The following is a 121,896-nucleotide window of genomic DNA, read 5'->3' as shown; positions in this document are numbered from 1 at the left end:
TTTTTAAATATTCAATTACAACAAAAATCCATAAATATATGATGTTATTGACTATAATCTAAGGCTGAGTGGAAAGTCTCAAAAAAGTTCGAATAACTTAGTCTTTCACCTCAAGAGACAAACAATAGAAGCGAAAACTAGTAGCTTCCATTTTCGGGTTGTAAGAAGTTGCCATCGCCAATAGCGAGCGGAATGAATCTATTCATAGCACTAAAATGAATTGAATTGAATCAACGCACTCCAAGAACAGGCAAAAAACCAGATTTTATAAGCTGTCATTTGGCGTCTTATTTTGTTTGGAACGTCCGTTATACGAACATAAAAACTTTATTTTATATGAGAATTTATTTTATATGAGAATTTAGGACTACTGCTTCGTGTAGGCCTCTTATTTAACTTTTGGTCTTTTGCCTGTTCGTTGAATAGTTAATGATATCACTACAAATTTAACAAGATTTATTACGTCTTATTGCGTTCTTATGTTTTTATCACACAAAGCTACTTTGGTAAGGTTTTTTAAGCGTTTTAGTAAAAACTTAGTCAAATCACCAAAAATATTAAATTTTTGTGAGTCTATTCAATTCTAAATAGTTTGCGCCACAAAAATGTATTAAAACAGAGACATCTATCACTTCACAGTATAATTGTATTTTTTTGACAACTGCCTGACAACACCAGTGACATTTAACAACTTAACCTCATAAAGCACATTTGAAAATTTTTGTTGTACAATCTGAAGAGAATTAATCATTTAATCTGTGAAATTTGCAAAAATGGTGAAATCAAAGAAAGGCAAAAAAGATGCTGTCGATAATGGGTAAGTTTGCTGCGTCGGTATAGCGGAATTAGTAAATAATCGCCTTGGGAACATTGCGACAATATACGTGTCAACAAATAATCCGAAAAACCTCTTCCACTGAAAATAAACTTTTGTTTTTGTTACCATTTCCAGGGATAGTGACATTGATGTTCCTGTGACCCAAGAATCGGACGATGAATCTCGGCAAAAGGAAAAACCGAAGAAAAAGGATAAAAAGAAAGCAACCAAATCCAGTGTCACTGACGAAGAAATGGATCTGGTTGAAAGCGGAGTTCAGGAGTTGCAATTGGGAAAGAAGGATAAGAAGAATAAGAAGACCGCAGACGAAGACGCCGATACGCCTAAAGTCACTAAAAGTAGCAAGAAAAAAGAAAAGAAAGGTGGCTTCGACTTGCTGATGGCTGATCTCAGTGATGATGATGATGACGATGCTGCGGTACAGCAACCAGTGACAGACGATGATGATGCAATTGATGTCAAACCGGTGAAAAAAGATACGCAACAAAAAGGTGGAAAGAAAAGTAAGAAAGAGAAGAAGAAGAGGAACGACAGCGACGAGGATATTGATAAAGTGTTGGCAGAATTGGAAAGAGAATATGCCGGTGAGAAATCTGTAGAACAGAAAGCTGCTGCAGTCGATGTGAAGCGGAAAGATTCTAAAGCCTCCGATGGGGCTGACGGTGAAGCGGAATCGCACGATCAGGACGATCAAAATGCTGGCACGGTAAAATCTGCAGCACAAAAGAAAAAGGAGAAAAAAGAACGTCAAAAACGGGAAGCTGCTTTGTTGAAGCAGCAACAAGACAATAAGGTAGATGATGACATCAGTGGAACTGAAGTTGCAGCTAAAAAGGAGTCGAAGCCGAAAAAGGTGAAAGAAGAAAAACCCGTAGAACAGGCAGATGATGACAATAATCAGGAGAATGAAGGGGAAGGCGACAAAAAGGATGATAAGAAAAAGAAGAAAAAAGGAAAATTAGACAAAAAGGAAGAAGACAAAGAAAAGGATAAAACAAAGAAGAAAGGCGTTAGCTCTGCCATGGTGGCAGCCATGCAAGAAAGATTGGCGAAAGTACGAGAAGAGGAAGAGCGTCTGAAGGTAAATTACTCGGTTGAAATTGACCCACTTCTGTGAAGATAATTATTTTTTTTTATTCCAGCGAGAAGAAGAGGAACGAATTCGTCGCGAAGAAGAACTGGAAACTTTACGTCTGGAAAATATCCGCCTTGAAGCTGAACGAAAAGAGAAAAAGAAACAACGGGAACAGGAGCGAAAAGCTCGGCTCAAAGCCGAGGGTAAACTACTTACAGCCAAGCAAAAATTAGACAAAGCTCGTGCCCAAGCTATGTTAGAAAATCTGCGCGCACAGGGTGTCGATGTCCCGGAAGTAGGAGAAAAACGTCCGCGACCAGGTACAAGAATTAGACCCAACAAGAAGAAGGATACATTGCAGCATAGCGAATCACAAGAAGAGCAAGTGAAGAGTGAAGTGGAGACTACTGCCGCTGATGATACCGTTGAAATCGCTGAAAAGAAGGAAGAAGTTCCAGAGGTTGAAAAGATTAAGGATTCATGGGATGCGTCGAGCTCATCTGAAGACGAATCTGAAGAAACGAAAAAGGAACAAGAAACTGCGGCTAAAGCTGAATCCGAAGAGGAAAGCGTCGATGACGAATCGGAGGAAGAGAGCGACGAAGAAGATGAAGATGAATCTGATAGTGATGAGAAATCAGATGGTGAGGGTGACTCTAAAACCGATGCTGAAGCTAAACGCGAAAAAGCTTGGGAACGAATTCTGGTAAGTTTTTGCGCCTCATATCCCTTCATTTCATTCTTTGCTCAAAATTGAAATTATTTTGTTTAGAAACGGCGACATGCTGCCGAGCAAAAGCGAACTGTAGATAATCTACGAGCAGCTGTGGTGTGTGTCTTGGGACATGTAGATACTGGAAAGACAAAAATTCTGGATAAACTTCGTCGGACGAATGTTCAAGACGGTGAAGCGGGTGGCATTACACAACAAATTGGTGCCACAAATGTTCCCATTGATGCGATCAAAGAACAAACTAGAATTGTTAAAGGGGTAATGTTACGTCACACTTGTCACACGTACTTGTCTTGCTTAATATCGTATTATTGATTGTTCAGTTCACCGACATGGTATTCCGGCTACCCGGTCTTCTGATCATCGACACACCTGGTCACGAGTCGTTCAGTAATCTTAGAAGTCGGGGTTCATCCCTGTGTGACATTGCCATTCTCGTTGTCGACATTATGCATGGTCTTGAGCCGCAAACAATCGAATCGTTGAATTTACTTAAATCGAAAAAGACTCCGTTCGTTGTGGCATTAAATAAAATCGATCGATTATACGACTGGAATACGCACATTCGCAAGGACATTCGTGACGTTCTAAACAATCAAGCACCGAATACTCAACTTGAATTTCAGAAACGAACGAAAGAAACAATTGTCCAGTTCGCCGAACAGGGACTCAACGCAGCTTTGTTCTATGAAAATCCAGATCCATCGGATTATATCAGTCTCGTGCCAACCAGTGCCATTACTGGGGAGGGAATGGGCAACTTATTGTATTTGATTGTGGAAATGTGTCAAACAGTGCTGGCGAAACGACTGATGTACAGCGAAGAGTTACTGGCCACCGTATTGGAAGTGAAAGCTATTCCTGGACTTGGAACGACAATCGATGCTATTTTAATTAATGGCAAACTGAGGGAAGGTGATACAGTGTGCGTTGCTGGCACAGATGGACCAATTGTCACCCAAATAAGATCGCTGCTCATGCCACAGCCGATGAAAGAGCTACGTGTTAAAAATGCTTACATTGAGTACAAAGAAATTATTGCAGCGCAAGGTGTCAAAATTGCTGCTAAAGAATTGGAAAAAGCCATAGCCGGTTTGAATTTGTATGTTGCTCAAAAACCGGATGAGGTGGAGTTGTGCAGGTAAATTTTCTTTTTAATTTCTTTGATTGAACCGGACAGTTTTGACTGACTGATTGATCGTTTGTAGAGATGAGGTGGCCAAAGAGTTGAGATCGGCCCTTAGTCACATAAAGTTGAGTCAGGAAGGTGTATATGTTCAAGCATCCACATTAGGTTCTTTGGAAGCTTTGCTGGAGTTCTTACGAACGTCAAAAATTCCGGTGAGTACATTTTTGATAAACAGTGAAATCCATTTATTGGATGGGTTTTTGATTTGACCTTTTAGGAATTGCATGTATTAATTTAATCTTTTACATCTGCTGATCAAATTAATAGAAAATCTCGTACTTCAGTTGTTTCAACATTCATTTTCCTATGGAAGAGCTCACTCACTTACAGAAATGAGTTGAAAATCTCAATGGACTTGGGTTACTTTGTCTCCAAGTGACAATGACCGCCACAGCTATATCAGTGTAGCGTCCCAAACGAAAAACATAGCCAGTTTTTGTAGATTACCTGGAGACAAAGTCCCAAAACTGGTGAGACTTTCAACTATTTTTTGCCAATGTTCCTGTAGATAACAGAGATGATTAATCGTTTCTGGGAGATCGATTATAAAAGATCGCGTGATACGTTAGGACCTATCTCCATCTCCAAACTGTTTTCTTATTGAAATTGTTTATTACCAGTGACTCATGCCCTAGATGTACGAATATCCATGAGAATAGCAACTTTGCGAAAAAGTTAAACAATTGGAATCTATAGTAATCCGGTCTATGGTCTGGTCATGACCTGGCAGTTTACATGAACATTTTGTGTGAAAATTTGAGTTGAAACCTGAAACCTCTCATGGCAGGTTTAAACTCAACCAGATTCTCAGTTTCGGATCGGGTTAGATTCTCTTTCCTAAAGTTTGCTTAACATCCAAGAGTAATTTTTAACCACAGTTGAACTTGGTAAACCTATTCCGATCCCATTTGCATAAAATTCTTTGTCTAAGACGAAAGGGATCAAATGCGTCCACCTTTTAAAAAAACAGTTTCGAAAAACTTCGACCGAGTAGGTCAGTGTCAATTTAGCCGTATCCGATACAACGGGTAATAGGTTAAGTAAGGTAGTGGCATTTAAAACAAATAAGAATTTTCTCGAATCAATTGGGATTTTGTGTGTAGTGAGGTTGTGTCGTACGACTGTTGTCAATGCTCTTTAATTAGTTTGATGTTTAACGTATAAAGAAATTGATTTATTGTGTTCAAAACTCTGTTGTGTCTAAATGTTCGCGACACATTTTTTGAGTGTAAATTGAGATGAGATATTTGAGGCGTCCATAATAACATAAAAACTCTGTGGCTCGACGATTAAATAAGAGATATTAAATATAGATAGATCAAGATCACTTCCCTTGCTTTACCACCACTATAATACATTATGTGTTTCCCTTCATGGTAAGAAAACCTTGTCAGTCCTCAATATGGTTGACTTGGTGGGTAATTAGACTACTGAATTTGCGATGATTCAAGACGTTAGAAAACTTCGTTTATTAGATAGGATTCAATAAATGAACTGAGTTTTTAAAAAAAAGTGTTTGATCACTGCTTACGGAATTCATATGTGGATTCCACGTATACATTTTTGATAATTCCGATTTTCGACAGAAATTTACTGCTGTACCATGTAACACAATTATTTTACAAAAAAAATAATCTATTTTTCTCCTCATCATTACTAAATTTCTCCTAAATCTCGCACATCTTCGCATGGAAATTGTAAATTAGCATTAGCAACGAAAAACTTTGGTTCATGTACCATATGTAATTGAAACGAAATGTAAGACGATTCAAAAATAAAAGTGGGATTGACTAATTGCACATACTTTATGTCGAATGAAAACCGCTTGTGATTAATGGACAATTTCTTGTAATTTTTTCAAATTTATCATTCCGTTGCATCAATGAATGGTTGTTGTAGTCTTTTTTTTCGTACTTATTTCATTTTGGGATGTCATTTTTAAATTAAGTACTTCCGAGTAAGTATAACAAGCGGCGGCGTTGTTGTTTTTCTTTCTTTTTTTTATTTTTAAAATTCCGAAATTTCTTTTGATTTTGATGTATAGTTTACGAGCTCGACGACACATTAAACTTATAAGACAGGAAATGTTTATCGGAAGTTTTCTGTTTGTTTTTATTTTTCTTTTCCACTTGTGCTATACGAACATAGCGTATAGGAGTGCGAGTGTATATTTTTACGGTTCTGTCTGCTTTTGATTGGCATATTATGCGTGGTCTCCAATTTACGAATGCATTTGTCATTTTCATCATAGACAGTTTACAACACAAAATGTTTAGAAACACACTCGCAATACCTGGACGATTTCTGAAAATTTTATCGGCCGGGTGTTTAAACCTTTTACAAACGGGATAAGACAGGCAACAAAGAACTTGTTTCTTCGTCTGAACTATAAAGTATTTTCACAAGTTTAACTGTTTTTAGAGGTAATAGTAGACTATGCACTTCTTTCTAAAATGTTTATTTTGACTAATTAAAAGTTATGTAACCGAGCCGTAGGCGTCCAAATCGTTAATATAATCATTTTGGACAGAGGTGCATTCACTATTTTATCTGCCGAGAACAGATATATCGAGATACACAACACAGTTATGGACTAGAGGGATAAATGCGAGATAGGCAGATACTAACCGGTGTATAAAAGTACTACGAACGGTCATGAACAATTCTGAGGATGACCGTAATTGCAGTCGAAATGAAAGTTCTCACATTCGTTCGTACATGTTTGTACCCTCACCTCATTGTTCGATTTATTGTCGCTAGGAAATGGGATATTGAATGAATTGAATTGTTCGTTTGCATCAGTCGACTCATTCTGTGATTGGTTAAAATGACACAAAAATTAGTTTAATTAGTAGTAGTGAATGTTCTTTGTCAATGGTCTTTGGTCATGTCTGTACTCAAATGTATAATTAAACATCGAATCGGTGGCAATAATACTGTACAACGTTGAATCCTTTTCATCCAATCCGTGACAACGTACTAAGCACTGTTGGCGGTAGTGAAGTAAAAGTAGATTTGCTTTAAACAACCTAGCGACGCAAGTTCACATAACATAATGTTAAACATATGCCTCTGGTCATTTTAAAGCCAATATTCATCTAAAGGATTACATCTATTTTCAATGAATGAACATTTATCTCTTTCGGAGCATGACCGAGACTCTTGTTTTTCCCTTATTTTGTTTTGTTTTGTATATATTTTCAACTGAGACTAATCTAATTGTTTTGTTTTCTTTTTCACTTTTTTTTGACAAAAAAGAAAGAACCGAATCGGCATAACATTCATTACTCAGAAGAGACGGAAAAAACGGTTTTTATTTGCATGCGTCTCTTAAAAACAGATTGTTAAAGTGTACTTTTTAATGGCCTTTTCCGCTTTCATCTCTCCGAAAATGATTTTGTAAAAAAAATCATTTTTAAATATCAGACTGAGGCGCAAGGCACACATGTTATGGATTTGGTTTATTTTTTTCCATAATATATTTTCGTTTCGTATGCCTTGATGTCTTGCTGTAAGCGGCTATGTTCCATTAAACATTTTATCTCGGTTAATGGATAATGGCTGCGGTAACCTAATCGAACGGGCGAATCATGAAATTGATAATTAACAGTAAAATTGGAAATTGAATTGCAACCATTTGTCATTAGTTGAAATTTTTCAATATTTTATTGCTTGAAGTGTATCTATTGGTTTGAGCAAAAGCTGCGTTCTTAGACTCTTACTCGATTCAAATATTTTTAAAGTTTATTCCGCAGTGGAATTTTTCGAAACTACAAGAGTGAGTAAGAAGAGTGCTAGTGACTGTTTTTGCTGAATGTTTTGACTCTTGTCTGCCACTCTTCGGGTTTTTTTCGGAGTGGCATTACTCTCATGTCCAAACTTTCCATCAGATGATGGCATTTGTCTATGTAAATTTTCAAATATTTATTCAAGCGGAAATTTACTGCTGTCTTGTGAAAGAAGCTAGCGGAAACAACTGAAGATAGTCCATCCACTCTGACTTTTGGACCGCCGCTTGTTCTCGAGGTCGAAACATCCTTCTTCTTCTCAATTCATTCACTAAACGTGAGCACTGGGAAAGGGAAAAGCGTTGGCTTTGTTTGTGAACTTATCTTTTGTTTTAGTCTAATAGCCTTGCGCTGTGGGTGAGTTCTAGTGTTGCATTTAGTCCGTTGCCAAATCGCAACGTTAAAAAACTTGGCAATAAATGCCCTTTCAAATAATCAATCTATTACTTCATTCGTTTAAACAAAGTTTTTACTATATAAGACTGCATTCTCCGCATGTTATTGCTTATTTTCGTCATTGCTGTCGATAACAGATGACACAAATATGTTTTTCAGGATAACGTGAGTTAGCCTTCCTTCCTGTAGAAATTCTATGATTTGAATTAGGTATTTACATATAAACAGACTAACCAAATTTGCTTGACAACTATCTCTCTGAGGTAATAGCTCTATTTGATCATAAAAAATTCACGGGTCATCGTTATTTTCAATCGACTTGTCATTCCATTCATTATGCGCAACATCTGCGTATGCTATTATTTGTAAATGGTTTTTTTTTCTTATCCATCTAAAGTCTTGATTAATTTATATAAATTATAAAAAAAAAAACCGGCACACACACATTCCACGACTCCGACATCAAGCACATTATTATGTGAAGACGTAACAGCTCGAATTCAATGACAGGAAGTAATATTCTCATTGAATTAAATCTGAATTCCGAACAGTGCGTAAAATTCCCATGTACAATATTCATTCATAATTTGTGTAAATTCGCTAGACTGCGTCCAAACGTCTTTCATAAGCGAAATAATTCTTTTTTTTTACTTAACATCAAATTGAAACAGATTTTTGAATAAAAATGTAAGAAAAATTACGTCGAGCATAACGTTGAACACTTTTTTTTTCTAAATGGCGATTATTCTTCCTGAGCTACATGGTTCCACTTTATGCATCGGTAATTATTTATGAATGGATGTATTTTTCTTGAGTTTATACTTCGTTGGCTGGGATTGTTAATGAAAGACCAGTGTCGTTTGAAATCGTAAGATTTTAATTTTTCATGCATTTTTTCCGCCATCGTCATTGGGTCAAGTTAAAAAAACAACGAAAAAATGTAAGTTTTCTATTTTCAGAGAAAATCTCGTTACTTTCCTCTTGAATAAAAAGTTCGCATTTTACAGATGGTTAGCTGCGTAATTCTAATCAATTTTAAGTTTTCACAATCGAGACAAGTGTTGTATACATTAAGCCAAATCTTCTTATTCGACAGTACAACAAAAACACTTGAGATATTCTATGTGGTCCACCAAAAAACAGTCGGTCAGGTTCAAGTTCAAGTGTGTTTCAATATACCAAAAATTCTTTTTCTAGCTTAGTCATTTCAATTTGTTAAAAAACATTCAACACCATCAACAAAATACATTCGTAGCTCGATTAGTATTGATAAATATAGTCGATTTTAATGAATGAAACCAAATAAGTCACGGCCTTCGCGTATTTCACACAAACGTTCATTTATAGTTCCAATCACAAACGTAACAGAAATATTTTTTTTTTATTTTCATCCAATTTACGAGAGATAAAAAAACCCGCATAGCTTACAATTTCATTTTGGCAAAACACTTTCAATGTCAACAGTAAAGGCGTTTCGTTTTGAAATATCGTATTGAATTGAAATGTATGTGACTTGTAACATTTTTCTTTCAAAAAGTTCCTTCAATTGACCGTCTTGTGACATTCTTTACTAAAGAATCTTTAGTCGTTAAAGTCGGACTTGTTACAGCTTTTGTATAAGTAGTGTTATAAAGAAAATCTAGTACTTCAATTGTTTTAACATTCAGTCAAACCGAATAAACCGAATGATATCACTTAATTCTGGCATCGTTGTCAATAACAGATGACTATTTCTAACTGTGAAGATCGATAATAGTCATAATATCGACAATGTTTGCGATCGTTGATTTGTCGTGTCTCAATGTTGATGGCTTTTTGTGGTTAAACAACAACCCTCAGCAAAACACTTTCTTTACCAGTGTCCAGCGCACGTAAAAGCTCAGTAGAATTGTCTCAGAGTTTTTCCGACTCAACTACATCTCAATCTGGAGTGTTCACCCTTAACATATACTTAAGTATACTTATTCTTAATTGTTGTGAAAGTTGTTTCGCGACGTAGCCTATAAAATTTATCTAGATTTTACCGTAGTTTTATTCCAATTACTTCTTACTGCCTCTTTATCAGAAAAATTGTTTTTTTTTAGATTTATTTTTATGACTTGTGGACTCGTTTTATTAAAAAGGTGTACATACGAAATAGGTCGAAAAGTTGTACAACTACAGAATGAATTGCACACCTTCACATTCTTCTTACCACCATTCGTTAATGAAATTTGAACAGTACTACGTTCATTGAATAAAAGACTAAACACAAAGCGTTCATGAATGAAATCACTCACAAATGAATGTTCACAAAAATAACAAAAATAATAATTTTTCCATATTTAGCTATCGTCTGTGGTACGTTTAATTTCCTTCACATTCCCACAGTCATCATCATTCATATAATATCCTCTCCACACTTGAGAGACTATTATGCAGTACCATAAAAAAAGTTTGTAGTAATTCGTCGTTCGTTGAAAAAAAAAACAACACAGAACCATGTGAATTCGAATTTTAACAAAACAATACCATGACTAAATCCCATTATTGTTTTAAAGTCGACGAAACAATTTTTTTTTTATGAATAAACCTTTGCAATAAAAATGTGTAAGAAATCGTTGCTCATTTTGTCTGAAAAGAAATGCCCACAGAGAAAATTCATTTTTATCGTTTCAATGGTACGGTTCATGTTTACGTACGAAAAGTGTGGAAGGAATTTGCTTTGTTGAATTCACTATTCTATGAAGAAGGAATAGAGGATTAAGTCATGAATAGAGAATTTAATGAAATTTTGCGTAGAGAAAGAGAATTTCATGCATTTTTATAGCCAGCTTGGAGGTATAGAATATAGAATCAATTAATTTGACTCATGCGATGCGAAGTATTAGTATTAGTCTCTTAGGTTTGCAGACTATAAGAGTAACATGAGAAAAAGAACGATTAACGACCTCAACGTTTGTATGAAAAGAAAGTATGATCAAAGTCAATTTATACCTGTATTAAAGTCTTTTTTTAGTGGAGAAACGCATCGTACGTATTTTTTCTGAAACCAATTATTGTTGACTCGAAAAGTATTTCAAATTTTACTTGTACAGTGCTTTAAAACCGAACCGATCTATCGACCTTCTCTTCATTGTCAAAGTTTCAAGAGCTTTGAAAGCTCTAATTTTTTGGTGACACTTTTAAAATAGAAAATCAAGTTTTTGAACCGACTGAAACAGGGCTTACTTTAGAGAATTTTAATTCTGAAAATTCCGAAAATTCTGAATTCAGAATTAAAATTCTCTAAAGTAAGCCCTGGACTGAAATAGCAATAGAAAATCGCCGTCAATTGACGCCGGTCACATGATCGATTTGGGTCGCCGTATTTTAATTTACGGCTGCTTCTATCAGTAGCAAAAAAAAAAAAAAACTGAAAACTTATGGATCACGATTTACCACATGTGTCTTCATTACAAAATTTAATTCCAAAATAGAATTGATGTAACCCATTCCCCTCAAACTTAATTTATAAAAACAGCAATCTATCATCAGTCAGCCATTATGACTGTATATATTCGTTGTTATTTTAGTGATGAGATGGTTTGTTAAAACACATTTTTTTTGATATCTCCACCATCATCAACTAAAAATTAATTGTCCTTATTTTCCCAAATAAATGCGAAAATAAGTATCGGTGACTGCACCGACTATGAAATTGAAAGATAACTTAATGTTTTGAGCAAGACAGTTTTGCTCACTGACGTATGACCTGACATATGTCTAACCAATGAAATGGAGATATTATTTCAACCTGTTAAACTCCTTGCTGTCTGTGCAAAGTTAACACAGAAAAGTATCGGCGACATTCTCAACTTCATAACCATATCAAAATGGAAATGTTTCCAATTATAGTCCATGACAAATGCTCTAAATGCTCTGTCATTTATTGCCACGTTTTACGAAACTGAAAATTGTAATTGCCATTTACCCCTATTGTTATAAACACTGCGGGTACGAATATAAAATTAGTATACTAATAGTTGAAAGAGATGTGAACTTCCGGTACGTAGTGTAAAACAAGCTACGTACTCTTCAATGTGATTACATATTACCATTGCGGCGTAACATCTTTTTTTTTAATTTGTGTGATGTGTCATTTGGTAAAATGTGTTTTTGTTGTTGGACTATTTTGTTGACATGATCGGGTGATTAATCATTTTTTTTAACTAACCTAACGCCTTGCGTGTAATGAACACATTTAGTTTTTGATGTTTTTCACCAAATGCTCTCTCGTAATTAATTTCATCAAAAAAAATGTTGATAATTTTTGATTGGTTATGATGCAAAGTTCAATGTCCTATGATTGACTCATATCTTTTTGGTAAACAGAATGTCGCGATGTCATCATCAACTCTGGTACTTCATTTGTTTATAGAATCGCCTAGTGTTTGATAAAAAATCTGTTTCTATTACTTCATTGTTTTCGCGTATTTCTCTCGATAACAGATGATTACCAGATAACCAGATTATCAGATAAGGATAAGGATTATGAGGATGACTTCCTCGTTTTCTTTGGTAGGAAATTCTCAAAATTTTGAAGTAAAAAGTCTTCTAGCTGACTAATGGATCGAGTATCTACAGCCCACGCAGTTATCAGTCCCTCATAAAGCTACTTGTCTATCGTTTGCATTTATGAGCGGGATAACTACAGCCCGGAATTGAGAATATCCTGATCAGCATAAAATTAATTTAAATTTACAACGAATGACATAAAAAATATTGTCGTCGGGATTGTTGTTTTTTTATTATTCTTCTTCCATGAATAATATGTGGGTGGACGTATTTTCCGTGCGGTATTGTATATGGATATGCGAGGTCAATTTAATGATATTCTTGATTAACAATAACAATTCGTCCGTCTCTTCGTTTTTATTTATTTTCTTGTAAAAAAAGAATGTCTCTTATCGAGTTGATTTGTACGCATGGGGATAGTCGGTACGATGTTATGATTATATGTATTGAAAAAATGACCACAATTTATGAAAAGAAATAACATTTTTTTATTGAACTGTGAGTGGGCTAAAATAGTTCGAACGGAAGATTATTTAGGTAAATCTACATTGCATTTGCAAAGTATTTGTGACGAAAATCATAATTACAATTTCGATTTTGTGTCTCTGTACATTTTTCTCAATTCTTTCCTCAATATTTTACCACTTGGGTTCTTCGGAATTTCATCGATAAATTTTACGCCACCTCGTAACCATTTCGCACTGCTAGTATTTTCTTTAACAAATTCGATGACCTCATTCTCTTCAAACTCAACGTTTTCTTGCTTCACAACGAAGGCAAGTGGAAGCTCACCGCAAATTTCGTCGGGTATGCCAATGACACCACAATCTTTACACTTTGGATGGGTTAGTAATAGTCCTTCCAGTTCTGCTGGTGCCACTTGAAAGCCTTTATATTTTATCAGCTCCTTCAACCGATCTACTATGAAAAATTGAAAATCTTCATTATAATATCCCAAATCGCCAGTGTGTAGCCATTCATCGGCATCAATAGTTTCAGATGTTGCTTTCGGATCATTCAAATATCCTTTCATTATCCTGTTCCCTTTAGCACAAATTTCGCCGACTTTATTCGGACCGAGCGCAACTCCTTTTTCGTCAATAACTTTTACACAGATCCCTTCCTCGACCATTCCTGTGCTACCTGGAGTTTCTTTCCCAAAAACACTTCGAATTATACCGGCCGTTGTCTCTGTCAATCCATAGCCCTGGAATATAGTCAAGCCGCCCTTGAACCGTTTTTTAATGAGTTCTTCAACTTGATGTTTCAATGGGGCTCCACCTGACGAAATCATCTTCAGACTCGTTAAATCGAATTCGTCTATCATGGGACTTTTTGAGAGAAAAGTCATCACTGGTGGTGGTACGCTGGTTGCGTTTACCTTATACATTTCGATAGCTTTCAAAAAATGTCTTTGTTCGAATTTTGGTAAAAAGACACAAACGAACGATTCTGACAGTAGGTTGGAAAAAATATGGACATGCCCCATAACATGAAACCATGGCGAAATGTTCAAGTTTACGACTTGGCTTGTGAACTGCTTTAAAAATCCTAACAATTTCTCTAAAGGATAAATGGTCACTGCCATGTTGTATTGACTGATTTCGCAACCTTTTGCGATTCCAGTTGTTCCGCTGGACAAGAATATTATAGACGTGCGTTGACGCATGTCAACGGAATTAGAAACATGGCTTTCAATGTTGAAAGTTTTACACTCATGAGCTGCAATAAATTTGTTTAACGAAATCGTTTTACCATTGGAAATTTCCGGCTGGTCATCAAGAAGTATGATCTGTCGAATAAATGGCATTTCGGTGATGAGTTCAAGTAACGAATTTGCAGCATGTGCCGAAGTGAAAACAATTTTTGGTTTTGTCAAACTCAAAGAATGTCTCAGTTCATCTGAAAAAATATTAGAAATTCAGATGTCAAGTCAACCAAAATGTTTGATAGATAACTTTTCGAATAATGGAAATTTACGGGTGCCAAATGGGCATTCAAAAGCATAGTCCCAAACGCAACTCCAATGAATTCAAAACGATTGTCTGATAGAATCGAAACAACGTCATTTTCTTTGATGCCTTCATGATGAAGTGATTTGCTAATTTTTATGCTGTAATCCAGGATGTCACTGCCTAGCCATTGAATCCCTGTGACCCCATTGATCTGAGGAAAGAAGTGGGTGTAAAAGGGAAAATGTATTTTGAAAAGAAGATTCTTATCACCAAAACGACTTCATTTTGTCTTCGCTTCAAATTTTTTACAATAAGATCGCCCAGTGAAGAACATTGAGGCTTCGAATATGTGCCTGTGCAAATGATATTATTTTCGAAAATCATCTGCTCACTTCAAATAAAATCTTTCAACTGAAAGAAAATAATCTGCTATCTCACGACCACTAGTTTTTATCGTGCTGTGCAAGTAAAAACAGTTTAAAAGTAATAAACAATCGCTTATCTGTATTTAACAACTTGATAATTCAGTTACTTCTTTACAATTTCGCTCTCGTGCTCTTATATAATTCTCTTAAGTTTCTACGCAAAATCTTGCCGCTTGGATTCTTCGGTATTTCATCGATGAATTTCACTCCGCCTCGAATCCATTTCGATTTGGAAATACGTTCAGCAACAAAATCTTTCACTTCTTTTTCGGTAATCTCACAATTCGGTTGCTTCACTACATATGCCATTGGGAGCTCACCAGCAATCTCATCATCGATTCCGATCACTCCAGCGTCTTTAATTTTTGGATTCGAAAGTAATAGACCCTCTAATTCGGCCGGTGCCACTTGAAATCCTTTGTACTTAATCAATTCTTTTAGCCGGTCAACGATGAAGAAATTATGCTCTTCGTCGTAATAGCCCAAATCACCAGTGTGGAACCATCCGTCTCGATCAATACTTTCAGAAGTTGCTTTTGGATTATTGAAATAACCTTTCATCACTAGAAGACCCTTGTGACAAATTTCGCCTACCACTTTTGGGCCAAGAGCGTTACCGTTACCATCAATAACTTTCCCGTAACATCCTTTAAGTAGTTGGCCAACAGAAGCCGGCGGTGGATTTTGAACTGTTATCGTGTAAAGTGTAATAATCGCCTCCGAGAGTCCGTAACCGCGAAGAATTTTTATTTGACTTTTGAAGCGTTTCACAATCTGTTCTTCAACATCATAGGATAGGGGAGCGGCGCCGGTGAAAATATATTTTACAGTAGAAATATCATACTCGTCCACCAATGGACTTTTGGCAAGTAAAATGACGATTGGCGGTGGAATCGGAATTGAGGCTATTTTGTAGGATTGGATTGCCTTCAGGAACAGATGAGGTTCAAATTTCGGTAGAAACACACAACAAAATCTGTCTGAGAACATTACGATAAATAAATTGGTGAAACCCATAACATGAAACCATGGACCCAGAACGAGTGTGTTTATGTCGTAGCCAAAGTCACTTAAGTTCATTATATTGCGTGCGTACTGTTCGAAGCATACAAACAAGTTTTCGCAACTTTTTTCAACTCCTTTTGAGTAACCTGTAGTTCCACTTGATAGAAATATCATCGATGTTTGCTCTCGTATGTTGATTGGTTGCTGAATGTATTTTTCAAAATCAAACGTTTGGTCTTCATATCTGGTCATAAGTTCGTCTAGGTTAATCAAATTCCTATCCGTAGATGATGTTTTGTCGAAGGAAATAACCGTTTCAACGTAAGGAAGTTCATTGATGATTTCTTGGATATTATCCAGCACAGATGCTGATACAAAAACTAGCCTCGGCTTTGACAGGTCCAATGAATGTTTCAACTCTCTTTTCGTGTATGTAAAATTGATTGGAGCAGTAATCGCATTTAAACACAGTGACGCAAACATTATTGCCGCTACTTCGTGTCGATTTTCTGACACAATCCCAATTATACTGTTTCGGCGAACTCCAGCGCCGTACAGTACTTTACTGTACTTTTTCACTTGATCCAGAAATTCTCGAGATGTCCAGGTAAGGCCGGTAGCCGCATTGATCTGTTTGTTTACAATAGGTATTTACTGATAGACACATTTCTATTACTTTGTTCTACTAACCAAAACTTTGCGGTCGCCATTCCTTTGCAGAGAGTTCATGATAAAATCTCCCATCGATTTGTATACGAATTTCCGGTCATAATCACCGCCGTACAAAATATTTTTGCTACTCATATTTTTAATAGAAAATAAATCACCTTCACTGTTCGACAGTCGACTAAGCGATGCTAAAATTTATTTTTATTTACCGAGATAAACACTTTGAATGTATTGAAGAATGAGGTCCGAGATAAAGATGTTGTCGATGATTAGGGCTACCGAATAGCATGACTTACCCGCATAAACTCTCTAACTTTCAGATGAGGTTTAGTTGTGTTTATAAGAGGTGCTTTGCGAACGCTACTTGGTAACCCTATACTTTAATACAAATGATAAGGAATTTATCAGCTCCAGTTTGACTTTGATTTTTAAGTGGATCTTCAATTCTGCTCTATTGCTCATTACATGATGAATTGAATTGAAATATTTTTCGATACAGTTGATCGAGTAGATTTTGTTTTAGAAAAAGTAATACGCGGCATCCCGCAGGTAGAAATGCTTGCAGTTCTCAATGATTTAGAAACTCAGAGAAAAATCATCAACATTGAAGACTTATGACTAGATTTTTAAAAAACATTGGCTCAGAAATGCATCTTACCTCGTAAATCGACTTATGTGCTTTAAAAGACGATTACACAACTTTTCATTTGAAAGCTATAACTGTTAATTATATCGGGCGTGATATATATTAAAACTAATGAAGTAAAAGATTTTGTACCAAAAATTAGGTAATAATGTTAGTGTTTAGTGTTTAAGATACTCACGCTCTTTAATAGGTCGAAAAAGGAGCAAAATTCTTCATTTCGAAACAACTCTAACACATACGCGGAGCGAAAAAACGCTACAGTGGGTTTTTTTAGTTCGGAAGATATTTGAGATTTTTTAGAGTTTCGAAAGTCATCGACGTTTCCAATCAATAAAGTATTTTCAGGTTATGATATTTTGGCGCAAAATTTGAAAATCCCTTAGCGAATTTAAATTTTATGCCAAAATATCATATACTGGGAATCATTATACTAACAAATTCCTCTGACTATTCCATTCAATGTTTTGAAGATTTAACTGATTTTTTTGCGACAGAGAAGAGGAGGTGTACGAACATCTATTTTTTGGTGACATTTCTTATTACGTGCTTCTGGTCGGCAAATGAAATTTTTTGAGTACATTTTTCACATTTACCGACCATAATCACGTAAAGCACTGTACGTACGAGGTTCCAAATGTATATTTTGACGAAATTTTGTAAGAATACAGCACTCCCCTTCAGGTCGTCTAAATAAACATAGCTAACGCCGACCCGTACGAAACACCTATTCGTATCAAAAGCCTTTAATGTGAAACTCTTCATTTCTCTTACTTCATTTTCTTCTCTGCTGAAAAACTATTCTTCCTTTTAAATCACTTACATTATCCACTCTTTGCCTTGTTATCATATACAATTAAATTGCCGGAGGCAATATAGACAGCCCCGTACGAAGTCAAATTTCATAAATTCCTATTTAAACAGCTATGTACCGCTATATTTACCTATATTTCACTGTAAATAAACATTTCACAGAGGAATATGCTATTATATAGCTCTATATGCCTGTATATAGCTCAATATAGCTGTATATAGGTATATATAGATGTCCATATATGGAATCCCTGAAACCCCTCACCCTTAACACATTATTTCCATGTTAACAGAAACTCTCTAAGCATCATTTTTCCCACTTTATATCGTTTTACTAAAATCCAATATGGCCGCCAGCAGCCATTTTGTTAGGAGACCGGAAATAGTACCGACGCTTTACATTCGTTAATACCTTTCAAACAAAAAAAAAATCATGAAATTCGGTCAAAATTTACTCGAGATATTGACAAAATACACCACGTTCATTGTACTTCCGAGTAGCCAGATAAGAGATCACTCCAAGAGACCTAGCTCACGCTCCGGAGAACATAATTTCATAAAAATTTTTTCCCTGATTGGTACCTATCTAATAAAGCTAAAACAGACGAAATATGTTCAAATGTGGCCGACCTACAAGCAAAAACTGCTTGCCGCCCTGTGCCTGTTCCACACCAAGGGGTCTAACTCACGAGTCGGTCATCCGATTTCCATAAACTTTTTTTTTGTCGATCGGTATTGTAAATACCTTTTATTTGACGTATCAGTTACAAGTGTAACGTTTGAATGTCCGGAGATATCGTCGAAAAACCGTAAAGCACTTATTGGGCCACAGCTCGGGAGGGGTCGATCCAAAATCACTCATCTTCGAACTTAGCCTGTCTTTTGACATTACCAAACGGGAAAAAAAAGAATTTTCAAAATCGGATGCGTTTTACTCAAGTTATCGTGCAGACGGACAGACGGACAGACGGACAGACGGACATTTATTTTTTCGCGGATTTGGCATCTCTAGACAACCACAATAGGTTTCCCCTTACTCAGGGAGTCCAATTCGACGTGTTACAAACGTATGCGTAAACCTATAAGACCCCAGTACTTCGTACGGGTCTAAAAATCTGGAATCTCGGACGTAATGTACTACTTACCACTCCAAACCTCGACTATAAGTATATAAATTGGAGGCAAAAAATTAGATTTTCTCTTAAAGAACGGCGCTTCTAATTGTCTTGGAGCGTTACTATAAAAAAAGTTACAGATACGCGATACGTTTGTCGTTCATTAAAACTTTTAACAAATTTATGGAAAAAGCGAAATGAATTTTGGTAATTGACAAAATGTTGATCACTATTAGCGACGAAATTTAAATTTAATTATGTAATACAATGCCGGGTGTTTGTAAATTTCCTTCATCTTACTGAAAAACTTTTAGTTAATTGGATGAAAATTGTAAATCCCAAAAATTCGTATCGAATATCCACTAATTTCTGATATTGGCTCCATTAAAAATAATTTTTTTATTTAATCTAAGAAATAATAATTTCATTTCGCTGTTGTGTGCTATCAGTTTCTTGAATATAATATTTATGTAACTCAATTTATGTTTTTTCCAATTGTATTTGCATGCACCAATCGAACCATACACACACTCGATATTCACAAACTGACGAAGCGATACATGAAAAAAAGCGACTACGTAATTATGCTAGACGCTAAATAAAATTGATTAAATTTAATTGTGATATTCAATTACAATAATTCCTCGGCATAGTAATTCATTCAAATCGTTTTATATATTGAAATTCATTCATTGAAATAAAAAACGAACCAAAATTTCACATTCAAGATTTTCATTCATAACATTTTTTGTCGACACGTACTCTCCTTTCTTTGATTGAAATTAATTAATTGAAATGAAAGACAATTGTTTATTCAATTGATGAATTGAAATGGGTAGCATGTAGTCCAGTTTTACTTCGGTTAGACAATCGGTTTTATTGTGACATAGTTTCGAGCGTATAATATGACGTTTGAATATGGTGTGATTTTTAAGTAATTCTATGCGTAGAAACTAGTCACCATAAACGCTTGTAATTCAAAAGATAGTAAAAAAATTTTTTTTGGTGGCAGAAATGGTAACGGTAGTAGACGATGCGTTAAAAATATTCTACATCCGCCAGTTCCTGCATTGAACAAAAGTGTTTTATACAAATTTCTCAACCTTTCCAATTCAGATCTGACTAGCCCACTGCTGCATATGAAAATTTTTTAAATTAAAAAAACATTTCTTCAATTTATCTTCATGGACTGTATTGATGGAGACCATGCTTACATTTTATTGAACATTTGTGACCATCATTTACGATGACGAGGGTTCTGTTTTAATGTACATCGTATTTGTTGATGTTGATATCACTTAAGGAAAGGATCAATTGAATTACTATAACAACAACATTAATATTATGCTGGTGTCACTGACATATTCTTATAACGAGCAAGCCATTCCATACTTGTCACACAAGCCAGAAGACGCCCACTATCTTCCCTCACACTCTACAATCTAAACTGATCCACATCACAATTCGACTGTGTGTACAGGTATTTTAACTGGTTGCAAAGTATTAACTTTTTTCTGTGGTTTACGATGGGCGTATATGTGCTCAATGAAAATAATAATAAAATAAAGAAAAGAAGAAGAATTTAGAATAATTTTGATATAAACACTCAAATAAATACTGGTAATCCCAAGATTTACAAACGATTCGGGAACGAAAATGTTTCTTTCTGAATAAATAAGTCTTTTGCGCACAAAATAAAACAAATTTCTGGTCTGTTCGTGTAAAAAATCAAAATTTATTTGTGCTAAATTTATTTTTTATTCGTTTGTGTATTTTTTCATTCAAAGCGATGAGTTAACACAATTTTTTTTTCATTCATAATTTTTTTTGGAGCTCGTCGATGCGTAGGCATTTAGAATAATTTTGCCTTTTTATTTTCTTCACTATTTACATACAATGCGAATTATTTTTTTGAAATTATTTCAATTCTGAATGGAGAGTTAACGCGGAATTGATTTCGATTCGAGTGAGAAACGTAATCAACGTAATTCATTTTGCATTGAAACATGCCTTTCAAATGTTTTAGAATCTCTTCTACAAACTGTAAACATAGAAGAGATACCTGAAAATTGTCACTTCAATAAGTGTGACCTGACTAGTGGTCACTGACCACTCTGGGGAAAAAGAAAACTGCGTCATATTTCCTGATTCGGAAGTTGCTGTGAAAACACTTGGAAGTAAATCTAAATTTCACTGACGTTCATTTGGCCTACATTGGACAAAATATGAAAATGTCAACAAGAGAAACAAATATTTTTTCCATTAAATTGTCAATTCTCTGAGTTGATGGAATATGTTATTTCCCAATTCTTTTTAGTTTGTAAAAAAAGAATTTTCTGTAAACCCCAGAAAATCGTTCATCTTCGGCTGCAAGCGTCTTAAAAATAAAAATCGCCAAACTATTCCCAGTTTTCCCTGAGGTCAACAGAACGTTTTTCACAACAAAGTCTCTCAAAGTTTCTTCTGAGGTTATTTTCTCGCCAGCGTTGTGAAATAGTTATTTGTTAACCAAGGGGACAAAATAGGAAATTTCCACAAGAGCGAAAGTTTGCGGCCAGAGCGAAGCGGTGCCCAATTAGCTTAAGGTGGAATTTCCTATTATGCCCCAGGGAACACAACGTTTTTGATGCTTGCGTTTTGCGAAAATCCGCATATTTTTCCACTTTAAGGAAAATAAAATAAATAGCGTGTTTTGTTATTCGGCCGTTCTAGGTGAGAAAATGATCATTTTCTCACCCAATATGACTAACCCGTCATTTTAGGGAAGAAAATTATTATTTTCTCACCTAAAATGGCGCCTCTCAGAATAACAACAAATCTTCGACTTTTTGTCATCATTGTCAATAACAGATCACTTGATGTTTCTAAAAGTTAATGATTTTGCACAAAGCTTTGTCTTACAAACATGAGAGGGAGGGCACACCACCAAAATTGTGTGAAGCGGCAAAGAAGGAAGGTCGATTTATCTACAAAGTGACAAACTAATGTCGCTGCTACTTTCTATTCGTGTTATAATAAAAATCGCCAAACTATTCCCAGTTTTCCCTGAGGTCAACAGAACGTTTTTCACAACAATGTCTCTCAAAGTTTCTTCTGAGGTTATTTTCTCGCCAGCGTTGTGAAATAGTTATTTGTTAACCAAGGGGACAAAATAGGAAATTTCCACAAGAGCGAAAGTTTGCGGCCAGAGCGAAGCGGTGCCCAATTAGCTTAAGGTGGAATTTCCTATTATGCCCCAGGGAACACAACGTTTTCGATGCTTGCGTTTTGCGAAAATCCGCATATTTTTCCACTTTAAGGAAAATAAAATAAATAGCGTGTTTTGTTATTCGGCCGTTCTAGGTGAGAAAATGATCATTTTCTCACCCAATATGACTAACCCGTCATTTTAGGGAAGAAAATTATTATTTTCTCACCTAAAATGGCGCCTCTCAGAATAACAACAAATCTTCGACTTTTTGTCATCATTGTCAATAACAGATCACTTGATGTTTCTAAAAGTTAATGATTTTGCACAAAGCTTTGTCTTACAAACATGAGAGGGAGGGCACACCACCAAAATTGTGTGAAGCGGCAAAGAAGGAAGGTCGATTTATCTACAAAATGACAAACTAATGTCGCTGCTACTTTCTATTCGTGTTAATTTACATCTTGTTCATCAAATGTATGAGGAAACATATTGAAGAAGAAACCTTTTCCGTAAGAAATGTTTCTAAAATTGATATTAAATTACAACAAATAAGTGAAACTGTCTACATCCTACACTATTTCCTAATTATCCCTGTTTTATAAATAGAAAATTAACAATAGAAAGCAAAAACAATGTCGGTATCACTTTTAAGGCAAGAGTCACTTTACTCATTATTAAATTTATCAAACAAGACTGGCGTGTAATATATATATATATATATAAAAACACCATAAATATTCCATTATTTTGTAGCGTGGGCGAACTACTTCTTTTTCGGTTCTACTTGTTTTTAGCTATTAATAGCTCCTTTGAGTTTCTTATTTATATTACAATGAACGAACGCTTAGCTGTCGTCCATAACTTAATAACAAAAATATATTTATATCGCTGAAGGGCAATAATACTCGTCTATCGGGCTTAAGAGTTTAACAGCTAATAAATTCGATGAATGTCGTCAACCGGGAAAAGCAAAAGAAAATACTCGACCTATACGACCAGAACATATAAAGTATTTCATTCATTAAATTTTCGTGCAAATATCTAATTGCATTTTAGCGTAATTATCTCTCGTTTCTTCCATACAATCGTATCAAAACCAACTTACTCGTATGGTTGGTTATGAGAATCTAACGCCATTGGCATAATGATTTTCAGAACATTTTCTACGAATTTATTGCGTTGTTAATTTCTTTAATTGTTGTGGATTATAATTAGTAGGTTTTTCTGGGATCATAAAATGCAACGTTTGTGGAACAGTATACATTTCTTTCGTTACATAGGTATATCGGTTTCTTATTTTGTTCGAATATGTAACAAGGACAGTCATATGCATTATTCAATCGTAATACAATGTAACGCTACTATTTATTAACAGACGTAAAACCACATAAAAAATGTTATTTATGGTACGATTGTACTTTTAATTACATTCGCATTTGGTGTACATTTCTTGAATGCAATTATCAAGTGGTAAATCATATTTTATAAAAGCTAATAGAATTGATGCATCGGCAGATCTAAATTATAAGCTCGGAAAATTTATTGAAGCGAATATTTGCTGTTTTACAACTTCAGAACCATTATTGTTTGTAAATTGTTGAGTCGGAAAATTTGACTTAACAATAAAAGAATGTAAAGAAAAACACTGGAAGATTTGGACGATTAGGAAAAATTTATTCAAAATAAATCGGTAAATGAGCGGAATATTGAAGAAATTTCCTGATTAATTTGTCTTATCGCTTCTCCAGGTCGATCCGAGATCTGTTGGATGAATCCTGAAACTGAGTTTTGAATACCACCAACCAAGTTGCCTGGTCGCCAGTTTCCTTGGACCTAAATTTTTAAAAATTATTCACATTTCACACACACATATTTTGCGAACTTACGACGTCCTGTATAGTATCTGGAACGTTTATTTCTATAACCGGTTTCACCGTATCATCAATTGAATCTCCCAACGTACCAGCGCTTTGCGGCCGCTGACCACCACTGTTAGAAAAATCAAATAAACCGCCTTGACCGAAAAATCCCAGAGGTCCACCACTTGCATGTCCATTTCCACTGTTGTAGTTGTTACTGCTACCACTTGTTGTTCCATGAAATAGGCCACCAAATAAATTATTACTTCCCTGACTACTTTGACTAGGTGCACTACTTTCATGATCATAATCGTCAGTTTGAATTAAGCTTCCATGATCATTATGATTAACATAATCATAATCACTGTCAGTGCCAGTGTCAGTGTCAGTGTGACTTCCATAGTTCGATCCACCATAAGTAGTACTACCATGTTGCGAGCTGGTATGATGATTGCTTCCGTGTCCGCCATAGCTTCCATGGCTTCCATGACTTCCGTGGCTTCCATGACTTCCGTGGTTTCCATGACTTCCATGACCTTCACCGTAACCGCCACTTAACCCAAAGAGTGGTTTGCACCCGTATCCTCCAACTGTGTCATATTCGTTAATATTAATATCAGCAAATATCACATTTAGGTCATACAATGTTCTGAGACTATCTTTGCCGTGACCGTAGCCAACGGGCAGGCAGATTTTCTTTTTCTTTTTCTTTAACTTCTTCTTAAACAAAAATTTCGTTCTACTTTCCACATCGTCGAAACCAAATTTATTTGTGCCATCAGTCTGTTGACCTCCACCTTGCACGGCAAAGTTGTTCGTTAATCGTTGGGGTTTGTCGACGTAATCAATAGAGTCCTGTGAATTTCCATTTTGAAGATTATGTCCGATTCGATTATATACTAAACGATTAAAATCAGAATTCGGTCTTTCATTTATCTCTTCTATGCGCCGATTTACACGATACTGAGGATAAAATGGTTGTCGATTCGAATTAATACTTCCACCAGCACTGTCTGGCCATACCACAGGTACTGAGATAGGTTTAGTGTAAATCGTTCGAGTGTGTGCCAAAATTGAGATGACTATCTGCAAAGAAATAGTATCGTTGTTCGAATTTTCGTTGTATTTGTGACTGATAGTCTTATTCAGAGTTAGAAACTTTGATCATTTACGAAAGTTGTAATAGACTCAGTCTGTTAAAATTGGATGAATGGATACGTTTAAAAGTATTACAAACCACATATTTTTGCCAATGCCGATCCAGCGTCATTTTTTTTGTTATTCTACTGTTAACACACAAAACATTATTTTGTCCAACTATAAACTTAACACTAACTTTTTCACTGATCTTCTCAGCTGAAATATTCGCTATGAACTGATGTCACTCTCCCGTCCGTCCATAGATCAAAGAAATAATTTCTCAACCATATGCAAAAGAAAGTGAAACCGAGTCATTTTGCCTACCTGGAGCTTATTCAAGAAGTTACGCAATTTCATCTTAAAAACCACAATTTTTTGCCAACTAAATAAACGTCCGTCGCGAAATTTATGGTGATACGTAATTAAATGCGCCCACACATTGCCGATTAACCTATCCTAATCAAGCAATGAGATAATAATTGTGGTGTCGGTAAATGTAAACAAATTTTATTATGATCTTATTTGCGGTAAATTTTGCGAAATATTTAATCGCCACTTCCATATAAGTGAAGTTGACCAGACTGTTTTTGAATTGAGGTTATGATCGAATTTTTTTTTGTTATTATGAAATATTATGATTTTGATCTTTGAATGATTGGACTTGGTCTACTTATGATATGGTCAACGAATTGGGCACCTAAAAGGAGGGGATATAAATAGAATTTGATTACAAATTAGTGGGGCGAATAATTTATTCAGACACAAAGACAAGTGGTGCCATCTAAATCTTGAAATCCTAGTGGAACAGTCTAATTCAAATCTAAAATTTTGCATTTTTTTCGTTGCACTTGTCAGAGTCAGACCCATACGAAGTATCGGAGCTCGTGCTTTTCTAACATTATTTTCAACATGTTTCGTGTGAAGCTATTTTTCACGGACTTTTCCGATTTGCTAGTGTTAGCGCCCTCAGAAAGGATACCAGCTGTTTTTCAGCTGATCCACACATACAATCAAACTGTTTACACTTGTTGATACGGTTACCGCTGCTAGACGTACGCGCGTGGTGGTGGTAAAACCGTACAAATATGTTTAAACAGTTTTGATTGTTTGTGTGAATCAGCTGAAAAAGAGCTGAAGCAAATTCATATTGAAATTTCACGGCATCTAACTGTAGGTTTTATACTTCTTTCAATCTGAAATAATTTTTTAAATCGTTGATGGTGAATCTTTTACTTCATTTATTTTAACATAATACATTTTGCTAAAGAAAACCACATTGACAAGAGACAATCACTTCTTTCTTGCTGGTAATATCCATAGCAGATGATATATAGCCTGCCGCATTGACTGCTTATGTATTTTTTTTCATCGTAAAAACGCTGCCTAGATCCTCCTAGGGTACACGTTTTGAAGATTTTTAAAATATTTCTCGTCTCCGGTGGACTCTGCGAGTATACTACGTAATAGTTTGAAGACTCCTCAACATAACAATCTCCAAACCAGTACGCAATCAACTATTTCCGCGGATGCATAATATACACATATTAGCTTCTTAACCTATGACTTAAAATAATTTATAAAATCGGTACCGTATGTGATCAACGTGCGGGTCGCCTGCCGAGCCGCCTGCGAAGCATATGTTTTTATTTCATTTGAATAGTTGGATTTTTATTTGAATGGAAATTTACATGCAACACCTATATGTAAAAGTGTCTCTCGAAAATTGTTTCTATTACCATCAGACCGGTACGCTTAAATACAAAACTAACACACACTCACACACGTACAAAGATAATCACTTAGTCGATTCGCAGTGAACGAGCACTAAAAATCGTATATTCCATCATCATTCGTAATTATTCATTTTAATTGTACATCTATGTTGTAATTCATACTTTTTGAATGAACAAAGGCTAATTTAAAATTCAAATAAAATACCTTTACATTACTTATTCAACAGAAATATCCATTATACGAAATTCTACAATGAATAAAAACTATAGCAAAAATTTAATTCATTCTGTGTAAGTTTAAGCCGAAGTTTTTTTTTATTAAAAAAAAACATCTCTTCGCTTGTCGATCGATAGAGTAAGGTATAGGATATTATAGTGGTTGTGGAAAGACAGCAACACCAAACAAATAAATTAGCATGCTATTAATTTCATTCATAAATAATTCCACGAATTGAAGCTCGGTACAATACAACGTGTGCATGGGTTTATACATACATGTATATCAATGAAGAACTTTAACTGAATGAATTGAAATATTTGTACACGTTCGCTGTTGTATATAATACCGCATGAATATATTTACTTTAATTGAACGTAATTGAATTTGTATTTTGTATTGTTCGGTTTTAGTATATCCGTAGTTTACTCGGTAAATACTAAAATAGATAAGAGCTCAACGATGTTATGTAAAACTCGTTGAAAAGTCATAGGGGTGTGTGTTTACAATGAAAATAAACATTTTGATAGAACGTCTGTATAATGGGCGCATTTGCTATCAGTACACATTTACTCTGTACACGTGTAACGCAACGCATATACCTTTCATTGAGGTTAATCAAAATTTTCTTACAAATTCTATCGATGTCATACAATGAACTGAGCTGATTTTAATTTCGATTGAATGAATGATGTACATGTGACTCAATAATTTGAAATCGTAGCTGCTGAGATTATAATAGAGGCTGCTGTCACGATGTTCTATACAGTTGGAGAAATATAGATTTTGGGATCGTTTTCATCGTTTTTCTGTATCCTCTCATTTTGCATGTTATTTCAAATGGCAATTGAGAGAAATTAGAGAAACGATGATATTTTTAAAAATCCCGAAATATATATTTCTCCGACCGTACAAACTTTCGTCTTTCTGATCTTTAATTGGATATCTGGCATCAGTCAACATAGTTTGTTTCGCAAAAGTGGAACCTATAAACGTATGACAATCTTTAAGTGGAAGGTTCAGATAAAGGGACACAGCTGTTAATGCAAAAGAGAAAAAGAATTACACTCATTCGACCGCACCATTTCCAAATACATTTCTTTTTGTGTAAGCATTTTGAGATGGTTGGTACAAAATCGTCTACTTCATTAGTTTAAACATTCAGTAGCCCATCTATATAAGAACTCATCAGCCAGAGCCTACCACTAATTTTTGTCATCGCTGTCCAGACATAATAAAAACCCATAAAATATATCTGATCTATCTGAAGTCGAGTGAGGTATGTAAGGCACTTCTTAGCGTTAAGCGAGTTATTTTTATATTTACTTAGTTATGGATACACTTTAAACAACCTCACATAGTAAGTTACAATCACAATGCACACAGAACTCCTAAAATCCCCAAATCAATATTCCAACAAATTAATTCAAATTCAACTCGGAGAAAAAGCGGATTGTACCGACAAATTTCTATTTATTTTTATTAAAATATTTTCTGTAAATGAAATGCCGCTACTAAGCATTATATATATGTAAAAAAAATTATATAAATAAACTAATGAACACAGTCACATCAAATTCATCATTTTGGTCTTACACACGCACTGGTGGAATATTTTAACACCATTCAAAGTTTGAATAAAATCAAACAAATTATACATACGTTCAGGATGGGAAGCCCATCCGGGAAATCGTCGTACGACGTCCGTCCTTGTTTATGAATAATTCTAATAAAAAAAATATTTTTTTTCTACCTTTCATCTGAACACGAAGAATGACTGAAAAGTTAAACTTTTATTTATTTTCGTTGTTGCTGTTGTTATATTTATTTTAACATAATTTTTCTCATCTCTTTTATTTACAAAAAAAAAAAATTACACGTTCTTGGTAATTGAAGTAGCTGAGAGGATATTGTGTTACAGGTTAATGTTAATTTCAATTTATCGATGAACCGATACATGACACTTCATTATAAATTATAACGAAAAAAATGTATAAAGAAAAATAAAAGCGAAACAAGTCTAAATGGATAATAAAAACGCATGTTATACGTATATGCGGCCGTAATTTCTCGTTATTCATTTTATATTTGAAATTCATGACGAATTTAAATAAATTGTTGTGTGTACTAAAAGGTAAACTTAATTAATGTAAAATCATTCGTCACCAATGGGTAAGCATTTCATAAACTAATAAAATTTAATTAATTCCATGGTGGCGATAATATGCCTAATTATTAATCATCACGAGCTTATCGTCACGTCACTTTTAATTCATAAAATTGCGGTTTAATGAATTAGTTTTTTTTTTATTATTATTTTTGAATGAAATTAAGTAAAATACTACACTGGGTTGATTCTCTGATGATTGCGTAATATACAGTAAAAGATGCTTGATAAATTTGTTGATTGTGAGTTTGTGCAATAAGGGAATTAGAATTTCGAAAACAAAACAGCGAGAAAACATTTATTGAATTCTCATAGTTTGCACAGTATTAGCGTCGATTATGGAAAAACAACGAAAATATTCATAGCGTTTCATTATGATTGCTCTAACAGAAATTTTACAATAAATTTACTGAAGAGTGGCTCTTTTTTTTCGTATGATAAATTCAACATTTCCTTTATGTTTTCATATCCGCCTAACTACTATTAGTAACTTCCGTTCATTTGAATATTTCAGTTCGTATAGCAAAGCACAACCGCAATACATATCGCAATAAACATTCAAACGCATATTTAGTCCGCTCAGATATTATACCTTTTAGTGTAGAGCATTTTGACGTCGTTTTTTTCAGTGCGATACGACTGACTGTGATGCATTGTATGACATTCTAAATAATTGTGTCGAGATTTTTGTCGGGAAAGTGCAATGCCGCACAGTAGAGCTTTTGCATTTCTAATGAGGCTATAAATCGTTCGGATTTTTATCTTTACTAACTTTACTGGAATATATTATTCTATGTTGTTAGGGTGGTAGAGATCTATGTTGAAAGGAAATTGTCAGCTGCACTAGAATTTCGGGATATCGCTGTTCTATAGAATGCAGCGAAAAAGGATACTAAGAATTAACTACATTAAATTCCGAACTTCATATGGATTATACTGTAGTTGTTACAGACACATTTGATTGAAGTTAATTTAGATTTTTTAAAGAGACATGTATACAACACTCGCCTTCTTCTTCTTATACATTGCTGGGCTTAGGTCCTCTTTGATTTTCATTCCTTGCATTTCGAACGGTCCAATATAAATTATTGCCAATTCATCTCTACTGGTCTCCTGATTCATTTTTCCCTCTGAATGATCTACAGTTCTTGGTGGTGTCCTTGCAATGTGCCCTACATAGTTACACTTTGGACTACTTGTAAAAGCTTAGTATATATTCACACGTACGATCGTCGTGTTGGTAAAACCGTATAAGCAGTGTGATTGTATGAGTGGACCAGCTAGTTAAACAGCTGATGAAAATTTAGGCATAAATTCGTTTGACATTTACTGTAATTATATTCAAGCTCAGGACCTTCGCAAAGAAACTGTAGCCCTCAATTGAGATAGAAGATGCGATCTTATTGCAGTAACCAGAATGTATAAAGGACGAAAATAAATTTGGCGTTCTAATGTATAGACATTGAAATTAATACTTAAAACCGTCGGTCGAGTAGTTTTTATTTTGTTTCTGACACACAAATTAATTATCCATTTAAAAACCAACGCAATGACGATAAAACGCACTATCAGTGGCATACATTACGAAATCTATATACACGAGAAACCTAGACAATTTTTCATTTGCGTAGTATTCGCCCAAAATTAAACTCGAGACAGATTTCTTTAATTACCGACACGTGAACCATTAACAAAAAAAAATACGAAAAAACGTTGCATAATAACCACGCACATCAAAAATTAAAATAGAAAAATCCCAAAAACTAAAAGACACGATCCAGACGTGATATATTTCAATAAATTAATTATTTAATATTTTCTTTTTAGATATTATGTTATTTTCTCGTGGCTTTGATGTTTTTTATGCGTTTCATTTCATTCAAAATTAAATAAAAGAAGGAAAAAAATAATAATGTTGACGAAAACACAGCTGTAACGTGCGAAGGATATTTCTATTAATTGAATTATTTTCTATTATCCATTTAACAAATTATTTTTATTAATTTTATTGCACCACTGGGAGCCTTTAACCAAATTAATTTTGTTATTCTCTATTTTGTTATTTTCAGTATTCCAACATACGAATCGGGCCTGTTGTGAAGCGTGATGTTATGAAGGCCTCAACAATGTTAGTCCATGAATCGCAGTAAGTAACCATATTTAATTATTAATGTTTTCATTTGACCCATTAAAAGTGGACAATAAATTATTGAAATTCCAAATGTGTACTACTCGAGACACTCTCAATAATATAACAATAAAATTTTCATTTCGGTCTTGATTATTAGTCATTGACGCGCCAAAAAAAATTAAAGAAATGTTTATTTTAGCCTGTCGACTGTGCCAGTCATAAAACATTTGTATTTGGTATTGTCTATAAAAATGTTGTGTGGAAGATTGAAGGCAACTAAAAGACGGCAGACCACATTCGGCTGACCCGAACGGAATGTCTTCATTTCATTTTGTTTTGTTAAAAAAAATTACTGAAATTTGAAACATTATTTAGGAAATCTTTCTCTAATTATTATTGAATTGTCTCAATTAACTCCATCATGGAAATGAGAGAAAATGTGTTTGGGCGATTCTAAAGATATTTGGGTCTGTTTTGACCCTTTTTGCGAGACAGTTTCAAAAATACATCTTTCTCTGGAAATTAGACTAACCTCTGCTCTGCAGTTGAGAACGTGAAATGTGAGTCAATACTAGTGTACATTGTAACAAGTGAGGATCTATTAATGAGGAACTATTACAATAAATTTAAATTGTAAATGAAAAATGTCCCGCGTATGGATTGTAAAAAAACAACAATAAACGACCGCCTAAATGACTCGACTCCATTTAAGTTTGATCATCGTTAATATTATGCGCCTGCAATAAATTTTCGCATTTTAAAACAAAGCAACGAGACTTGCACAAATGGAAAATATTATAATTGTTGCATCAAAATTGTTGACACTTGAAATTCAACTTCCTTTCCGTGTGATATTACATTCTTTCAACATCCGTTCTCGATTTTATTTGGAATTGATTTCGCATTGCAAATGATTCATCGTGCATTTTATTATTATAATATTGTGAATTTGTATTGGCACTTTTTCGAAAATGAAACAAATAAATTATATTGCTGTGCAATGTGTTGTTGCCTTTTCGATTATTAAAATGTTTTATATCAACAGTTCATTTCGAATGTATGAATGAACTTCTGTGTGTATGGGTTTTTGTGTGTGGTGAGATATTGTCGATTTTATTGATTTTCTGTTTAAGTGCATTCTTTCGGTATTATTGTCCATAAAAAAGAATGTTATCACGAAATATTATTTCGTTTCATTTTTTCTTTTTTACTTAACGCAATCATCGGCATAGTATTATTTTTATGACCTTTGCTTCCGTTAAATACCACATTATGTATTCGTACTAATAATGAGAAGAGGCAACCCATTGCACTTAAATGTTTAGTATTTTAATAGAATTTATACTTCTTAAAACTCATTCTTTATTACTTTTATGATCAATTAAAAGTTTCCTCTTTCGGTTTTTTTTTTCATGTTCATTTTTTCCAGTGTTCTTGCATGTATACGCCAATATATTCCAAGTTCTCTTCTATTTACTGTGTCGTAATACTATGGGTCTTTCTGAACTGAAATTAGAATATCTGGTAATACTCATGTTTAGGTTTCAGTTTTTTATATGCAATTCAAAGTGACATTTTTTGTAAACATTTTGACATTATTGTCATGTAAAGATATGTTCTCGACCTTTAAAACAAGTGAGTTAACACAACTTTTTAGTTGCACACGCTGTTGATGCGAATTTTGAATGTTTAGATTCGGTTTTTGTAAAATCTTTAGTTTTGTTAACCATTCGTTACCAAACGTTCCATCTTGAAATAAGGTTTTCTACACAATACAACATTAAACGATGGCCAACGCTCGTTTCTGTCATTGCATTTGATAGTTCCTAATTTCAAGTTCCGTAGTATTTTGTAAAGGGGTCGAAGCAACGATTTGTCGAACGACTTTACTATGACACTTTGCTTTGTTTTAGTGTTACTTCAGAGCAGAGGTCTGCAAGGTTAACTGTTTCACTGCTTTTTTCAGATTTGAAAATGGTTTTAAATTGTACTGCATGGATGCATAGTTCAATATATTACCAAATTTTGAAAATTAAAATTTAGTGATTGACATAACTAAAACTATTTTGCTTTAAGATAGTACTAACTACATTTTTAGTGTAATCGTCAACCACATTTTTATGGTAACCTTTATGGTAACCCTACATCTTTTGTCGTGAAAGTTAAAACCAAAAAAAGATAGGTTTTATTCTTAACCAAATTTCATTCAATTTGACTCAAATTTTCAAAAAAACAACGAAAAATTCCAGATATTTCATTAAATTCATTATTATCAACATAAAAAATAGTTAAATTGTAGTCCATTAAAAAATGGTAATAAGGAGAACCACGCTATTTACAGTTATTTTAAATACCAAAAAAAACTTAGTTTTATTTATGACTACAAAAATATGGTATTAAAATTCACCAAAAAATATGCTAGTTTTCGTAAAAACTAAAAATCTATGGTTCTGAGTTAAGTCAAATTAATATGGTCTTAGAGAAAACTACGAAAAATGCAGTGAAACAGTTAACCTTGCAGACCTCTGCTTCAGAGCTTTACATTTCAAACTTTTTACAGTTGGTAAGTAGTAATAACCAGTATAAACATCAAATCTATTACTTCTTTTGCTGGATCTTTTATGAACTATTGATAAAAAATCTTTTACTTCAATTGTTTTTACGTACATTTTGTTATAAAAGAAATCCCATATTAACTAAAACCTAGCGGTCGTTGCTGTCGTTAACAGATGGCTAGATTCTAGTCAGTCATTTTCTTATTTCGGAAAAATAGATCTGTTGACCAAATTATACACTCCTATCTTTAGAATTTTTCAATAAACAATCTATTCAAACAAGTCGCAAGAGAAAACAGAAGAGAACAATGTCAAAACCTTATTTAACCCCCTAATCTTACAACCTAGCTTCACCGCTATGATTAATTGTTCACCTCTTTTTCTAGGTATGCCACAATTTTAGCATTTGATGTCAAAATCGAACGAGACGCACAAGATTTAGCTGATTCATTAGGTGTAAAGATCTTCCAAGCTGACATCATTTATCATTTATTCGATCAATTTACGGCATATAGAGAAGAATTAAAGCGAAAAAAACGCGAAGAATTTAAAAGTATTGCTGTGTTTCCTTGCAAGCTTAAGGTGAGTTTTATTGGTACCTACCTAAATTACGGTTAAAAAGAGAATTTATCTAAAGTGAATAAGTAATGATAAGTGTTATTTTTATTAAATGGTCTTTTAACAATCTGCAATAAAAACAAAAAATAAAAAATTACCTCCAAGATATGCATTTTACCATCCTCTGTATAACCGTCTGTTTCCGTTTAAGCTTATCGTTGATCAATATAAATTAAACAAGAATTTATATGGTCGACCGTCGTCGTCGTACATCTACACGATATTGTTTTTTTTCGTTCTCTTTAAATATAGTTTTTGTGGTAATAACATTTATAAGTATCGACTGATAAATGCCGTAAATTTAATGATTTTAAGAATCATAGTACCTCTTATAACATAACAATTATTTTTCAAGGTGATCGAGTGAGTTTCCTTTAGTCCATTCAGTTTGTTTTCTTGATTCTTTACAATTAAAATTCTTGTCAAATTTATCTTTTATTGCATTTTTTACTGTACAAACAAATGGACTTAATTATTGAAATTATTGTTGCAATCAGCGAGCTGCGTGGTGAGAATAGATTTTCTCGTCGCCTATTCAATTCTATAATTATAAACACATAATCGTAAAGTAAATGACCAAGCCTCTCCAATTGATTAGAAGAACATAAGAATGGTGTATATCTGACACGTGTGTTCACGTACCTGTACATAAATGTCACTAAAGAGGAGAGCGCTGGGAGTTAATAGGGGACTTTTGCATTGTAGAAAGGGATTCCATACCCTTCATTGACGTCAACGAATCCATACTTTCCATCAATTCATTTTGTATAAAATTGAGAGTCGGACTGCAAAATCAAATCAGAATTGAGGGAATGTCCCTTTAAAATGAGTGTCTAATGTTGTAAATCTTTGTCACCCTTCATAACGAGGGAAAATACGTCCAAAAGTGTAGCAAAGAAAGCACAGGCTGTGCAGGTGGGAAAGAATGCATGTCAGGAAAAGAGTTCCAAATGAATTGCGAAAGACTAGAACACTCCTCCTCCGAGAAGTATGTGACAGATATGCATCATTTTTGTTGGAGACCACAATAATCTCTTCATAAAATTATTTCGCAACGATGTATTTCCACGAGGCTTTACTAATGTTAAAAAATTTTCAAAAAATATTCCAGATCCTACCGAAGTTCATCTTCAATTCACGTGATCCGATTGTTATGGGAGTGATGGTCGAAGCTGGAATTGTGAAGGAAGGAACGCCAATTTGTGTGCCAAGCAAAGAAGTGAGTTTTTTAAATTTTTTAGTTATTATTGACGTCTACTAAATTGTCGACTGTAGCGAAAATTTCAGTTTCCTTTGCAATACAAATTTTATGCGGGAACCCTTCATTAAATTTAAAATTATTTGACTCTTAAACGACGTACAAGTGTTCCATCCCACTAAAACTGTCGTCGTTGTCGGCGTCGAAATCACGTCTCACCATTCTTTTTTTACAAGCTTGAACAATGGGGATGGGCCTATTGTGTTTATTAACACAACATTTTACGCATAAGACTGTAAACTATCTCCAAAGTGACCGTGAATAAAATTATAGAAAAAAATTATTTTAATTTTAGTCGCGTTAAAGACCACCTGCAAACAATCAGTTATGCAAATGCGGTGTTTTCTTCACGCTTTATTCCAAAAAGAAATAAAAATCATTTTCGTTCATAACGAAATTAAATGACCTGAGTATTAAAAAATTCATGTCACACCTTAAAATTCATACGATCAAATCTAAATGTGGTTTTCCACATCCATTTCTTTTCTACTGAAATAAGAATTCGACTGTTTGCCTCGCATATAATAGGATACGCCAGTGTACATTTCGTTTGGTATCGGTATGAAATTTGAAACTGTTTAATCTGTTAGAGAATAGTTGTGTATTGTAACCGGGCAACATAATTCATCATTATTTTAAGCGTATAGAGCATAACAGCGCGACATCCGAATGATGTGCTTGTGCTTGGTCTGCTCACATGAATATGTTATTTATTATACTTCAGTATTCCATTATCGTACAGTCGTTGTAGCTAAGAAGATGGCACAATAAAAATTTACAAGAGAATACAAAAAACTGCGTTACATAATCGCTTTAATGATTTCGCATATCCGTTCATACCGGTATTCCAATTACAAAATTACGATGTAGTCTTTAAACGATAAAAAATGATAATCTGGACATAATACTTGATCACATTGGACTTGGCTTTTCTTGACAGAGCATTTAGTAAGACTTTTGTGCTGGTTTTTCATTACCTACGTAGACATTAAATCTGAAAAACTGAAAAATGAGACTGACTTTGAACTAATTTTCAAACAGTCAAGTCAGATGGGTTTTGACATTAAATGAACAATGGCAGAGTACAGTGTTCAATCAAATCCATTCTGATATGTTATCGATCAATTGGTCTGATATCATGGTGTTGTTGAACAAAGTCTATTTAAAAGTGTAATGCAAAGTAATTATTCTTTGCATTACACTTTTATTTAGCCTTTGTTCAACCACACCGTGATATCCTCTGTCCATAAAACAATTTTTATTTACGTTTGGGTTTTGATTTCATCACAATATCTAATGATTTTGTAGATCTGCTCAATGTACCTCTAAAGAATCATGGCCTTTCGAACTCTTTGTGTCTAAAATGTGTTAATGTTGTAATAAAATAGTTGTAAAACCGACACTTTGAACATGACTGAAAGTTTTGCGTAGACGTAGCATGTTATGAGCTGATCATCAGTGATGAATAAAGCGCGATGCGCTTCACGTTTTTAAAAGGTGAAGCTCCTGATACGACTTTGCACGATTCATGCAGTAAAAGTGCTATTTCAAATGAAGCACGTACAGGTTACCTACTGATGGCCGCCGTCAAAGTACAAGTTTCGATACAAGAAGTCAAGTCTCAGTGTTCAGCCTAAATAACTCATTTCCGACACAAAAGTCTAAAGATCACGTTAAAGATGTACACGTCTTACGTCCATATATTTATTTATTTTGTGCGTACACAAATTATTTTTGAAAACCATTTTTTCCCTCTCTTTGCTTAAAATTATCAGTTCTGTTTTGCTGTTCATTTTTTTTTGCGTCGCTGCAATATGTATGAAAACACAGGAACCAGGTGCAACTTTTCTGATGTTTTAACCATTTTTTTTTATGTTCTTCCTCGACGATTCAGTTTTTTTTTTCTTTTGCCTTTAATTTGAACGAGAATGTGATTTTTTAGGTGAGTAGGTAGCACAGATTTACATGTACATATATCTGAATGTGAGTATGCATGCACAGAGAGTTCGAATTTTGTTGTAGGTAGATTGGGTCTCGTTTCAAGCAAACGGTCCGAGTATAGTATACTAGCCGCCTATTACAACAACAGTAATAATTGAGTCTGAATTTACATTTCTGAAAATTTATACAACTCAGACGGTTCATCTTATTCTCTTTTGTGTAGTCAAAGTGCTTATTAAGGTTCGCGCTTTTAAATTATTATCATGGGTACAGGATTAAGATAATCTATATGCATTACATTTATATACATTTAATCTCTGACAAAAAGAAAAAAAGGAAAGAAAAACGACAACATCACAACACAACTTACACACCTGATGGAAATGAGGTTCACTAAAAAAAATATTTAATATCTTGTGAAGCTGACTTAATATTACAAGAAATAATTGCATTGCCATAAGACTGGCTTAGACCCGCCTCCGACTTCCGTTCCACGCAGTGTATTTTGTGATGCTGTTCACCGTTTTTATTTATCTTTTTTTTTCTTCATTATACATATTTTTCGATGAATAAAAAAAATATAATTTTGGCTTTGGAATGTCTAAGTGTTGGTTGCAATTTGATTTATTGAGAAGTTGAATGTTTTGAATGAGTTTTTAAATGATTTAATTAAAAATAATTGTATTGATGATTGGATTTATGGTGACTGGCAGTTTAGAATGGTCAGATAAATTATATTTTTTCGGTGAATAATCATACCGGTTGATTGTTGTTATTTGTTTTCATTTTGTTTTTAGCTGGCGAAGAAGAAGTAAAAAAAAAATCCTCGACTTTGCCAATTTATTTTTAATCGATTTTTATGATATTCGTCAGGCTATTACGTTCCTCATTTCCTTTTGCATTAAGCGAATCAAATTTTAAATTGCCATAAACTTATACTTTGAATTGCAGTTTTTAAAAACTGCGATCGTGCCCATGCATCGGAACAAAATGTTGTGTACCTGCAACATCATTAATCATTGACCATTCTGTGTTGTTGGATGATTGATTTTAGCAGAGAGTTGTTAATGGAATTCTTAAAAATTCTGCACTCACACAATGTGTTGAGGAGTGACCATGTTTTTACTATTCTCTGGAAATTCATTGACTAAATTTTTCATTGTTGTTTTCTGACACTGACTTAAAAAAATAGAATAAATAATAGATCGCTGTGTCTGCGAGAAGCCGATCGAATTTCTTAAATCTGGTCGTAGGTGAAGCCATGATGTGTTAAATTTGCATAATAACTACTTTCCAGTACTAAAGTACAGATTGAATTAGACCCAACAATTTAGAAGGCTTTAAAAAGGACAAAGCCACTATTAATATTCTAACCGAATGTCTGTTCAAGCAAGATATTCCTGAAGTGTGGAACCTGTTAATTATGGTTGATATGCTGTAATGACTCGTTCTGTTCAACATTTTATCAACAGTATTTATACATAATATGACGATTTGACTATTAAATCTGTTAATCCTTTGTTGAAAGCACCTCCCATTGACCGATAGAAAGTCCTTTACTTCTTTCATTGTGACATTCATTTCTCTTATCGCTTCTGCATGTCGTTTATATCGATAACAGATGATCAGCTTACCGGATACTGTTAGAATAACTATTTTTTTTCCGTTTTCATGCTGCTTAACGATGATAGTTTGACTGAAGGCGTGTCTATATTAGTAGTCACTACTTTATCGTGTACTTCTCTTAGACTCAGTGCGATGTTCTCAGATCCAGTGAGATGAAATGCGTTCATTCAGAAATTGTTGCATAAAATAACTATTTTCATTAAAACAGAAATGATGGAAATGAGCACAGTTTTGGGAATTTATTTCATTCTTTTCGGTGTTGCGATAAGGTTTAGACTATTTGGCCTGTTTAGCCTGTTTAGACTATTTGGCCTGTTTAGCCTGTTTAGACTATTGAGCCAATGAAGAACAAATTCAAAGGTACATTTTGTCTGTAAATTTTTTTGCGTGAGCACCGTAACACCAGAAAAACACTCAATTCAATTTTTAATTGACCGACACATGTATACACAACATACGTACGCAACATGTCTGTAATTACCTAATACAATGTGCTGTGTAGACATGATATATACTTTATGCCAATGCTATAAAGTATTTAAATTCGTTCAGTTTTTGGACATCTGCTTTTATTATCTCTCATGGTGTTGATTGTGTTATTATTACAAATTGTGTTATTTTGATGAATGAAACGAAATATATATTTCTATCAATGAAAATTGAATGGCCATCATCATCACATGCAAACCAATACACACGCAAAACGGAATCCTTGAAAAATGCTGAATAGAATGAACCATCTGCCACACTAAGCTCTCTACATTTTTATTTATACTGTGAATTAATGGCATTGAATAAGACCCATTCAGTTCATTCGATTTCATTGTAGAGAGAAAAAAAATCATTTTTCTTCACTTCTGCTATACATTTAGTTGTGTGTAATTTTGTATGTAGTGTCATTCGTATGATGTAATGCATTCAAGTTAAATGCTCTTGCTCGTTGGAACACAAATTTATATTCTCATATAAAAGATAAAATAATTGCCGAAACGTCGAAGATCGTCGTATCGCACAATAATATAACAAAATAAAGAAACATCAAATTCCAAAACGACAAGAATAAATTGTATGTGTACCATATTACCCCACCTCTAGAAATAAATCTGTTTACAACCGTGTTGTCGTCTCTTGTTGTTGATTTATTGTACGTAATTTTTACAACGAACTTTTACAGAAAAATAGTCGTTTTTATGAATGAAATCGGATGGCCCCCATGAGCACACAAACACAATATTTTTAACGTAGGTCTATACTATATCGGTTTTTGAAGTAGATTTTTTTTTCTCATTTTACAAAAATAGAAAATCAAACTGCGTGGTATGGTTATGTGTTGTCACTATGTACGTTCGGTATAATGATGAATATTGAAAGTGAATGAATTAGTTGTAAATGATTGGTTTGTTTTTGTGGCTTGCAATTGACGCTTGTGAAAAATCTGTCTAGTAAAAAAAACTTCTTTTTCATGATTTACATCTAAAAGATTCGAATTTTAACTTTTCAGAAACGGTTTCAATCTGTTACTTCCTTTGATGAAGACAACGTCGAACTCGATCTACTTAATGCAAAATCTTTTACTTCATTATTTTAAACATAAATGTTGTTATATAAGAAGGCGTGTCATGTCGTTGTTGTCGGCAACAGATTTTTGTGTTGAAGTTATTTTTAAAATTTCTCTCCGACACTGTCCCTTATAAAGTTGTCGCGAAAATGTTGCAAAATGTATACAATATGTCAGCAGCGTCACATCTGTTTCGTAAACTAAAATTTCTTTTTTTCCATTGCAGACATTCCAATGGATTCTGGATAATAGCATTCAATTTAATGAACTCTTGTCATGAATTTAAATTCAAGTTTATCACACTAAATAAACTCATAAAAATCCAAGAAAACCGCTCAAACCAAACCCACACTCTTTAACTTGTATTATGAATTATGAATTGCTTGAGGTCGTACCAATTTGAAGTCAGAACTGAATATCAGATAGTCTTTTTTTCTTTCTGTAAAGCATGATATGTGGATATTAATTAGAAATCGTCGCTACAATACTGTCGTAGGTAGGTTATGATATTCGTAAAAATGTGTTTAAGCTCTGTTGTGATATTGAGTTGGAGGTAACCGCACCCAGTTTTTTTTTTATTTTATATATTTATGATAGCATACGGTTGACTTGAACAGAATATATCGTTACCTGCAATGCGAAGCAGTGTCTGTGCCCCCAGAAAGAAGTGATCTTTTCGTCTACAATAAGGTAATATTCGATTAACGCGAGGATTAACGATACAGTCGATGTCAATGAAATTTAGACATGAATTTTCTTCAGCTGTTTTTCATACGTAAACAACAGTGCTTCTGTCTTTATACTGGTGAAACAGTTACACGCCCGCTTATGGTATCGTATAAAAACGTAGGAACACTTTTGTTTGTATGAGTGGACCTGCTGAAGCAAATTTATGAATTATTTTCACTGACGTTGACTGTAAATAGCAGTTTTATGTCGCTGATTTGTGAATAGAATACTTTAGTTTTGTTTGTTGGGAAGGGGTAGCCACATTACGAGAAGGACTATCCGTCTATCCAGTTTTCCACGGTATCCATAATCCAGTTTGCAATCCTGTAGAGCCTTCTTCAACTAATGCATTACGAATACAAGACAGTCTTTGTTAAATTCTCCTTCAATTTTTAAGGGTTTACGTTAACATGTTTAGAGCAACGGCAACAAAACGCCAATAAATTTCTGCCACCCCATTTCCAAAACTGATTTTTAATTACCAATGGTACGATGATTTATTAAGCAGACTCCAATTTCCATTTCGAAATTTTTCAATTATACCTTCCAATTGTATTAAATATTCAATGCAAATAAAGTAGAAATTGCCACGTCCAGTACAGAGAACAGGAAACATGTCCTAATAGCTGAAACACCTTTACTTCCGTTTCCGTTTCTATGAAGGGTTGCTATTAAATCACATCCTTTATGGCTTATTTTACGATATGGAATTATAAATACAACAACAAAAATCAACACAACAACGCAATCTGCATTTTTAAAATAAGCATGAATGAAATTCTAAAAATACATGAATCAGCTCAATTTGAAAAAAAAACTGAAAAGAAAAAAGAACTTAACACACGGCGTGTAAACAAAAATATACATTGAGGGGTTGATTGTTGAATGAATGCATCTGCCGTGTGTACACACAAAAAAAGTGAATGAAAACGTGATGTTATGTTTCTAATATCCTTTTTCATTGATGTTTATTTCCGATTCAGAAAATGCTTGCATACGAAAAACACTTTATACAACCAACCATTTTCCCTTTTGTTTCGTGCTTGGATATAGGACTTCGCCGTTGCAATGTTGGAAATATTATGTTGTGGTGTCATTTTAAATTTATGTTTGCTTTATACCGTAAGCACATACTTCCTTCCGGTTTTTATATAGTTTTACATTATGAATGAAATGAATGTATAGATCGTTTCGTTCATGTGGCTTTTTTCTTCTTCATTTCATTCATAAATTTCGTGTACCGTTTTCATTCATAAATAAACGAATTGTGAACGGTAGAGTGGTGCATTGATGTATTAATAAATTTATTTATTTTGAGAAATCGGCATATGGTTTACGTTCGCCACATATGTCTTTTTCCATTTCCTTTTTTTTTGGCTTTCGAACATCAATTTGAAGCATTGTAAAATTGCAAAGAATATCTTTCATTGTTTATTGTATTGGTTGATTAAGCGTATGCATAAAATTTTGGTATTTCATCAGTCCACTGTTTTAACAATTTCGAATGTATAACGGTTTTTCAACATCGGATAGCAGTAAAATATCGTCTTTTGTCTAAATGATCACTTGACAAAGTGAATACCAGAATTCGAAAACAAAGAACAGTTCAATCTCTCGATTTTGTAAAAATGATAGCGAACAAACGATGCAATTCTAATAGGATTGGCTTTGACATGTTTGGATAGGCCTTCGTCTTTTAAATATCTATTGACATCACCGTGGTCGTTTAGATTACGTTAAAAAGTTGTTGGATAATGACTAGTAAAACTCTCTGTGTTTATGGAAATACATTAAACTTTGGCGTCCAGTTCTTCGAGTAAAAAAAGAACTGTTTTGTAAAGACAGGTGTTCCTCGACAGTGACCATAGATTCTTTACTAAAAAAGAACGTTTGAGACCGTTTCTGCACATCATACTCATTCGTGTGCCTACTGGTACTATTTGAATTGTCGCACACTATCTGTTGAATGGAACAATTGACAAAGTTGATGGTTATTCTTTCCAACTTTTTTATTATTGTTTAAAAAAGGAAGTTAAATTCCGGTCATTTCCATGTGCAGAGTTTGCTGAACAATCCGAAATTGTAGTTACGTGTTGATTCATAAAATTTTTTTGGTTTATTTAAGCCTAATCCAAATTGTAAATAAATTCATTGTTTGTTTGTTAACGCTAACAACATAACACATTATAACATAAACAACAATACATAGAATGAAACACTACATCTTCCGGTTTAGAATAAATATTTAAAAAAAAAATTTGTTAAAGAAACGGAACTAAAATTTAACCGACAGGAAGTATTTTTTATTGTCCTAAACAAATCCACTTCCGATCACTATAATTGTAAAAAAATGTCAATAAGATTAGAATTGGGTTAATAATTTCATGGAGACAACTCGTTTGGATTGCAAAATTAAAATAAAGTTAGCTATGCTCTACGGCAACAATGATGGACCGTCAAACATTATGAACTTTAAATTTTCGATATAAAATCTTCTACTTCATTCATATTAACATTATTTTCCAATCAAAAGTCTACACTAGGCAGGTGTCCGTTTCGCCGTTTCTGAAAGGTTAAAGAGAAAAAAAATAACACAAACCTCTCAGTACTGACGAGGCCGGCATAAAAGTAAATGAGAAAGCTGATGAGTCAGCCAGACTCTGTGTCAACGATCGACGAAACGGAACACTTTATTCCAAAACCGCATTCATCGTGCGAAAGTCGAAACAAGAACTAGATCTGTGTTTCAATCCTTACCAATATAAAAAAAACTCTAATGTTCTGCCAATGTCAGTATTCTTCTACTAATCCTCACAGATCCGAACAAAAACGATAATTTTTAAACAAAAAATTACCAACCCGTAAGCTTTTTTTTTCTTCGTGTTTATATCATGAAATATATGATTTATGTGTCTTATCGAATGAAATATTTATTCTTTTTTCTCTGTTGATACAACCAACTCAAGTGTTTTATTGACCAACCGAAACGTCTCAGATTTTAAGTATCAAAATGAATATGAAGTCATGTATCGTCATCATGTTTTTATTTCAATGTGTTTAACGAAATAAAATAATGCCTGTGGGATCTGTAATAAATAAAATGTAATACAACAACAACAATAAAATTGTGATACCCTGCCAGACAAGAAGATATATTTTGCATAAATTTTTAAACCCTCGAGACATTATCGCATTTCATTCATAAGTTATTTTTCGCATTCTTTCGAGGATGCGTTCGTCTGGTTTTGGATTTACATTTTTTTGCCAGAATCAAATGCGCTGAGTGCAGTTTTTTATATTTATCAGGATAGGACCGTGTTTTTGCGGTGGATTGCGTGAGCCTTCACATAATTCTATTGACGATTATATAATGATAACACTGTGTCATCAATTACAGTCAGAGGCAGTGAAATTTCAGCATGAATTTGCTACAGCTATTTTGTACAATCAAAACTATTTATACTTGTTTATACGGTTGAAGCCGTGATTGGTAGTGGTAAAATCGTATAAATTCGTTTAAACACGATTGTTTGTGTGGATCAGCTGAAATACAGTTGAAGGAAATGTCGAAATGTCAATGCCTCATTTACCAGAGGAATCCCTCTCTACAAACTAAACCAAAAACAAACTGAAAGGTAACAACTTCGGTAACAACATGGCTATCGTTTCATTATAAACGATCGTATTCTCGATATCCAATGAGAGCGAGTTGTAAACTGTTCCTCAAAGCGCAAAGGGACAATAGTCAAAAATTATGTATTTTCAGTGGTGTTATGTGAAAAATTCTAGTTGAAGTGTTTACTCAAATAACCATTTTTCACTGCTACATGTTTTCCAAAATTGATCTCCATTTCGATTGAATCTTCAACCTAAATTTTCAATCTTAAAACTGTGTTTAACTCTAGCCGGCTCTACTTTAACCGGGAATAAGTGAAGTTCAGCAAAATAGTCACCAAAGGTTGTTCGCCACGTATTCCACAAATTAATTTATTTATTCAGTTCAAATTTAATCGATTTGAATCGGTGTAGTCATGATAACGACACAGCAGATGATTTAAAATGCTGACATACATACACACGAATTTAACATAATGAATGCTTTACAGTTCGTTGCACACACATGTAAACGCAAAGCTGCAACACCTAAAAGTATGCTGATTTATTCAAGTGTTGTATATACAAATTCCAACTGCTCGGTTTCTATACGTTTTCATAGAGGATTATGTAATTCAAATTCGTTTGAATAATACTCTCTTTTGAAGAAAAAAAATATTTTTTTTTTTAAACTTAAATACTGTTATTATAGCCGCCATAATTTTTTGTTTCCATTCATTTGCTGGTACACTCAAAAGGTATGAATGAAATTTAATATGAATGAATAATACAAAAAAAAAAATACAACGGTTTTGTCTAGTTGATCAAAGTATACAGACTGTGTATAAAATTTTGTATTGCCATTTTGATGGTTTTGTTGCGCAAAATTGCACCGTTGAGCACAATATCATTCACAAACATGAAAAACATTTCGTACATACTTATTACTTATTACGACCTAGTTATGTGCCGTATAATTATTTAGATTTTCATTATGTTTGTAATTTTCATCCATAAATCAGTGAATCGCTTATCAATAGGGACATTACGTGAAGAATATGTAATTTTATGTTGGCAGAATAATAATTTTGTCGTATGTATAATGAAACGTGCATAGCAGAAGGTTTTTGATGATACTTGGAACAGACGACCAATTGCAGTTATATTTACTAGCTTAGTTAGTTGACTTAAATATTTTCGGTTGCGAGTAAGGTCTTACCGAAAGAATCATAAAGCTTAGTGACATATTTCTGGCCAAGACATTCTTTAAATCAATTTTTTTACCATGAAGCCATGGCTCATTTTTGGTCAAATGGAGAAAAATGTAGAACAGATCTACATTTTTCTCCATTCGGCCAAAAATGAGCCATCATGGCTTCATGGTAAAAATCGATTTAAAGAATGTCTTGGCTAGAAATATGTCACTAAGCTTTATGATTCTTTAAAAAAAAACTTATAAATGGCAAGCGTGTCGCCTTGTAACGATTCAATCTTTTACTTATTTTGTTTTAAATATCAATTTTTATAGCAAATCTTTTACTTCTTTAGACTAACTATACTTTGTTCTATATAAGAGAATATTGTACTGATTCAATTGCTTTTGTCATCGTTGTCGCTAACAGATGACCACGACTAGAAGTAAACTTTGCTTTAAAGCGTTTCTTTCGAACTGTTTTTCACTTCTTTTCTTTTTAAGTCGCGGCGTCTCGTGCCATATCATTGATAAAAGTTGTTACAACGACAGGTCTGTGTTTTCAAATAATTAGAAATTCATGAGTGTGCGGTATACCAAGACGTTTTTGGAGAAAAATATCGATAGCCGAAATCGAATGATAGTTTAATAAACTAGCAGGAAGTGTTGTAGCGGGAAGTTACATTTACGTTTTTGGTTACCAGGAAAGTTTGCCTCGGATACAAGGAAGAAAACATAATTTTGATATTCTCATGAGTGTAGGGACGATTTGAACAGCCGTCAATGGGCGAATGTTAGAAAAGACTGAGCTTCGAAAGTATCTGAGCCACAAATCGTCCTATTTTCGTCCTATTAAAACTGTTTGAGGCTTCACCAGATCAAAGCATTCTGAAAACTTGGTCATTCTTTTTAAGAGTAATATCGCGAAATCTTCGAACAACTTTGGGACTTTGGAATCTGGTCGAGTTATAGCTCGTTCGACTCGTTGGACGTTTGCGAGTTCTTCGTTTTGATAAATTAGTTTTGTGATCCACGCTGTATCGACGCCTCACTACCATAGCATGATTTGTCGCGTTTCGATCTGGGAGACAGTACAATGCAATTTCATCAATCAGCTTTAAAGAATTATTTTTGCTAACATCTCATCAGTGGCAAGGAAACAACTAACCACAAGCGGCTAGTCATACCCTGTTGCATGTACAAGTCTAGCAAATCATGAGCAAAATTAAAGAACTTTCATTCCGTTTCATCGATAGCCACGTAGTCACATGCGATACATGTGGTCAAGCTAGCACAAACAAAAAAAAAATCCTACAAAAAAACTTACGAGGTTGTGCAAAGTGCAAGAACGAAACTTCGAAGGCTCACACAAGTACATGTGAGTGTTCGGTTCTAATATAGAAACACCGAAATATTTCTATATTCTATATTTCGACACTATTTCAGTAATTGAATTTTTCATGCTAGTCGAACGAGCTGTAACAAGACCAGAACCCTGACACCTTGTCCAAAAATATCTGATTTTTGTCGATGTTTTCGCGATATCACTCTTAAATAAAATAAAATGTCACTATGATTGCAGATGTGCCAGTACTTCTCTTGTCTGAGACTGATAGATTAGTTTTACTATTTATACTACATTAACGATGAATATTACAATAGCATTTGTTCCACGCTGTCTTCCTTTTCTTTTCTCTTTATGAAATTTAATATTTTTCCATTCAATATAATCTTCAATGGGCTATGACCATCGGAAATAAAATTGTTCGATTCGAATAAGTCATTTCATATCACCATTAATCAGCAAACAGGCTAACAAATTTAATATCGCCCAACTGTCCATTAATATTATTAAATAACCAAACTATCATTCAACAAACGAAATAGCCATATTTGTCGATAAAAATCTATATAATTTCCAAGTACCATAAATAACTTAATAAAGATATATATTTTATAAAAGAAGGAACACAAAATAAAATAAAATAAAAAAAAAAGAGAATAAAACCATAAAATATGAAAATCTCCCAGAAAACTATAACATAAATCAAATAAATGTTAGTTATTTGGTTGTTGTTTTTTTTATCGTTTTCATATATTACGTCATAAAACACTACACAACGAGCATAGATATCAGACATCCGAAAATTTTGGTCGCTTAGTATCTGACATCATTGCGCTTCATTAATATTACGTTGCCTATATTCGTTCAAGTTATGCACGTGTTGGAAAGTGCGTTGTTGATAGTCTATGTTGGAGCATAGACTGCCTAGCTCAAATTACACGTAATATTTTTACAATAGCTATACGATTCAACATTCACGGTATTTATCGAGCCTCTTGTTAACTTCGTAAATTAATTTTGGGAAATAGATAACCGCAAAACTTCATCAATTTGTAAAATTTTACCCCAAGCTAGTAATTTAACATTTACAATTTTTGCTACAGTAACTAACATTCGTTCTAAGGCGTTCTAAGAACTTTTAGTATTGCGATAGTTATGAAACTTCGCATTTTAAATAATGAGTGCCATTAAAAAATTCATTTTCCATACAGCTTAGAGTCAATAACTTAGCATTGCTGTTTGGTTACGCTAAAATTGTAACTAGAAGCATAATGAGCGATTTGAGTACTGTTAATCTCGGCTTCGTCTCGGGTTAACAATTTCCACATTTTTTTAACAAAAAGAATTCCCATATCAACAACAACACCATCACAGCTGACTAAATGACATTTACAAACGAGACTTGCAATCATGTAATACAGATAGACGGTATCGGTACTAAATCCAAGACGCAAACCAAATAACCGATTCAATCAAATGTTCTATTCTACACAATCTGATGAATGGAATCACATGTTGTTGCGGTTGAATTTCGAACGCACAACTGGCCACACTGCGCTATTCAGTTGTTAAAATATTAGTTGGGAAGCACTAGTGAATTAAATTGACTTAAAGGCATTATCTGACTCAATAAAAATGATTTTTGAGTTGATAGTAGACTAGGTGTCTGGTTCAAAAATAGCATATTTGTGAATTTCGACATTGGAATGTGTAAATAAAGCACTTAAGCACCTTTATATGATTGTATAACTAATATGACGAAAAAATTGTTTTCTCATAAACTATAAAATTATGGGCAAAAGTGATTTTCCAGCTGTTCTAAACATAAAGCTCGGTCAGTACCTATGTGTGGAAAAACAAAAAACCCTGTCACTTATAACTGTTTACAGAATTATAAATGCATCCGATTAATTAATATCCTCATTTACCTACAACGCATGGCTGTATGTAATGACGTGTCAGTTAATACAAATTGATGTGTACGATATGTATACTATGTCAATATAGGTTCGTTTCGAACGTAAATATTGATTCAATAAAGGTTCACATGAAATTAAACTTGGATATGAACAAGAAAAAGAACATAAGTGTTAGCACACAATAAAATACTGTATGTTATGTACCCTACACGTTTCTCATTAGAAATATAAACTCATAAAAATGTTTAAAAAAAAACATATTTTCAATCGTCAATATTGTAACAATCCAGACAGCACGACGACATTTAATAGAAATAGTTCGATATCGTCACGTTCGATAGTAGTGTTCGATTAGAGCTTTTGATCAGTGTGGTACTATCTGTTAAATCTGTTGTTGGTGTTATGAAGCTTATCATATCATACTCCACACCTAATGAATAGACCATCAACAACTGCAATCTTTTACGAACGTCCACGTCATCTATTTTTGACATCGACGACAAATTTGTGCAATAGGCCTAGCCTATTAGGCTATGGTTAAGGCGGTCATATGTGGCTCTTCTGATAAAGTAGAAGATGTTAAGCAATGTTTTGAAGTAGAAAAAAACTGATCGAAGGAAGCAAAAGATTCAACAACCACCCATATCAGTACTTCCAATCTCTCCAAGTTTAAGATGCGAGGTACTCAAAGATAGTATATTGTTTATTTGCTAAGGTTTTTAGTAGCTTTCTTTAGCCCTAAAAAAGAATTCAACTAAATACAATGCACAATTGAGTGTCCACACATTAAAACATTCTGAAATTCAAGACTAGCGAGATAATTTGATAATATTGACTTAGCTAATGAAGGGTTAATTTAATCGCCAAATAGTGCTTTATGAAAAACCATTTTCTCGCGATTACTTATAATAAGTATCGTAGCGATAAAAAAGCGAAAAGACTCAGATGGTAAAATTTACTTGGCTTCACTCAGTGCACTAATATTCTATTATAACGATTTGCGATATTCGTAATTATAGAGTGTGGATAATATACACCATTAAATCAAACTAGTGCTGCAACGCTAAGTAAATTATTATTTCGAAATATCTAACATTGAAAAGAAATCAACAACACCAAATTTTCAACGGAATATGTATTTTCTTTTTAATTTATTAATAATTCTGAGAAAAAAACGGAAATGTCCATCAAATCATATAATATGTAAAACATAAATGATGAAAGAACTTTTTAGCATTCCTCTTGTTAAAAAACATATCGGATATTACAACTGAGTGGTTAGCTTCAAATTGTATATATTCAACGGAGCTGTATGTGTTATACATTCTTTTTTTTAACTTTTCTTGAAGCAACGTCAATAAATTTCTGTTGTAAAATATAAGTGGTGCTCGTATGATGTTTGTAATACAGTTTTCTATTAAGTCGAGCGCACACATCCATCATTATTATGCTCAAAGAATTAACAAGATGTTTGTATTTCCGATTCAAATAAATTAAAAACAAATAAATTCAGATAAACTATAAAAGAGACCATCAAACAGCAATTTAACCTTTTGTGAAACAGATTTTTATGGCTTCCTGTATTGATATGCGGTTATGCGCTTATGACTTTGATTTATTTCAATTGCGATCGATTTTGTAAAAATAATTTTGTTGGTTTGATGGAAATTGTCTAGTGATTGTGAAACGTTTGCAACAAAAGGATTTGTTCGGCATGTCGGAGGATGAAAGGATTTTTTTCCCTAATATTTAATTGATACGAATAATGACAAGTTTTATATGCCTGGGTCAAAGTAAGAACATATGATTTTCTAACAATTACCAAACTGTAAACTATAAAATCATAAAATCTATTACTTCTATTGTTAAAGAATTTACAAGTGTTTGATAAAAAATCTGTTCCTTCAGTAACGTTGGCATTCCTTCTGCTACATAAGACAACATCCGATAGATTTCTTCGCTTTATCGTTATCTACGTTATCGATAACAGATGATTACTCTTACTACACAATATGTCCACCAAAGCCGTATAGCGGAATTATTTTCCGAATCTTCTTGTCAGCCGTATCCTTTGCGTCACAAAAAATCAGCTTTCCGACCGCAGCTGAAAAATTTAAAATTTTACGGAAATGAGTGCAGGTCGGCTCATTGCAACAAAATTGACAATAACTTACCTCCGAGAGCGATTGGACAGAATGTGACCGATATGGTACAACATTCCTGAGCTTGAAATGCAATCAATACAAACGGTTCTGATGGGCTTAACTGGAAGCCGGGACCAACCGTAGTATGGTTTATTTCTTCGTCAATCTGGACTACTCATGTTAACCGAAATGTAGATGAGTCGCCACGTAGTTGTCAAAATTGTTGACTATTAATATCATTCGCACATTGTCTTGTCTATCACCCATTCCTTCTGCAATTATTGTAAATCCATTTTCTCAACCAGCAAATCGGTATTAGTTTAAAACTACAGATCGCAGCAAAATGCACATAATTTTTGATCGAATCATATTATATCCCACAAAATAAAAGAAATATCAAAAATTGTTGTGTCTTACTCGATAGTGTGCATGTTTCTTTTCAGTTTTCAATTTAAAATTTTAAAATAGCATCTATAAACCGACATGACGTCAATGCAACATTCGTCGAGATTGAGATCGTTGTTGCGAGAGCATCATTTTAATTTGACTGCAGCAACTATTTGTATAAATATAAAATGGAGTAAAATGTGTCGGCGTAAAATACTTTAATAGAACGCTGTATCATTACAATAACCGGTGTTTCATTCAGTCTTCCGAATCATCTCTGTATGTGATTTGATGAATCGTAATTGTACCGGAATCATTCTACTTTGCGTTGATGTCCAATGTAGTAGTTTGTCTTATTTTTATGTCAGCAAATTATACCTGAGTTTGCGTGCACAATAACCTAAATATTTTGTTGCAATAAACTGAAATCTTCAATTTATTTCGAAATGGTTTATCACACTTAGAATTTTGCGTTGTTTTTGTTTTCATAATTTCGTTCAATTAACGACTTTGAGTTACAGACAAGATCGTTCATTGACCGATTCAGAAATTGTCAAAGACGGTCAATGAAGCCATACTCTTTTAACGTTTACCCACACAAAAGCGTTCATATTATTTGCTTGTATTAAGATTTGGTTTCTTACTTTCTAATGTCTAAACGTAGGAGTCTAGCCATGCCGTTTTGAAGGTTTGGGAAAATAAGGGACGAAGGGGAGAGAGTGCCGCAAAAAAAAAACTCTTGACGAAGTCTTTTACAGACGGTCTTACGTCTATCAATTATACAAACCCCCAAACTATAATCTGCAAACTAAATTATTTTATTTCTTTCTTTTCAGTTTCTCGATATTGGTATAGTCACTTCCGTTGAATGCAACCATAAGCATGTTGATTCAGCAAGAAAAGGCCAGGAAGTTTGCATAAAAATAGAACCGATACCAGGTGAATCGCCGAAAATGTATGGTCGACATTTCGATGAAAACGATATGCTAACTAGTAAGGTACGTTATCAAAGGTTTTCTTTTCGGTGCGTCCATCTTTTTTACTGAAAGAATTGCACTACAAAATTCCAATCTTCTTTTATGTCTATAACCCAAAAAAGTCGTTTCTTACACGTAAAAATGTATACGATACGAAACATGCTAAAGACACTCTTTTACACTTGATGTTCTGCCACGTTGGAGCGTATAAATAAACAGATATTAGCAACAAAAAAAAAATGCCAAACTCACAGTAATTTATTCAGGAAAACCTATAAACTAACTACGAGAGGGTCCCGCGCGGTGATAAAATCTAAGTCAGTCGACGACGAATATGCATCTGTGAACTGTGCGTGCATTACTTTTTATGTCATTTTTTTTTCTCTGTTGCGGTTATTTCGTACATGTCTTTTTAATTTATTTATACCCATGATTCCAAGAGGACTAGTGAGTAACCGTATGTCGTGTGTATACATTTTACGAACGTTTACGTTCGATGAAATTAATGTTGCTACTTAAAATAGAAACTAATTTTGGGAAAAAGGTACACAAACACGTTGGTGTATACTTAGTGGAGGATGTATGCTATGTGCAACGATATTTTGCTAATTTAAAACATTTACTTTCCAATTAGATTTGCATGACGGGTGAGAAAAAAAAAAGAAAACTATGCGAAGCGAATCATCAATAAAACGATAGATCTTTATCTGCTTCGTAAACGTCGACGAGTCAATGATAAAATTGACTTACGATCATATCTTTTTAAACCAAATGTGCCCAAAAAGAAGTTGGAAGTACTTGATTCGGTATTTACATAGATACAAAACGCGTATGCGTTTAGCAATATGCACGACATTGCATTTACAGAATTCCCATTATCTCATTCATTTTATGTGGATAATATCTGCGGATAGAAGACACAGAAACGAGGATCGAATCTCCAGTATATAGTCTCAAGTAAAGTATAGAAAGATTATTTTTGACTCAAGTATATAAAAAAACATAGCTAACGCCGACCCGTACGAAACACCTATTCGTATCAAAAGCCTTTAATGTGAAACTCTTCATTTCTCTTACTTCATTTTCTTCTCTGCTGAAAAACTATTCTCCCTTTAAAATCACTTACATTATCCACTCTTTGCCTTGTTATCATATACAACTAAATTGCCGGAGGCAATATAGACAGCCCCGTACGAAGACAAATTTCATAAATTCCTATTTAAACAGCTATATACCGCTTTATTTAACTATATTTCACTACAAATAAACATTTCACAGATAAATATATGCTATTATATAGCTCTATATGCCTGTATATAGCTCAATATAGCTGTATATAGGTATATATAGATGTCCGTATATGGAATCCCTGAAACCCCACACACATAACAAATTATTTCCATGTTAACAGAAACTCTCTAAGTATAATTTTTCCCAAGATATTTCTATTTTACTAAAATCCAATATGGCCGCCGGCAGCCATTTTGTTAGGAGACCGGAAATAGTACCGACGCTTTACATTCGTTAATACCTTTCAAACAAAAAAAAAATCATGAAATTCGGTCTACATTTACTCGAGATATTGTCAAAATACACCACGTTCACTGTACTTCCGAGTAGCCAGATAAGAGCTCACTCCAAGAGACCTAGCTCACGCTCCGGAGAACATAATTTCATAAAAAAAATTTCCCTGATTGGTACGGTCAATACCTATCTAATAAAGCTAAAACAGACGAAATATGTTCAAATGTGGCCGACCTACAAGCAAAAACTGCTTGCCGCCCTGTGCCTGTTCCACACCAAGGGGTCTAACTCACGAGTCGGTCATCCGATTTCCATAAACTTTTTTTTTGTCGATCGGTATTGTAAATACCTTTTATTTGACGTATCACTTACAAGTTTAACGTTTAAATGACCGGAGATATCTTCGAAAAACCGTAAAGCACTTATTGGGCCACAGCTCGGGAGGGGTCGATCCAAAATCACTCATCTTCGAACTTAGCCTGTCTTTTGACATTACCAAACGGGAAAAAAAAGAATTTTCAAAATCGGATGCGTTTTACTCAAGTTATCGTGCAGACAGACAGACGGACATTTTTTTTCGCGGATTTGGCATCTCTAGACAACCACAATAGGTTTCCCCTTACTCAGGGAGTCCAATTCGACGTGTTACAAACGTATGCGTAAACATATAAGACCCCAGTACTTCGTACGGATCTAATAATCTACCGATGGTTGACGGATCGTGTCATAGGGTCTCGCTATATCACAATCACAATTAGCGTTTAACATCAATCCGTATATTTTCATTAAAACTCTCTTTTTATGATTATTGACCATGGCTTGACTAGTAGCTTGTAGATTTTATCAGGATGGTACGATCAGTTAATGATATCGATCCTTTGTTCCTTTCCTGGCTATCATTTTAATCGTGGTACTGTCGAGAACTCGTTGAGGATAACAGGCTTGATTTCCTTAATTACCTACGTTTCACAAGTAGACGAATTCTTTATGCTTGGCACTGCTGTCGTCGGTTTAGAATTCAGTTGTACATTCGAAGTTTTTAACAACCGAGTCTGAGTCCAATGTTTAGTCTATTCAAAATCGATTCAGTGTCACAAAGTAATGCTAAGGTGTATAGGTGTGCCGGTTTTATGAATGAAATTCGGATTACCATTACCAATATTTGGGAGTAATATCTCTGACAATCTAAAGGCACAATGACATTTAATTACTATATTGCAAAGGCTTAAGTTAATTTCGATGCTTTTTTCTCTAACCTACGTATTTCTGATGTAAAAAAAATCATCGAAAATTAAAACTCACTTAAACTCTTTCCATTTTCTCTTCTTCTTCTGCCTATTCCAATTAAACATAAATCTCTTCGTCCAAATAACAAAAAAAATAAATTCAACGACAAGAATGCATGTTATCCAAATTTGGGTAATTTATTTAATTTGAAACCCATCCAAAAAGTGTGGGAATTTATTGAGGAAGTAATTAATTTCGAATCTTTTCTTAATTTTCTAAACTACACCAGAAAATATTTTTTTTTTAATTTTGTTTAAATTGATCTTATTATGCACCTGCCTACAAAAAATCATAATAACTACACATATGGTTTGTCTACGTTTTAGTGAACCACGCATATTATAAACCAAGAATTTTACCATGTTACAGAAGATATGAAAAATTGTATTTTATGTAAAAGACATTCAAAAACCAATTCAGTATTCAGTCACCATTTTAATATTACAATTTTAACACCCAACATATCCGTTCAATTTAATGTTATTCTTTTTTATATTATTTTTATTTCGTTCGTTCATTCGTTCGTTGGTGTTATGTTCCCATTCAATATTTTTTTATGTAAATTATTAAATCTAAGTCCCTCAGTCAATATTTAGCGTTTTAAATAACAGAAATTTTCGCCTGCACTCTGAATAATTGTGAACATTCTCGTGCATATATAGTGTCAGTCAACTACCTTTTTGACGAAGCGATCGCGCAAATATGCAATATATATAAGTAATGCGTGGTACGATACCGTAGGATTTGCTGTGTAATGATCAACTTCAAAAGACTGTTTTACGAATAATATTTTTCGTGTGCAATGCATATGGGAAGATACGAACGAGACTGTGTGTTGCACTGCAGTCATTTTGATAAACAACTTGACAACTTTCATTATTAATAAATGGTAACAGAATCAACATCGTAAAAATTTAACTGAAAAAAAAATCTTAATTCGAAAGTTAGCATTCGTTTCGCTGTTTGATTGTCATATTAATTTGAAGGGTAAAATGGATATGCTTGTCGGATTTGTTGCAAAATATTTTCAATATTCACTTGGACTTAACTACCACACATTATTTCCCATTCAGTCAATCGGCAAAGCCTCACAAGAACACGGTCTGCTGGTTTTTCATTTAATCTTCAGAGATATTCTTGTCTGCATGACATTTGCCTTTTATAGTCATTGATGAGTAGGAGTGAAAAAGGAGTCTATGAGTTTGAAGTTAATGTAAAGGAAAAATGTCACTACAACTAGAACTAGAACCACTTTTTTGCGTATCTAAAAGCAATCTACACTGAGAATCTCAGTCAAATCTTTGTGTTTAATATTTGAACGTAGCACTGAATTCCGAAGTAAGTTAAAAATTGAGACAATCGCAAGATCGTGATGATCGTAAAACAAGCTGCTCGATGTAATTTTTTCAACAAAAGTCCTAAGGTATCATCAATTTTGGGTCAACTATTCAATCGTTTACGATAACTAAGCAAATGGTATTAGTTTATCAAAGGCTTGGCGAGATCTACTATTATCAGAACCTCTACTAGGGCCTGTAATCGTTTGACGTGCGACGAATTTTCATCAATTTTCGCAAAACTTTGAGAATTATCTAAAAATAATTTACGATTTTTAAGATTCAAAGAAGTCAAGAAAATTGGCGAAAAATCATGTCAATTCGCGAAAACGTTTTCACGATTATGGACCCCGATCTTTACCATTCTTACAGTGTATGACGTGCACGAACGATATGTGATAAGGAATGGGTACATGCCCATACACATCGTAGTTTTTGTACCGGCAGCAATGTGTATGAGGCCCGTAGTTCTTATACCTGCAGCAATGCGTGAGGCCATTCACAAAGTACAAACGCGAAAAATGACGAATTTCCGACCCTATTCGGGAAAACTTTTGAAATACATGAATTTAATTTGTGACCCGAACGGGCATTGTATGTGTAGCCTTTATGTTGTAAGAGATTTCCAGGGCATATTTTTGGGAAATAATTTATTTAAATTTTCCAAAATTTTCTAAAAGATAAAATTTTCCAAAGTTTGCTAACTTCAAATTTTAAGAAATGTTAGGATAGCAAATTTCTAGAAATTCACTGAATTTTTTTTCTCCCAAAAATTCTGGAGATAACCTCTTTAATCAACAACCTCACAATACTAAGATCAAATTCTTTGATTCTATGTCGGAATATATTCAGTAAAATTCCTTCATCCAGTTCAATTTTTTCCACCATATCGTGCTAGTACACCTTCTAGTTAACTATACATCCATTTGAGTTAATATTTCCTCCATCTTTATCTACGTTGAAACATTCCAACAAATTTATGGTTTATTAAATGCGTGATGCGTGTAAATTATTTTATTAATGTCTCGCACCCACGCATTTGTATGTCTAATACACATAGTAAAAAAAAAATTAAATTAAAAAAAACGTTAGAGCGAAAAAGTTGAAAAATATGCAGACAACTTATAAATAACATAATGTTATGAAACAACGATATTAAAACACATTTAATAATAATAATAATAGTAATGATAATAACAAAAAAAATATTGGTCTTACACTAGATTTCATACGTAGGTATTAATGGTTTCATTAATAAATGAGCATGGCTAAGCCAGCGAAGCATAATCAACTTTGAAGCAAAATCGTACACCTTTTTTTCAACCATATTATAATACCAACTCTGGTGTGATTTCTAAATACTTTATAGCGGTTTTAGTTTGGTTGAGTTTATATATTTTTTTTTCCTTCATTTCTTTCGTATAAATTTACATTTATACACCTCGACAGTTGAGAAAACTATTTCGCTTTACTGTATTATACAGAAAATACTATCGAACCAAAAGTAAAAAAAAAATTATATGAAATTTACATAGATGGTCAACCCACACAAATCATATAGCTCATAGATGCCTCGGACTATAACGTATGGTTCTTTTATATAAGATGTTTGTTTGTTTTCGTATGCATAGTAACACCTTCATGGTTATTAGAAAACTGAATTCTAAAGATATATGTACGTACGTACGTACGTACGTATATACACACATATCTAGGCTTTGATTAAAATAATAAACGTTTATTATGGAGATTTTTTATCAGAGATTTTATTATAACTTTGTGATTTATGGTGCTGGTAACGAAAGTGTAGTAATATTAATAATATTCTTGTTATTTAAATGAGACTGTGCAGCATACAGTTCTCCGGTTAATTTGACTTAATTTATGTGAATTTCGAATATCTTTGTAAAACTGGGATTAGATACTCGATAAAATCATCTATAGGCGGGGGTCTATCGGTTATTGTGAGCGAAGATTTTCTACATAATTCACTTGTAACTTAAAATAACAGTAAATTGCATCTTTCTTTGTAACAATGAAGCTCTAACGCATAAATTTAAAAAAATCGCAATCCAAAGTTGATACACGTTACAGCTTGGTTCTCCATTTTATCATGCTCTCATGCTCTATCATAATAAATCATTGAATTTTTTTTAATGCTAAAGAAATGAATATCTTCACCAGTGGTATTAACCTCTAATAGACCAAAAATCGTTTTTCCCTATAATCAAGAAATCCGTTACTTCGTTTGTTTAAAGTAACAACTACGAGTGTTTGTGTCTCCAACATAATACATCTTGTTAAATACGAGTACACTACCTTGAGGGCTCATTATTGTTAACGTTGTCAATAACAAATGACTTTCCACTTTAGAAACAGAGTTTATACAGAATTTACACTTTCACTTCAAACAAAGACTGATCATTGTATCAAAAACTAACGCTCGAAACAGATAAGGTGGGCCTGGGCTAGAAACCTGAAGTTCAGTTTATCTGAATCTGATCAGAAATTCACCTGAATTAAATACTTACCTGACCGGAATTTACTTGATGTCTGAGTATCGGAGGTAAATCAGGTCATATTTCAGGTATATCTGGGATTTTTCCGAATTTTGACGAATTGTCAGGCCTCAGGTAATCTCAGATCAGATTTACAAATTCTCAGATCGACCTGGAATTCAGGTTGAGATCAAGAAATACCTAACCCATTCCGGGTCTCGCACATCTTGAGTTCCCTGATGAATTTCTCCGGCTTGAGTTGTTTGGAACATTAAAGATCAGCTACAGCTAATCGAATCTTAGTTCTTGCAAAGTTTATACCTCATTGTCTCAAACAGTTCTAATTGTGATTTTGAAGAAGAACAACGAATGAGATGAAGAATCCGATAAACTGAATTATTCAATTTTTCAATTGGTTCCATTTTTGATTATAATTGCGTTCCTGCGAGTTGCGAGGATTCCCATTTTGCCGTTGCCTGTGCGAGCGGTGTCTCTTCGAATATCTGACACATAACTGACTCATAAAACAGATTAAGGAAAATTCGATAACAAGATTGTCATTTGATTAATATCTTACGGAATACAAACAAAATATTTCGTCACCCTTTTTGTTACATTTCAACTACAACCATATCTGACACTTTATATGATATTAATAACAAATGGAAGATTATGGTGTTGTGGTTTTGTGAATGAAAAAAAAAAATACTTTAACCGATTCATTCATAAGCCTTCACTGTCCCATTTGTTTAACAAATATGAAAGCCATTGAACTATGAACGTATTCATTACCCAGAACACACCCTTAATTATTTCATTCATCATGGCATGAAAATGTAGATTAAAATGTCATTTTTAGATAAAATGCCTAATCGTAACACAGTCACACAATTTTGAATACTGTGGGAAAATATTACATGACGGAGAACTCGTTATGCTTTCAGCATATGGTTTTTCCATTTAAATTCCGTCATCTTCTTTATTTTAAACAAATTCATTCTTTTCGACTATTATTGCAGATTAACTTATATGAAATTGTGATTTTCTCCCCATTTGTTGGTGTGAATGGTTACAGTTTTTACACACATTGTCAGATTCATTAATAAAAAACTCGATGGCATGAGTAAGATTGAATAAGTCTACAAAACATAATAAAAACATCGATAAAAACCATTCAGTAATGGATATTGTTTTCAAGAATGAAGCATAATATTTCTTCTGAATGAATATTGTGCTTTATCGTATACATTTTACGACCTATCCTTGGAAAATATATTTTATTCATGAATTTTCCTAGCACTGCAAAATACGCGCAGGCAAGCAGAAAATCCAGCATTTTCAGTGTATTCAAAAATTGTGGAAACGACTGTATTGATTGACCTATTTCTCGTAACCACAGCACCCTTTTCGCATCCTTATATGTTATGTTGCCATCAAACGTTATGTGCCATGGCGAAAATCCTTGATCTAGGCGGAATAGAGGGGGAAGGAAAAATGTTATATAGAATTTTAGTGAATGAATTTTGCCTGAATAGCAGAATGTATTTTTCTGAATGAAAATAGGGCATTCATAAGCGAATTGGTTTTGGGGCTTTTGCGACATGAATTACGAAATGTTTTCCAACATTGGCGACATAAATGCTGATTGTGTAAAGCCTCCGGGCGGTTTGGGTTTTTTTTATTTATTTGGCAAAATGTTTTTGTTCTTATTTATGTCGATGTTGGCAAAATGGATATTGGACTGAGATAATGCTCTTACACAGTGACGGTGTGTATTTGTCAAGAATAGAAAAGTAACCAATTATTTGATTATTAACTGGTGATTACGAGGAAATAATGGAACAAGGTCTACTGGTATTGGCTTTTAACGTTGTGTCAATAGTTAAAGTATGGAGATTGGCAGAAAAAAGGAGAGCTAATGTGATAAAAGAATAATTAAATACAGTGGTCAAGTCACACAAGGAATGTCAGTAGAGGTTCGAGGAATGTTATATTTAAAGTTCAATTTTATTCTTTTTGCTTCGACTTAGTACCGATCCTGCTGTATACCTTCCATTCCATCTTTACAGCTTCTGTTTCCATTTTAAATTTATGTCCTGCTTAAAAATTCAGAAGAGGGCAGAGTCTTTGTCGATGGCCAATATAACGTCTGTCGATTTTCCGCCAGATGTGTCTCTGTGTTTCGTGTAGAAATCGTATGTCATAAAACAGTTCTAAGCAAGATTTTATCAAATCTGCCGACCTAGAAAGATTATGATAGAAACATTTCTCCCAGTTCCAGTCACATTGACTTGGAATTTATATATAATAGCGCGCGCATTGTAAACAACATTCACCTAAATCTATTACTTCGAGGCCACTACGTGGATAATAATGTGGAAGAATCATGATGCAGAAACGAATTAGAAAATCTTTTCATTGACAGTGTTTTCGCTGCACATACGTTCCCCTCTTTATCCCACGACTCGAAATGGTTATTTTACCTAACACAATCACATACTTCCATCGAAAAAACAACAATAACTACACATTGGACTAATTAAGTTTACATCACATAATGTTTACTTGATCTCGTTACTTTCGATCATAAATTATTGCTGCTGGCATGGCACACCGAAAACTTATTTTATAAATTGCAACAGCTTAACTGAACGTCAATAAAGATGGAGTGTAAAAAGCTTTTCAACACATTTTAAGACATAAAAATAAACTAGGACATCAATGACGTCATTTCCATTTTCACAAACGACAATAAAGAAGATGAAGCATTATACACACCATAATACGGTGTCGACATACATCTCACAATATACAAAAAAAAATTGAATTAAAACTGCTGTGATAGAAGGAAAAAACGATAAAAACCACTCAAATTTCCATTAAAATAAAATTCAATTTTATGAATGAAAACAAAACAAGCGAACCAATTTAGTTTAATGGACACAATTTTGCATTTTTTTTAGCTAAAATGTTCAAATGGATTTTATATTTTCATTATATCGGCCTTATGTTTGAATGGAAAATTGAGCTGAGTGCATCGAGTTTCACAATAAACATCGCCATTATACCTTTTAGACGGTTAGAGAATCAAAAGATGAAAAATAATGAAAAAGGAACTAGTTAAACTGTGAAGGCAGCAATCTCAATGTAACAAACATTTGTACGTAATCGTAGAAGAAGCGTAACTACTAGTAACTACCATAATCCTCGGTACAAACACCTCTTGGTTTTCCTTGCCTGGCCATTGGCCAGTGGCCAAACTGTGAGTTCGGATTTTAAATTTTTGTACATTTTTTTTTAATTTTTGGACCTTTTTACAAATGAGTTCTGTGGATAACGGGGACTTTTCCGAGCAAGTCTGACACAGGCGTTTTCATAAAGTACCTTTTATAAATAGCAGGCAAAAAACGAAATAAATAATCATAAAATCTGCTACTTCTTTTGATTGAAGTATTGCTTAAACATTTCGTTCTGTAAGATAACTATATATCTCTGTCGATAACAAATGAAAATGGGGTTTGTTATAGTTTATTTCTGGAATCTAGCAATTCGTGGCGTTTATGGGACGTATGTTTCGGAATATTCTACTCATTTGGAATGAATAGAATTATTTGGATTGGAATTTCTTGGATGTCATTATCCTCCAAATGTTGTACTAAAAACTCGTCGCCAAGATATTTTTGAGACAAATTAAAATGTAAGACAAGTGGCGACAGTATGAGTTTTTATATCCGAAGTTGTGGTTCTCATCCCTTTTCTGACGATTGCGTCGATGTAACATCTAGATTCTGAATCAGGCTCGGAATCAGGTCAGGTCAACCTGAAACCTGAAGCAGGTCACCTGAACCTGAGTTGACCTGAAACCTGTTTATTCAATTTTGATCTGACCTGATTGACCTGAAAACCTGAATTGTTGATCAGGTAAAAACCTGAACCTGACCTGACCGACCTGAATCGATCTGATTAAATAGCCTCAATACAAACAACATAGACTCTACGGGTAATAGCGACAAAGTCAAAATGACCAAAATTTATTTGAAAATCTTTTGGTTCGTAATTTATAAATGAGTTACGGTATAAATAACGGAACGGTGCGCAGAACATGGCAAATTTGATAAAATTATCAAGGAAAAGTGAGTCAGTTTAAAACATATCCTTTTGAAATTTGTCAATAATTTATTTATTTTCGACCCAAATTTATAATGGCTAAATTTCAAGTTATTTGACAAAATGATGTATGGACGACTTGTTCATTATCAAAATTTAAGGACACTTCCCATACATAACTTTTCGATTTCAACACGGGAACCACCCGGAACCACCAGGAACCACTTGCAAAAATAAAGCAAAATTTTCGACTAGGCCGCTATTATCCGTAGATAATGTGTTTAAATTATAGCCTCAAAAAAATTGATCATACTTCAGACAAGAGTGCGTTTTTATTACACAGTCGCAACTACAGACTTTGTCTCTTTCCTGCCCTTATTGTTTGAGCTTAATGTTATACAACATTTTGAACATACGATAGCGTTGAGGGTTTATTAGACCTCCCAATTACATTTGTCGCCGTTATAGCTATTTTCAACGGTTTCACGTCAATGCAATGTTATGAGAACTGCTAATATATTTTTGAGTTGGCTCATTCAAATAAAGTTTAGGTGGATCAAAAAGGCAAACCAAAAATATTTTCCTGTGTTAAGCTTGATGACGAGAGATTTCCTCACAATTCGATCTGAACCCATTTCTGTGGAGCGAGATTTCTACAAAGGAGTTCCTATTGTTACCCCGACCCGTTCGTCATTACAAGAAAACACAATGTTGGTGAAATCAGGGTATCAAGATTCCGCTAATTGATATTTTCTATTCGACTTAACTCAAAATCAAATTTCTTTTTTTTTTCTTGAAATAAATTCCCATTTCATCTTAATCCGAAAATTTCAGCGATGCAAAACAAATTATTCAAATTTACTCAAACTTATCCCGTCAAATTCAAAATTGTGAAGCAAGACTGCACTCAGTCAGAGATCAGGTCATTCAGGTTGTTCGGGTCATTTCAGGTTTTTCGAAAACCAGGTCAGGTCAGGTCATTCCTTTTGGAGCAACCTGAACCTGACCTGAAACTTCAGGTCGAGTCATTTTCAGGTTCAGGTCGGCAGCGGTCGACCTGTTCCGAGCCTTAATTTTGATGCATTCATTAACAACAATAGTTTTTTACATACTTTTGTTTTCCCTAGGGTTGAAAGTGGCTTACTACAACCCTGTAGGGATGAAAAGTAAATTGACTTTAAGCTCAAAAGCATTTTAACATTACATAACTCGGGATGAAAATGGAAAGTCTGTTTTCGTGTGTTTATTATCCTCAACTTTGCCTCGAATCGACAACATTCCCACGAAAGCTCTAATTTTCATCTATTGTACAATAAGGGATGAAACATTGAACATTGTGGAAAGCGATTGTGGTGTTTCTTATGACCAGTGCGTTTCCGCGGTAAACACAAAACTTTTTACAACAAAGAACACCAAAATTTCATCATCGGTGAGAAAATGGCGTATTTATTACCTGCGTTGTGAAAAATAATAAAACGTCTGTGCTAAATATTCAATGCACAATTCGACATTCCATACTCACATACTCACATATCAATTCTTCCCATTTTCTGTTTTCCGTCGAATTACGTAAAATACAATACAAAAACCATAAGGTCCTCTTCAATATATGATTCAACGAAACCAGATAGAAATATCAAAATTCTCTCAATATAATCGAGAAAAGCTAATAAAATTCGGTAAATGTGAATTATTATTTTCCTTCAAATTAAGTTCAGCTATTGTTCCAACAGCCATAAATAATACATTTTAATCTGGGCGAAAAACAACTTCTTTATGTGAGTCTATTTTTACCATTTTACCTATGAGCGAAATGCCAATAAAAATATTCCATATCCGTAAAGTATTTTGTTTTACAGCTACCCATTCCACTCGAACAAAGTTATTTATAGATGTTGTCGACCTCGCTCTGCAAGTATCCTTAATACATATCCCTTATTGTGAATACGGTCGTTGGCATACTTTGCCATCCCATCCCGTTGTTCATAATATAAATTCAACTCAAACCCAACATTGTCGTCATAGTTATGTTATGGAACCGAGCAAAACGATTCCTCCGACATTTTCATTCCTTTTTTTGTTTTTCTCGTTATTCTGGATTCCGAATAATGCATATCAAGGATGATGGGGTGGTTGGAGTTCGTATACATTATACAATGTTCTGAATGAATATTCCCATTCCGAGCTATTTCATTCATTGACGTCAATGCTGAACTAGGTCACTGGAGTAAAATGTAAACCGGGAGAAAGTGGGTCAATTGCTTTTCAGATAAACATGTATTGTGGAATAACGAGGGTGAATATCCCTGCTTTGTGCCAGATTCTATTTATAGAATGTTGTATGAATGGATGGATGGTTCAATGAATGGATGGGGAATAAATTTTCTATATACATAAAATTCAGAATGAAACTTTGTACGGAAAACTGGGATCATTCATGGTTGAGTTTGATTTTCAAGGACTGAAAATGCGATGGTAAAATAAAACATTTTCTTTTCTATTTACAGATTTCCCGGCAGAGTATCGACGCTTGCAAGGATTATTTCCGTGACGATTTGTTGAAGGCCGACTGGGCACTTATGGTTGAGCTAAAGAAACTTTTCCAAATTTTGTAGTTTTCTCCTTCTTTTAATTGAATATTCAATCACATTTTCATTTGAAACAAAACAAACAGAAAATATTGTGTCCTTTTCAATAATTTTTATCATTCTTCCAAGTATCGACTGAACAGTATCTGAAGCACTTGTGTACGCAAAAAAAATTGTGAACTTGTTAACGTTAGTCGTTTCTAAACGCAAAGGTTAACCCTGCACAATAAAAGTATCAATAAAGAAGGTGATAAAAAACATTGATTTTAAAATGACATTGGAGCTTTATGATTTTCGAGATCTGCATGGGGCGCTGATATAATAATAAGGTAAGTTTGGTTATAATAATGACGGCTTGTGTGAATCTGACGACTTTAATATTTTCAAGTTAGGTGTGCCGGTTTCAAATACTCTGATTCGGTTCTAGGAGAGGGTAGTCTATAAATTAGGTGCTAACCTGGTATAACCTATCTAAAAGGCAATATAAATGATGCCAAACTTTAGGTTTTTATATTCGTTTTTCACATACAGCCATGTCAATTTGTCATTGTCAACTGTTATAGGTTCTTTCCGTGGTAGAAAGAGCAGCACTCCTAAAAGATTGGAGACGTTGCTTGAGACATAAACTTTGATTTTATACAGCGTGTGAGGGCTATAGGCACTTTCTTGTCAGACGAAATAGTTATTTATAAAACCGAGTGATACATGCTTTTTTAGGCACTAGATATGAAGATGACAATACACATCGTGTGCCTAAAAAAGTATTTATCATCAAGTTGTACACAAGATTCTTTGATGGTGGACACGTTCCTAGAATCGAGGCAACGTTTCCTCTTTGAATGGCAACAGCAATCCGTTGAATCAAATAGTTTGTTGCTCGACGTTCGTGAGTGACCTGTTTGATTTTGCTTCCGATTTGTTTCAATAATTGTAAACCCACTTTACCAGTGACGTCTAATGTTTTGGATGCAATTGGGACGAAAATAAATTGATCCACTAAATGCCTGTAGTGGTCAAATTTCGTGTTTTCCGCTTGTTTGGCCGCATAACCACGATCACGTGATGTTCTATCGACTCGACATAGGATTTTGCAAAGCTGTCAACACAGGTGTAATCCCAAGGAACCAATGTAAGACCATCTGGTGGAGCACAACCTGGTGGTTCACGCATCAGATGGCTGAGTAATGAGATATAGATGTCAAACCCGAGGGGTTAACAGCTTCAGAAAGTCATAGTGCTTTGCATGAAGTGCTTTGAAATTTCTTAAAAACACAATCACGAAATTTAAAAAAAAGTCGCGAAAGTCAAACAATTCGGTGATATCCGGTAAATTCTGGATCCATTCAAAAATGTCACGAAAGTCAGAGAAATCCACATAGAAATCAAAGTCGTGGCACAGCGTTTTTCGAGAGACATTTTTCCAAGCGAAAATCCATAATCTGGAAGATGAAGCTGAAAAGTTAGTTTTACAAGCGACAAGCATTTTACAGCATAATCAATAGATCTATTACATCTTTTGGTTAATAGTGCATTGCTTATCAATATGACAAATGAAGGAAATGGTACTTCTTGAGTGAAGTATTAATGGCTATAAGCCGAACACACAAGAATCAGTTTCCATCATTTTTTCCATTGACAATTGCAATACTTTACTCGAAAAATTGAGGTAAGGTTTCGCTTAGTCTGTGAATAAAATTTATTTGACGAAATTATATCGCCGGTGTTCGGTACAAACTCTAGCACTTCCGTAGTTTGAATATAGCAGTTGAATTTCATAGTTTATTTTGGTCATCGTTGTCGATACCAAATGAATAGACCATTTTGTTCAAAATGTTTTATCAATAAATTAATTTTTGCTAAAGACGAAAAAAACAAATCTTTACTAACTGGCTGATATTACCCACATTCTTGCGATGTTGCCTTGCCGTGTACACAATAAATTTGATAATTTATTCTGTGGATGTGTGATGGAGAGCTAACACAGTGGAGATAGCTTGTTTTATAAATACAGATATATATGTGATGTGAATAAATTAACAGCAAGCATACACAGCGATACATTCAAATGAAGTGTAAGCAACATCCGGTCGCGACTAACAGATAAGATGTTTTGATAACGGACGCGCGGTTTATGTGCGGTTGACAATTTTTTTTTTAAATATTTGCTTATCGTCTTTTTGAATTGCTGATGATAAAAGAGGGTATTGTAGGTTCTTCGATACAGAGCAATGTGTTATGTGAAGACTGATTAGAATAACTAATTCGGTACGAAATGTATATGAGAATAATTGGGTACAGTGGATTTCATTTATTTCTTTGTGTTTACTAAGATTGATGTTTAGGTTTGTAAATCGGTAGATAGAATTGTATTAAATTTTACAGTATGATCTCTGAAATTGCAGTACTAAAATTTTGCAGAAATGATGTTGAATATTCATCTGGAGAATTGTAAGTTACGAAATGGGCTGACATTTACATATAGTTTGTTGGTAATGGTTATTTGGGTCACAAGGGACGAAAGTAAAAAATTCAACCGTGTGCGAAGTTTGCAGCCCATGGCCGAATGCCAGGGCGGCAATCGCACAGGTTCATTTATATGGTTCACTGGGTTCATTTATATGTGAAACGATAGCGGGTGAGGCCAGCTACAACACCCCATACTCAGTTCCGCAGAATATGCAGAGAATCCGGACTCTCCGAATATTCACTATATTTTTAGTCATAACTCTCGTGTATCTACTCACACCAAGCAGTGTGTATCCTCTACCTGTAGGTCTTTCTAAGGCCGTCATTCGTACAACATTACAACAATTTTAAGTAATTTTTTCTTGAGTTATTGCCGAAAAACTGTTTTCGGCATACTGTGACATGTCTTTACTTTTGAGCGTTTTTCACAGAAAATAATATTTTTTAGAAAAAGTGAAAGATACGTGTTTGCTAGAATTGAAAGACGAATCCAACGAGCTATCACTCATTAAAATCGGAGACCGCTTGTTCCCAAAGTTCCTGAAATTTTGGCGATATGACTCTTAATGTTGGAAAGTACAACAAACATTTCGGGCGCACATCATTTTCATTCAGAAAAAACTACTCAAAGTTGGGTGATACCATTTTTCCTCTAGTTTTCGACTGAACATATTTACAGACATCTCTGTTGTATGACATTTTGTTGTAGAGGAGTTACAACATTTCCTGGAGTCGGCAGACCCTAGTTTCAAGGAAAATATTACACACACTGTGGCTATGCGAAGAAGACTCCGGCAAATTAGTGAAATGTATAGGTCCGTTTAGTTACGGTCTCGAGGTATTATCATTCAATCTGTAGATTCTGTTACACGGTTCGTTGGTTTGTACAGTACAGAGCATGCAGTGTTGCATGGCCCAATAAAGTGTGGAAAGATCGATCAACCAATTAATAATCTGTAGGTAATGGCATCTACATTTGTTTGTTTAAATATACGGCAATAGACAAAAATTAATTATTTTATTTTAAACAATAATTTGAAAAATTCAAGAGATAATATTTGGTGTACTGCTAAGAGACCGAGTGAAAAAAATCTTTTACTTCATTAGATTAATCATACATTTTGCTATATAAGATCAGTTTCTAATGGTCTTCGTTTCGTATTGTCGCCCCTGTCGTTAACAGATGACATAGTCCTTAATGTTTTCTGTGGCTGATAGCCGTGGCCGACGCCTCGGATCAGAAAACTTTTTTTAAATCATTATACAAGCTAAAGTTAAACTCAAAGTCATGAATGAAAGTGAGATGTTTTCTGCCATATCTCTCCCTTCGTTTTTGTGAATTGATTGTGGATAACTTCTGTGTGATATTTTATTCTAATTTTACCTTTGACGAAATTGATAGTATTCTTACTGGGATAAAAATTTAATTTAGATGTTGATTGATACGAAAATTTGATTTTTTTAATTGTATATTTTTTCAAAGAAGATTGTATTCCGCGCAATGATTATTATGGAATGATAAAATAAATAATGATTTGAAAAAAATAAAACGTAAAAACCCGATTTCAAGTTCATTTACTTTATCACAAATATATGATGTTCCCAAATAATGATTTCTCTTAGATATTTTAATACCGTAAAGGAACAAACTGTTTCGCTTCTATATCGACGTCAGCCTTGACCTTGAAATATTTCCCCTCAGTGTTTTCCTTTTGTGTATTATCACAGCATAGGCGAAATGGAGTATAACATAACGTAGTAAAATGCCAGTGTTATGGCATAACACTTTAGTATTGGTGCGTTTCCGTATCCTATTATAGTCATGAATGACTGTGTAACTCGAAAGTGAAGAGAAAAAAATTCGCTATAAAAAAGTCATGCATAAATGTGTTGTCTTAACGAGGAAAACCGCTCCCGATATCTCGTATCCATGGAAATAATGAAAATTTTGCGTAGGTGGTTGGGTGTATCCAATGTCTAGGTCACGCCTTTCACACGCCACCCATCATGCCCACACACAATATCGAAATTCTTAACCCTCCAACAAGCCAAAGAGGCACAGCCATAGGCCGTTTTTGTTCATCGTTTTTTCATCGAATAGTTTAATGCATTAAACGAACTGTACAGCACACACCATCCCCGAAATAGTCATTTAAACAATATTTTAATAGGCGCAATGAATTAATGATGGTTCGGGGTTTTTATGTGAAAATATACGTATGGGCTTGGTTTATGACAGGCAATACAAATTTTTCATGAATTAACAAGCAGTGAAAACGATTTATTTATAGAATTTGTAAATTGACTTATTTCAACATAAATTTGGACCATAACAATGGTCAGTATTCCCGTTAATGGTCTCATGGTCTCACTTAAAAAATTTCAATTTTAGATTTATAAAACAGACGAACACTTGTGACATCCCACATTTTCAATTTCCGGAAATATCTTTCGGAATAGGAGCATCGGTCTTATAAAAAAGCTGAGTAACTATCAGAACCTAAACTTCTCATACAAAAAGAATGCGTCTGCCATAAGCAGATAATATTAAAAGTTTTTTTTTCTAATTAAAATTGAGGTTTAAATAAAACTACATTTTTTTGATGCTAGCTCAAAGTTTAAATTAAATAAGCAAACATTCTTCACTGTTGAGCTAGTTTCTGGTATATATAATTGTTACTAAGATCTTTTTTAATTTTTCGGACACACCTGACTATCGCCATATAACGATTCAATCTATTACGTCTTTTGTTCGAAGTACCGCTGAGCTAAATCTTTTACTTTATTTGTTTTAACATTTTTAGGGCTCCGAAAGCTTTTTAAGATAACAACACATATGAAATAAATCTGTGGACTGGAAGCAATTCAAAAATGAGAGGAATGAGTCAGTTCGAAAGGTATGGCTACAAAAACTATATAGTGTTAAAAGAGAATGTCAAGAAGAGTGTTCACCCATCGAGCTCAGTTAAATTAACTGGTTTGTTCCCAAGGCTGTAAACTAATATGAATTCAGGCTTTTTTTACGTTACGATTTGGCAACGGGCTGCAAATACATACATGAAGCTCGGACGAGGACAACTAAGACCTGTAATACAGCCTTGGTTTGTTCCTAGTTAACTGGACTTTTACATACAAATTTTGGCGTATCACATGATCGAAACCAGTTGAGCAACTGGTCATTTTTATCTCTTTTACGCTCTTTTAACACTGCATAAGTAGAATTTTTTGTCCTCTCTATAGATTGATCATTTTTGTAAACAAACATTAATTTAATCGCCCTACCGATTTTATGTTGTTAAATCCCTTCAGAGACGAAATACAGATGACTATTTTCGAATTAATGTTTTTGAAGTAATTAATTGTTTAAACAATAGAAGTAGCAGATTTCTTCGTTACATAGTAAAAATACCGCAGTGTCTGAAAGGTTGAAGGATGTTAAAAGGGCTTTGTAGGTTTTGTTTTAGAAATTCAGATTCTTGCTTCGATTTACTTGTTTGAAAGTTGTTCTCTTCAGCTATTATTGTACATCATTCTCAGCTTTTTCTTTAAATAAATTTTAAATACAATTTGTTCAAGTTTTTCATTTGAACTGTGTATATCAACCACAAACTTTTTTTTATTAAATGTAATTGCGATAAACAAATATATGACTAACAAGCAAAAACTTATCTAAGACGGATATTATTTTGAATAGTTTATAACCACAAGATATATTTGTATATCAACATTAGATAGTGTACTACTATATTCGTACAGTGCGATTCATTTATTAGTACAGCGTTTTTTCTATTCGGATCGTCATTTTTCATACTTATACTAAAATAATATTTTACATGGCACAGCTAATTCTCATGTTGCTCTATTTCTTATCGCTGAAACTTATATGTACGAACACATATTTGGTATATTTTTTTTGTTAATGCTTGTTATTTTATAATAAAATGAAATTACTGTTCTTGTTATGGCACTTACACAATCAACATCCGGTTTGAAGTTTTAGGTAGAACTTTTTTTTCTTCGTATTTTCAATTGGAAAATGTCGATTGTAATTTTCAGATTACATTCGATCGAACCGATAAATTCTAAAGTTAATGAGCCGTTTTTAAATTGCATACAGCCAAATTTTAGATTTATCTCATCCCTTCGTGGAACGTTTCTGTGTACTTCAACCAAAATGCTATATAGGCAGCCACTAAAGCAACACTAACAAAAAAGAACTGCAAATCTTACCTGTCGCAGGTAACTTTATCTCCATGTAATCTATGTTGTCTGCTACAGCTGTTCTTTTTTTAATGGAAAACAATAGCTGTGTAACCTGTCGTAGGTTACCTGTAGATGAAGTTACCTGCAACAGGTAATATTTGCAATTCTTTTTTGTTAGTGTTGCTTTAGTAGCTATATAGCATTTTGGTGAGATCTTCAACTCTGAGTTGTCAGTGACCTATTTATAAACAAAAAAGTTGGTTGATAAAGGGTCAGCGTAACGATTGCTCCACTACTGCTTTTGTTTTAAATATCACTTAGTCGAATCTCTTACTAGGCATGGGCGATAATGAAAATGATTATCGATAATTATCAATTATCGATAATCGATAATTATCGACTTTTTTTATCGAAAATTATCAAAAAAATATCGATAATCGATAATTATTAATATTTTGATAATTATCAAGATATCGATAATTCGATATATCGATATTTCGGTCCGAAAATACGATATTTATCAGATAAATATCAAAATATCGATATTTTGATAATTATCGAATTTCGATATTTTGATAATTATCGATAATTATTAAATTATCGATAACGATATGATTAATCGATTATCGATAATTTCTTTCGATTGATATTATCGATAATTTTGAACGCCTCCCATCCCTATCTCTTACTTCTTCTGTTTATCTATACTTTTTGCTATATAAAGAAACACTGGTTAGAGCCAGTCACTCAATTTCATAACCGTTGTCGAGAAGAGATGGAGAGCCGTTTCTAAAAGTTATTTTGTAAACTTAACCCAAGTTAGGTTTTTGGTTCTCGTGCGTTTTGTTCGTGTCCATCATTTTATTCGTTCCACATGCACTCCAACACATAACAGTGGGTACCTCTCCTTAATCCTTCCATTTCTGTTTTCCTGAACGAATCAAATTTCAGGCAGAATGGTAAGTACGTAAAAATATTTTTTGAGTTATATCTAATCGACGTGGAACATTCCGAGAAAACTCCTCTGTAATACTTCACTTATTTATCTATATTATAGAGACACCTTCAATGTATCTGTGGCCGAAAATGGGTTCCTGTCATTCCTGTCAGTTGGAAGGAACTTTTGACGAAATCAAAGCAAAGTTTAAAGTCTTATCTGAATTGAAACAAACAATGTGAGCAACCGTCGATTATTTAAAATAACAGAACCGATGCAGATCACCATTTTGTACAATCTTTCACTAAATTTAGAATAATGAATAAACCGACTAAGGTTCCTAAATGACAACAAAGAAATCAGAGAGAAAAATGCTGCCAACCAACACACTTCACACTCACATCAGAATCGCAATTTGCAAATTCAATAATATTTTCAATAAACAAACACGATCCACTTCCCAAAGCTTAAAGATAAAGAAAAATGCTCAATTCCACGTAAGGTTCAGGAGATGTTTCTGTCGAACGAACGCGTACGTGAGCATATACTCGTATTTACTACTAAACTCTTATTCAACTGAAATTTTTGTAGACCACACATAGACCTTCACATTTCTCTCATTTTCATTGATGCGCTTTTCACTGAGTGTATTACATAGCAAAATATTTTTGATAAAAATAACAGAAAGAAAAACGAATAATTAGTTGAGAATCCACAAAGAATCTTTTGCCGATTTATTATAATTTGTCTAACTCATCGCATTATGTGGAATAATGTGTGAGCTTGTATGTAATGATGACCTCTACAAGTTATAAATGGACGACAGAGAAAAAAAAATGTGAACAAAATAATAATAAAAATTGATAAAGGTTATCGTGTTATCAAACAAAATTTAATATTTCAACTAATCAAAAATACAAATATGCAAAATAAGATAATGTTGCAAAATAATGTTTATTGAAGTGTTTGTGTGGTGGAGTTCGTTCATTATACATTATAATATAATGTCACGTTCATGTACATTAGGAGCCGTTACACTAATATCAATTTTTATACCTTACATAAGCATTAACGTACGTCTGACGATTGGTTGAAAGTACAGATTTTCACTTATATACCTCTTTCGATCAGTGCAGCACCTTTGTTGGACATAATGAAGAAAATACAAGAAAAAAGCATAGTCGTGAAGAGAAAATGATTGGCGCCAATTTTGTAGAAATTTTTGTGTATCAAGTATTGACTGATGGATTTGAAAAGTTGATGGCCTACAACTACAAACATGATAAATTTAAGCTTGTAACAAATTGTTATTAACAATCTCTGCTTGGTGGTTAGCTTGGGTGTTTTTTTGCGTATTTTGCGTATACGCAAACGGAAATTGTGACGGGCTTCATTTCTCCATGTGGACAACCTTTCGTCCTTGGTATAACAATTCCTTACTTGGTGAAGTGGTGTTTTCAAAAACACAAAATTTTATCATCAATTTGATAAAAACAAAACAAGATAACGAAATTTTGAATCGATAAAGAGTTACACGTACAATAGAGAGGGAATGGGTGCAATGGACACTGTCTCCGCTAAATGACTGGTCGAGTCGTTATGTAGGGTACTGAAAAAGCAGTCTGCTGATCATTCAAAGTCAGTATTACTGAACGACCTAATGTTAATCTATCATAGTACTCATCGCATTAATTATCAAACCTTTTAATTCCCCCTGTTCAAACAATTTTCCATTTTTTGATAAAATAGTTCATTTCGTACCTAGGACTAAAAGTCTTTTTTAGCGTGTGAGGGGTTTCCAGACAGAGCCGAAGGCGTGGTCTGGAATCAAATACGCTAAAAAAGACTTTTAGCCCGTGGTACGAATAGTATTTTTCATATTGGTCGGATTCGGGTACTAGGTATGATTTTTTTTTTTACTTCATTTGGTTTAAATACATTTTGATATAAAATAAACACTCATATTTTTGGCAAATACAGTAAACGTCACTGAATTTCAGACATGAATTTGTTCCAGCTGTTTTTCCGTTGGTCCACCCATGCAAACAAAGCTGCTCATACGTCTTTATATGGTTTTACCACTACAGTATGAGACGTATGAGCACTTCTGTTTGTATGCGTAGAATATCTGTGAAACAGCTGGAGTAACAGAGGAAATAATCCGAATATGAATGAGTTCCCTTTTGTATGTACTATTGACTTTTGTTGGGACTAGTCTGTTGTATAGCAGGATGTCCAATACACTTTGAAGTGGCACCTCTCGGCTGTGCGAATAAAAATAAAGAGAATCTCTTTCAGTCGAAAGGTGTCACTCATCCATTTCCCTGCCGCTTCTACTAACAATTCAATGGAGCACAACTGTTAAATGTAATTGTATTAGTGGTTTTAAGCCCCACACAAGTTGGTGGTATGGTCGAAAGACGTACAGTGATACTCTTAAAATTCCATTGACATTGCCTGTTTGGGACAGTAACAAAATGGTTTGTGGTCACATTACGATGGTCTTCTTTTTTGTTGTTTTCATATTGTGGGCTCCGGATCATCAGGACAAGAGAACAAAAATTTGATGTGCCGCTTTCTCTCTACTGGACAATTATTAATTTTGATACTGTTGAAGAAAAACATCAAAAAAATCGTTTAAAATGCATCATATTTTTTAAGTTATGATAGCTTATCGTAATAAACGTTGCACTTTTGCCATGTTACACACAAAATCGAAATATTTTTTCTGCGTTTATTTATTTATTAATAAAAAACAGTAAATTTTTTAAAATAAATTATTTAGCAATTATATTTTCGACTATGCGATGCGCGAAAAATCAAAATGAAATGAAATCTGTACAAGAATGTTTGAGTGAGTGATCATTGCATAATCGCTAATCACGTACACAGAATTCTAATCTTCGTTTTGATACTATTTCATACAAGTGCATACGTGGAAATGTGATGAAGTCGATGTGTAAATGTCGTCATATGAATTAATGGTTTTTTTCATGAAATTTGAATAGAAAAAAAACTCACAAAACGAAAATTGGAGATAGATGGTGAGGTGACACGTGGGATTTCGATTTCACTGTTTGTTTGTTGTTATGAATTTGAAATTTCTGATTATTTGCATTTAATTTTTGAATTGGATTTTTCATTGAATACAGAATTTATACGTAGTGTTGTTCGAGTATCATGTACCAGATAAAACAGAGTATTTTTGTGCTACAGGAGCTCTCATTCGAATGAAAGTGATCATGAATTTACTATCCTAACTGCAACTTATTTTAGTGTCTGATTATTAATTTACGCTGTCGGACTCATTTCTGACAAGCAATTCTATAGGAATCGTGATTCGCCAAAAATTGATTATCTCGGGAATTCTCCTAGAGTCAAGATACTCTGTGAATTGAAATTCCTCGTTAGTTGCATTTTCTGAGTATAAGTTTAGTTTCGTTGAGTCACAATTCCATTAGAGTAGAAATGTGTACAGACAGGTCATGGGACAAAGAAATCCCGGCAAGCGTAGTACAGTCTTAGATTTCAAAATTCATCTTATGAAATGAGTATGGTCAAATTGAGCTTGACGTGGAAATTCAGGTTCAGGAAATTTTAAAGAGATATGTGGACCTTACCTCAAGGACCTTATCTGCAAAATTTGAAAGAAAATCAGGTTCAGCTAAGGTCAGGCATTTCATAATTTTCATAATAGTACATTTCGTACCTAGGACTAAAAGTCTTTTTTAGCGTGTGAGAAGTTTCCAGACAGAGCCGAAGGCGAGGTCTAGAATCGAATACCGTCGAATCGAATTTAGTCCGTGGTACGAATAGTATTTTTCATATTGGACAGAGAAAACAAAAGTCTGGTTATGTTTGCTGAAATGTTTCTAACGAACATTCCGCCATCAACTTTTCCTTCACCAATCTCAATAAGTTGTTTTTTTGTCTGTGTAGAAAAACCGTTGCCAAAGCAAGACTCCTAAAAGTTGCTTTACGATTACGATTCGCGATCGGTGAATTTCTACTCATCACTTTCAAAATTTCTGTCTAGTTTTGCACAAACATACCTATAAGACTTGAGTGTCGAATTTTTGTGTTGACAATTTAATTTGTTGATGAAATATTGATATCGTGGTACTTTTTTTTGAAATATTTCGCTAGAGTTTATTAACCCTTTGCCGGAAATCTTATGTACTAATAATTCATACGCAAGGTACATAATATTCAAGTATAATGCTGATGCACTAATATTATTCTATTCACTCACACATGAGCTGTGAAAATCAAAATGTAACAGAAACATTAAAACTTTACACGAAAGAAAAAAAAAACGCACCGCGCGTATAAATGCACTGCACATGTACACATATCTTATATTTTTGATTTTCAACTTTATATATATTTTGTCGCCAACTCAAAAATGCATTCACAGCAATAAACACACATTTTGCCAAGTTTTATAATATTAACTGCATGTTACAAAAAACTAAAATCAAAACTGTGTTATTTGCTAATTTTAGTTTATCATTCCTAATTTAAATTTAGAGTGGAGTAGAATTTTAGTAATTTTTATTAGATTTTCTTTTTCTATATATATTACTACTTGCTGTGATGCGATGCAACGTTTGCGAATATACCAATTTTATATTGAGAATTCTTTCTGCCGAAACAGACAATAAGTAACCATGCTGCAAGTATTACTATTTGCTGACCATTTTTGGTTATTCGTGTTGATAGTTTTTCCTTTTTCGGCGTTTCAACTAGGGCTACCTTTTTGGTGGGTCAAACCGCTTGACTGACTGAAATTCAGCCTCTCATGAGAGGTGAGTTTGTTTATATGAAATCGCTATGTCCTCCGGTTTATATGAATAGACCATACCTGGTTTATACTTTCATTGATACAGGCAGACTACTTAAAGGAATTATGACCCGAAATTCATTGAAAAATTATATCAGACACACCACCAACACGAAAAGGTCAACTTTGCTTTATTTTGACGTCTGTACACGAAGCTGTCACACACACATTTAAATATATGATTTTTCAGTTTGTTCTATTGAGATTGAGAGGCCCGATTGTTATTTTTATTTCGTGGATAGAAACTGTTAATTACACCTTGCACAATGAAACATGTCAAACCTGGAAGAGAAAAGGAAATCCAACTTTGGTGAAAACAATTGAAGTAACAGATTTCGTATCAACAGAGTATTTAAAACAGATTTAACAAATACATTGTCGCTGTTCCGATATTGTCCATTTACAAAGTCAAGAACCTTTCATTCAATTGGCGATCGTTAAATTCCAAATTTAGAAATTTAGATATAAGAAGGAGTAAAATTGATCGTCAGTAAAATGATGAAAATAATTTGTTCTTTGTTTGTGTCCGCATCGAATCAAACATTTTGTTGTTCCGAAAGCAATTGCAGGGACAGGGAAACAACTCGAAAAAGGATAGTTTTTTTAGAAGTTTTTTTGATGTTGACGAGGGGAATTTTTTTAGAGATTAAAGCATTTAAAGACCTAATATTTGCAAAGGGACTCGAAATTTAATTATTTTTCTTTAAATGTTTTAACTTTTAAAGGCTTTTAATAAATCTTAAGAAAACCGTTTTCAAGTATTAAACATGGGCTAAAACATCAGATTTGCTTGTGGATAAAGAAAGATAAAGAAACTTAAATTTTCTAATGCACTGGGAATTACCATTAAAAAATTTAATCTCCCATTGAAAAGTAGCAGAAAGTATCTCTCAATTGTTCATACCTAATCGTGAAAGATAAAATTTGTGCCGAACATGAGAGCGTTGAGCTTACGCATTTGACAATCTTGTGACTTTGTTTTCAATGTTCCAAAAGTAGTAACTGCATTATCTCGCTTGTGAACCAAAAGTCGTACGACCTCACAATGCAAAATTATTCGATAAAAAATTGGTGGATTTGAAAATATTTCCATGAATGGTGGTTTCATTATCAAATTTTCATTCAATTTCGTTTATCAAATCTACGATTGTTTGTAAAAAAAAATGGAGATTATGAACGACTATTGTCTTTGATTAGACTAAATTTAGCATTTTATCGGAGTAAAAATAATTGCAAAGTGCTTGATAACAAGACATTTACAAATTTCTGCGATACAATTCAACAATATCATTGCGCACAATTTTCTAACTGACTACGGTAGATGATAAAACCAAAATATTTAACTTGATTTGAGTGGTTTCATTCATTAATATTTTCAGAATTGTTGTGTAACCATTTTCATTGAACGTTTATGATTGCTAGTATCTACACAAAATGTTAACTTTATTTATTATGCCTACTTCAACTTAATTAATCAATTTTTCACATTGTTTCGGTTTTATGAATGTGCGTACATTTTTATTTCCTATCGCTCTGAACATTTTTACGATTGACGGTAGATATAGTCAGATTAGAGCCGGCATATGAAAGTAACCAAATTGTACAAAATCTTTTACTTTATTTTTCTAATTTATTAATTATTTTAGGAAAAACAATTTTCCTATTTTTCGCAAATTTCCCCAAATTTTCTTACATTTTTTGAAAATTTAGAAAAATTCGGTAAAATGCTGGTAAATGTAAGAAAAGTTTTTCCCAAAAAGGTCCCTCCTTCATATGTAGTGAGAGTTTTAGCTACATGCACTTACCTTACTTGAAGAATCCCTACTTGGTGATAGTTTGAAGGTTACCTCAATGGATTGGATAGAGACAGCACATCACTTGTTTCAAGTGTTTTCGTGTCTAGAAAATATGAACTGTCGTTAACACCATTTTCTAGCTGCATGGCTTACAGGGCTTAGACCTTTTATGGACGGGTATAAATGAAATTTTTCCATGCTTGACAATAGAGTTTAAACTTGTGTTCAATATAATATTCTCAGCTTATTTTGAATATATCCTGTTTCGCGTCTCCGAACTGAAAATAAATTAGCATTCGTAACACGTAGTTTTGTATACTATTTCTTCCACTCGGCAATGTGTTATATCGAATATTATACGAACGCTGTATATATTTTTTTCCGTTCTATGCAAAACTAATGAATGAAATTGAAGAGAAAAAAAAACATTTGTTCATTTCCCACTCATTCACATTAAACAATTACATAAAAATTACAGACCTACTCTAAAGTCATTGAGAAACCAAATAATCTTACTAGGTACATATAAGCACGCACATTATGTAGCCTTTATATTATTGTGTAGGCACAGGCAAACTACTATAATGTTTCTAAAGTGTCTAAGTTTCACAGACTGAATCAAAAATGTTATGAATTTAAATTGGTGTGGAAGTGTTGTTACTGTTTTTATTTTCTTCACTGACCATCTGCTCAGAGAAGTAATATCGATTTATAACGTACGGTAAGCGCTTTTCGGCCTGAGTGTGCTCACACATTATTTGATAGCTTTCGGAAATCATGTGTGTTAAGTGATTGAATAAAGCGAAGAGTGAAAATACTATGTACATAACGCATTTTTGATGTAAATGACTTGTCCACGAATTTTAAACTCAGTACTTCAGGTACTGATGCGACATTATAGACTACAATTTGTAGTTTTGATACTGATTCAACATTAAAAATCTGTCTAGTTTGAAAATGGAATAGCTACTTTTAAAGGCAGCCCTAATGATTAGTGATTAGTGCAGCAAGTATGTGTATGTACGTGAAACTTTCAGTGAGTCTTTGGGCTGAATGTACAATATCAATTGATAAACATTTCTACTGTCTTTAGGTATGCGCTTCAATCTTTCGATCCGGAGCGCTATTGCCTTCGCCACTGTAGGGCTATTTGTAGGACTATTCTTGTCAAGTAGCATACATCGATATTCTGTGCACTTTAGAAGGTTCACGGTTCAAGCACATTCCATAAAACAAAAATATTCTTTCAATATTCTACAATTTTTAGTGTTAGAAGGAGAATAACATGGTAAGAGGTTAGGGCCCTGTTCAAATTATTGATTGAAATTATTGTTTTGTAATTTAAGACATAATTAAAGTCATGTAGCCCAAATACCTACCATTCATCAAGAAAAAAATCAAATCAGTTATTTCCAGTAGAGCCAAAGGAAGCAGTATTTACCGTATCAATAAACAAATTATTCGTAAATATGATGAGCTGATTATTTCATTGTCATTTTTCCATATAAAGGGATGATTCCTTCTCAGAATACTGTCGAACATACCGCAATAATTATTACGATACAAACATCAAAAAATTAGTAATCTTAATCGGTCATAACCCGACGAAGAATTTTATTTTTATTTTATACTAAATATTCGAACAACAAACATGTTTCTGGTAAACTGTACGGAGAAACTCTTATCAACTGCCTTTTTTTTCTCTTGAAACAGTTTCAACTTCTGGTTATACGTTAAATGTATAGAAATTATCTTACACTCTTTACTAAATATACAACTAAAAAAACTGATAAAGTTGTGTAAACACTTCGTAAAAAAAGTTTTTTAAGTCTCACATTTTATGTAAGTGATGATGTTACTTATCTATTTTGCTGGGCTTAAGACGACCCTAATAATACGATGAAAAACTGTAGAATCACAAAAAGTCACATTACATAAATCCAAAAAATGTTTCTGTTTGGTTAAACTTTTGCGCACAATTTTCAGTTTCATAATATTAGTTCTATGCAAAATAAATACGATGGTTCTCAGCAAAAAGACGATAGTGGCACAGGCACATAAACATTTCGACATGATTTGCTCTGTCAACTTTCACTTCAAGGGTGTGTGAAAAGTCTACAAATGTCCAGTTTTTAATCAAAATTCCATTTACTGGACAGTATGCAGACAATTTTGTCATCTGTTATCTGGCTTCTGTCTTGTTTATTTTGGTCTTATGAAACGACTTGGTATGTTAAACTAATGACGTTGACGTAAAAGATTTGGTATTTATCTGCATAGTAATAACTCAATAAAAGGAAGTGATATAACTGTGAAAAGGTAAAGAAAGAACCTTTGTAATGAAGTATTTCCACTGTTTTGTGCAAGGCAAGGCGATATGAATCAAAATGTTTAGATGGACTAGGACTATCTCTGGCTGATTTGGTTATATATTGAAATTTGATTGTTAAAATGAATGCAGTAAAAGTCTTGGTACCAATATGTGTGTAACCCGACAGAAGTAACAGATGTGATCATTGTGATTGTTTTCTGTGAAATACTAAGAACTTCTTGATTACTCTTACAAAATGTAAATTTTTACACTCAAAATATACTCTCAGATATGGTTTCTTCACTTTACCGGCGCTACAGCCACTTGTGAGCCTTGGCCTGGTCGAGAATCGGGTTCCAGCGTACCCGGTCATTTGCTGCACTTTGCCCACTTCTTATTCCCAGCGCCCGAAGATCTGATTCGACGCCATCTATCCATCACATTTTAGGGCGTCCTACACTTAACAAAATTAACGAATTATCACATTTTTGTTTACAACAGATTCTACATAATTTCTAGATCCACAAATTTGACAGTCTTGATATATGATATATGATATATATGATATATATATGATATATGATATATGATATATGATATATGAATGGTTTTTTGGTTTTTATTCCAGTAAACTGGTTGTTATACATATGCAACAAAAATTTCGACTGAGAAAAAATTCAAAAATTGCATTCAATATAACACCTGTCAGAATCTGTGGTATTAGTAATATCAGATCCCACGTAAAACAAAATATGATAATTCGTAATTTTTCATAATTGTACTCCTCTTCGCCCTTCTGGATCATTTCGGAATGACATTGAAGGGGCTCTGTTTCTATCCACGTGTGCTACATGCCCTGCCCACCTCAACCGTTGGACTTTCACCACCGCCACTATATCCGGCTCGCCAAAATCACGTTTCAATTCAAAGTTATTTCGTCGCCGCCATTTTTCGCCTTTCGCCATCAGATATGGTTTATCAGAATCGAAACAAAATATTCTGTAAATTCAATACAATTCATACAATTGAATATTTGGAACTATGATTTTCTTTGTATAGTACCTAGCGTATTAGCGTATATTACCAAATTCCCGGTGGTGACTGGTGTCAAATATATATTTTATGATCATCCATGCCACCATGTTCCATTCTTGAGAATAATGTTCAAAAATAAATTATTGAAATACAAAGACCGTGAGGTCGATAATGCATTTTCAACCCCGCAAATTAGCGATATTTATGACACAAATTTTAACGTTCTGTGTTTTATTACGATTCCATTAGCTCACCTACATATAATATACTATAAGTTGATTCGAAATTTCCGTTTTATGAACGTTATTTATTGCTATATAAATAAACAAATTTGATTACATTCGCATGAATCCATTTATAATCAAAGTAAAGTTACATTTCATATTTTGAAGCATTGTGGTACACCACCTACATCCTGTGGGTGGATTATATCGCCTGGTAAGAAATTGTTCAATCGATTCTTTTTTTTTTTGATATTCAACGCATATGTTCACAGCAATTATTACAACAATTTCATATTGTTAATAAAAGCGATTACATGATGAGAACGGGCAGATCAAATTGTCTCTTTTTATGATCTGAGATTTCGGAAGAAATTTGAAAATTGACAAAGTTTTTAAGTAAGAACGTTAAGACTCGATACTGCAAGATGATGCAAATACAAAAGATACCTCGGTATCGATGTGATAAGATTTAAATGGTCCCAATTTTCGTTTTCAAAGAATGTTCACGGCTGTGATTCGACAAGACAAGGTCAGTGAAATAATTATAGACAGCGGAGACTTTTCGATTGATATGTGGATCATTGGATCTATTACTTCGTTTGTTTAATGGATCGTCTTTTCTGATACGAAATCGTTTACGCCATACTCACACCAGCTACAGATCAACGCTTTTTATTGTAATCGATGTCGATAAAATATTTGAAATAATAGCGAATGCATTCTAATTGAGAATCTAATCACATTGGCTTTTGTGAGAATAGTACATTTCGTACCTAGGACTAAAAGTCTTTTTTAGCGTGTGAGAAGTTTCCAGACAGAGCCGAAGGCGAGGTCTGGAATCTAATACGCTAAAAGGGACTTTTAGTCCGTGGTACGAATGGTATTTTTCATATTGGACGGATATTCGGGTCCTAGGTATGAAAAACCTTTTTATATTCATTCTGCTTGAATCAGTGATTGAATAAATATTACGTTTTGTATAACTGCTGTTATTCCTCACCACGAATTGGAACCTCTAACACGTACCTGATTTTTGTTGGCAAAAGTTAGATTCAGCAGCAATACAACATTTGTTAGAACAACACAATTTAGAAGCGTTGCCTATTTTCTTTGCTAACGTCTGATTCACTTAAAAGAATAAAAAAAATGGATTCTTGTTTAATTGAGTAGCATTATCTTCACAAAAATCATAAACTTTGAGTTTACGTACAGCGCACAAATATCAAACCAGACTACAAATAAAACCAAACTCTTTTAATATTTTCGAGAACTTCAAAACTTTTGATTTGACAGTATAACTGCCACTCCTTTAAGTCTTGTCGCTTGTCGTACACCATTCAATATAAAATATAAAATCCGTTGGAAGAATAATAAAATTTAAAAAAACAAGAGAATCAAGACAAAAAAAACCTCCATAACACATTTAAATATTATATACCAAGCCAACAGAGATTTTATGAAGATATGCACACATGGTTTTATGTTACCACCTACAAATTTCAATTATTTCTCAGTTTTAATTAATTTGAAGGTGGAATGACGAGATTTTTCGATTTGAATTGGAAGAGGCGATACAAGTATTAATGGCAATGAGTATGGATCGTATGTCTGAAACGTTTCTTTATCACAAAATTTCCATTTGAAATATTTGTTACAGATATTGATGATCTATCCCACATAGACGTGTGTTCTCTAATCTTTACGATCGTTAGCACATGAGGCGAGTTAATTGCTGAATTAGTACAGTGTTGAGATGGAAATTGTTGCGTTGTCAGTCTGTGGCCCCCATAAAAAAAAACAGATTCAATTCTCGAATCACATTTTATAAATTCAACGCGTTTATATGCAATGCATACATCAGTAGTATTCAATATAGTATTTTTGTAGCCGACATTACTATAAGTCGATGTCTGATAAAAAAATTATTATCAAAATGAACTCAATGCCTTGTCGTTTCTAGTAAACTGTTATATACATTATCTCTAGCCCAGTCTGTGTGTTGTTGTTTTTTTACTTAATTTTTATCAAAAACGGAAATAACATAATAACTTGTGCCTAGCCAAAACCTAATAAATAATGATTACTTTATGATTGTGATATGTTATGTGGTATAATAGGACTGTCAAATGTGAGGTATAGTAATGTGGAAACGATAAAATGTGTACAAAAAATTTAAATAAACTTTAAGGTGTGTGCGATTAACATTTTATATATTTTGAATATTATTTAAAGAAATAAAAAAAAGTTGTATCGATAGCGACAGACTTCTAGAATGATACTTACGTTAGAAATTTAAAGAAACTTTCAAGGAATAAGAATACTATTGCAAGAATCAGTCATATCTTATCCCCAACAAACAACACCAACGAAAGTAAGCGATTAACTATAGTAGGCTAGCGTTTTTAAAGCAATGGTCAAAGTAATGAAGTAATAGATTTAACATCAGTGACTCAGCGATTTATAAACTTCGTAAGTACAATGATTTACGTGATTAGGCAATGTAAATGAAAATGAAACATGCCATAACACATAAAGCAATATTAAATCTAATGAAGCAGTAAATTTTACATAAACGACTAAGCTATTTCATGAAAAATAGAAGTAATAGATTCAATAATTGTATCGTGATATAATATCGCCATCTTCAAGAACCACTGATTCTATGGGCTAGAACATACATAAAACTTGACTACCAGACTAACTAAACCTTATTGTATACCATTTGCACGTTCTATCCGCATTTGACAGAGTAAGTAAATTTTGTGTAGTGAAGGAACTTCTCGCCTCAAAACAATCTATCGGAAAAAATATTCTTAAAGTTTTCAACACTACAAGCTAAATTGTATGCTAAACCATACAAATAATACAAAAATTTTAAATTACAATTCTAAACCAGAGCCGCGTCTCACGTGTTTTCACAATCTTTTTTTGCAATAAATGCAACCAATTCAAATCGCTATCAATTTGGCTACGAAGAAAATGTTTTGATTACCTTACAATGTTCGTGCATTTATGTCATTTATGTTTTACAAATATTTTACAAATTTCATGTAAATTAATTTACTGTGAGTGTGAATGCATTCAAATTGCGCATACAATGTTGCTGAAAAGAACGAAAACATTTGCATCGCAGCGACATACGTAGTAGATACACAGTCGAATAAAACGAGAGAAAAATTGAAATTTAAAACAAAAAATTTAAAACACATAAAGGCTTAGAAACGAAAATAATTACATCAAGAAGCACAGCAGTCAAAAGAAAGCCAAAATAATATTTTATATTACGTTGATCAATCATCTACACTTTCGAGTACATATCTTCTTAGCTAAAGATATGCTAAGACGTAAACAGGAAATGAAAACCGTAACGCGAAATTATAATAATGTATAGCGATATGTTTGTACATCGGGCTTGAGACTACTTGATGGCAGTGTGTTGTAGTAGTGTAACATTTATAGAGAGAAGAAAATATAAGTTATGTTTACAAAGCACTAAACTGCGCTACTATAAATATATATATACTTATCGGATGGTAATATTAGTCTCGAAAATGTTGGTGTACGTAGTAGCATCATGTAAAACGTATGCATATTAGTTTGCTATTAATCTCTGGAAAATTATTGCAATAGATACATGAGTTTCTGTTTCATTAAATGATTGTGGAAATATCAATATATTCAATTCAAGCCGACATTATGATTATTTGTGTTCGGTTTCTAGTTCTTTCGTGATAACAAAGTGAAAAAAAAAGATTTCTCCAACGTGATGGCGCTCGTAGAATGATCTCAGCGTTTACTTCGGCAGTCAAAGTATTATTAACGAGAGAAAAAGAAAACCATCTCAGCTATTTTGGATAGGAGTTTATCGAAATTATGTTACGCACAACTTATTTCGCGACGCAGCCTCAGGCGAAAGCTCTTCTTGAATTTACTCTACAGCCTATTGGATATCATGTTATCAAGAACTCCTAAACTTTCACAGACGGAAAATATATCATTAGTATGCGAGTCTGTTACGTCAACAGATTTCATTAGCTTTTAAAATACTCTACATCTACTTTTAACATCCCTCTACACACAATTTACTTACACGATTATTCACTAAGGATAGAATCACAATGAAATTATTGAATCTATTACTTCTATTGTTTATGAATAAGCTGAGTCTTTTATTCAAAATCTACTACTTCGTTAGTACTTTAAAATGACATATTTACTTGATTTTATTGTTGCAGCTGATGGCAACCTTAGCTAATGGCCTTATAATCAAAAGAATAGACCAACAATTCAGGAACACACACAACTTTTCAGTTCTCAAAATTACCACAAAAAAGCAAATGGTAAATTTCTTCATTAGACACACACAACTTAGTTGTGACAACTATAGCTCACGCACTGAGTAGATTAATGGTAGTACCTTTAGCTCCTTTCAAATTTTCGTTCTGATGTGTGGAGCCAGAGTCCAGAATTATAATTTTAGTATTGAGAACGCAATTAGAGAACCGCTGCGTACTTTATTGTATCTGCTAGCAGAAGGTAAGTGTGAACTCACTCGAACAATGAGTGAATCCACGTACTTATTACTTCCCCTTAGCAGAAAGTTATTTTGCTGTGCACACATATTTTTCACTTTTGTAATCTAGTTCATTAAAAAATTTCTAATGCTTAATCATTTGCGTAAATTTGAGAATTTTTTTTCGCTCAGTTTTTGAACTTTTTGAACTTTTCTTTCTGAATGGTAGAAAACACATTAAAATTAGTATGCTCAATGGTATCAATGATGACGTGGAAAACGTTTAGACTGTAAATTAGTTTGAATCTTTCATTTTTGCCGAACTACCTTCCATTGATATGAACGGTTTGAATGTTTTGTTTTCAGACTTTTCGAGTTTTGTTTGAAAGTTTTATTGTAACTTTTGCGTTTTTCCCCCTTATAATTTCAAAATTTCATTCGAGAGGCAATCACTTCTTCTTTCCCAAAATAATGCCATTTAATTCCAGTTAATCCCATATATACCCAAGAGTGAATTACCCTCTCTTTCATTGAAAGCGTGTGTAGCTAACTTTGTTATCTGACTAGCAACAAATCACAAAACCATTACACACAATGTTTGACACTTCAATGGGAAGTACCCAAAAAGGAAATGACACAGCTACTAAAGCTAGTTACTTTTACTAAAATCAAAGAACAGATAATCAGCAGAAATATTTGAATAAATAAAACCAAAACGGACGTCAAGGCGTTCTACCAGTGGCGATTGTAGAGTGTTTTTTTTTTAAACATGCAGGCTCAGCAGTATTCTTATTGCTACGTTCGTTATATTGCAAGTAGGTATATCACTCTGCTACTTATTTTGTTATACATTGTAAGCTAAAAAAGATTACTCAAAATTACCTACCGTCGACATTTTTTAACTTATTTCAAACGCATCACAATAGAAGGCAATCTGTTACTTCTGTTTTTCATATATACTTTCCAGTGTTCTATGCAAAATCTGTTACTTCATTTGTTGAAACATACAACTTGCTATATCAGCAACTTAGTCAAAAATTATCGTTTATTTTGGCCGTATTCATCGATAACAGATGACTAGCAGACCAATCTTTTGCAACGCTGTTGAAGCTGGCGCAGCAGCGAGTCAAGCATGTGTGAGAAAAGGAAAATTAAACAACTCAAAAAACAACTTTTCATACCTAGGACCCGAAAAGTCCAATATGAAAAATACTATTCGCCTTCGGCTCTGTCTGGAAACTTCTCACACGCTAAAAAAGACTTCTAGTCCTAGGTACGAAATGTACTATTTTGGCATTCGCTGTGGAAACATTTTGATCATTTAGTGATGAAGCAAAATTATTCGTGAAACGTTTAGGACCAATTTTAAATTCGAAGTCAGGAAGTAAATACGCGAAAACTTTTTTTTATTAATAAGATTAGTTTGGCGATTCAAAGAGGTAATGTAGCTGCAATTTCAGGAACGATGCAAGAAATTTGTAATTTAAATGATTAGATTTTATAAAATCATTCTTCACCGATTTAAAAAAATTTATCAGCAAATAATAGTACATTTCGTACCTAGGACTAAAAGTCTTTTTGAGCGTGTGAGAAGTTTCCAGACAGAGCCGAAGGCGAGGTCTGGAATCGAATACGCTAAAAAAGACTTTTAGTACGTGGTACGAATAGTATTTTTCATATTGGACGGAGAAAAAGGGCGACGAAGTCGCACTTTTCGGGTCCTAGGTATGAAAAATATATTTTCATGTGTCGGGGCCGAAAATGAGGGAGTTTCGAGATTTTTCTCGGGTTTTCGACCCCTTACATGAAAAATTTTTTGAGTATCTGTTTTGGACGATTGATTTTAGGCACTTTCGCATGTAACCCTCACTTCGTTCGGGCTACAACTCGCGAAATTGCCTAAAATGAATCGTCCAAAACAGATACACAAATAACTATTTCATGTATCGGGGCCGAAAATGAGCGAGTTTCGAGATTTTTCTCTGGTTTTCAACCCGTACATGAAAATTTTTTTGAGTATCTGTTTTGGACGTTTGATTTTAGGCACTTTCGCATGCAGCCCTCACTTCGTTCGTCCAAAACGGATACACAAATAACTATTAAAACTCTCAAATTGTATTGGTTTACTGAAACTGATTTCACTTGACCGATCAGGATTAAGTAAGTATATACCATTTTACATAATACCCTTACCAAAAACTGTCATCACTTCAAATTTATCATTTACTGCTATTCCGTACAAAAAAATAAATAAAAATAAAATAAAAACGTCTACAAAAGCCACAGCTATCTACTCACTTAAACGAATAAAATAGCTTCATAGGCAATCTTTTTTTTGTTATAAATAAAATGCTGTTTATACAACCTAATATGACGAAAATCGCCGGATATCCGTTCAGTTTGAAATTGTTATATTGCTATGGTGTGCTGTATTAATGCATATGTGAATAAATACAAAAGTTCACTTAGTACAGCAGATTTTTTCTGTGCTAAAAAAACGTTAAATGAGTTTATGCTTATACATATGAAATAAATACTTTCATATGCTGGCAAATAGATTAAAGTGATTTAATTTAGTATTATATCTCTTTGTGTATATAAACACACATTTATATATAAAACACACATATATATAGTTGAATGAACGCTGATGTATTGTACATACTTTCAATCAATTGCAGTTTGCATTTTCTATATAATATGCTGTGCAAGAAAATAAATTGCAGTAATGTCAGCAGTTGTACAAATTATTTCAGTTGAAGTTGGTTGCTGGAAGAGAGAAAAAAAACTTGCAGACAAATGTTTTTTAATCCTTTCGCTGCGTGTTAAGGTGTTTTAATTGATCCATTATTGTTTTATAAAACGCCACCTAATCAGATCAATAACATCTGACGTGCTGGTATAGTCTGAAAGTCAGCAGAAACAGATGTTTAGTGTCAAATTTACTCATCCTTTCGTTTGATGGTCTAATTTTCAATTATAGTAAAATATGATTATGATTTTTGGATGTCCCTCGCTTCAACTGAACCAATGGTTGAATTTTAACGCAAAACTTTACCTCTCCTGTTATTCCTACCACTTCTGTCGATAATAGAAATAGTTGTAGTTAAAGCAGACGGCTACATATTATTATATGCATCTAATGGAAAATGATTTTTGAAAACTGATAAAGTTGTTGACCGAAAACTTACCGAAATATTTTCCAATTTAAGGATTTTTGGTTCGTGCTCGCAACAAGAGTGAAATACTAAAATTAAAAATCTAAATCTTTATTTGTTAAACAAATTCTGTGTGAAATCATTTGCAAACCACAGCAACTCTCAAAACAGAAACAACGCAATTTTGCGTTACTTAGATGAACAATTATGCTGCTTTTTCCATTGTTCAACGTATGCTGCATATCGAATTACAATGGAAAACCCATCATAATTGTCGATCTCAGCAACGATAAATTGCTCGTGTATTTCGGCCTTACCGGGTGCATACACTTGAAACCACATCATAGTAAAGTTGATAGTAACATTTTCAAGTGTTCTTTCTGACCCTCTGGCTTTCGGTCAGTGCAGCAAAAATGCAGAGAGAAAATGCTATAATGTTATACAAAACGGTTAGTTAAAATAATAACGGGTCCCATAGCTGACGGTGAATAACCCGTCAATTGCAGTATAAAACTGGCTACCGAGCCAATTATTTTATTTAATTTTTTTCGATTATTTTTTTAATTTATTGAACAAAGAGAAAATACCACGAGCTCTGCGTGAACACAGACCTGTGGTAAGATTTTATATTTTTTTTTGCCGTAAATTATTGACAAGAATTTAAGAACGCCCGCTGAATGTAGCTACCGTTTCTCTTCGTTTTCGAATTCATATATCCTTTTGCTTAATTTGAAAACCAACAGACGACGAAGAAGAAAAAAAAACTTCAAAATTAGCATGAACACATGAACTACCTGCGATGTACTCTTTGTTTGTTTATTTGTGATTTTATGATTTGCTGGCTAAGGAGACACGTTCGTTTGTATATATGGCAAAGTCCATTATGGTGATATCGCTAATATCAAAATATCATGCGGAGATTTTGCGATTTTTGTTTTTCTTCAAATATTATTTATTTGGCTACAGCATACGCAGATGAATTTTAAAAATGCCAAGACTCCAGGGGTCTTATGCCAATATCAGTTTAATATTAACTGAAATCACGTTTACAAATTTATTACGATAATTTTGTTTCGGTGAAGCGGCGAGTTGAACAATAAAGGATTTATTGTATACGATTCTGCTACTCCAATGTAAGTGGCTTGCAACAAAGTATGTTATCCTGCATCAGAAATAATCAATCATTTGCAAAAAAAACCTATTCAATTTAAGCCTAAGACGTAGGAACGAGTCTTTCTTTTATATCTGTTTCTCGTAATGGTCATTTCGTGTCATAATCGTGTAACCTTTTTTGCAGACGGCTATGTCAACTGTTATCGAAACCATCGACATTGTGGCTAGCAAGAGAATGGGAAAAATATATGGTAAAATTAATGAAGTAGAAGATTTTGTATCATTTGGCGACAGGTTATGCAATAGAAGTGACAAAAGTTGACGTAAGGAAAGATTACTTCTGAAGGTTTGCATGTTTCTTACGATAAAATGTAAATATTTAGAAAAGGTGCTAAGTGATGCACCCCAAGTGATATAAGCCCTCTTAGCATTTAAATCCTCTATCGTACGTAAGACAATTACCTACACAAATTTTGATTCCAAAAACAGACAAATTTTTACTTTCGTGTTTTTTTAAGCCAAATTAATAAATGTGTGTTGTTACTACGAACATAAAATACAATTTTCCTCATCAAAATCACTTAAAAAATGTCCTCAATTTATTTCCTTCTCATTCAACATTTTACACAAATTTATTTGATTTATAAAGCCTCACTCTTTCTATGCATGATATTGTATATTAGCCTCTGTAAAAAGCTACAAAACATCCAACACACATACAAATACAACAATAAAAAAAGTCAAATTGCTCGTATATAGCAGCAAACATTTATGTTATATTGCACTAAAAAAGTCTCCTCTATCATACTCCATTCATTATGGCTGCTTCATTCATAAAAACCTTCGAATAGTTTTACACTTGCCCACTAGGAGCGTGGAGCGGTTCAATATACATATGTATAATATTCGTTCTCTGTGTTTTTTTTATTCATATTTTTCGTCTGCGAATGTAGTGGTGAATTTGATGCAACACATCAATGAAAAACGGGTGTGTGTATGAATTGAAAACGATAAACTGGTGATGCCGACATATGTGTTGGTGGGAAATTGTCGGCAACGACTGTTTTCCTCTTTACGTCGCAACCGTCTATCGGGTCCCACATACAGAGGCGTTTGGGCGATAGAACTGTGTCGAGTTTATACGAATTGAATATTTATCAGTCGGTTGAGAAATTTTGTTAAAGACGGACTGTTGAAGCGCGTTTTCAGTGAACTTTTTTTTCTTTTTTATTATATATGCTTGTGTTTTATAGTACTAAATAGTTGGAAAGTACTCTGTTTGCATAGTGAGGTACTAATTGCTATTTGGCAGTTATTTCGTCAAGTGAATCGGTATTAAGAAGTAAAAAAAAGGAAAAACAAAAAATAAAAATTTACAAAAATTTTTACGAGTGAAGCTGGTTTTTATATTTCGAAGAAGGAAAAAATCATAATTTGCATCATTGAGCTGATGTGTAACTTCACCGATGTGTTACTGGATGAAGAAAAAGAAAAAATAATTTGAGTCTCGCACCATTTTATTTACTACGCTGCCAATTGGAATAAAGTGAATTATTTTTGGTATATATTCGAGTGAAATGTGAATTTTTGTGTTCAAGCACAAACTTCAAATTACCGGAGTAAAAAAAAGAAAGAAGAAAAGATCGGAAAAAATAGTGTTTGGTGCTTCAATCTGATATTCGAAAAAAGAAGAAGAAATTTTCACGAAAAAAAATATGAATGAAAAAGAAAATAATTTGTGGTGCAGTGAATTATAACCGGAAATAAGCAAAAGAAAGGAAGAAAAAAAAATTAAGAATTTGGTTGTGTTAAAAAATAATGAAGTGTTTCATATCGCGGAATTACTGGATACATTCTGGATTACATACGATATTGGATTATCACAGGCGATCGTATTTAATTGCTTTCTAAATAAAATGTAAGTTATTTTTAGTCATCAAGTTTATTTAAGAAAATATAAATAAAATTAAAAAATTTAAATGAATTGATCAGATGAGGAAAAAAAGCCACACTAGCCGCTTAAAATACACTTTCGAAACATTTACAAAACGACACGAGTAACGTCATAGTTATAACTCGTTTGCGCAAATAAAATCGTTTTCCTTAACATTACCAGTAGAGGTTTAATACAACGGTTACGTGCTGTACATGTGTTTATTTTTTGACTTAACACATTCGGTCATATATTTTTTTCTATGCACTCACAATCGGAGCCAGGGAGTATACCGATTTCGGGCGGGGAAAGATACTACGAATGATTCGAAATGTTGCAAATATAATGTCGCATTAGTAGAATTGGTTTAAAAAAAAATTGATGCAGTCGTCACTTTTAAGGCTAAATGATTCTCTCGTCGAACAAAATTCATTCATAAAAAATCCGATCGACCTGTTGACGTTAATAACTTTTTTCTTAATCAAGTACAAATAATAATTTTACTAGCGCACTTTGAATCACAAATTTCGATATCAGCTCTAATACAAACATAGACATAACTCTTTGTCAGATGTATGTATTATAAAACGAGAATTTAATTTTAATCAAGAAATTCCATTCAAAACGCAGACTCAGGTGAATTTTGTGATTGAAACTAGCAAAATGTTTTTTTTCCCTGGAAATTATCATTGTACATTCAACTGAATCGGTTGCTAGTAAATTACGTTTCAATTGATTCTTATCACTGACAGTAGTACATTTCATTCATACATTCATGGACAGGATTTTTTCGAGAGCGAATAGTTGAAAAAGTCCACGTGTGAAGAGTTAAGTCTAGATTTTTTTGACATTAATCCTTTCTCGATTAGTTTAGTATATATTTGATAAAAGAAATGGGAAGAGAGAAGAATTTCTTAGTACTACATCAATACTGATGAGGCACTGTAATAGCGAGAATTCCTTGCATACGTTTTCAGTCAAATCGGTTACGTAACAAGAAAGTTTAGACATAGAAACGAAGACAAAAATCTTCTACAACTGCACCCCGATTACCGATTGGTCTGTTGTTAACATGTTTTCAGTCATTCTCACATTCCATGAAAACTGTAATCTGCAACAATCGAACAAAAATTGAATAAATATTTTTCCGAAGTAGAAAAAAAAATATTTGCATCAATTATTGGCGCGGTTTTTCGCCTGTAACCTTTCACCTCATCTTATTTATTGATAAAAAAAATATTTTCGGTATACAACGGATAGAAATTCATGCGGGATATTTGTTTTAAAATGATTTCGTTTCGTTATTTCATTTCGTGTATTCTACTTATCCAAAAATTTGTCTTCGGTCTTAATGTCTGATACGTAAGAAATTGGAAAAGAATTTGGAAAATGAAATTTCCTCATTCAAATCAGCCTATTCCATTAATTTACATTCAAAATTTTGGTATGTTTTGCATTCTCTCGGTTGGAATTTCGTTCGGGGAATGTCTGTGAAGCTCATTGCCGTCGGTAAAACATCGTTTTACCTCTATCAAAGTTATCTGTCTGAACAATCTAGCCCAATTGAAACATTTCTTTTTGTTTAAAATTTTATTGACATTCTATCAACTGCCGACTAAACACATTTTTTGTTGATTTAATCCACATGCATTTTGTTTTAAATATTTTTTTTATTATGATTTGAAGCGGGTAAAAAACACTAAATTCAAAAAATGTTAAAGATTTGAAGACCCAGGATTACTTCTTATTTTTGACATTCTGTTACTGTTTCACCGTGAGACGATTTTTTTTTCTCGAAACGTTGTTATCATGTCAATAATTGCGCACAATGTTTTATTCTGACCGATGATGTTTTTTTCTACTTTTCTTTCGACGAAAATACTCTGAAGAAAATCATTTGTTTCTCGTTCGCAGAATGATCACAAGTAAATCACACCGAACATATATATATATATATATATATATATATATATATATATATATATATATATATATATATATATATATATGCGTTATGGCTAAAACGGTGGTTTCGACGAAACAAATTTTGTGTAAACGCTTTTATTCAAATGAGGTCAATTAACAAACAGTTTCATTAAAAAAGAAAACAGAGAGAAAAAAAAAATAATGTTTTCGGTGAAGTAGGAGTGTTGATAAAAATAAAATTGGTAGTTAAAGAGTGTGTAGGCTTACACACATCATAACAATAAAAAAAATTGTACCGAAAAAAAAACGGTTCGGCGTAGAATTTACTAGTAATACAAATCATAATAAACAAACCATTCCATATAAACGATTTGTCGGAGCAATTAAATATTAAATTATGTGCGGGCATATAGTGGCTTTTTGTAGTTTTGTTATTTGGAACCGAGAGTTGCTGTCATCGGAACTAAATTTTTATTTCGGTCAAAATCAAAATTCACGATGAATTGAATCGATATCAGAATTTTGTCACCGATTAAAAGTATCAACAAAAGAGAGAGAAAATTAATTCGAGACAAATCATGTACACAATAACCCTATCTCGTAAAAAAAGACAATTCACAATATAAATAGAAAGAACGAAGATAATTTAACACAACTGTTTGTTCGTCAGAAGTGAAAAACATCCGGTGAAAATCTACATATATTTCCCCTTTTACACCGAAACTATTTTTTTTTTATTGAGTTATGACACGGTGTATTTCTATCACATTTTCGACGAAAATATTAAATAGAATGTTGAACGTCAGCAATCTAACGACGTACATCTTTTACATTAATAAAGTGGAAATGCCATAATGTTCACGTACACCGTACACCTTTAATGAACACACGTGATTTCTATTATATACGCCCACGGCCCACCGAAATAAGCAGAAAAAAAAACTGTACACTCAAGATTTTCAGACTTTGTAAGATTTATAAGAGATGTTTTCGTTTATTAGTTGTTTGTGTGTAAATTTGTTTTTTTTTCTGTTGATTCTGTCACCAACTGTTGGTTATTATTAGCTTTTTTCATTCATATGAAACAAGACAGTAGAAACAGACGTTTTATATAAAAACGAAAACACACAAACACATCTCACATAACACATTTTATTGTTTTATTTGTTTTTCTTAATTTTTTTTCTTCTTCTTTCGTATCTTTGGGTATGGTTGTGTTAAAAAACTTTTTGAAATGTCAAGAAAAAGGCAAACACATTTGAAAATAGACAGACAGAAAGCACACTCAAATTCATATTCAGGCAGACGTTCTGACTATATGGTTTTTGGTTTTTTTTTTTTGTTATTTTCAACTTTTTAGAATGCACTGGTAGTACACTAGAAATTCCTTACCGAGTTAATTTTGATTTCTAGTAAATTCGTTCGTTCAACGCTTGTTACTCTTGATACATTGAAAATTGGACAAAAATTCTTTTGGATTAACTCGGTATACATGGTTCGTGAGTCATCATACAATCCGTAAATAAAAATTAGGAAAAGGAAATAATAATTAAAAATTCATAAATTCACAACGACGACTTTTATTACCTGACATTACAATATCGATGTGCATTTTTACGTTTATTGATCAAATGTACTTGATCTTAAATCACAACAGAATCACTAGAAACAAACAGTGACAATGTATTTTGGTCGTTAAAAAACAAATTCCTCAGAGTAAAAATTCATCACAACATTCTTGTTTCTTTAACGCTCGTCGTGTTTTCGTTAATTTTTATTGTCACAATCTAATGAAACGACTTTCCACAAGCGTGGATTTTAAATTTTAATTGCCTCCATACTACTAAACCATGCAATGGAATTTTGTTGAGAGCTTTTCATTCTGTTAAATTTTTATTGCAAAAAAAAAATAATTATCAATCGCACTACTTAGCGGTGTTTTTTTACAACTTCCGATAATAAAAAGAAATCAAATGGTTTTGTGACCTTCAAAATGAATTTACTTTTTCTTATTGCAATTGTACAGTGACTGACGTCATTTTGAAATTAATAAATTTTCTTCTGCATATCATGTTCATCATCGGTAGAATAATTTGTTCATTTCGTGAAAATCAAGAGAATTCTAACGATTTAACTCATGAAATGATGTAACCATGATCGTCTCCTTTCTTGGTCAGATAAATTGAATTATTTCATGTCTGAAAGGTTGACATTAAATCGACATTTGACGCATTAAATGAACGAATAACAAATTGTAACACTGCTAATGATAATAATTAAATAATCAGTAGAGCAGCAAAAAGAACGCTGTGGTTGCTATAAGAAATTATGAGAATGCTTCAGAAAACCCATTTTTTTACTTAATTATCATTGTATTTCAGAACAGCCTTGAGACTGGTCAATGGTGATTAATGATCGGCACAGCACTTGCACTTATTACTTCAATGTATTGCAATTGAAGTGTTTATTGAAACGTACACCCATGATCTGGATTGCAGGGTGAAGACATAGCGTTTTAATCGCTAAAACCCATCTTTCTATGAAAGTAATTGAAAGGTTTGAAAAAAAAATTCTTAGCCTTTCACAGACAACTGCTGAGTTATCAAATCTATTACTTGATTTGTTCTAAGTATATTCTACAGAATTAAAAGAAGATCTTGCGGTTCACTGACCATAATTCCACGTAAGACACCAATAGGTAACGTTCAATACATATTTTTGTCGTTATAGTCGATAACAGATTTTTAAATGTTCTTCCTTCCTTCAGGATAACTTTATAACGTTTCTACTTCTTCCCGAAAGCTATATTGTGTACCACAAGAAAATTTTGTATGAAATTCGGTAATATAAAATTATGCAACCGTCAATGGGTAAAATGTACGACTCCCACTTGTATTCGGTTCAACAACTTTCTGAATGCAAGAATTTGTAGGTTCTATCATTAAAGATTAAATGATTTCAGATGAATATCATTTTATTGTTGACGTATATACCCTGCATGCATATATGCATGACCCATTTTACATATTTTCTCAATCTTCTGATACAACCACCATATATAACTGTGTAATAATTATGCAGAGATCCAATAAATAAACTCAGGTATGTAACACAGACATACTCTCTGTCGTACGAAATATTTTTTTTGTATATTTCTTTTAATTATTATGTAAACAGTTGCAGACTTTTTGGTTTGAATGAAAAAACGTGTCTTCATTTTTAAGTATGATTTCATCGATTTGGTATACAAATCTAAAAGTTATTTTATTTTTTCGTATTTTTTTTTTGTTTGATTTAGTATATGGTAAAATTTTGTGTTGATAAATGATAACGTCAATAGCATACGTTATTGAATATTATATGTACGAATTTCGCTTGCCTCAACACAACCAATTGGTTGGTTTTTTTCTTCATTTTGCGCTCTCTCAATATATAAATTTCGTTTTTAAGAAATGAATGAATCGGATTTTATTTGCTACACAGCTAAATAAATATCAATAAAAGATACGGACGCGATTCGAAATCGTTTTTGTACATCTCAGAACTTCATTTGTGTGTACAATCATTTATTGCTGACTCGTTTGTCGTCGATGTCAATAAAATGATAATTAATATCCGATGATTCCTCCGGCAATGTCTTCGAATTATATCTTCGTACGTTCAATCCATTTAGGATTAGATGGAGAGTCCATAAATCCTCTAGATGAAATACTAAGATAAACCAAATCCCCCTTTTAACTCGAACTCATGTACGACCACGTGAGTAGAAGTATTTGAGAAGAAAAAAAAATTCCCACAACTTTGCATCCGTTTAATTGTAAAAACAAATTGAAAGCCTTGAAAAATCGTGTTGACATAAAAACGTTTTACTACAATACTATGCGTCGGTTGTCTCAATTGACAAATCAGATGAAACTTATCAAACTAAAAAGTTTTTTTTTATTTAATAAAAATTGTTTTAAATCACATCTCGAAGCGACGTCATGGTCATTCCATTTTTAGTCGTTTAAAGAATTGTACGTCTATAATAAATGCGGGTATGCAAATATGACGACTATGGTGACCCCCGTAACCTGTGTGCCGCATACTACAACTACACTGTGTAATTAGTTATTGCTTAATCTCGAAACATTACGAACCGATCACATGCGAGAATGTTGTCTCTATCTTCAATTGTGACAAAATAAATATAAAAAAAATATTTATCTCATATCAGTCACACACTGACATACTAAAAAAAAATATTTCCTGTTACATAAACGCCGGGCTGGGCCTATTTAAATATATATATTTTTGTGCGTTTTTTTGCTGTTGTTGTTGTTTTTGCGAGCGTAATTTTCAAATATTTCAGTTATTAGTGGATCTCTTCAATAACGAGGAAAAAAACACATCTAATTTTCGTGAAGGTCACACGTAATGAGACTTGTTGTGATACGGGTGTATGACATATTATGTATGACTGAATTTGAGGAGAAAAAAAAAATTGCAAAATATTTGACTCAAGAATTCAAATAACATTAAACCACATGTCGAATTTATTGTAGATAAATAAAAAAAAAGTTCTTAAGAGTAATAGTGATCATATTATCATCACGCATACGTATATACATATATAAATATTGAGGAGGATGATAGCATTGTTTTCGTTAGTTTTCTTATATAATCTTTATTTTGCGTAAAAGTTGTAATATTTTGAGACACATTTTTTTGCGCGTTCTGTGTATATATGTTGTTTTGAGAAGCGGATATGATATAAGTTTTTGTCATACATTCAACTTGTTTTTAAAGTAGTAAACTGAAGTAGATTGCTGATTCGTTTCGTCATTTCCGCCATTTATTCATATTTTTCTTGTCACTGGGTCGAGGTTTGTGAAGATATGACTGATTGTGCAGCAATTTAAGCGTCATTCGGAATACTTATTGTCACAACAATCATCTACGACTGTCGCTCAAAAGTATTTTCAATCAGATTCAAATTATCTATCCAACCAAAAATACAGTTGATTGTAAGAACATCAAACCTCTGAAACGTTACCAAATGCCGATGACTGAAAATTTATCAAAGTGGGAGAGGTAGATAACTAAACCTAACCTAAAATTTTTTTGTTTCAAAGTTCTACCACTTTTTCGGAGAAATATCGAAGAGCTTAGACAATGATGGTTGACGATGTTGCCGAAGTAATGTCTGAAACATTTTTGTCATTTCTAATTCTGACTTGATCAAATCTTTTACTTCTTTTTTTCAATGGTTCGCTTTATACAAAATCTATTACTTTATTTTTTCAACAAACGTCTCATTATATAACCTGAAATTAACAGGATACAAATGCTTATTGCTTTCGTTGTTGTAGATAACACATGAAAAAGTCATTCCAATCAGTTTTCAAAAAATTGTCGATAATTTTTACGATACCATCAAAATATGTAAGCCATCAACCGCTCAAGTTGAAGAGTGCATTTTTCTCTTGAAATTATATATTATCATTGCACGCGGGCAAGTATATCCGACCTTAATTGTAAAATATTTGAAAATACTCGAAAACTGAACACACGCTGACGGGTTTTGGACGCGTTATCATTTTGTTTTTATTACTTTCGTCGTCGATACGTGGACGTTCTCAAAAGAATTGTACTAAAGCGACATTCGAATCGTTTATTATCGCCATGCCATTGTAATAATTTTATTATTCGTCTCGTCATTTCTTCTAAATTACTCAACGTGTCCCATTCGTATCGAATTGTTGTTTTTTTTTTCTACGACTATAGTTCATAAATATATTCTCTCTACTTTTTATTTTGTTGGTTTCACGTCTTGTCGTGTGTTGTTTTATATTCCAACATTTTAATAAAATAAAAAAGTGCACCACAAGCACTTCCCGTCATACATTTAATACATATATACATTAATACGTACAGCATAAGGTTGCCGACCTCTGGTTTTAATCAACAATTTTTACATGTAAAATAAACCATCGGAAAAACTGATTGCGTCGTCGCATAGTCGTCGTCAGTTTTCAAGAAGTTGAAGTTTTTTCTTATTTCTTCGTTCGTTTCTTAGTTTTGTGTTATTTTTTTTCTCTCTACTGTGGTTTATATTCGTGTTCGTTTTATTTTTATGAATGTGTAAGTAAAACGGAAAAGAGGGAAAAAATAATAACTTTAATTTTGTGGGATTGAGCGAGTGTATTTGATTTAAAACTTTCTTCTTCGTTCAGGTTTTTCATTTTCGGGTTGAGATGAATTTATTATCGAGGAAATTTTTTTTTTGTTGCTGTTCACAGTTCTGAAATGTGTTCATCGCTCGAAAACACACTAAAATCTAATACGCAAAGAAGAAAATCGAACGTCTCTGTTTGACTGAACCAGAAAATAATGTTAACCAATTGCACATATATTCACAACCTAATCTACATTTTTGAGTTCAATTGACATGGTAATGGTGTATAGTGAATAAAATTATTTTAGCCTGCATATTATACACATTATATTCGTATGATCATGTAATAATTATACGGTTTTTATTGAGTGGGCGACGACACGACCGTTTATTTTTCGAATAAATTAATATTATGTATGTTTATAGCCTCGACTTACATTCCTCTACAATCGCCTTCATTCAGTAAAATATTATTTTTGGTCTGTTTCTTATTTTTATATAAAATATTTTTTTTCTTCGTTTTATTATATGAAATGAATTAGTGGTGGCTAAGGTTTGACGGCAAAAATATTGTTTTTATTTACCATCGCTCCTAAATTGACCTGAAAATTTAATGAAAACTAGTTTTTCAATGAAAAAAATGTGAAGCTCGAACTGAAGCTATTGGAACATTGAAAGTTACGAGGGTTCGAAGAATTGAATGAGACAATGATAATAATGAGTATCGTAGATATGCGATGGTTTGAACAAAATCAGTTTCGGTCAGGAATGTAATTAAATGTAGCATGGTTTGACGCGGCGCTTCCCGTGTAAGTATTTGTTGTTACAAATTCTGATTTTTTGAAGTCGACGGCAGCGAAGTTATAGATTGAAAATGAATTTGGAGCAGCTCAAATGTTGCGTTAGTTGGGTTTCAACCAATGCTATCATAGAACTTTTTTAAGAGTTGAAAAACTCAGTAAAAACTGTGACGAGAGTTGTGAGCCGCAAAAAAATTATTTCGTTTATGATAGTTATTTGAAATTTCGACTCCATATCCATATGTTATAATCGTAATGTTACTGACGTTTCTCATTCGACGCGACAGATTCAAATGTCGAATAGTAATGTCTCCTAATTCACAATAATTGACGAATATCCAATCTCGAAAACTAAAAAAAATAACAAAAAATAGAACATGTACACAACACATCCTGTTGGCTATCCCGTATATTGAAATACCAGCGAAAAGAAGAGAAAAAAAACGTTATCGAAAAATGTAGTCTTAAATCTGATTTGAAACCTAATTAATGACCGGAAGTTTAAATGGACCCTCGTTATAAATATGAGAACATTGCTTAGAGTATTAAAAAAACAGATATGATGATGTGTTTTGTGTACCACTTGTAAATATATATTTTTAACATTATCACATGCGGTTAGAGTGTGCGGTCGGATATTAAGTTGCCTGTGTACGATTACAAATTTGAGTTGAACGAAGACGAAGAAGAAGAAAAAATGGTGGAGAACGGGACGTTGTTGGTTGGAAGTGTTGTTTAACAGCAAAATTCTTTTTTTTATTTATTTTATCATTTGGTATTATAATTTCAGCAATTTACAATCGAGTAATTTTTCCGTTTATTTTCTTTTTAACTGGTTTCTTAAACTCGATGTTTTCTGATAAATATTTATTCCCAAAGTAACAGAACCAACAGCAAGAAAGAAAATAAAAATAATTAAGAAACGAACGTGTGGGCGGAAAAATTAAATTAAAAATATAAAATTCTATTCATAAAATTTTCAAATCTTTTTCATTCATTTTCAAAACGTAATTTTCTACTCCGTAACATTACAAAACTTTATATATAAATTTTGATAATTTTATTTTCTACACCACACAAACCCAGCTATAATTAGCTGAGTCTCTCTATCAATGTGTGTTGGATTCGAAACACTCACACTTACAGTTGAAAAAGCTAGCACAAGAAAAATTGCTAGATTTTTTTTTTATTTACTCGACAGACACTTTTACATTACCGATCCAAAATCTCGAAAAACACGATGTGTGTACATACATTCATGTTTTTTTTATAAAAAAAAAACTCAACTCGGCTTATGAATGTGTTAACGAAACCATTGATTCGAACACATGAACAATTCCTAAAATACAATCATATATGTAGCAAATAAAAAAAAACAATTCATTCAAAAGAAGTTAGTTGAGGAAAAAATTACGTCACAAAAAATATCGTATGAGAGAGAGATGATCGATAGTTTCGGGATATGTATCTTGAATAAGTTAACTCATTTCTATGGATGCGAATGATCAAACAACGATCGAAAGAAAAACCGTTCCTAATACAATTCTTGGCTGTACGATTCAGTTAAATTTCCAATATTACTGATCATCGGTGTCGCTGTGTATTTTTCTATCAATAACTAAGAAAAATCAATAAAATCTGAAATGCAATTGAGCTGAGAGAAGTCAGAAAAAAAAATTGGATTTTTATTTGTATGAGTGCGGAGCGTTCAAATTTACAGACGTATGGGTGCTAACGTCTTAAAGACAATCGTTGTATGTATTCGTTGACGATCATAAATATCTATAAACTAAACGTGCCAACGAGTTCTTAGGAGTTTTAGCTCTCATTAGAAAATACCGGAGAAATACGTATACGTAAGTATGAAGACACCATTTATTCTATACGTACAACAGCACACATATTTATAAGTGATCGTTTTTAAAGTCATGAGTATATTTATACTACCATGGTACGTCTATATTCGTATATATATATATTGAAATATGCATGGCTCTTTTAAGATTTATGCAGACTGACGGAGATAAATCAGGTGATGGCAACCGAGTTCTTGTGTTTTGACTGCATTTTTGTATATTTCAGAATTTATTGTGTATTCGACAAATAATATATTTCAATAGGACATTCGACGCGAGACATGATGCAAATATTATGATGGATAATTTGAGGGGCTACAGAGTATAAAAGATTTACCGATTTTCTGGCATTCATAGAGTCTTACAACGAATTCAGTGATTTTTAGAGTTTGTAAACGAATTTCATGTCTATACAATTAAAACTGATGGAATTGCATAATCAAATTCCATTAAAATTGAGTCGATGTAGACTGATCTCAGCGATAAAGCGGTCGTTGGAATTAAATATAAATTTAACAAATAATCCATTTCGTTGTATGTGATAGCCACGACTACGAAATTGTATCAATCATTCATCATTTTATTTCATTGATTAAAACGAACGCTCCTCGCCCGTCAATAATATGTATTATGTATGTATACCAAATCAACCGATCAGAGTAGACGGTTTCGTCCACAACATTATATGTATATGCGAACGTAAAACTTTGAAATGCGATTATTTTTCTGATTTTTAATTAACCTTGATGCGCGAAATACACACAAGGTGTTTTCAACTAATTCAAATGCTTAATTTAAACCATGACTTTTTCTTGTTGTATAACTTAAGTTTATGGTATAAATATTATTATTGGCGCTAAAATGCTATTTGTGTTTCACTAGGAGTCTTGGAGGTTTTTTTTTACTATTTCATTCGATCGAGATGTTTAATTCTCATTTTTTTTCGGATATTTTTCACCGATATATTTTTTTATGATGGACACGAGCTACTATTTTATTTTGTATTATAAACACTTGAACAGGTTTTTTCTTCGGTCGAAGATATAGATTTTTTTCGCATTTCAAAAGAAAATCTTAATTGTTTTGGCTGCTAAGCGTTTGTTATAGATGGTTGTTTGTTTTAAGTGGAGCCGCAGTCAAAGAGAGTAATAAGTAGCAGCATCAGTGAAAATTTCATCATAATCAGATGATTGGAACGTGCACAGTAGCAATTAGTAATAAATAAATCCCATTGTTAAACGCATTTCAAACAATGACCAATGGGAAACATTCGGGAAATGGTTAGTGTGGAAGAGTCGCAATGAGAAAATAAAATATTCCCTCGATCTATATTAACTTTCTACTGTTCTCTGGCCAATATAATCGAGTCTATTACTTCTTTTGCTGAATTCAATAGAATTTTCATAATCTTGTACTTCATTTGTTTCATAATACATTTTCCAATATTACATCATTAAATGCTTGTCGATTATTTTTGTCTCGTTGCTATCAAAATAAACAGTCGAAGTGTGTCATAGAAAACCTGAGAGCCGGAAACGTTCAAGCTATATTCATAATTTTTGATAAATTATCTCCTAAATCCCAAATGTAAATCCAAACAGAAGTAAATGAACGGCGACAGTTTAAAATTATTGCACTCTTATCAGTGTAATAATTTTTTTTACTAAATTCTGTTTACGACTTGAGTTACATGCTAGACTGTGGATCACTCATACGTACGCGTACAATACGATCTGATTTTCACACATTGTAATTTACACATAATCGAACGTAATGAGTATGAAACAGTGAAACAAATTTCTTCCTTGAGTCCAGCTGATTCATACGGATAGAGGGGAGACCTTAGAGATTCCGTTATACATATATATATATATATATATATATATATATATATATATATACATACCACAACAGCAGCAACAACAAAACCAACTTTAAATACAAAACATTTAATTGATAAATGAAAAATTTCAAAATTTTTCACTTCGTAAATTTGCATGCCACACTAGGTCGATGATGTGACGAAGTTATTTGGAAATGAATATATACATATTTTGTCGCATGCATATTTATTTATACACATGTGTAGTATTAGTATATAGGACCGTACCGTCACTCTCTTGTAACACTTCACTACCAGAGCCAGTGATTAGAAATTAAAATATTATCGAAAAATGTTAATTAACTTTATTTTATTTTAAATGGTTTATGATTGTTTAGTTGTTGATTGGCGAAAAAAAAAGTTTTTCTGTTGGTTATATTCATAATGTGAGCCGGATGTAACTACTTAACGAGTTATTAACGGCTATTAAGATAATTTATGATAAAAATATAACGAATATATATGAAATATTTGACGGGAACTAGTTTCAATTTTTCAAAATTTGAATGTGTATTTTCGACTGAATATATATATTTTGATGAATTAGTACATTATCTGCGGCTTTTTTTTATATTATGGCGCCAGAGCAAATATGGTTACTAATTAATTCAGAGTTTTTTTTTTATTTTTTTACAACGTCCTTGACCTTTGACCTAGAAAATTTTTCAATTTAAATAATTTTTTTTAAACATTTCAAGTTTTGCTTTTTTTTTAATGTGCAATTGAAAAAGAATTTTGTGTCTCCGTAACGATTTCCTATTAAAGAGTCTCTGGTCCACAATATGATTTGTTGTTTGATTTTAATTATAAAATATATTCATTTTTTCGATCACCGTTGTTTAGTAGCGAACAAGGCCACATCAGTCCAGAGTCCTTGCAAATCGGTAATTCGAATGCAACATCATACACCTTAAACAAAGAGGATTACTTACCACTGCAAAATTCAGTTCAAATCGATTAAAATTTGAGAGATTTTTACAAAATGATTTCCATGAAATCATTGCTTTCCTTTTTTTGATTCATTTATTACATTACTAGATTTGATTTACCTAATTACAACTTGAGCGTAGAACTGTATTTAAAGACCTTAAAGGTGATGGTGATGTACAACATATTTGTGTGAACATTTTTTTTTAAATAAAGTCACAATTGAATCTTTGAAAAGCATAAAAGTTTGTGCAAAACAGTACAATATGTTGCACTCTTTAGCCGTAACAATTTCCTTTTTAAATTACTTCCTTCAATTTCCTTCTAAGAATCTTAGAATGTCTTGTATGGAGAGTTTAAACAGACAATTTTCGAAAAATTGAAAAAGGACCGGTAGTCCAGTATGGCCAGTCCTGTCATCCTTTCACAAATGGCAAATATATCACAGCATAGCAAATAAATCTGTTACTTCTGTTGTTGACTATTACAATGTTTAATACAGACTCCTTTACTTCATTAGTTGAATATATATTTTTCTATATGAGTCTATATTAGTCATTGTTCGTCATTGATGTTAGTCGTTATCGTCATTGTCGGTTACAGATGAATAGTATAGGTTCGTTTCTATGTATTCAATTTCATTTATTTCCAAAAACAAATTTCTTAAATTAATAGCACCGCGTAGCTCCAGCATGCGTTACAATTCTTAGGAGCTATAATTTCACGATCTTACATTGATATTCAAATATTATCTACAGTCATCGGTGCAACCAAGGCAAATATAGTGTGGAGGTAATGTCATAAATAACCGATTCAGATGTTCAGCCGTTTTAAAAAATATGTCATTGGTATCAAAGTCTTGTGCCAGGCCGCGCGTCTGAATGGCATTACCTCAACACTATATTTACCTTGGGTGTAGCGCCCCATGCAAAAAATACAGACGTGGCAGACAATGTAGATTACCTCGAGACAATGTTGTTCGCTACAGGTGAGCTTTACACGTTTAATTTATTGAAACAAAGACTATGTTTCGAAGAACGACAGAAAGCCCTGAGAAGATCAAGCTAATTGGAACAAGACTCAAGATGCAGGACTAAGAAAACCGAATTTAGAATCGGTTAAATAAAATTTGCCCGGGTCGCCTTGTCCGCAAACATTTACAATCTACCTAATACACACATTCGAATATGTATAACGCAACCTTCTCATTTAATAATTAATTAAAACTTCCATTTAGGCGCCACATTTTTTCCGTTTCTTCGGCGAAAGAAAAAAAAAATTGTGTTCTTATGCCAATAATCACTATACATTTATTTACGATCATGCGTCGATTTATAATGAGTGATTTGCATAAATTCTTTGTCGTTGAGCGAAGCCAGTTCTTTTTTTTTGTTTCGTCGTTCAATGTTTCGTTTGTAAAACTGTTATAAAAATAAAAGTTAGATTTAAAATGAAAATATTTTTTTTGTTAGACCAGCTCGCGCGCTAATAACCGGTCAATTGACAACTTGAATATATCAGTTGTTTTTTCTTCTTCGAACTTTTCTTAAAATTCAACCATTAACATTTATATAGTTACTACACAACAATATGAACTTATATAAGTGGTAGACCAACATGAGTATAAATTTTATGTATTTAACTCAAATACACACAACATCAGAGCTATTTCATTTCATAAAATGAATATAACTAAATGAATGATCAGCTGTCATTAGTATTACATTTCCATTCGTTAGATTGTACGTCGTACATAACATATACATAAACGTTAAGTACTCATCAGAATTTCATATACAGAAAAATATTACATTTTATCGAGTGGAAATATTATTATTTTGTTTCAATGCGTGAATTTCTGGTTTCTTTTCATAAATTTTGCCCCGCAGGAAATCAGCAATCAGTGAATGGCCTTGAATTTGTTCGTAAAAATATGTATCGAACATTGACGCTGGGTGTTGCCATTAACTAAAATAAATATTGAAAACGGAAGACGAACATTATAATGCAAGACTTCGTGTCCTTGACCGATTAGCAACAAAATTGAATGGTATTAATACTGAAAAACTTATGCTTAAAAATTAATCGCCGTCAAAATTCGAAGATTAAAAACAAGTCCGTCGATTTGAATAGTGAACATTATTTCAACAGAAAAATAAATAAATTAAATGAAGCCAAATCACTCATACTCTCTGCTGACGAATGCACTTGTGTATAATGTCACATTATAAATGTGGTAACTGGTGATATTGTTACATTAATTGTTGCACTCAGATAAAACAGCTTTATGTAATCTGGTTTCAAATATTAGTTAGGTGCCTACATATCTAATTCCAAGAAACATTACAGTTACGTACAGATATCTCCGTGTACATTTCTGATTTTTGTGTTAAGTATACACTAAGATTTCGTTGCATGCGCTGTTTATGCGACCTTGACCTTTATATTTTAATTTGTACTTTAGTGATACGATTACATGAAAATGTGACGAGGTAAACGAATGCAGTGGCTTTATTTTTCGTGTTTCATTTAAAAAAAAATATTTTCCAAGAAATTGGACTCGATGTGGTGTCACTCTATATCGCTGAGAACACAAACATTGAGAGTCAGTCTTATGTAAATTTGTTCAAAAATTTTACAAACTTATTCTCGGTATTGGGAGGACAAAATACAATACACCACAGTATAACATGTAATCAATGTCTATATACACATTGATAGTATTTAACAATCATTATCGCTCAAAGTAATGCATTTACAGTGTTTCTAGCGAAGAAAGACGCGATGAAAATCAAAAGGAAATGTTGATTTTACAGTGTAAATGATAAATCAGACGAATAAACAAAAAAAATGCATTTTTTAATTACGTTTTGAACAGAATCATCTTTTACTTCATTTGTTTTAACATACGTTTTGCTATATAAAAGATGACAAAGTAAGGACTCTTCGCTTGTTTTCGATGTCGCTGTCGATAACAGATGACTTATAATGACTTCAAAATTGTTCATTTTTCCAATTGGGAGCTATATAACTTAATAAATGAATTTAATTATATTAGGTTACACTAATGTTCGGAACTTTTTATTGTGTCAGCTGTAGCGTTTGCAGCTCGAGCCGCAGACCACACAACACAAAATCCAAAGTTCCAAAGAATTACGTAGGTTATTTTACTCACTCAGCTTACGGGAAATGAATTTTAACGCTCATGTCAATCAAGTGATGACCCATTTACCGGTGAGATAATGAGTAAGCGAATTTGCTTACTCAAATCCAGCTACTTAGATATTGCTGATTTTTTAAACATTGGTTCTAAACGGTTAACGAAAGGAAACGAGTTCATTAGGTGTCCAACTTACCAATTTAAAGTTTTTCCTGAAATTATAGAATCATATCACTTAGCTAGAAAAGCAGCCACTTCCTTAAGCTACCACTTAAAACCGAATCGTATTATTTCTCTACACATTCAATTGCAACAGTACTCTTATTGATGAAGCAACAGTCAGATCTTTTCTCTATTCATACTTTTCCGTTTCGATTCTTTTAGTGTGTTTTTTTGTTCAATTCATTTAGCTTAGATGGTTGTGTGTTGAGTGTATGTTTTTTATGTGTTTTTCTTTCGTTTTTGTTAAAGAACTCTGACTATTCCTGGAATACAGGTTTTAGGTTCAAGTATTCTTTAGTTTTTTTTTTTTTTGTTCTCTTGTGTTGTTTTTCTTGTATTGCTCGGTTCAGTTTTGTTGTATGTTCTTTTATAATTTTAATACCTTAATTCAACTCAAATATGTTGAACTCGACGATTGAAAGGCGTTGTGTATATGTGTGAGAGCGTATACGGAGCTTCGATGTGTTCACAGTATACATTTGTTATGGAAATATACACTGAATACTGAGAAGGAAGGAGGGAAAAAATTATATTTTCGATGATCATTCTTGTAAATTTCATATACACATTTTCGTTAGCAGGTCTTCAATAAGTTGTTTTGATGAATGCTTTTGCATTATCATTTCCATGATGAGATAATTTCATTTGTCATTTCGTAAGACATAGAACTAGAATATATGAATGAATAATACTTCTCACCCACCGATTCGGATTATGCTATTCATTTCAGTTTATTTAATTAGACTCACTTTTGGCATCCAGCAATTTATTGATTTTCCTTTTTATTCTTACAGAAAGCGATTACGATGACGGATTTTGGTGGACCGCGGCTGTTGCTCCGAGGTCGTTAGTGTACATACTTACATGGATCGCAGATATGGCAGCGATCCTTTGGCGCCTCCCAGGCCCCCTAAATCATTGCCTCGTGTTCATCGTCCAAGGGCTCCAGAGCCACCGATAATGAGCGAGTCATTACAACCACATTCATTGAACGTCATACATACACAACCACAACAGTCAGTACCGCCACATATACTACCACCAGCCACAGCACCATTAGTATCACTACAGTCTAGTACTAGCTTTTCACGAAGGCGACCGCCACCACCAACAACAACGATTCAGATACCAACCATTGCATCGCTTTCATCAAATCTTCATAGTTTAGTCGAGGCACCCATATCGCCTGTCACGCTGGCGGAACCTCGACCAGAGAACGAACGACTCGCCAACGAGTATGTGGACACACCGTTTCGTACACCAAATTTGGTGTCTCGGATACACCATCATCATGGTATCGGTACAGGGAATCTGTCCACTCATCAAACGACATCGGCTGTTCAATTATCGTCGGCAACAGCGTCATCAAAACCAATTGTTCCTCCTAGTTCGACAACAACGGCATCGACGACGACGATACCATCGACTCAACGAACAGCTATTAATAGACCAAACGCATTACCGGTTATCACCAAACAACCGATATCGTTTACAAAGGATCTACCGACAGCTGCTCTCCACGAAGATGTTGACATACATCCATCGAACGGAGAGTCGCCCAATTCAATCTTTTGTCCGCAGTGTAAAAGGTGTAGATGTGAAGAGTGCCAAAGGCCTAGACAATTACCGTCTAGATGGGTGTGTGACAATTGGTGTTTATGTAGTGCCGAAACAATTATCGACTATACATCGTGTTTGTGTTGTGTTAAAGCACTGTTTTACCACTGTTCCAATCATGAAGATCATGAAATGGAGCGCGATGGTGATAGTATATCGTGCGCGGACGATCCATGCTCATGTTTACCGCACAAACGAACCCAACGATGGGCATGGCTGGGTGCATTATCGATTGCATTACCATGTCTGTGGTGTTATTGGCCGATGCGCGGCTGTGTGGCACTATGTGCCAAATGTTATGCACGACATTCACGGCATGGATGTAGATGCCCGCAAAATAAAATTAATAACATTAGTGGAATGGGTAATGGCAGCAGTGGCGGATTGGGTAGCAATACGGTCGGACGAACAATTAGTCGAACGCAGTGCGATCTTACACCCGAAAAACGATTGCTTGACTCCAGTCCTGAGTACTAATTATTTTATTAGAAATCAATTTAAAAATGTAACCAAAGACTGCAAAAGATTATTATTAAATTTTAGTAATTTTATAATTGATAATTACATGAAACGAACGGAGGATATAAGTGAAAGGTTGACACAACTACTGAACGTTAAAAAATATTGTTGTTTATTGTTGATAAGGACTAATATTTCAATTTAAAGTTTTTAAGGTTCAGAGTGTGAGACAAGAGGAGAGGGAGGCAGGAAGGAAGAAGAAGAAATATAAACTAAGAGAGAAAAAAAAAACAGAAAATGTAAAAAAATGACTTATGAAATAGATGGCAAAGAACATAAATTTAAAAGTAATAAAATAACAAAATAAACATGGAACTTATCGTGTAAAAGAAAACAAAAAATTCTCCAACTTTATTTGCACCACTCCAACGGAAGAAAAGGAAATTTCATTTTGTGTTTAATAGAACGGATTCGTTGAGAAAATTTAAAGTGCTGGTTTATATTGTAATTATTTTTCCAATAGAATTTCTGTTTCAGGTGCTTTCTACATTCTATACAAAAAAAACACACAAAGTGTAATGAAATTTCCACGGAAAATATAAGGACTTTCTGTCGCTTTTTGGATAGCAAAAAAATAATGACAGAGTGTCCATGCCTTTTCTGTCGAAATCGGATTTCATTTTGTGTTGAATATTCCAGACTTAATACATGACAAGCAAGAATGACAACAAAAGAAAATGAATGTAGAGAATTCCAAACCTATTCACGATTCTGTAATACTGCCATCGCATAGTTATCAGACTTTCGGAAATCATGTAGAGTTAAAAAACGAGTCTTTCATTTTGGGTACGCTTTCCCAAATATTGTCAGCATCTCCTGAAATATGTTATCTGATGAAATATGGCAAACTTTGTTGATTTTTGTAGACGATAAAATTTTCATCGCAATTAAAATCTCACAGGATTAAAAATCAGTGAAAAGTAATCGTTCAAGATCATGCAAATGTGAGTGGATAATCGTGGACGTCTCTCCCACCTTCCAAATATTAAAATAATTTGGAACAAATATATTTTCACAAAATTCATTCATTTATTGATACGATGAAAAGTAAATGGGTGAAACTATTACCGCGCTCAACAACAGATTTTATTGGGCAGTGAGAATTTCGTTCATCGCACAAAATTTGTTTTCGTTATTTTTTGCCTCTGTTTTTATTTATTTTTTTGGATGATGAGTGGTTCTGTGTACATTGCACGAATTCCAACCGAGTTTTTATCGTTTTTTTATGAACCCTGTCACAAAACACATCGAAAAATCGTTTAAATTTAAATTAAAATCTCGGCGGACGTTTTTTTTTCTCGTTTCTATCTCGGCAGAAAAAAGAACGGATTTACTCCATTTGTTTGACAACCACAACAAAAAAATGCTCAAAATTCAAATTTCAGAAGTTATTGTTTTCGACCAGAAAAAAAAAATTATACTCAACAACATTCCAACAAGTTTTTTTTTATTGGCTATTAATGTGATGAACAAAATTCTATACCATCATTTTATGCGACTTAATTTTTTTATCATTTAATTCTTTTTAATTGGCGAGAGAGCACTATAAATTACGCTACGATAGTTGATCGTTTTCTTCATTCAAACGGCCGTTCATTTCCTGAAAACTTACTGATTTTGTTTGTTTTGGCTATGAATTTTTCGGGTAATAATGACATTCTGCCAGCTTACCGAAAAATAAATAAGTTTTTAAAAATTGAAATGAAGGAAAACAAAACAAAATTTTAGAGACCGTCGATAATAAACAGAAATAATCTTTTGGAATTTGTCTAGTCAAGCAGACACCATTAAACGTATTTAATCGCTGTATTAAAACGTTTTGATTTTAAGGAGCTTAGACCATATTAAAAATTCATTTTTATCGTTTCATTTAGCATATTGTCTCTGACTGATTAATAAAAATGAGCAAAAACCATTATAATATGCCAAAAAATGCTCAAAGAATTTCGAAATTTTTCTGTAAAGGAAACTACTCAAAGCAAATAATATGTGTAACACGGAATTGAAAACACGGATCATTAATAAAAATTAGAAGAAGCAGAAGACAAAAAAAATGTTACTTTCCGAGTTTAAAAAAAAATCAATCAGGAATTTGATTTTTTGTGAGTATAAATAATAGAAAGAAAAACTCGTATAGTCGCTTCGTACACATGACCATAATAATATATGAACGCTATGCTATCAACAACAGAGGAGAACAGATGGTAGACTTTTAAGTGTTCAAGTTTCTCAGAAAATGATTTTTTTTTGTTTAAAAATGAAGTAGAATGAAAGGAAGGGTCTTATGTTCACAAATTTTAAAAACCAAATATTTTTTTAGGATTTCTTTTTCCTTTTCTCCTTCTTCATTTTTTTTTCTCTCCATATATTATTATTGTTGTTGCTGGTTTGTTGTTTAAATGCAACACCCAGAGTATTCTATGGGATATGAAATCGATTTTCAACATTAAGTTGTTATTTATTTTACTTTTTTTTCTCGCTTCGAGTGAGTAAAAATGTGGAAATTGGTCATTTCTTTCACTTATATTATTTTGAATCCTTACAGTGACAAAATCAAAGAAAACATTCCAACGTTAAAAAAGAACAACAAATCGTCCAGACCATTTTCATTTCTTCAATAAGAAATAGTAAATTTCACAAGTCTCAAAATGCTATGTACGCACCACAGAGTATTTATATGAAATGAAAATAATGAAAGAAAAAAGAAATACTAAAAGATAACACGAAAATATTACACATCGAATAAAATGCTGATAACTAAAAATGCGGCTGATGGATAATATTCTCATTTTTTTGAACGTACCAGTACATAATATACCGAGGAATATTATATGTTCGTGATCATGTTCATATTTCTTTACTGTCTTTATTTTTATCAAGAATAACTTTACATGCCCTGCTACCACAGGCATGATAGGTTATCGCAGTATCACAGTATTTTTTTTTATGAAATAAAATAAAATATATAGAAATGCTGTTGGTATGTACACTTATACACATTAGGGGCGAACCATCCAATGTTTGAGAAATGCGTAAGTGATGCAAACACTCACTTCGGAAAACAGTGGTCAACATTACATTCTGTCGTTACACCTTTACAACTAAGGTCATAGTTGACGAAAGTCAAAAATATTGCATAAATTACGCAAATACTTATTTACATTAACCCTGGTTATGGTACATCAATTATCACATACCCTGTTAGTAAAAACACCGTCTTCCACATGGGTCACAAGAAATTATCGTACATCTCGAGTAGGTAAACGAACCTTTCGCAGAATAAAAATGAATTGAATTTCACACCTAAAATTGCCGACAAGTAAAATGATGGTACAAGCGTGATGCATCATTGAAGCGGTTTTAAAAAGAATAAGAGAAATTATGGGCGAATTTCGGCCAAACTTCTGCCTGAGGAAAACGTTCTGAGGAAGTAAATGTTTTCTGGAAGTCCTTTTAATAATCTCAACGAATTTCCTAGAAGGGTTTCGTAGTCATGGTTTTTAACGCACGTAGTTTATAACCATCCATAAACGCATTGTTTAGCTACCAATATGCAAATAAAAATTCATTTATAAAACTTCTGTGGGTTCGTTTTGAAGATGCTCTTCGTCTGTAGAATGAAGATGGCTGGAGCAATCTCTATCGTAACGTAAACGTGGTAAGCCGAAATAATTGGATTTAAAAGTACTACAATATAGACCAGCATTTAAAAGTACTGAGAACTAAATTTTGAAAGAGACATATTTGAAAAAAATAAACGAAACTCATAAAAATTGCGTAAAAATGAAGAAATTTCCATTATATAAAAATGAGTTTTGATTCAGTATAAATGAAGAAGAAGAAAAAACGGAACCTTTTAATCAACATTGAATGCAAATTAAATTCAGAAAGAAGAAAAATTTATACTTTAAAATATTTATTTTTAATGAGATACTAATATAATTAAGTAACTTGTATATTGGATTATATATTTTGTATAGACATTTTTTTTTCAAAATAAACAAAAAAAAAAATTAAAAAAATCATAAAAAACACACACACAGAAGTAAATCAACAAACAATTAATAATCTAAAATAAAAACTAATTTATTAAAAACAAAAAATTATAAAAAAACATAAAAAATAGACGAAATGAATTTACAAAATATAAAAATTAAATCGCAAGAAAAAAAAACATTTTTATATTGTGCACAGATAAAACAACTTTCAAAAATTGTTTAATTTATTATTATTATTTTTTTAATATTGTAAATACATGTGTAATGTGATTCCTCGTGTCTTCGAAAATAAAATTAACCTAAAATGCTAAAAACGAATAAAAACAATTATTTCAAAATAAAAACAATTCAAAAAATTACTATTAATGGAACATTATAAACGCATCCAATATGCTATTAAACAAAAACTCCCGATGAAATGCATTTGAATTGTTTTTTTTTCTATTTTCTTTTCTGTTTTACGGGAGTTTTTTTTTCTCTTTAATTGAAAAATGTTTATCTTTCGATTTCTTTCAGAACCAGAACCAGAGGAATCACCATACTGTACATATAAAAAACTATTTTTTTTAATTCAAAATATTTAATAACAAAAAAACAACAACAAGTAAACTAAACAATTCGAATAGGATTTAATTTCCAGTATTATCTAGTCGTGCATTAAAATATTACAAAAAAATATGATTTAAAAAATGGAACAGAGAACTTTTTGTTATAAAAATTATTGAAAGAAAGTAAAGAAGAAAAAACCAACAAAAACTATGAAAATAATGAAGAAGAGTTTGAAGAATAAAAAACAATTAAAGAACAAATTAAATAAAATTTGTTTTTATAATTAATTTTTATTTAAAAAAAATATTTGATTTTTATTTAATTACATAATCAAATTTATGGTCACAATATCAAGGCAAAATGAATGTTTTTTTAATATTTAAAAACAACAAAAAAAACTTATAATTTAAACAAAGTAAAAAAGATGAAAACAAAACCTAATAATAAAACAGACAAAATGCATACAAATTCAAAACGATAGCGCATTTTATCCATCAAATCAATATTAATCCAATTAAAACAAAAATGAAAATAACAACAACAATAAAGCAGAAATAAATATTTGTATATGTCGATAAAAATGGTTAAACGTTTTTCCCTTCCATTAAATACAAAGTAAAAACTCTACTCATTACTCAATTATAAAAATTACAAAGAATTTTTGAATTAAAACAAAAATCGTCAAATAAACGCGCATGATATTCGGTGTTGGTGGAATTTGTTTTTCTTATGAAATAAACGTTCGAAATTACAGTCCAGTTAACAATCAACTCAAACACATATTCTGATGTCTTTGTTACACTACGCTAAGAGTATATCTATCAAGTTATAAGAAACTTTCAGTAAGAATCATAAGAAAGTGAAGAAAATCAGTGGGAGGATGTGAAGATTGTGTACATTAAATAACAAAGAAGTTAGAAAATGTGTTCCAGTTGATTCTTCACTTTACTGTACTTTCTCTATTTTAGACAGACGCTTTACAGAAAAAGAATACGAAATAAAAATAGAAGTGACAAGGATTGGATATTGAATTTCTAGTGTAATCTGTAGACCAAGGCCTGGGTCAGTGCTGCAACTACACACGAAAAATCAAATTCCAATCTTTTTCATGAGCTGTACTATAAAAATGAAATGAATGTTTTACGTTTAAGCAATGAATTTGTGAAACATTTTATTCAACCCTCGCTCAACAATGTTTAGATAGAAAATTATAAAAGATAAATTAATGTTTAATAAGAAAAAATTCATTAGAACTTCAGTGTCAAATTACCTGCAAATCTGTAAAATAGAAATCACTGGAATAATTCCGAACTTTTACCGAAAGTCCATTCAAATAAAAAAAAATATATAAATTAAAACAAACAACACCATATACATACACAAACCCACACTTTACACCCCGTTTAATGTTAGCTCGATATTTATAATTGAAATAAAAGAAAATCTTTTCTGTAATCCTAGACGAACGTTTCTTTAAATTTGAAATTAAAATTTTGTCTGTTTTTCCAAGCTTATGACATAACTATACATTTTGTTTTATATCAATTCTGATATTATAAATGAATGGATAAAAAATAAATTTAAAAGAAAAAATAAAGATAAAAAAACACACACAAACAAAAAACAATGAATTGAATGCATATAAATAATAAGAAATTATTATAATTAAAAACTAATTAATATAACTTCTGTACATGTTTGTATATATATAAATATAAAAATTATAATATTATCTAATGTTAATAACATGCGACCAACTTAAAAAACTTTAAAAACAAAATCTTTTATTTTACTATTTTCGGTACACAAAACCGCTTCATCGATGGTTTCTTTTGCCGAAACGCTCCTCTACATGCATTGTTTGTAGGGCTAGCTTTTACCGACACCAAGCGTATCGCCCAGTATCGACATCGAGTTCGTCTGTTACTTCATTTGAACTGAGTATCGTCAACAGAATCTTTTACTTTATTAGTTTTTACATACATTTACTTCATTAGTCTTTACATACATTTACCAACAATGCACTTCGTTTTTGATATTTATTCAATCCTTCCAAATAATAATAAAAAACGAAAAAGGGACCAATATAAATTTATTTTTCATTAACTTCGCAGATACTTTAATAAAAATATTTCCTGATTGGTAGCATCAGTTATTTAGTAGGTACATATATTACACCTTGCGATAAGTTTTCAGTAATAATACTTTTCAACCAGTTACCAATTCTTCAGTCAAAGCACCTGCCACTGACATAATAGGAACATTATAAAAATGAAAATTTATATGGTGCACGTGCACTGTCCTAATTTGTTACTCTATTTGGCATAAGCGATGTTCTACTACTATGCTGGGTGCTTTCCCTCGCGACGTCTTTCGACTGAAATGGCAAACCATTGAATCTTCAATCGAATTTTGTTAACGTTTCAAGGAAAAAATTAATCAAACGATTAACTAAGTTCACTTGATTACTCCAATAAAAAGAATTGTTCGCCAAAACTAATTTTGGTCTTTGGATGTCTGAGAGGAGTCTAGACTTCGATTTGGTATCGAAAGACTGCAGTCACAAAAAAAAAAACATCCGGTAAGAAAGGTGTAACTCCAATGTTATTCCACGAATGAACTTCGAGAAATCTAATGAATTGCTGGAAATCGAATCAACTGGTATATTCCCTGCCCACCACACAAGAATTCATCCGAAAATAAATGAATTTTATGTAGTTCATTCCAGGATTCCCTATGTAAGATATAGGAAAATATAGGAAAAACGCCAACATGAAGGAGACTCTAAAAGCTAAAAAAGGAAGCGGACATCTTCTATGATATGAATCACGCCAAAGGTTTCGAATGGTAAGTCTTCGATTAACTTTCTCGTTTCTACTTTATTCGGATCGTTTCAAAAATGTATTAGGTACCTAGTGGAAGAATTGTATTATGATAAACGTGCATCTGG

General features: G+C 33.0%; 5 protein-coding genes across 8 annotated transcripts; 2 read left to right on the top strand and 3 right to left on the bottom strand.

Annotated features, from left to right (window-relative positions):
- The first annotated feature begins 670 nt into the window (after positions 1–670).
- Positions 671–67,076, top strand: LOC119080395 (eukaryotic translation initiation factor 5B). Its single transcript, XM_037188714.1, has 11 exons — positions 671–817; positions 953–1,919; positions 1,981–2,619; positions 2,686–2,904; positions 2,970–3,787; positions 3,855–3,987; positions 31,556–31,632; positions 34,559–34,754; positions 35,902–36,009; positions 53,320–53,481; positions 66,721–67,076. Exons 1-11 carry the CDS (start codon positions 774–776, stop codon positions 66,826–66,828), a joined length of 3,471 nt encoding a protein of 1,156 aa, XP_037044609.1. The 5' UTR covers positions 671–773; the 3' UTR covers positions 66,829–67,076.
- Positions 13,000–14,926, bottom strand: LOC119080433 (4-coumarate--CoA ligase 1-like). 2 transcript variants are annotated; one of them, XM_037188790.1, is made up of 3 exons: positions 14,781–14,926; positions 14,514–14,721; positions 13,030–14,457 (listed from the first exon to the last, which is right to left on the bottom strand). In XM_037188790.1, exons 1-3 carry the CDS (start codon positions 14,892–14,894, stop codon positions 13,139–13,141), a joined length of 1,641 nt encoding a protein of 546 aa, XP_037044685.1. In that variant the 5' UTR covers positions 14,895–14,926; the 3' UTR covers positions 13,030–13,138. The 2 variants fall into 2 exon arrangements, with proteins under 2 accessions (XP_037044686.1, XP_037044685.1); XM_037188791.1 differs by having other exon boundaries at positions 13,000–14,457; positions 14,514–14,918.
- LOC119080434 (luciferin 4-monooxygenase-like) lies at positions 14,987–16,802 on the bottom strand. Of its 2 annotated transcripts, none has more exons than XM_037188793.1 (2): positions 16,628–16,802; positions 14,987–16,567 (listed from the first exon to the last, which is right to left on the bottom strand). In XM_037188793.1, exons 1-2 carry the CDS (start codon positions 16,742–16,744, stop codon positions 15,047–15,049), a joined length of 1,638 nt encoding a protein of 545 aa, XP_037044688.1. In that variant the 5' UTR covers positions 16,745–16,802; the 3' UTR covers positions 14,987–15,046. The 2 variants fall into 2 exon arrangements, with proteins under 2 accessions (XP_037044688.1, XP_037044687.1); XM_037188792.1 differs by having other exon boundaries at positions 14,987–16,570; positions 16,631–16,802.
- On the bottom strand, positions 24,024–25,922 carry LOC119080461 (hornerin-like). Of its 2 annotated transcripts, none has more exons than XM_037188833.1 (3): positions 25,694–25,922; positions 24,257–25,315; positions 24,024–24,203 (listed from the first exon to the last, which is right to left on the bottom strand). In XM_037188833.1, the coding sequence occupies exons 1-3, from the start codon at positions 25,724–25,726 to the stop codon at positions 24,048–24,050; spliced, it is 1,248 nt and encodes a 415-aa protein (XP_037044728.1). In that variant the 5' UTR covers positions 25,727–25,922; the 3' UTR covers positions 24,024–24,047. The 2 variants fall into 2 exon arrangements, with proteins under 2 accessions (XP_037044728.1, XP_037044727.1); XM_037188832.1 differs by lacking the exon at positions 25,694–25,922 and adding an exon at positions 25,467–25,668.
- Positions 67,077–94,501: 27,425 nt separating the features above from the next.
- LOC119080475 (protein sprouty) lies at positions 94,502–116,084 on the top strand. Its single transcript, XM_037188855.1, has 2 exons — positions 94,502–95,318; positions 113,058–116,084. The coding sequence occupies exon 2, from the start codon at positions 113,128–113,130 to the stop codon at positions 114,355–114,357; it is 1,230 nt and encodes a 409-aa protein (XP_037044750.1). The 5' UTR covers positions 94,502–95,318; positions 113,058–113,127; the 3' UTR covers positions 114,358–116,084.
- Positions 116,085–121,896: the final 5,812 nt, after the last annotated feature.

Source organism: Bradysia coprophila, unplaced genomic scaffold (genome assembly GCF_014529535.1).
Source record: "Bradysia coprophila strain Holo2 unplaced genomic scaffold, BU_Bcop_v1 contig_350, whole genome shotgun sequence".
NCBI lineage: Eukaryota > Metazoa > Arthropoda > Insecta > Diptera > Sciaridae > Bradysia > Bradysia coprophila.
Note: the sequence above shows the minus strand (reverse complement) of the source record. Positions and strands in the feature narration are given on the sequence as shown.

Coding starts and splice junctions, on each gene's coding strand:
- LOC119080434 (XM_037188793.1), bottom strand. CDS start 16,744: ATGAGTAGCAAAAATATTTTGTACGGCGGTGATTATGACCGGAAATTC. Junction 16,568..16,627: donor GCGACCGCAAAGTTTTGGTT/AGTAGAACAAAG, acceptor AACAAACAGATC/AATGCGGCTACCGGCCTTAC.
- LOC119080395 (XM_037188714.1), top strand. CDS start 774: ATGGTGAAATCAAAGAAAGGCAAAAAAGATGCTGTCGATAATGG. Junction 2,905..2,969: donor AAACTAGAATTGTTAAAGGG/GTAATGTTACGT, acceptor TTGATTGTTCAG/TTCACCGACATGGTATTCCG. Junction 53,482..66,720: donor ACGATATGCTAACTAGTAAG/GTACGTTATCAA, acceptor TTCTATTTACAG/ATTTCCCGGCAGAGTATCGA.
- LOC119080433 (XM_037188790.1), bottom strand. CDS start 14,894: ATGATTTTCGAAAATAATATCATTTGCACAGGCACATATTCGAAGCCT. Junction 14,722..14,780: donor GACAAAATGAAGTCGTTTTG/GTGATAAGAATC, acceptor TTCTTTCCTCAG/ATCAATGGGGTCACAGGGAT. Junction 14,458..14,513: donor AAATTTCCATTATTCGAAAA/GTTATCTATCAA, acceptor ATATTTTTTCAG/ATGAACTGAGACATTCTTTG.
- LOC119080475 (XM_037188855.1), top strand. CDS start 113,128: ATGGATCGCAGATATGGCAGCGATCCTTTGGCGCCTCCCAGGCCCCCT.
- LOC119080461 (XM_037188833.1), bottom strand. CDS start 25,726: ATGAAATTGCGTAACTTCTTGAATAAGCTCCAG. Junction 25,316..25,693: donor ACTTCTTGAATAAGCTCCAG/GTAGGCAAAATG, acceptor ATTTCTTTGCAG/ATAGTCATCTCAATTTTGGC. Junction 24,204..24,256: donor CAGATACTATACAGGACGTC/GTAAGTTCGCAA, acceptor TTAAAAATTTAG/GTCCAAGGAAACTGGCGACC.